This window comes from Notechis scutatus, chromosome 2 (genome assembly GCF_049901735.1).
Source record: "Notechis scutatus isolate UNSWTSFEM ecotype Mainland chromosome 2, rNotScu1.2, whole genome shotgun sequence".
NCBI classification, from domain to species: domain Eukaryota; kingdom Metazoa; phylum Chordata; class Lepidosauria; order Squamata; family Elapidae; genus Notechis; species Notechis scutatus.
This window is the reverse complement of record NC_142010.1, coordinates 23229338-23372970: the sequence shown is the minus strand read 5'-3', so window position 1 is coordinate 23372970 and position 143633 is coordinate 23229338. Positions and strand designations below refer to the sequence as shown.

General features: G+C 42.9%; 3 protein-coding genes and 2 long non-coding RNA genes across 16 annotated transcripts in view; 3 read left to right on the top strand and 2 right to left on the bottom strand.

The window, feature by feature from the left end:
* LOC148131922 (uncharacterized) overlaps positions 1-4809 on the bottom strand; it is a 9013-nt gene extending 4204 nt beyond the window's left edge. Inside the window, exon 1 of the long non-coding RNA XR_015747457.1 lies at positions 4716-4809. This is a non-coding gene — a long non-coding RNA (uncharacterized LOC148131922). The remainder of the gene's footprint in view (positions 1-4715) is intronic.
* Positions 4474-50899, top strand: IL17RE (interleukin 17 receptor E). Of its 5 annotated transcripts, none has more exons than XM_087954452.1 (17): positions 4474-4794; positions 11421-11436; positions 16660-16815; positions 20222-20322; positions 27974-28097; positions 29476-29624; positions 32954-33022; positions 33680-33746; positions 35665-35852; positions 36685-36738; positions 39824-39871; positions 41679-41724; positions 42909-43060; positions 43223-43291; positions 44585-44636; positions 47163-47270; positions 49357-50899. In XM_087954452.1, the coding sequence occupies exons 1-17, from the start codon at positions 4678-4680 to the stop codon at positions 50040-50042; spliced, it is 2202 nt and encodes a 733-aa protein (XP_087810578.1). In that variant the 5' UTR covers positions 4474-4677; the 3' UTR covers positions 50043-50899. The 5 variants fall into 5 exon arrangements, with proteins under 5 accessions (XP_087810578.1, XP_087810579.1, XP_087810580.1 ...); XM_087954453.1 differs by having other exon boundaries at positions 4548-4794; positions 16648-16815; positions 29491-29624; XM_087954454.1 differs by having other exon boundaries at positions 4549-4794; positions 29491-29624.
* LOC148131921 (uncharacterized) lies at positions 12944-17726 on the bottom strand. The gene is made up of 3 exons (XR_015747456.1): positions 17676-17726; positions 14729-14854; positions 12944-13086 (listed from the first exon to the last, which is right to left on the bottom strand). It is a non-coding gene; the product is annotated as an uncharacterized LOC148131921 (long non-coding RNA).
* Positions 50900-64600: 13701 nt separating the features above from the next.
* Positions 64601-112628, top strand: IL17RC (interleukin 17 receptor C). Of its 5 annotated transcripts, XM_087954446.1 has the most exons (19): positions 64601-64831; positions 68132-68150; positions 68970-69131; positions 74034-74108; positions 74199-74311; positions 85662-85779; positions 86390-86434; positions 88616-88761; positions 92615-92674; positions 95452-95515; positions 96915-97099; positions 99227-99277; positions 100569-100614; positions 101982-102100; positions 102211-102270; positions 102783-102840; positions 104070-104165; positions 105975-106013; positions 109569-112628. In XM_087954446.1, exons 1-19 carry the CDS (start codon positions 64739-64741, stop codon positions 110159-110161), a joined length of 2142 nt encoding a protein of 713 aa, XP_087810572.1. In that variant the 5' UTR covers positions 64601-64738; the 3' UTR covers positions 110162-112628. The 5 variants fall into 5 exon arrangements, with proteins under 5 accessions (XP_087810572.1, XP_087810573.1, XP_087810576.1 ...); XM_087954447.1 differs by lacking the exon at positions 105975-106013; XM_087954450.1 differs by lacking the exons at positions 105975-106013; positions 109569-112628 and adding an exon at positions 104985-105569.
* A 7027-nt stretch (positions 112629-119655) lies between these two features.
* On the top strand, positions 119656-139908 carry CRELD1 (CRELD disulfide isomerase 1). Of its 4 annotated transcripts, none has more exons than XM_026682644.2 (12): positions 119656-119810; positions 120241-120366; positions 122487-122640; positions 123525-123607; positions 127029-127139; positions 127622-127713; positions 129464-129640; positions 129870-129965; positions 131205-131288; positions 132810-132905; positions 136702-136848; positions 138826-139908. In XM_026682644.2, the coding sequence occupies exons 3-12, from the start codon at positions 122521-122523 to the stop codon at positions 139044-139046; spliced, it is 1227 nt and encodes a 408-aa protein (XP_026538429.2). In that variant the 5' UTR covers positions 119656-119810; positions 120241-120366; positions 122487-122520; the 3' UTR covers positions 139047-139908. The 4 variants fall into 4 exon arrangements, with proteins under 4 accessions (XP_026538429.2, XP_026538430.2, XP_087810571.1 ...); XM_026682645.2 differs by having other exon boundaries at positions 120236-120366; XM_087954445.1 differs by lacking the exon at positions 127029-127139.
* The last annotated feature ends 3725 nt before the right edge of the window (positions 139909-143633 follow it).

Here is a 143633-nt window from a genome sequence, read left to right as displayed (position 1 = left end):
GGGGGAATTGGGGGGTGGGGGGAATCAGCTCTTAGATGAATGGAATTGATCAAACCAAGTTAGATATATAGAGATATAAGGCCACAGTTTGTTCTTATTGGAACAACTAGAATTTGCAATGGGAAATGTTTTTCTTTTGGTATCTGTCATTCCCAAACTGACCCCTGCTCTTGTTTCCCTTCCTGTTTTATTGCTTTATTCCTCTCTTTTGATTTCTGAAGGAAAACAGGAGCAGGAAATAACTTGAGATCTGTTAACTATAGTAACTTGAGATTCTTGAGTAACTCAAGATCCTTTATATATGCATATGTATGCGGTCTTGTACATTGCTCATGCATTTGTCTTTCCCATCTTTCAGCGACGTGCAAATATCAGTGTATCCCTTTGTGAGCTGATGTCTCCTTCAGTATTCTTTGGAGGGAGTCTGACCACTACGTGCTGTTTCATAAATATTGCAAATAAGCCTGGATGATTTCTGTGTTTGATTGCACAAGAATTGTGCAAGGTTAGCCAGAATTCTGATTCCCAACGGTTTTATTACTGCCCAGTCTTCTAAACATGCATTGCTGGGAATTTATAACATTTGGGGAATCAGGAGGAGATGTTTCTGTGAAAGAACAGGGAACTCCATTCAATTTTGGAACAAATGATCGACTCAAAATTATTTAATTCTAAAAAAGTGAATCTCTTTGTGGATGGGTGGATCCTGGTGGCTGGACCTCAAGAGTCTGGTAAAACACACACACACACACACACAGAATATATTTTTTTTAAAAATCACAATAGGCTAAGTCTAACTACCTTTATATTAGGTACATTGGATTAATAGAAAGAAATTCAGATTTGACTCAGATTTTTATCTGATTATTATCTTTATCTGAATGTATATTTATCAGTGTATTCCACCCACAAGATCTGTGTTCAGTCAGATGTTCTTGGTTCCCTTTGCTACGCTTCAGTTAAGTGCAAGGCATAGGATATAAAGAGGTAGGAAAATTGTAGTTTATATTGGCTGTTGTATTTCAGCAGGAGATAACAATAAATTGACCTGTGTAATGTCAGCAGGATATAGCAGTAAGCTCACCTGATTTGACCTGGGATTGTATGCAATGGTGGCTTTGTTAGAATTTAGATGAAAGACCACCTAATACAGGTAGTCTTCAATTTCTGTTGCTAAGTGAAACATTTGTTAAGTGAGTTTTGCCCCATTTTATGACTTTTCTTGCCACAATTATTAAGAGAATCACTGCAGTTGTAACGTTAGTAACACAGTTAAGTGCATCTGTCTTCCCCATTGACTTTGCTTGTCAGAAGGTCACAAAAGGGGATCACACAACCCTGGGACACAGCAACCGTCATAAATACAAGTCAGTTGCCAAGCATTTGAATTTTGATCGCATGATGCTGAATGGTCCTGTGGAAAACAGTCATGTCACTTTTTTCAGTGACATTGTAACTTTGAATGGTCATTGAATGAACTGTTGTAAGTCAAGGATTACCTGTACTAAGGCTGTAGAGTAGACATGTAAAGCATTGAGGAAAGGAAAAAAGAAGCCTTGCCCTTTAAGGAAAAAGGCAAAGTTCTTTCCTTTTGTGGATTCAAATTTCCAGGCTGGGAGGTTTTAATGCAAAATGATTTGGTCAGCTGTACTGAAAGTCAGAATCAGGTTATTAGCTAGGAAGCGCAGATAAAGAAGAAATCCCACAACGTTCTTAGGATTAATCTAATAAGTGAGTAGGAAAACCTCTCTCTTATATACTTCAGGTTCTTTGATTTGTAAGTGAAGTCTTTGATTTGTGTGTGTTGAATTTCTGTCTCTTTGAGATTGGGATCTCTTCCTGGGATCTTGGTAGGAGTAATTGTTTTATAGTCCAGTCTGCTTTTCCCTGATCCTTTGTAGCTATCAGTTTGCACCTGGTTGCAATATCCTGAGTTTCCTGTTATGCTGTTTGCTTTTCACAAGTTTTTTGTAGCTTGCTATCTATTTGATTTCTATGGGAAAAGATCCTAGCTAATGTGTGTCCCATGCAAAGGTGGGGGCTAGTGGAGCTGTCCCTGATTGTGTTTTCACCTCTCCTTTCTTTTAGGGGAATTTTCCTTTCCCTTCTAATGTTCTCCTAGAAGAGAGGGGAATTGTAACTTCCAACAGCATGTTTCAAAGATGACAAACATTTCTATTACAGCTGCTAAGAAAATTGCCTCATGGGCTTTATGGTCATCAGGGCTGTAGTTGATTGAGGACATGTTTAACTTTATCAAGATGAAGAGCAAAATAAATCCATATTCTTAAAACTTTTCTTCTGATCAACCGGAAGACACTGGAGTCTTTTTTTACCCCCAATCAGTTGAATCACAGGTATTCTTAATTAACAAATCATCACCATCATATCTAATACCTTATTGTCTTCCAGACATGCAGAATTTCAAAATAATTTTAATGCTCATGGGCTAAACTCAGTGAAAATTTGGATTGTTGAAATTCTGTTGAGCTGGAGAGCATGGAATTGTGGAAGACTAATAATAAGGCTAAGTACTGTTTGTGTCTGAAGGAGGATAAACAGATAGATGATTGGGAAATATGAGAGGGAAGAATGGGGTATGGGTGTTGGTGGTTCTCCTTGCCCTTCTATTAGGGGAATTATGATATATTCTTATTTATTCTTTTTTTAAAAAAATTTAAAAATAAACTTTATTAAACATTAAAAGATATATAGATAGTACTGTTGGAAGTTACAATTCCCCCCTCTTCTAGGGAAACAGCCCCCACCCTTTGTCAAGTAGGGCTATTAAAATAGCTGGAGCCAGCTTACTTTTCACAACAAAGGAAGGAGAAAATTACAGGCATGAGATACAGAGAAAAAAACCCTACAAATTAGCTAAGATCCTTTCCCATAGAAATCAAATAGATGGCAAGCTATAAAAACTCGTGAAAAGAAAACCAAAAGGCATGGCAGGAAGGAAACATGATAGCAAACAAGCAAATACAAAGGATCAGGACCATAAAACCAAGATCCCAGGAAGAGATCCCAAAGAGACAGGAATTCAACACACAGAAATCAAAGTCTTCAAAGATTCACACCTACAAATCAAGGAACCTGAAGTGTATAAAAGAGAGGTTTTTCTACTCACATTAGATTAATCCTAGGAACTCTGTGAGATTTCTTACCTGCCTTCCTATTAATAAACTGATTCTGACTTTCAATGCAGCTGACCAAATCATTTTGCATTTCTCTCAGCCAGGAAATTTGAATCCACAAAAGGAAAGAACTTTGCCTATTCCTTAAAGGGCAAGGTTTTCTTTTTTCCTTTCCTCAGTACAAAACATTTTGTTAAAAACAAAAAGAAAAAGAAAAACATGACCAATAAACATAAAACATATACATTTTTCTAATTGCTTAGATGGTGTGTTCAAACAATTTTCTAATACTTATTTCCTGTATCTGATAAATACTCCTATCATACCTCTTTATATTTTCCCTTCCCTATCTATTTACTTGCTGGTTTCTATCCTTTATCCAATTATACCAGTTTTCCCAAACTGTATAATATTTTGAGTCTTCCTTATCTTATAGCTTTTGGGTGAGTTTATCTATTTCAGAGCAGTAGTAGATCTTCTGGATTATCAAGTTATCCGTTGGCATCTGATCACCCTTCCAAATTGTGCTAGTGCTATTCTTGCTGCAGTAATTATATATGTAAAATTAAGTATTTCATTTCTTTTGCATGTTCACCTCTTATTATTCCCAATTAAAAAAATTAATTCAATTTATATGACTGCATATTCATTGGGGACAAAACACAAGCCTTCCATAATTACTGTGGGTTCATATACCCCACAGACTGTGCAAAGGGGAAGAATATAAATGGACTACGTGGCAGACAAAGTAGGGTAGGATATATTGAGATAGGTAGTGACTCTGAAATGCCAACCTGAAATTAATCAATATACAATACGGTATTTACAATGCTTTGGGGAGGGAAAGGTGGGTCTGCAAATGAGATCTATAGATTCAAATCTATTTGTGACTCCTTCAGGTTTCTCCTCCCTTGTGGACAACCTCTGTCTTCTGGAGAAGTAAAGAAGTCCTGTAAATTGCTCCCTGGACACCGATTCCCCTTTTTGCTCCAGGATTTCAGACTGGAAAATGATTCTGAAATGATTCTGAAAAGCTCAGTTGGGCTGTGTTTCCTCAGGAAGAAGTCGAGATATGCTGGAGGAGGTGTGTGTGTGTGTGTGTGTGTGTGTGTGTGTGTGTGTGTATCAGGCAGCATCTGGCAGCTCTTTTTTTCCCAACTAGCACGTTTTATTGAAGAAGAAAAAAAAAAAACCCAGCAGCTTCCGTGAGCTACTACAGACATAACGTATTCTCCTGGTGGGATGGGGCAGAGAAGAAGAAAAAAAAAAAAAATCCCCTCTCCCCTCCGCCTCCCAGTGACAGCCCTGCACAACTCCGGCTGTCCTTACCAGCAGCAGCATGAACAGCAGTAGCCAAAGAATGCAGCCCAGCAAGCTTAGTTAGGTTAGGGCAGGGCAGGGTAGAGCGGTGTGCAAGGGAAGAAGGGGGTGGAGACACGCTGGCAGCTACCCTGGCCTAGATAACGCGGCCGAGATCTGACTGCTGAACTGTTTAACAACAGCCATGTTCCAGCCCAGCTGAGGTCTGGCCCCTCACCCCATGGGGAGTCCCACTCTCAGAGTCCTGCTGCTCCTCACCGCCTTCCTGCTGGATCTCCCGCCTGCTGCGCTCCAGACCCACCAGCCGTGTCCCTGCGGAGAAGTCCTCACCAACTTCGTAAGGAGATTCTCTTCCTGGGGAGAAGACTTGAGGGGAGGGTGGCTTTGGTGGGGATCGATTCCTCTCATAGGGTCAAGGGTTCGAATGCTGAGGGGACCGAAACCTTTGAAGTTGATTTCTTCTTGGTTCGTGGGAATGAAAACCACCAGGAGTAGCGAAGAGGGCACCTACTCCAGCGTCTGCTCATTTGCATGATAGGCAGTGGAGGGACTTGAGGCCATGTGGTTTCTGAGGTGGGAACTTATGAGGAAAGGCTATCTTTCTGACCTCCTCAGCTAACTTGTGACCGATTTTGGATGTGTTTGAAGGAGAAGACATTGTCACATGTGGTCAGATGTGGCCCATCCAAGAGCTGGAGGTTTTGTGTTTAGCAACATCATGTATGTGATTAGCCGATGGCATTAGCAACACTGACACAGGCACTTTGGCCGTCTCCAACAAAGCTGCTAAAAAAAAAATGTAATCTTTGATGGAGTCTGGTCCCTCTTCTATGTTGTTTGTCCTCTTAGTAACTGAGACCAGCCTTACCTTTAAATGTGTCTTGCAAGTTAAAGCTTAGCTTCATGCTGTAAAATTGTAATAATAATTTAATAAGTGGGAAAAAGTGATTGAATATGTGCGGGGTGTTTTTAGTTCATCGCTGAGTTAGTCATAAAGAATACCAGAAGGAGCAGAGCTCAAAGCTCAGAGGACACATTGCAGGCAGAATTGTCCCTGGCTGAAATAATTGATTTCACAAACAGGACAAAAGTGCAACAGTTTATCACTTAGTATGATGTGGACAGCCAGTTATCAATTTATTGTTGATAATTCCTCAAACAGTCCAAACAAAATTGACAGAGTATTTGGAAAGAGAGTAGAGAAAATGGGGAAGGAGCTATGGTATGGGATTTCTGGCATTTGAAAGGGGAAAAAAACCACCCACTGGCTTACAGTCAAAAAAAGAATGAATAAATAACATTTAAAAGTCTCAGTTGTGAATGGTAGAATAGATGTCTATGTAGAAATACCCAAAGATTTAAAAGTATGTTATTGTGCAACAGAGGCAGTTAAAGAATTTTTAAACATCACAGAGTTTTGGATAATTTCAAATGCTTGTCAACTAGATACAAGGACAGTTTTTTCCTGAATGCCATCACCCTGCTAAACAATTAATTCCCACAACACTGTCATACTACTTAGAAAGACTGTATTACTATTATTATTCTCATCCTTCCTATAACCTATCTCTTCCTACTTATGACTATAACAGTGTTGCTTGCATCTTTACAATTCATATTGTTTTATTTGTTTCCTAATATGATTTGATTGCTTAATAGTAACCTATGATTATCACTAAGTGTTGTATCTTATGATTCTTGATGAATGTATTTTTATTTTTTTTCTTATGTACACTGAGAGCATATGCACCAAAGACAAATTCCTTGTGTGTCCAATCACACTTGGCCAATAACGAATTCTATTCTATTCTATTCTATTCTATTCTATTCTATTCTATAAAAGGTGTGCATGTTATGTCACCAAAGTGATGTATTCATTTGTTCCTAAAGATGCTTGTATTTCTCTGAACATTTCATGAAAGATGTGCAGCCCAGCAGCAATCAAAAAATTTGTCCATTTTGGGTTTATTCCCACCTCTCTTCTTTGGCAAATCTGTAAAGTTGATTTCCTTGAATTGGACTGTTTATAGAATTAGTATTAGAATATGCATGCATTTTAATGGGCATGTCTTTGAATTTTACTACAAGTTCAGAGTTTTGCAAATAATTCCTTTTGTAATGCCTTTTGTACATTGTTTTCACACACACACACACACACACACACATTTTAATGCACAGGTCTTTCCTTAATAATAATTAGTGAATGTGTTTAAGAACACGATGAACAACATTACAGTATTCCACTCCAAAATATTTTGAATTTTGAATGACAATTTAGCTTTGACTTCCAGATTGGTTTTAAAAAATGGCAAAATTAAGTAAACAAATATCTCTCAAATCCCTGCATCTAGTCCCATGCCTTTGATGGGCAGTCAGATCAGATGATACAATCTTAATATCCAGATTGTAATTTGCAAATAGCAAATTTCCAAGAGCTATATGCTACATTGTCAAATCCAAGACCCTTATGGCTAATTTATGCATTCAACAAAGATAAGAGGATTTTTTGTTCAAATAAAGTTCTCATAATGTGGGTGTGAGAGAGTATAAGTCCTTGCACGTACATACATGTGCAAACACCCACTTCCTTTTCATTTTCCAACTCTCAACACTGGAGAAACTGACAGGGATTGGCAACCACACACAGTGGTTAAGGTGCATCAAAGGATGCAGAAATTCAAAAAGAAAAAAAAGGGGGGAGGAAGGAAGAGACATCTGAACAGAATAAGTCTTAAAAGAAATAGGTAACTGGAATTGATCAATGGGAAGTGAGAAGCCTGTTCTCCTAACTTTATCACTTTCAGAGCCTGTAATAAAGTTAACTAGGATTTTGTACGACTTATAAAGTTTCATTAAAGAGCAGAGAAGAACATAGAGAAGGTGAAGGAAATAATGGAGGGACAAACTTCCAAACTGTTAGAACTTCATGATGGGCTTGCACTGGAGTAGAGAGCTAAACTGCCATTGGCTTAAGAAAAGTATCACCTCCTGCATCAACTGAAGCAGATAACTTCTAACCTGTGAATAGTACATTTATTAGCAGAAGTAATTTCTTTCTAGTATCCTTCTGTTCAGTTTGCAGATAAGTTTTAAAGGATGCAGCTGTTGTTCTCAGGATTGTGGGAAAACCTTTCCTTTGGATGGGTTTTCTGTGTTGCGCAAAGAAATGTTAATAGTTGTTTTTCTTCCCAAAATACAATTCCCTTTGGGGAGGGGGGATAACTTTATATTCTACCTGTCTTCTTCTCCTCCTCTTCCTCCTTTTTTTCCTCCTCCTCTTTTTTCTTCTACTCCTTCTCTTCCTCCTCCTTTTCCTCCTCCCCCTCCCTCTCCTCCTCTTTCTCCCTCTCCTCCTCCTCCTCTTTTTCTTCTCCTCCTCCTTCTCTTCCTCCTCCTTTTCCTCCTCCCCCCCCTCCCTCCCTCTCCTCTTCTTTCTCCTTCTCCTCCTCTTCCTCCTTGACAGCTACACACTTTTATCCCATTAAGGCTGTTTATTCTGTTTATTATCTCACCTAGAAGTTTAGTATTTTGTCCTCCTTTGCAAAGCTCTTAATCACTTTGTGACTAAAATATGACAGGTGATAATATGACAGAAAATTGGCACTTTCTGTAGCAAAGAGAAACAAACTGTTGCCTTTCTGCCCATTCACTACTTTACTTGTTTATATAATATCATACCCACCCTTAACAGGTTTAGAGCTTCAAAGACTGGATTTATTTTCATGTAGGCATTGCTACCGAAAATGGATTAACATAATGTAATAATAGTGAATTTGTACTCACTTGAGCTAAATTAGGTATTAATGTAGGGTAAATTCTCAGCATTACCTCTGTTCTCTTTTCTTACAATTTTACACAGGGGCCTGGTTTCCATGTTTTCCTCCTGATATTTTGTCTTCCAGCCAAATATTTGTGCCCTAAACATTAATACCACACCCAGACCCTTAGCAGAAGAATCTTTTTCCTTCACCTTATTTTCCATGCCAAGAAAACCACTGTCATCTAGTAGCTTTCATTTATTTATTAACAAAAATAATTATCAAGTATTTTTACACCCCTTTCCTCTTCAGTTGAAAAAGCTCCCAAGGGGTTATATGCATCAATCATCATAATTGTTGCCATCATTTTTACCCTAAAAATGACATGACATAAAAGGAAATAGTGATGAGAAGGGTAGAGGAAAATCATGATGATTGACTACTAGGGATACAGTATTGGGGGAAGGAGGAAACCAAAGGCTTTACCATTGTTGATGAAATAAGCTTGTTTTTTATTTCTTAGTCTGTTGCAAACTCTCAGAGACAATTTTAAACAAAACTTGACCGACTGCTGCAAGTAATTTATTCTTCATAGTAAGTACAGGTTGTCCTTGACTTTCAAAAGTTCATTTTGTTCAAAGTTACACCAGGCACTGAAAAAAGTGACATGACCATTTTTCACATTTATGACATTTACAGCATCTCCTTGGTCACGTGATCAAAATTTGGATGCATGGCAACTGGCATGTGTTCATGACAGTTGTAGTGTCCAGCGGTCATGTGATCAGCTTTTGTGACCTTCTGACAAGCAAAGTCAATAGCGAAGCCAGATTCACTTAATAATAGTGTTATTGACTTAAAAACTGCAATGATTCACTTAGCAACTGTGTCAAGAAAGGTTGTAAAATGGAACAAAACTCACTTAGCAAATGTTTCAGCAACATAAATTTTGGGCTTCATTGTGGTAGTAAGTGAAGTTTACTGAAGTCTGTATTTGCTGCCCTATAATTGGGGCCTTCCAGATTTTTGGGGGGACTACATCTCCCATATTCCCTTGCTTTGGGTAAGCTATCTGGGGATGATGGAAATAAAGTCCCAAAAGAAAACAGTTTTTTTTTCTTCAGACTGTGTTTGGTGGAACTGAATAGGGTTTTGTAAAAACTAAAGGGAAAAAAAATCAATTGAATTCAGCCAGTTTTCTGTCACTAAAGCTTTGCCTCCTAATTAAGATTTTTATAATTGGAAAGTGTATGGTTGTCTATCCCAGCTTTAAATCCTCAGCTTTCCCCTTGTATCCAGAACTGATTGAGTAACGTTGCTGTAGTAAAAACACACACAGCTCAAATGTTTTTCAGTGATTTGTTACTGGCAAAGTGTTACACAATTGAAGGTGTGCCTCTCTCTATCCATCCACTTGGTTAGAGTAGAGGTTGCCCTCATGCAGGAACAGAAAAACCACATCTGTGGGCACAGTAAATACATCAAGCCAAATCTCTCCACACTGAGAAACGAAACGCGGCTTCTGAATTGCCAGTCTCCTGCGATAAGAATCATCTGTCAACAACTGCAAAGAGAAATATCGAAAGAAAGCTAACTTTCCTATCCCTGATCTCTATTTTGTCTTAGATTGCAAATGACTAATAGAGGATCGTGTAGGTGGGGGGAGACAGGATCATCTGGTGGTTTTTGACTAGGCTGTATTAAAGTCACTGCAGGGTTTGGTAAACGAAGTAACGTGATTACATGGGGATGTGGGCAGCTGCAGTATTTTCCTCAATCCCTTAGAAAAATTACCATGTTTCTCCAACAATATGGCCTCCACCAATAGGAAGGCCCATCATGATTTCTAGGCATGAGGTGAAATTAAGCCTCACCCCCAAAATTTAGGCCTATTTAAACCATGTGTTTCCCCGCCATTTCTCACATCGTTCGTTAGAACTACATGAGGTGAAGAGAAATGGGGGGGGGGAAGGCGGGGTGGTGGTGAGAAAACTTGCCTTTAGGAGTGCCCTGAAGGTAGCCTAGGCTAGAATACCTCGATAGCCGATAGAAGCTCCCCGAAGGCAGAGTCCCCAGCCGCTTCAGGGCGTGGCATGGCTGCCCGTGTCCCTCGCCTTTAGGCAGTCTCGGGCGATGGAAGCTCCTCAAATGCAGTCACCAGCCACTTCGATCGGCCGGTAGAAGCGGCCTCGGGCGAGCGGCGCACACACACTCCCCTCGCTGCAAGGCCGCTTCTGCCGGCCGACGAAAGCTCCCGAAGGCAGAGTCCTCAGCCGCTTCAGGGTGTGGCGTGGCTGACCGTGTCCCCCGCCTTTAGGCAGTCTCTTTCGGGCGATGGAAGCTCCCAAATGCAGTCACCAGCCACTTGATCGGCCGGTGAAGCGGCCTCGCGGCGAGGGAGTGTGTGTGCGCTCGCCCGAGGCCGCTTCTACCGGCCGATCGGAGTGGCTGGTGACTGCACTGGGGAGCTTCCATCGCCCGAAAGAGACTGCCTAAAGGTGAGGGGACAGGCAGCCACGCCACGCCCTGAAGCGTTGGGACTCTGCCTTCAGGAAGCTTGTGCGTCTGATAGAAACGGCCTCGCGGCGAGGTATGTGCGTATGGGCCGCTCTAGGTGGGGGAGGAAATTAAGTCACCCCGAAAAGACGGCCTTGCCGTTTTTCGGGGTCAAAAAAAAAAAGGCCCGGCCTTATTTTGTGAGAAACACGGGAGGTTTTGCTCAAGTCCTAGGAATTTTAGTGTCTTTCCAAAGAATTTAAGAAGTGTCCTTGGTGAGGCGCTTCCCAACCGAATGGAAACTCCCATGAAGGTTATGTCAGTAATTGTGCTTTGATACCATGGAGTTGCATCCATTTCTCAACTGGCAGATTTTACATAGCCATGTCGATGACCTTCAAGAGTGTAGATGCCCTTCAAGATCAGCAGCTGTGATGAAAGTCCCCAAATTGTATTCCTTTTGTGTGTTCCTTTCCTATTGTGTGAAGAAGTTGTTCCTTTATCTCTTGTCACCTCAGGACTCAGCAAGGGTTGGTCAAAAGCCAGTAAATATTTCAGCAGTCCACACGATACACACTCAATACACTCAAGGCCTCCTGAAGAGGCCTCAGACAGCTTATTTACTGTTCTGTGAATTTTCTGCTTTATAAAGAGAGGCCTTTGATTTAACTTTTCCCCTCTAACTCTACCTTTCTTTTTTGTTTTGCAGGATTGCAGTATTAATGGTAAGAAAATTAACCTTTTTTATGGAACTTAACTCTGTGTTGAATTTGAGCCTAGGGGGGTGGAGGTAACAATTGGGATCTGAATGAAGGGGAAGGACTGGAGATCTCACTGCATTCAATTGGGCTGAGGTTGGAGTAGACAACCAATGAGGGGTCCTTGGTGCTCACAACTGATTGACTATCTTGACCAGCACTGATGATGTTACCTAGTTGGGTAATGAAATGTCTGCAAGAAAACAACCAAGCTCAGAAAGCACCAAGGACCGCTCATTTCAACCTCGAGCTACAAATACTTCCCTTTATTGGTAGATAAATGCAGATTTGGTTGCAAGGCGTTGTGACTTGAAAGCAGTGGTGCACCACCACAAAAACTGTTAAATTTGCCCTCATTGATTTTGAATAGCTTGTTTTTTTTATTTTAGTGCTATTGTAGCATATCCTCTTACCCATGGCATGAAGATACCCTGTTGACTTTTTTAAATTTTTTTTAAAATCATTATTATATTACCTCAGTGTTTATTCCCAGCTACCCAGCTAAATTTGAAAGTTATATATTCCATCTTCTCTTGCTGCTGAGAAGTTCAGATGATGTCCGCAGGGACTGGGATTTGCTTGGCTCCAGTTTGTCACTTGTGGCTACTCTGAACATGCTTCCCCCACACTAAATAGTAAGTATGACCCTCGGTGGTCACCTTGGCTTAGGCTGCTGGGGAGATCAGACCCCGGACCCGCAGTGTGTAGCCCAGGTAATGACTGACTGGAATTTCTTGAAGTGCTTTTGAGTGCTATGTAGGTGCTTTTTAAAGCCAAGATCCTTTGAGGGAGTGGCGGTGTCTATAAAACAATGCAGTGAGAAATTTCAAAGTCAGTTCTCTCTCTGTATTGTTTCACACAGGTAGTCCTCAACTTACAACCATAATTGAGCCCAAAATTGTTGTTGCTAAGCGAAACATTTGTTAAGTGAGTTTTGTCCCACTTTACGATTTTATTGCCAGAGTTGTTAAGCGAATCATTGCAATTTGGTAAATTAGTAATCTGGCTTCCTCGTTGACTTTGCCTGTCGGAAGGTCGCAAAAGGGGATCAAGGCAACTGTCATAAATATGAGTCAGTGGCCGAATTTTTATCACGTGACCATGGAAATGCTGCAATGGTCGTAAGTGTGAAAAGTGGTCATAAGTCACTTTTTTCAGTGACGTTTTAACTTTGAACGGTCACTAAGCGGACTGTTGTAAATCGAGGACTACCTGTAGACAGTTGCTACTCTCTGTCATAGGCTAGAGAAATAGGGGAGAGGTGAAATAGACCAGTGCCATCAACATCGTCATCACCACCATCAGACGCAGGAGCAGCACATTCACCTGGAAGGTAGTCCTCGATTTACAACCATAATTCGAATTGGAATTTCCATTGCTAAGCAAGGCAGTGGTTATGAGTCTAATTTTCTGACCGTTTTTGCTGTGGTTATTAAGGAAATCAGCACAGACATTAAGTAAACATGTGTTTATTAAGTGAACCCGGCTTCCTCCATCGACTTCGCTTGTTGGAAGTCAAACGAGAAGGTTGCAAATGGTGATCAGGTGGACCCTGGATACTGCAGCCTTCATGCATTCCATGCCGGTGGCCAAGGGCCCAAAGTTTGATCAGAGATGCTGTGATGGTTGAAAGCGGAAGGACGGGTGATAAGTTCCTTTTTTCAGCACCATTGCAACTTTGAACAGTCGCTAAACAGTCCCAGTTGTGGTCGTAAGTCAAGGATTGATTATCTGTAATGAAGTTTGGTGTTTTTTTTTCACCACTTAGCATGCTGTGCAAACCAATGGTGGTATTCAACCGGTTCTGCCCGGTTCTGGCAAGCCAGTAGGAGCGATGAGCAGTGAAGACCGAATGGTTCTCTCCACTGCTCTGCTGTTGGGCCCACCTGCCCGCCTGGGCTCCCATACTCACTTTTATCTGCTGAATTTGAAGTGCAGCTGCTTTGCGCGGCACAGAATAGTGCCGCATGGCAGCTGCTGAAGTGACCGGGATCGTGCAGGCTTGCAGGAGGCAAGTTAGAACGCCTCTGCGCCTGTGCAAAGTGCGCCCACCAAGCCACACCCACCGAACCAGTGGCAACAATATTTGAATCCCACCACTGGTGCAAACCCACTAATTATTGGTTTATTATTCTGCGTGAACCAAAACAAATTATTTTTCTTTAAAACATCCTGCTTTAGCACTGTGAGAATGGAGTCAATGTTGGTTGCTCTGAAGCAGGAGTCGCCAACCTTTTGGACCTCAGGGTCCACCAAACTCATAATTTTAGATCCCAGGGACCACTAACTGGTTCTGTGGGCGTGGCTTAATTTGTGGGTGTGGCTTGATGGTCATGTGACTGGCTGGACATGGTTTGTATGTAAATATTATAAATATTTATATAAATATTGATTTTTTTATTATAAAAAGAGCAACTTTTACCCAAAATCAGGCAAAGCAGGCAGGCAGATTAAATTGCTCACAGAATCACATATTCATTCAGAAATCTATCTATCTGCCATTGGCTAGCTCTGTCACATAAAATTTGCTTGCAAGCAAACTCACAAATTTAATTCACAACACACCATGCATGTAAATATTGAATTTTTTTTATTTAAAAAGAGCAACTTTTACCCAAAATCAGGCAAAGCAGACAGATTGAGTTGCTCATAGAATCATTCAGTGATCTATTTATCTGCCATCAGCTAGCTCAGTCTGTCAAATTTGCTTGCCGTAAGTCTGCACTGAATTTGCTTGCAAGCAAACCTTCAGTCCTAAGGGAGGTTCGGCTGTACTTAAAAGCAGAACCAAAGATCTAAAGACTAGCTAGAAAGCAAGAAATCCAACGATTTCCTGCTTCCTAGCTAATCTAAATCTCCCGGCACAGCAGAACAGATGATGGTCGGAAAAAGGAAAAATAGAAATTTAGCAGGCATGACTTGTTCTTTTCTATGTTAAGTGCTAATATTACAGAATTCCTACTCTGTTTTACTCCTGTCCTCTTTCCTTTGGAGCATGTGCTAGTAGCCACTGTAAATAGATATAACAATCGGCTATTGTATAGACACTATAATGCCAGTTAAGTATCCAAACAAGCTTCCTTATCCAATCTGTGAATGTATTTATTTGAGGATTACAAGAAAAGGAAGATAATGGCTAAGTTTGCACATCAGGTGAAGACAAAATCAAACAAACCTTAATCAAGCGTAAGTTGATTATAAACCAAGCATATGCGTCGCCAGGAGCATTCAAACGGGTCAGGCCTTTATGGTCACTTACCAGGGAGTAGGTAAACATATGTGGATTTTTGCTGGGAGTTACTGGAAGGTTCTTCTCCTCTGTTCTCCTTTTATAGAGGCGTACGCATTGCACTTTGATGCCTTACACCTTTGTTTCCTTATACACCTTCAGGGAGAAAGGTTGCATGGAAATTAATGTAAACTTTGCCCTAGAACTTGTTTGCAGTTCAATTTGCCTGCTTGCATATTTATTTATTTCATTATTCCATTTGTGTGGCTGCCTAACTCAACAAATATCTCCGGATGGCAAAATCATAAATGAATCCTGTCATAAATACAAAGACTGAGACACACAGTAACCAAAGAAGATAACAGTTTAAAATTTGAATTGAGGCCCAGCGTGGCCTCAAGATCAGGGGTTGGGGTTCAGGCCTCTCTACTACACAGTTATTAATTATAGCTTTAAAATATATGGGTTTTTTTCCCCCCTAGGAAGCTCAGTGGGATTTTTTTTAAGTGTGTGTGTATGCCTTTGAGTCAGTTTTTCATTTCTGTTGGCTGCCTGGGCAGGTACCTGTGGTTTTCTTGTCAAGATTTCCCTTGCTGCCTTCTTCCTAGGGCTGGGAGAAAGGGACTGGCCCAAAGTCACCCAGCTGACTTGGTGTGTAATGCAAGACTAGAACTCACATCTCCCACTTTTTAACTTGATGCTTTAATTCAGGCAATCTTCAAACTTGACAGCTTTAAGACTTGTGGACTTCAACTCCCAGAATTCTTCCCCAAGTCATGTTAGCTCAGGAATTCTGGGAGTTGAAGTCCACAAGTCTTAAACTTGCCAAGTTGGAAGACCTTTGCTTTAATTCATTGTTGCTCAACATTCTGGCTGAGGAATTCTGGGTGTTGAAGTCCCCACAACTTCATGTGGCCAAGGTTAATACCGCTGTGCAAATTTGCATCCTTTTATAATTTATTAAGGACCTGATTTGCTGCTCTTTGCTCTGCATTTGAAGGTACTGACTTAAGTCATATATGGCCCTGAAACCTTTGGGTTTGTCTCCAGAGCTTTTCCAAAACTGCCACTGCTAAACTGCAGTAGTTAAGTAATATGAAAGAGAAGAGCGATGGCACACATTTGCTGTACTAGCACTATACCTTCTTGACCTGATCTGGAGCTAAGCAACACTGGATCAATTTAGGACCTGGATAGGAGACCATCAAGCAACATTTCACCAGTAGGTTAGACTGGGAAGAAACCAACCACAAACAAAAAATCTGCCTGGAAGTTAGCAATAGCCAACCACTTTCATACTGTTAGATCGCGGGAAAGGAGACTCGAGACCAGTGTGCCTTTTCAGCTCTTTATTTTAATGTATAGATCAGTACAAGATCTTGGAGCCGCGGCAGCCCTTCATATAGGGATTGCTCGCGGCTCGCCAGCCAATGACAGCTCTTTGAATCTCCCGCGATTGGTCCGGCCAATCGCGGTTGATTCATAGCGAGCCAATCACAGTAGTTTAGTTAACCAATCATCTTGCAGTATGTGTGGACCAATCAGATAAGAGTATTTGGAGTATGCTAATATAGAACACATACTCTTGCTAAAATAATATTATAGAGTCACTAAGATTTAAGTATGATTTGAAGGAGTTGTATTTTTAATTTGATTTGAGTTCATTTTTTTAATTGTGGATCATGGATGTCTACAAAGAAAAAGCTTGAAAAAGTGAATATGAGGGTTGTAACCATATGATCCTCCAACTTTTTTTTACACGGGTTGTTTGCATGGTTGCGGCCACCATCTTGAATTTTTTTTGGATCCCTGTGGACAACCCTATCCTGGCCCATCTGCTTCTTTTCTGTGACTCCCCTGATTTCCTCTCTCCCTATTTATCTCTCTACCCTTGACATTAGAAAAAAATGGATTTGTCTCTGCTTTTCACTTTTTTACTCACTTTTTACTCTCTTCCACAGGAAACGGAGATCGACTCAGCCCCTGTTCCCAATGCCAGCACAAGCTGCGAGAAAGCCCGTCTCAGCTATTGCCAGCCCTTCTCCTAAGCACTGTTCAGTGTTGCAAGCACGAAAAGCAAACCTGTCTGCAGGTCTTTGTGGCTCTGAACTCTACAGGTATGAGGGGGCCCAGGTGGAAGTGTTGAAGTTTGGGATGAGATTGCTGAAGAACAGTCCAGGTTGTTGAGGGTGCAATAATTGTGGGAATCTTGATATAACATTTGGAGTGTTATAGTCAGGTTGGAAATGGAAACGCCTTTCTAAGGAAATGGCTCGAATACATTATTTTACTAGCTCGATACCTTGCTTCACTACAAAACTATGCGGTCAGGCTTAGTTTTTGGGGAGGAAAATAAGGGGAAAAAATCTGCCTCTGCCTACCAGCATCCATCAGTATTCATCTGGCTAGCGTCCTGTCAGTGTGAGAGAGAGTTGAGAGCTGTTTGGAAACTGAAACAGAGTTTGCTGTGTGAACAAGGAGACAGCAAGGAGTCTGGGCGTGGCTTAGCTCAACTCTTCTGTATTAAAGCTGCTTGGTGCTGTGAAACTAAACTGAAAATGAAACTCCTCTGCTTGTGTTTTGCATTTAGAACAGATTTCTTTTCAGGTGGGGAGGGGGAGTAGAACTTAGCATCAGAGCGTGTTAATAATAATATACAAAATACTAATGCTTAGATGGTCATTTCGAAAAAATCCTTTCTTACTGAGCACCTAGAAGCCAAGAGGAACATACGTGCCAAATTTTCAAGTTTGTAAGCTTTACGGTTCTCGAGATTTTGTGATGATGCATGAGTGGTATTTCGCTTTTATAGAGAGAGATATATTTATTTATTTAATTTAATATTACAGCATTTACTTAAAACATCTGTATAGCTGCCCATCTTAAAACCAACTCTGGGTAGCTTACAACTGACAAAACAATATAAAACAAGCAACAATAAACCGCACGACAGCCATATTTCCCTGATGCAACTCACATTCTGATCTCGCCCTGTCCCAGTAATCATCCCGAGACTTGAGTGCTCTCCCAGAAGATAGAAAGGAAGAGGTTTGGATGTCTTCCATATACATGTAAGGAATTTGGAGGACTCCACCCATTCTTCCCATTGAGCTAGAAAATTAAGCAAAGCTATTGAAAAGAATGACCCTTTTCTGATTTCAAGAATGCTGAAAAGAATTGTGACATAGAAATACAGGAAGGAGTTTCCCAGTCTGATGTCAGTGATCATATAGATCGGAGTCACTTTATTGGGAGCATATAAATTTAATAAATAAGTAAATAAATTTTGTCATGTGGACAAAAAAGGGCCCCACCTTTAAGCAGCTCAGCACTATTTTCCCAATGTTAAAGTTAAAGGGATGTCATAAACCCATAACCGTGTAAGTAGTCCTCAACTTATAACCACAATTGGGAACAGAATTTCCAATGCTGATCAAGACAGTTGTGTGAAATGTATCACTCCCAGTTTTACGACTTTTCCTTGTGACCATTGTTAAAGTTATTCAGCAAATCCAGCTTCCCCCATTAACATTGCTTGTTGGAATCCAGCTAGGAAGGTGGTTAATTGACATAAGTCACCTTTTACAGTGCCGTTGTAAGTTCAAATGGTCAGTAAACAAATGGTTTGTAAGTCGAGGACTATCTGTTAATTCCATTGATGATGGAATTGAACCACCTCTTTCCAACAGAAATCAATCCATCTGACTTGGTTGTGCCACATTTCCTCGATGTAAATGTGCAGAATTTGTAAACAGAGCGCCTATTTTTGGGAGCAGCCTCTGTTACACAAGTGTGCGTTCAGGTTCAGCTTATGGTCGCTCACTCACACACTCACAGGCCTGGAAAATTGCCATACTCAATCAATCCCAAATCAACTAAACACTGAGGCACAAACGGTTCTTTAAAATACACAGAGACCCAGTGAATTTAAAATAACAGCAAACTTTTACTGATATACCGTGTTTCCCTGAAAATACAACCGACCTCAAAAACAAGCCCTAGCCCGATTTTCACACCTGCACCTAATATAAGCCCCACCCCCCAAAATAAGCCCAAGTTCAGCTCCACCCAATCTGTCCCACCATCTGGTTGTACGAGGTGGGGCGAGGAGCACGCGTAAAAACCAAACTATGGTGGGGATGGACAGGTAGAGCTGCCCCACATGCCCTGCACCTGCTTACCTTAGGACTGCTACAGCCAGTCCTCCCGTGCCCTGCTGCCTGACTGCTGAAGGTGCTTGTGGCCGCTTGCGGCTGGACGCCACATGGCATATTGCGCCAAGTGGCAGCACTGGCACAATAAGCCACACGACCTCCTGCCATGAGCGGGCGGCACCGGTGTGACAACCCATGTGGCATCTGGCTGCAAGCAGTTGCAAGCAGCCACAAAAGAAAGTTGTGACGGTGTTGCGGTGTGGGAGGCCTGGCTGCGATGCTCCGAAGGTAAGCAGCCACGACATCCCCCGAAAATAAGTCCTGGTGCTTATTTTGGGGCCCAAAAGAAAATAAGACTGGGTCTTATTGTCAGGGAAACACGGGTATTTTTGCTCTTTTACACACACACACACACACACTTACCTAACATCCACTACTAGGCTTCCAGGCACTAGCCAGAGGGACGGAAACTGCCAAGTCTGGGATCCAAAAATGAGTCACAGGCTGGGCAGGCCTCAGGACCTCTTTTTATCCCAGAGGCCCAACTTCTTTGTTGGGGAGTCTTGGGGAGAGGCTCGCCATGTGCTCAGGCCCAACTTTTGTTCCCTTAAGGACTCGGTTCCTTTCCCTGAGGAACTTTTCCTGGCTTTGGTCCATGCCGCTTACAGGCCTTCCCCGCTTTTAAGCAAAGGTGGCTTTGGCCTAGCCTCACACCCCCTGCTTGAATGGAAGCTGGCTCCTACATGATGCTTAGGAGTATTTTGTTTCATGTTTGGTTTTATGATTTTATAGCTACGTGAATGTTATTTTGTTATTGTGGGTGAGTTTTTAAAATGCTGCCTTACGGTCAACTGCAATGGGTAGTACAGGTAGTCCTCAACTTACGGCGGTTCATTTCGTCACCGTCCAATGTTACAATGGCACCGAAAAAAGTGACTTAGGACCGTTTTTTTCACGCTTGCAACCTTCGTAGCCTCCCCGTGTTCAAAATTCAGACGCTTGGCAACTGGTTCATACTTATGACCGTTGCTGAATCCTGGGGTCATGGGATCACCTTTTGACAAGCAAAGTCAATGGGGAAGCCCGATTCACTTAACATTCACTTAACAGGGTTACTAATTTATCAACCGCAGGGATTCACTGAACAACTGGGGCAAGAAAGGTCGTAAAACGGGGCAAAACTCACTTAAGAAATGTCTCTCTGTCTCTAACCACAGAAACGCTGGGCTCAATTGTGGTTGTAAGTCGAGGACTACCCGTAAATCCAATAAGTGCATAAATCATGCAAAAATAAATATGAAGCACATGGACGTCACCCTGTTTGAGAAAGTTAGGATATAAGATCTTCCCTTGTTTGTTTTCACTTTAGGTATTGAAGGCTTCGAACTGGATTTTCTCGTTCCAAGTTCTAACCGTTACAAGCTTCAGGTCTTGAAAACACAGGCACATCAGAACAATACTACAGCTAAGGTAACCTAAGAGCAGAAAAGCATAAGTAAGGCTCTTCTAAATTGACCCAACTTGGGACCGGATTATCTGAGGGAACCGTCTCTTGCTGGTCACATCTATCCGACCCACTAGAGCAGGGAAGCAAGGAATGTTGGGCGTCCCATCCCCTAAGGACAGAGGTGGTATTCAGCAGGTTCTGACCAGTTCTGGAGAACCAGTAGTGGAAATTTTGAGTAGTTCGGAGAACCGGCAAATACCTCCTCTGACTTGAGGTTTTACAGTACCCTTCCCCTGCCACGCCCACCAAGCCAGGCCCACAGAACCGGAAGTAAAAAAAATTGAATCCCACCACTGCCTAAGGAGATATATCTGGCGGGACTCAGAAGAAAGGCCTTCTCTGTGGTGGCCCCCTCTCTCTGGAACATCATCCCCCCCCCCCAGATAGTAGACTGGCTCCCACCAGGGGTGGGCTTCACAAATTTTAGCAAAGGGTTCTCTACATGGCCATGGTGGCCGTGGCCTAGCTGGCCTCCTACACCATGGTGGGGGGTGGCGTTTTTCTCGTCCCCAGGCTCCAGAGGCTTTCGTCCAGCCTCCGGGAGGGTGAAAACAGCCTCCCCGGGCTCTGGAGGCTCTCTGGAAGCCGGAAATGGGCCCATTTCCAGCCTTCCTGAACTTCCAGGAGGCCCATTTTTTCCCCCTCCCTGAGCCTCTGTGCGTGCTCTGCACTTACCTGCATCCAAAATGGGCCGTGTGGGGACTCTTATGAGGGGCATGGTGGGCGGGGCCAGCTAGGAGTGGGATTTGGGAGTTCTCTGAACTGCACAGAATCTTAGCTAGGGGCTCTCCTGTACCCCTGTGAACCCCCAGCAGCCCACCCCTGGCCCCCACTCTAACTGTCATGCCCCTGTTGGAGTCTGGCTCCAAAGGAGAGATGGAACAGCTGACAAGGAGTGGGAGTGTGGCTCCAGTGGTTGTGGAGGAAACTGGGGAAGGGCACAGGCCGGATGGGCATTCCAGGCCCATCCCCTCTTCATCCTAGGGCACACAGGAAGGAGCGGATAAGGGAGAAATGTGGTCTACGGGGGAGGAAGGGGCCCTGATCCCCTTCATGGGCTGCAGCTAGGAGGACTGGTTAAAAGGACAAACTGCGCATGGCAAAATTGCTGGAAGCAAAGCATGCATTCTTGTCGGAGCTTTTCTATGTTTTGGTTTCCTCCCAACTTTGGTTGCTGCGTTATCTGGTAGAAGTCTGCAATTAATCATCCTTGCCTGCCGTAGTAATTCCTTCAGTGTGGTGTGTTGGGTTTTTTATTTTGAATTAACTTTACTTTGGGTGCGGACTGCATTTACTCCCTCTATAAACTGCTTTCTTTAAGAGTTTGCTATCCAGCCGAGGATAATTGGACATTGAGGCCAAGTTGGAGGCATTAAAGGGACTTTCTTCTATTTTTGTGACTTGGTTATTTTTGTGTCACACCCTGGGTCATCACACCAACACTGTGTCGGAAGGCCCTGAAGAAGTGGTTCTGCCAGCAGGCCAGAGTGGGAGGGAGCCCATTAAATGGGGGCTTTGAATGTGTGTTGTTGCCGGACTAGGGTTGAGGGGTTATTTTATTTTATTTTTAATTATTTTTATTTCTTTTATATGGTGGTTTTATGTCCTTGTAAGCCGCCATGTGTGAATAGTGTGAATAGGCGGCAGATATAGAAAGATAGATAGATAGATAGATAGATAGATAGATAGATAGATAGATAGATAGATAGATAGAATCTAGTCCCCAAGGATGGCACATGTACAGGTAGTTCTTGACTTGCATCGTTTTGTTCAGTGACCATTTGAAGTTACAATGGCACTGGAAAAAGCCACTAATGACCATTTTTCATATTTATGGCACATTCAGCATCCCCATGGTCACATGATCAAAATTCGGATGCTTGGCAACTGACTCATATTTATGACGGTTGCAGTGTTTCAGAGTAATGTGATCACCTTTTGCGACCTGACAAGCAAAGTCAACAGGGAAGCCAGCTTTACTTAACAACTCAGCTAGTTGTTAGTTGTTAGTAACTCAACAACTACAGCGATTCACTTAAGAACTGTGGCAAGAAAGGTTGTAAAATGGGACAAAACTTATTTAACGACTGTCATAATAATAACAGAATAATGGAGTTGGAAAGGGACCTGGAGGTCCAACCCCTGCTAAAGCAGGAGACACTGTACCATTTTAAACAACAGAAGTTTGAGAGTCAATTGTGGTCATGTTGAGGACTATCTGTATCAATACAAGTTGAATTACAGGCAGAAATTCAGTGAGTTAAGTACTCCGTTCCATCCAGGGAAAATCATAGGTGTAGAATTTCTGTCTCTTGTAATCTCTTCTCAACTGGATCTTTATAAACCTGTAGATCCGGTGATGAGGTGCAGTCCACGTGAAGTGATCACATGAAGTGTTAATACCACTTTATAATGCCTTTGGTAAGGCCATACTTGGAATACTGCATCCAGTTTTGGTCACCACGATGTAAAAAAGATGTTGAGACTCTAGAAAGGCTGCAGAGAAGAGCAACAAAGATGATTAGGGGACTGGACGCCAAAACATATGAAAAACGGTTGCTGGAATTGGGTTTGTCTAGTTTAATTAAAAGAAGGACTAGGGATGACATGATAGTGTTAGATAGTGTTCCAACATCTCAGGGGCTGCCACAAAGAAGAGGGAGTCAAGCTATTCTCCAAAACAACTGAGGGAAGGACAAGAAGCAATGGGGGGAAACTAATCAAGGAGAGAAGCAACTTAGAACTAAGGAGAATTTTCCTCACAGTTAGAACAATTAATCAAATGTAACTTTTCTTTTGTTATTTTATTATTATTATTATTATTTTTATTTTTTTAAGTTTTTATTGATTTTTAAAAACAAACATAAACAAACAAAACATAAAAACATCAAGCCATCTTCCATATGTATACATACAGTGTGCCGGTTGGTTTACAAATTGTTTTGTGCTTCCATTCCGTAGTCTTCAATTACAATTACATTGCATATAATCTCGTATTTTCAATCAAAAATTAAATACCTTAGTATCATTATTAATCAATCATTTGACTATACTTTTATTCATTCATGTTTTACAAGATAATCATAATTTACTTAGTTTGTTTTATAACAGTTCATGTTATCATCCCAAATCTATCCTAAAATCATTTTGTAGATATAATAAGAAAGAAGTACATCTTTATATATTTATTATTTTCTAAAAGTCTACATATTTCATTACTGTATTTTATTGTCTAACCATTGATAGAATAGATCCCAAATTTTATAAAATTGTTTATCCTCTTGTTCTCTAATTTCAAATGTCAATCTACTCATTTCAGCACATTCCAATATTTTCTTAATGATTTCCTCCTGTGATGGTGTTTTCTCATTTTTCCAGTTTTTGGCAAATACAATCCTAGCCGCTGTTAATACATTTACAATCAGATATTTTAAGTCTTTACTATATATTTCAGGTAAAACTCCCAATAAAAATATCTCTGGTTTCAAGTCCATGTGTTTTTTTGTCATTTTTTCCAACCACATGTGGATTTTAGTCCAGTATTTTTTAGCATCCGCACAAGTCCACTACATATGGTAATATGAGCCAGGTGTCTGATGACATTTCCAACATTTTTCAGATTTATTCTTGAACATTCTTGCTATTCTTGTCGGGGGAAAATGCCACCTGTAAAACATCTTATACAAATTTTCTTCATATGCTGTTGACATTGTCATTTTATAATTTTGAGACCACAATTTTTGCCATTTCTCTAAATCAATCCCATATCCAAAATTCTTCCCCCAAGCAATCATAGTTTCTTTAACTTGTTCTTCTTCTAATTTAATTTCTAATAAATATCCATACAATTTTTTAATCACCTTTTCATCAGTACCTGTCAAAGTCTTATCTAAATCAGTCAATTTATCATAGAAACCTTCCCTTTTAGAATCTTTATCATACCTTGAATGTATTTGCGTATATGAAAACCAATTCATCTTTATACCTTGTTCCTCTAGTTTTTGTATAGATTTGAGTTCACCCTTTTCATTCAATATTTCACCATATCTGTTTGTTCCTTTTTGTATATTATAGGATAAGAAAATGCTTCAATAGTCGATAGCCAGACTGGAATTTTCAAATAACATTGTCTTTTAATCTTCTCCCAGTTTAACCACAGAGACTCCCGTATATAATGTCTTCTAAAATACCCCTGTGTTTTAGTTCCTTTGTACCATAAAAAGCATGCCACCCCAACAACAAATCATGTCCTTCTAATGTCAACAATCTAGTATTTCTTAGTGTTATCCATTCCTTAACCCAGTGGTCCCCAACCTTTTTTGTACCAGGGACCGGTTTCAAGCAGAAAATTTTTGCAAGGACCCGGGGGAAGAGAAGAGAAGGAGGCTTCGCTCTCTCGCTGCTCCACCATCCAAGGAAGAAACTGCTTCAAAGAAGCGGGGCTTTTCCTGTCGCCGCAGCTATTCCGAAGCGCCCGTTTCACCCCCACTCCCACCCCGCGCAGCGCTTCAATCCACAGTGTCCCATTCTGCCTGCCTGCCTGCCTGCCTTAGTTTCTGGTTGTTTGGGAGCAGCTTCGGCTGAGAATAATAACTATTCGCCTCTTTTACTCAGCCGAAGCTGTTCCGATTCAACCATTAACGAAGGCAGGCAGGCAGGCAGAACGGAGCACTGCGGGCGGGTGGGCGGGGCGGACGGGTGGGGGTGAGGGAGAAACGGGCGCTTCGGGAAGCTGCGGCGACAGGAAAAGCTCCCCCTTCTTTGAAGCAGTTTCTTCCTGTGCTGGTGGAGGAGCGAGAGAGCGACTGAGAGAGCTGACCCAGAGAGAAGGACAGGCTTCGGTTGCTTCCTCCCTCCCCTTCTTTCATTTGTGTCCTTGATCCCCGATCCCAGCAGCATTCACCGAAGGTGAAGAAAGCCGCCATTTTTTAAAAAAATTCTTTGCGGCCCGGTAGAGAGTGCTCCACGGCCCGGTACCGGTCCGCGGCCCGGTGGTTGAGGACCCCTGCCTTAACCCATGTCAGATTTGTAGCTTGATAATACAATTCCCAATTAGGCAAACCAAATCCTCCTCTAATTCTAGCATCTTGCAAAAGTTTTAACTTTATTCTCGCTTTCTTACCTTGCCATATATATTTCAACACTATTTTATTTAAATCTTCAAAGTAATCTTTTCCAAGCCTAATTGGAATTGTTTGAAACAAATATAAAATTCTGGGTAATATATTCATCTTGATTGTTGAAATTCTCCCTATTAGTGACAGTTGTAAATTTTCCCATTTCACCAGATCTAGCGCTATCTGCTGTTTAAGTTTGATATAATTATTCTCTTTTAGTGTACTACATCTTGCTGTCAAATATATCCCCAAGTACTTGATCTTATTCGTGACCTGAATTTTCAATAGGTCTTCCAGTTCTTCCTTTTGTCTTAATAGCATATTCTTTGTCAAGATCTTTGTCTTATCTTTATTTATTTTCAAACCAGCCACCTTTCCATATGTCTCTATTTTTTCTATCAATTTTGGTGCTGTTTCTAGAGGGTCTTCTAAGGTGAAAACCAGATCATCTGCAAATGCTTGCAGCTTAAATTCTTCCTTTTTGATTTTCATTCCTTTTGTATTCTTTTCATCTCTAATATTTCTGTTTAGCACTTCCAAAGTTAACACAAACAACAAAGGTGATAGTGGGCACCCTTGTCTTGTTCCTTTTCTTATATTGATAGAGTCTGTCAGTTCTCCCTCTATCATTACCTTTGCCGTTTGCTTATAGTTCAAGCTTCTATTGCTTGAATAAATTTTCTAGCAAAACCCATCTGTTCCAACAGTAATAACATGAATCGCCAATTCACATTATCAAATGCCCTCTGTGCATCTAGAAATATCAGAGCCATTTGTTTTTCAGGATGTGCCTCGTAGTATTCCAAGGTGTCCAAGATTACTCTCATATTATCTTTAATTTGTCTCTGGCAGAAATCCATTTTGATCAGGATGAATAAAATTATTTAGATATTGTTTAAGTCTTTCTGCCAATATTGAAGCAAAGATTTTATAATCTGCATTTAGTAGAGAAATAGGTCTATAGTTCTTAATTTGTAATGGATCAGCCTCCTCTTTTGGGATAAGTGTAATATAGGCTTCTGACCATGATTTAGGTATCTTCTTCTTTAACATAACTTCATTCATAACTTCTAGCAATGGAAGATTCAAATGTAACTTTTCTTTTGTGTATACTAAGAGCATTTGCACCAAGACAAATTTCTTGTGTGTCCAATCACACTTGGCGAATAAAGAATTCTATTCTGTTCTGTTCTGTTCTAATCAGTGGAACAATTTGCCTCCAGAAGTTGTGAATGCTCCAACACTGGAGGTTTTAAAGAAAAGATTGGATAACCATTTGCCTGAAATGGTATAGGGTTTTCTGCCTAAGCAGGGGGTTAGACTAGAAGACCTCCAAGGTCGCTTCCAAGGACTCTTCTCTTCTCTTCTCTTCTCTTCTCTTCTCTTCTCTTATGACTGAGTCCTATTATAGGATATGTTGTCCTTTCCTATTTAACTGAGAAGCCCCTTCCCACCAAATGGATCAGGCACATGCCTGATACAGCAAGAGGACTCTCCTCTTTTGATTTAGACTCTATTCACTTCTTGGATCACCAGTGGTACCTGATTCACAAGGCTGGGGTGACAGACAGTTATCCCGACACTGGAAATACATGCTGCAGATGATTCACAGGGCTGATGAGAAGAAGGCTGCATCATCAGCACACTATTTTAAAAAGCGATTCGTGAGTCATCACTGACCTGAAGTTAGGCTATTGCGTGGCTGCATCGTAGGCTGTAGGAGAATTGGCTGAAGTCCACCTTCAGCCCTCAAAAGCTTATCAAATGGTTTGTCCTCTCTCTCAATCCGACTCCAAAGAGCACATGCTTCCTTCAGTTCCGAGAGAAAAAGCGGAATATAAATCTTATCGGTGTGAATCAATGAATAGATAGAGAATTCAAACGGTGCTAGTTCTTGAATTAGGCCAAGGATCTGTAACGGGCAAAAGGAATAATGGGCAAAAGGAGAAACAGGAAGAAGTCAAAACAAGCGAGACTGAGACAATGGGCAGATAAATGAAATTGAGCCTGGACAAGACCTGTAACTTGAATAAGCGTTTTAGACAAAACCATCGCTAGTTCTCACAAAGATAAAAGTGGTGGAGGAGAAAAGTATCTTCGGACTTGTCTATGGAGATTCTCAGTCATCCCAGGTCATGGTTGTCCCAAAGGTGCTTTTTTTCCCCAAAGGACAACTGGACTTTCTGGTTTTTCTTTGAAGACATTTCGCTTTTCATCCAAGAAGCTTCATTAGTTCAAGAAGCTGAACAAGCTTCTTTGGATGTGAAGCGAAACGTCTTCAAAGCAAAAACAGAAAATCTAGTTGCCTCTTGGAAGAAAAGCACCTTCAGATTTGGACAATTATGTGACTGTATGCTTATAATACAAGTAGTATGCGTGTGCATGACTTTGGTTTTCTAGTCTGCCCTACCTTGGAGGCTTGGGAAGAAGATCTATCACGATGTACATGTTGGGAATAATGAAAGGAACATTTCTGACCCCAGCATTGTTTTCCCAGTGGCAGATGCAGTTTGACGGCTTCCAGGTGGCCAGTGGCGAGCAGGTACATGTCTCAGTGAAGACCATTCCTCCCAGGAAGCTAAACCTCAGCCAGAGCTATACAGTCACTAATAACCAACCAGGTAAGACACCTTTACTGGGCACATACACCATGCTTGCATCACCTCATGTCAAAGGATCTTCAAATATATATTTAGAGAAACCCCAAAAGTACTTCTGCCGGACATCAAAAACCTCTGCCTAGAGCCGTGATGGCGAACCTGTGGCACGCGTGCCACAGGTGGTATGCAGAGCCATTTGTGCGGGCACACGAGCCCTAGCCAAACTTACCTGCATTGCGCATACGCACGCCTCCCAGCTGACTTTCGGCCCGTTTGAGGCAGTTTTTGCACTCCCAGAGGCTCAAGGGAAGCCTCTGCAGCCGCGGGAGGCTGAAAAAAACGGGCCTTCCGGAAATACCGGAAGTGCCTGTTTTCAGCCTCCGGAGGGCCTCTGGAGCCTGGGGGAGGCTGTTTTCGTCCTCCCAAGGGAAGCCTCTGAAGCCTTTGAAGGCCGAAAAACGGGCCCACGCATGCTTTCAGAACACCACAACAAAACGGTTTGCCATCACTGGCCTAGAGAGTTGCTGAATATTTATTAAGGAAAGAAGAGAAATGGTCAGGAGATCGTTGGAAGGTTTTAAACTGGGATAAGAGGGAAAACCCCAGTTCTAGCCATCTTTGAGCTCGTTCTGGTGTGAGCCGATAACAAAACACAGGTAGTCTCGACTTACAACCATTCATTTAGTGACTGTTCAAAGTTACAACAGTGTTGAAAAAAGTGGCTTAGGACTGTTTTTTTCCCCACACTTACGACTGTTGCAGCATCCCCATGGTCACATGATCAAAATTTAGGCGCTTGGCAACTGGCCTGTATTTCAAACGGTTCCTCTGTCCCGAGGACGTGAGGTCACCCTTTGTAACCTTCCCAGCTGGCTTCTGACAAGCAAACTCGGTGAAGGGTGGAAGAAACCAGATTTGTTTAATGACCGTGTGGTTCACATAACAACTGCACTGATTTATTTGACAACTTTGCCAAAACAATCGTAAGATTCACTAAACAACTTCTTTGCTTAGCCTTGGAAATTTGGGGGTCAGTTGTAAGTCGAGGACTAGCTGTACAGCGATTGCCATGAAATCATGCCCTGGGGGGGCGTGGCCAACTGGGCAGGTGTGGCCAGCTTGATGCCACTCACTGGGCATTGCCGCTGGGTGGGTGTGGCCAGCTTGACACCCTTCCCCAAACTGCTGGCATGTTTCCTCTTCACATTGGGTAGACTGGGTGGAAGCCATGCAGGCCCGATGTTTCCTCTTCGCATTGAGTAGACCGGGATGGCCCCGTACATTTTCCGGGACGGCCCCATTGGGCTGGATCCGACCACATCGCAGGCCGCGGGCCCTGAATTTGAAACCCCGGCTATAAAGGAACTTGTCATATGATGATATTTACTTTTCTACCCAGTTTTCCCGCTTTCAGGACCTGAGTTCCAGTATAAATGGGTACCAGCTTCCCGGGCGATTGAGGTGTCTGCTCCCAAGGCCATCACTGCTCGCCTCTGTCATCAGCTGGCGATGGAATGCACAGAACTGCACCAGTCTTTCCATCAGCAGGTGGGTCCATAAAGGGGCGAAAAGTCAAATGTGGAAAACACCCATGGATGGGGTGTGTGTGTGTGTGCGTGTGTCTGTCTGTCTGTCTGTGTGCAGGGAGTGAGAACAAAGAGAATCTCAGCTACTCTTAGCAAGGCCGGTAAACAATAGAATGGATGAAATAAATACAGACCAAACAGTCTTCCGGTAGTATCTTTACTCCGTGCTACAATACCAGCAAGTCCAAGAAGCAGCGGTTCCGTTTAAAGTCAGCGCTAGGGCATCCATCTCCCCAGCATACCTATATACCCTGACCCCACCCCAGCGGGATGCGCGAAAGGACGGCCGATGGTGCGGTGAAGACATCAGGGGGTAAGGAGTGGGAGGGGCACCCTGGCTCGTTTGGCAAGCTCCAGCCCGGAGCTCGACAGAGAGACTAAGGCCAGGAACGTTGCAGAAAGCAAACAAATGTTGGCAGAACTAAATGTTGGAAGACTTGTGGGGAACAAACTTTTCCGCTTTGGCATCACGAACGCCAAAAGGGCACCTTAGGATGTTCCCTTCCCTTCCTTGCCCTTCAAGCTTTTTCTCACTGCACCATGTAGGGGTGGCCAATTGATGGCTAGTTTCCTCCCTGTTTTTTTCCCCCCCTCACAAATGCTTAGAAAGAAATTACTAAACTATTAAATCCTTAAATTGTATTACAGGTAGTCCTCGACTTACAATCGTTCTTTGACGACTTTCTGAAGTTACAGTGGCACTGAAAAAAGTGACTTACAACCATTTTTCACATGACCGTTGCAATGTCCCCACAGTCATATTTATTTTTTATTTTTATTTATTTATATATATATATGTGTGTGTGTGTGTATGTGTATGTGTATGTATGTATGTATGTATATATGTATATGTATATGTATTTTTCGCGGGTACTTACATGTATGGCATTCAGCTTTGTTCGGGTATTTTCCCACGTCATTATAGTTGTGCTTTTAAAGTTGTAGCAACGTTTTGGCAGAAACGGCTGTGAAGGTCTGACTCACAGACGAACACTATACAAAAGCCTGATGATGGCAGATGAGATTCTGCTGAAACGTTGCTACAACTTTAAAAGCACAACTATAATGACGTGGGAAAATACCTGAACAAAGCTGAATATCATCAGGCTTCTGTATTGTGTCCGCCTGTGAGTCAGACTTTTACAGTGGTTTCAGATTTAAATTTGGGGCTAGCCTACTGCTGTGCCAGAATGGTTTTTTCTTCATCCTGATTGGTTGGGAGTCTTGGTCTGTGTTTATTGGTCTTGGAGTTTGCTGTGTTCTGCTTGATTGGTGTCTCTAATATCTTTTGTCTGTTTTTTTGGCTCTTTTTGTATCTTGATTGGCTGGCAGCATTGTGTTGCTTTATTGGAGGCCTTTAGTGCAGCTTGGCTTCGGGTAAATGGACGGCTATCATTAGTTAGGAAGCTGGGTTTCATCTGGGTGCCTGGTTGGGATGTGTTTGAGCTGGAAGCATCAGGGGGATCTGTTTGTGCCCAGGTGTTTGCCTGGCTTGTGGTGTGGAGATTTTTTGTTTGTGAGTGCAGGCTTCCAAATGATTGACAGCCTGGTGGAATCATCTCTTCTATTCATGCTTTCTGGTCTTTTTCAATCTCTATGGCTTCTCTGATGATTCTGTGATTAGGGTTTTCTATAGTGGCCAGGGTTTTGGTGCCATTGAAGTTGATGCTATGACCTGTGGCTTCCATGTGTTGGACTAGTGAGGAAGTGTGTTCCAGCTTTTTGACTGCATTTTTGTGTTCATCCAGGCGGGTGCTTATTCTTCTATTGGTCTGTCCAATGTATGTGGCCGGGCATGATGCACAGGGACTTCGTATATGCCTTGGTTTTCCAGGTCAATTTTATCTTTGGGGTTTCTGAGGATGGCTGCTATTTTTCTGTCTGTTTTGAAGGCAGTCTTGATGTGGTGTCTGTATAGTATCTTACTAATTTTGTCTGTAGTGCCTCTTATGTAGGGCAGGACAGCTGTTCCATGGGTCTGTTCATCTTCTGGGTCTCTATTATGTCTCAGTGTGTTTTTGTGGATCAAGTTGGTGATTTTGCTTTTGTGGAAGCCGTTGGCTGTCAATATTTTAGTCAGGGTGCATAGTTCAGTCTTAATGTGTGTCTTGTCTGCCAGGCGTTTGGTTCTGGTAATTAGTGTTTTAGCCACGGAGTTTATCTGTGCTGGGTGGTGGTGGGATTGGGCGTTGAGGTAGCGGTTGGTGTGTGTTTTCTTCTGGTATATGGTGTGTCCTAGTGTGCCATCTGTTTTTTGTAGATTAGTACATCTAGGAATGGTAGTTGTTTGTTTGTTTCTGTTTCCATGGTGAACTTGATTTTGGGGTGTGCGCTGTTTAGGTGTGTTAGGAAATTGTTTAGGTTTTCTTGTCCATGGGGCCAAATCACGAATGTGTCATCGATGTATCTTAACCATAGTTTGGGTTTGAGGATGGCATTGGCCAGGGCTCTGGATTCGAATTCTTCCATGAACAGGTTTGCAGTGACAGGTGACAGTGGTGATCCCATGGGAGCTCCTTCTATTTGTTTGTATCTTTGTCCTTTGTATATGAAATATGTGTTGGTTAAGCAGTGTTCTGTTAGTTCCATGAGGTGTTTGGCTGGTTGGTATTTATAAATATATATATATATTTGTTTTCGTAAATTTTCATGGGTACAGGTATGTAGGTCTAGGTGTGTTCGGGTCTTTTCCCGTGTAAGATTAAGAGTATCTTGGCGACGTTTCGGCGAGGTCCCACTCGCCATCCTCAGGCTGGTGCTTTCGGCTTCGTGACAGTGCAAGCAGTGTGATCGGAGCTGCTGTCTCTCAGGTACGCGGGTACTTACATGTATGGTATATATATATATAGGCAACTGATTCATATTTATAACAGCTGTACTCTCTCGGGTCATGGGATCACCTTTTGCAGCTTTCTGACAAGCAAAATAAATTGGAAAGCCAGATCCGCTTAACAAAATGTGCTACTAACTGAACAACTGCAGTGATTCACTTAATAACTGGCAAGTAAGGTTGTAAAACGAGGCAAAATTCACTTAACCACTGTGTCATTTGGCAGCAGAAATTTTGCATTCAATTATGATTGTAAGTCAAGGACCATCTGTAATAGTTCAGATGTGGTGGTGTAAATGAATTCTGGAACTCTGGATTTGTTTGGAGGCACGTTTATTTATTTTTTTAATGCTCAATTATTTGGCTCTTATTTGGCTGTCACTGGTGGCTCTTGTAACACGCAGAGTTGAATTTTGCTTATTTGTTTTTTTTTAATGGCTTGTTTTCTCTTTACCTCCCAGGTACTGGTTTCCAAACATCGCCCCGCAGTGCTGCACTACGAGTTCCTTCTTCCTTGTCTCTGCATAGAGGTGTGTGTGACATCTCGAGAGCGAGGATTTTTGAAGTGGGACAGTGCAAAATTTGGAGAAATTTCCTTTGTATATTTTAATTGATTGATTTATTCATGGAATTTATATGGCCGCTCGTTTCACCAAAAATGTGATTCTGTGTGCCGTACAACTAAAATATAGAATGCCTAAACATAAATGCCTCTGATGACCTGTACCAGGGGGTCTGCAACCTGCAGCTCTGGAGCCACATGCGGCTCTTTCAGCCCTCAGCTGTGGCTCCCTGACAGCTGATCCTACCACTGGCTGGGCCCTCACTCCCCTCCACATCACTCCTCACCTGGCCTGAGAAGGTAAGGGTGATGGCAGGGAATGGAAACTTGTTCCATGTTCCAGAGCAGGAGGTGACTGGGTGAGAGTAAGTGACATTGAGTTGGCCATGCCCACCCAGTCACACCGGTTGTTAATTTATTGGCTCCCAGGGTTTTCTTTTCTGTGGGAAACGGGTCCAAACGGCTCTTTGACTGTAAGGTTGCAGACCCTTGATCTATACAGAAGGTGGCAAGATATTATTTGAGGGGCTCTTGCCAGTTTCCATCCTTGGCCCCACCTGAGATCAACCACTGGGATGGGATGCAATCAATTAGTATCTTTCTGACTTAGTTTCTTTTTCTGCAGGCATCACATAACCACAAAGACAGCTTCCGCAAGAAAGTGTGTCCTTTCCAGGATCGGCCAAAAGCCTGTGAGTTCTGCTTTAGGCAAGATTGATGATAGTGTTGTTTTGTTTATTAATTGGTTGATCGGGAATTGGGATTTCATAAGTTATGGGGAAAGTCAGTGGCTCACAAATGGCAACTAGATGATGCCCATACTACAGAATTCTTGGTGCTTGGTTGAGCTTGGTTGTTTGCTTGTAGGCATTTCATTACCCAACTAGATAACATCAACAGTGCTAGGGAGTGTGGGATTTGCTCCTTGATTATATACAATAGGTTACTCTGCCATTGTTGATGGAGGTGTGATCTTGTCCTTGATAGTTCCTTGATCAGGATTTTATTTTCTGCTTGGTTGTTTGTCTGCTTGATTTTTGTCTGGTGTTAATCCCTGCTTATCTGCATGTTGGCTCTTGAAGATAGTATTTTTTGTTTCCTTCTTAGCTTTTTTACTGTCTCTTTTCAATGGTGGGTATATGTGGATTATCTCTCAGTGTTCATAGTTCATGCCCATACTTCAGGGGTCCTTAGAGCCCTGCTTCTTTTTTCCTCTCTGTTCAGGAAGTCTGTTAGGTAACTTGGAGGCAAGAAACAGACTGATGCAATAGCAGGAAACTAGTTTGTAATGTAACCAGGAAGATAATAGTAATGATCAATATGGAGAACAGGTTTTTGTGTTGTGTTTTTATTAACCTCACCTTTTTACCAGGACCTTGTTGCTCAGACATTGTTTATCTCGTTGCCATAAAATATTCATTAGCTAATTTCTACATAAAGAAATAGTTTAGAATAATAGTTTAAGACACTAGGCACAAAAGCCGGGAAACTGTAAGTTCTATTCTTGCCTAATGATGTCTTAATGAAGTCAACCTCTCAACCCTAAGAAGAAGAAAAAATGAAGTTCTGAAATTATTGCCAAGAAAACATGATAGATTTGTCCAGGAAGTACACACACACACACATACATACACGAGCACAAACCAGAAACACATAATTTTTTTTTTACTATACGTAACAGATAAAACTAAACTCTGCCAAATCATTGCCTGATCATTGGCAAACTGAATCAATCAATACTTCTTCATTTCTGTTACAGTCATACTGAATCTCTGGCTTGCTTAATGAATACATATGTTGTCTGTACTACAAATGGTCTTTGTCAAGGTCTGAAAATGTCCCTTTTCGTTCTGCTAAAAGGGGCAGGTACTTGATTGATTCACTAATCAAAAGACAGAGAGTTGTAGTGTTCAAAACAATTATTTCCAAATCGTGCTCAGCAAATGTTTGCAGAATTAGTTGGTTAATCAATGATTAGTTGGCTGCCATTGGCTAGGTTCAAACATCAGCCTTAACATAGTTTATTTGTTTTAGACTTTCTGAGATTTGTGAACCCAGCCACTTTATATTTAACAAAATGGTAGCTATTATACATGTGGGAGCTTAGCTGCTCTCTTTAAACCTAACAGAATTCATGGGATATTTATGAAGATAAAACTGGGTAACTTTGCATGATTTCGGTTTGCATTTCTTGGAGGAATTACATTCTCTGTGTTCAACTCACTGTTGTTTTATAGTTAATCATTAGAACTATTTCAAATATGTTGTAATATTTTAATTTTTCGGGGAAACTATGCAGTATTTTACTTATTTATACCTTACGTATAACATGTCAAAAGGGGAAGGAAGGAAGGAAGGAAGGCTCATTTTCTCTTCCATATTTATTTCTACCTGAGATAACAAGAGTCAGCTGGGGTACTGTAGGTAGGAAATGCAATACCTATTCCCCTGAAGGAGCAACTCTGGGCAGCATACAAATAGCATGAAAAAATAAGAAAGAATGGTCCATCCTTCCATCCATCCACCCATCCATCCATTCATTGGTTTGTTCATTTGTTCGTTCATTCGCTTTTTTGTTCATTCGTTCATATTCCTTATTTATTTTGCTAGATGCTACAGATCTCTGGTCTTCGGCGCACTTTCATGACTTCAGTTCCAGTGACAAAACCGAAATGGCCATATTACTGAGTGGCCGCTGCATCTTTCACCCCACTGTCTCACTTTGCTGGAAGGAAAACTCTGTTCCAGAGGCAACCTGCCAAGATATCCCCAATTCCACAGTCCCCGAAGCCAAGCAGGTGAAGGGACATGGAGATCATACCGAATAGGATGAGAATAACAAGGTTTTGTGACTTGAGGAAGGGCAGCCAAGTAGCAAAGCGAAGGCCAAGGGATTCTAGGAACGTGCTCTCCCTTAGTGGAGGCCAGGGGTGGGATTCTACCAGTTCTCACCTATTCGCTAGAACCGGTTGTTAACATTCTAAGCAGTTCGGAGAACCGGTTGTTAGAAGAAATTACTGGCCTAATCCTGTAAGGAAGGCAGGAAGGAAACATTCTGGGGTTGCTTACAGAAACTGCCTCTCCGTTAACCTTTATTACATTCTTGGCAGGACGAGACTTCCTGTCTCTGGAACTTCTCTGGAGTTTTTCCCCCCTCCTTTGCTGGTACTTTGCTTGTGTGGAGTGACCATTCAAAGTTATAATGGCACTGAAAAAGTGACTTATGACCATTTTTCACACTTACGACTGTTGCAGCATCCCCACAGTCATGAGAGGCCAGGCAAGGAGATGCGTGCCTCGATGTGAGTGAGTTGAGTTGGTCACACCCAGCCAATAACATGACCACCAAGCCAAGTCCACCCAGTCACATGACCACCAAGCCACACCCACCACCTAAGCCACGCCCACAGAACTGGTTGTTAACAATTCTGAATCCCACCCCTGGGTGGAAGGCAGAATGATGTTTGTTAAGAGAATGTCCTTATCAGGCAATTAGCCTCTCCCAAACCTGCCAGGCTAGCTGAGGAAATGAGAGAGAAGCAGGTTGGCAGGGGGTGGGGGGGAATCGTCCTGAGATGTTCGGACATTGTACCTCTGGAATTCATTGACTTATTTTCTTTATTTATTCAGAGTTCTATGCCATTCGAGTTTGAAGACACTGACAGGCTTACAATTCCTATTGCAGTAAGTAAGATTCACTCATTCATTCATTCATGCATTGGTTCGTGGTGCTTGGAGATCTTGGGGCAAAATCATCCTTTGGGCCAATCTCCAATAGATGGGTTAAAAAAAACAAACCTGTTCCATGGAAGAAGAGGAAGAAGGAAGACTATGGCCTTGTATGTGGGGGAAGCTGGTTCCACAAGAGGGGCTCTGAGTCTTGTGCACCAGGTCTTGAGAGCAGGGGTGGGATTGGACTGGTTCAGACTGGTTTAGGGCGAACCTCTAGCTCCGACGATCAGCTGGCAGCAAAGTGGTTCGCTCCAATGATCATGTGCCCCCCCCCCCGCCCCTGCGCTGTACTTACCTATATCATCTCAACCGATTCACGCAGCAGAGCAGATTGCCGCTCCTCGGCTATGTCACTCCCCAGTAGTAACATAGTAGGTACCGTATTTGCCGGCATATAAGACGACTTTTTGCCCTGAAAAGATGCCTCCAATTGGGGGTCGTCTTATATGCCAGGTCGTCTTATACGCCGGCAAATAGTAATTGGGAAGCACTGCGGCTGCCCGCGGCTGAGGCACTTTTGCGCACCGTGGAAAGCGAATCCCGTGAAGCCGAAAGGAGCAGCCAGCCTTCTCCCAGCTCCCAAGGAAACGAGGCTCGCACCGCCCGAGCTCCGCTGAGGTATCCGGCTGGGGCTGTCAGGAGTTGTTACCGCTGGCGCGGCTCCGCGCGGCTCCAGTCCCGCGTTGCCTCGGGAAGGAAAGGCAAAACCAGGAGCCGCTGCTGCCATTTCAAAGCGCCGCCGCGGCTCTTCCTTTTGCCTTTCCCTTCCCGAGGCAACGCGGACTGGAGCCGCGCGGAGCCGCGCCAGCGGTAACAACTCCTGACAGCCCCAGCCGGATACCTCAGCGGAGCCCGGGCGGTGCGAGCCTCGCTTCCTTGGGAGCTGGGAGAAGGCTGGCTGCTCCTTTCAGCTTCACGGGATTCGCTTTCCACGGTAGACAAAAAGTGCCTCAAAAAAAAAAAATGCAAAAGTGGAAGGCGTGCGGAAGAGGGGCGAGTATATAACAAACTATATTTTGAGTGGAAATGTTGGGGGGTCATCTTATACGCCGGGTCGTCTTATACGCCGGCATATACGGTAAGTTTTTTCGGAAAGCTGTTCACACGTGCGTGGCGAACCGATGGTTACACTGGCAGCATCTCACCACTGCTTGAGAGATTTCGTGCTTCAGGTCTCTGAGGTTCCCCTGTTCCCGTGATGGCGAACCTATGGCACGCGTGCCACAAGTGGCACGCAGAGCCATTTGTGCTGTCACGCAAGCTGCAGGCAAACTTACCTCACTGTGCAGGTGCGCACCTCACAGCTGATTTTCGGCCGGTTTGAGGTCCTTTTCAGCCTCCCAAAGCCTTGAGGAAGGCTTCTGCAGGCTTCTACAAGCTTTGTAGGCCGAAATCTAGCCCCGTTTTGTCACTTCCGGTATTTTCGAAAAAAACAGGAAGTGACGAAACGGGGCTAGATTTCGGCCTACAAAGCTTGTAGAAGCCTGCAGAAGCCTTCCTCAAGCCTTTGGGAGGCCGAAAATAGGCCTCAAACCAGCCAAAAATCAGCTGTGAGGCACAGTGCAGGTAAGTAGGATTGTGCGCGCATGCGTAGGGGGCATGGGGGGACACATTGCCTTCTGGGTGCTGGCACGCGAGCGCAAGCATGCAAGCGCGCGCACAATTTTTGGCACAGGAGCCCAAAAAGGTTAGCCAGCACTGCCCTATTCTTTCAAAAGCAGGACTGTTGATCTGGCTTCTCTTTCCAATTTTGCTGGATTGGTAGATTTGTTCAGAGCAAGCAATTTTGGGGATACCAGGCCTGAGTATATATAGGGCTTCAAAAGTAACAATCAGCATTTTAAATTGCAACCAAGAGATAACCAGTACCAAACGCAGTTCTTGTAGCTGAGGTGCCATCTAGATCAGGGGTCCCCAAACCCCTGGACTGTGTCCCACTACCGGGCCACAACCTGTTCGAAACTAGGCTATGCGAGCGATGGGCATGTGTGCGTGCGAAGCTCCACTTGTGTGAGCGGTGGAGCCTTAGCGGCATACGCAAAGCTCCACTTGCACAAGTGGAGGGTACTTGAGTGGAGGATGCTTGCGCTTGTGTGTGAAGCTTCACTCGTGCAAATAGAGGGTGCTTGCACATAAAGCTTCACTCGTGCGAATGGGGCTTTGCGCAGGAGCACTCTGCGTGAGTGGAGCTTTGCGCACGATCACAAGCATCCTCTGCACAAACGCCCTCCACTTGTGCAAGTGGAGCTTTGCCCTAGGGTGCCAGTGCTTGCCACTTGCACGACTGCAGCTTTGCATGCGAGCGTTAAGTGCCCGCGTACGAAGCTACATTCTTGCGAGTGGAGTGTGTCTGCGCCCATCACTACAACTAATAGAGCTGCATGTGCATGTGTGTGCACCTGCCACACACATGCTATTCCCCACCCCACCCACCCCCGTGCCAGGCCGGGCCATCAACCTGGAAAGGTTGGGGACCACTAATGTCAATATACTCCAGCACACCCTTAATTACTAGAGCTGCTGCATTTTGAACAAGTTGGAGAAAACGCAGCCAGATCCTCCTGATTTTTAATAGCAGTAGACTGATATATACTGCTTCACAGTGCTTTGCAGCCCTCTCTAAGCAGTTTTACAGAGTCGGCCTACTGCCCCCAACAATCCGGGTCCTCATTTTAACGACCTCGGAAAGATGGAAGGCTGAGTCAACCTTGAGCCTGGTGGGAATCAAACTGCCAAATTGCAGGCAGCAGGTAGTCAGCAGGAGCAGCCTGCAGTACTGCATTCTAACCACTACATCACCATGGCAGCATGGTCCCTATTCCTAGTCCTTGTAGATATAATAATAAGACTTGCTTATTATTTTTTACCATGGTTATTTTGAGGCACAAACACTATATTGGGTTCTGAAAGAAAGAGGGAGGGAGGGAGGGAGGGAGAGAGAGAGAGGGGGGGAGGGAGGGAGAGAGAGAGAGAGAGAGAGAAGGAGGGAGAGAGAGATACTGCATTCCATTGTCCTAACATGTAGTTCTTACTCTAGGCGCATATCATTGAAAGTGTAGATGTGAATCCACAGCTCTGCTTCAAGGTAAGAGATGTATCTACAGACAGACACCCATTGTATCTTTACAAGATCGTCGCCTCTTAAGAACTGAGTTACTGTGATCTATCACAAGCCTCATGAAGGCTCCAGAATTTTGAAGGTACAAGCATGCAGTGAAAGCCATGAACTTTATCTAATTGAGAGGCTGTTGAAGTAGATTGTATCTGTGCTGTTACGAAAGTGCACAGCTAAGATGCATGTATACGGGGAGTAGACTTACACCTCGGCTTACGACTTGCTGCTTAGTAACTGTTTGAATTTATGGTGAACCTCCCTGTAGGGGACTTACGACCCGCTTCCAAAGTTCCAAGGTGACCCTTCCCACTGTAATCATGTGACCATATCTTGGTTTCTTGGCAACTGGCCTGCTTTTACAGCTGTTTGCAGGGTCCCACAGTCATGTGGCCACATTTTATAAGAGTTTTATCAAAAATAAAATGACATTTACTTCCATTTTTCAGCAAAAACAGCCCATAGTGAATCATTGGTTTATTTAATGATCACCACGAAAAGGTCTTAAAATTGGGTCAGTCATGACTTAAGATTGTGATGGGCAGACTCCATTATAGTTGTAAATTGAGGATCACCTCTAGAGCAAAATGCGCTATTCCAAAGGAAAATTACTCAACCCAAACTACTTTGTAACTCTTTTCAGTAAACAATCATCAAAAAGTCTTTTAAAATGTATTTTTCATGCATTTACAGTAATCTGACTGTTGTAGCTACCCAGGGTTATATTGTATAAGAAGGTGGTCATGTAAGTCTTTTAAATAAACACAAATAAAAAGCATGCATCGTTTCTCCAAGGAAAGAGGCATTAGTAGCATATGAGGTGTATGTTTGCTTAAAATTCTGTGGAATATCTCAAGTAATGATAGAAGATGTAGTAGCTCTAGATGGGTTACTATAGGCTACGCCTGCAGGACTACAAATGAATCAGTCCTTAGAAAGAATAATCCAGAATAGAATAGAAATAGAAATAGAAGAAATAGAAATAGAAATAATAGAAATAGAAATAATAGAAATAGAAATAATAGAAATAAATGAAATAGAACAGAAGAGTTGAAAGGGAGCTTGGAGGTCTTCTAGTCCAACCCACTGCTTAGGAAGGAAACCCTATACCATTTCAGACAAATGGTTATCCAATCTCTTCTTAAAAACTTCCAGTGTTGCAGCATTTGCAACTTCTGGAGGCAAGTTGTTTCACTGATTCATTGTTCGACCTAGTGTCGGGAGTGCTAATATGGTATCTGCAAGGTATCTCTGCTCTGCCTACATCCCTATGACTTCCCATATTGAATTAAAATAGAAATGATGGCAAATCACATAAGATCTTTTTGATCTTGTACAAAATGTCACGAGAGTTTAGGTTAAAATACAGGAGGCCCAGTGAGATTTTTAATTTTTAAAAGAATTTTTAAAAGAATTTTTAAAAGAATTTTTAAAAGAATTTTTAAAAGAATTTTTAAAAGAATTTTTAAAAGAGTTTAATTTTTAAAAGAATTGTATTATTCTTGGTTGAATTACAGATCCCCCCCACCCCATAAATTTTAGTAAATCTTCATTTCTGGAAGTCTTTAAAATCAAGTTAGATAGTCAGGCTTCAGCCTTGAAGCAATAACTAAAATATTTACTATAGTTCAGTCCTTTGATTTAGGGCAGTTCCTCATTCTAGTTTAATGAAGAAAGGTACAAGGTTGGGGGACTTAAATATTCTTAAGTGTTAAATATTAACAGCAGGGTTTTACATGATGAGTCATAACTCAACAATTTATCTTTTTTTTTTTTTTAGTTTTCTTATATGAACACCAGCCACACTGAGTGCCCACACCAGACAGGTACTTGAGTAAAGTCACAATGCAAACCTTTATTTTTGTCAATCTCTTTGTACTCTTCTTCTGAATAACCTCTTAATGAGCATCGTATCTTCACAATTGGTACTAATGAACTTTTATGATTCCTATAGGGAAACAAATCATTGTTTTGTAACCTGCTACTATCTGGATTTTCTTTGATTATCTCTAGTCTATGTTCTGATCAAGTTTCCTTTGCAAATGCCGAGAGCAACTCAAAAGAGTTTATTCCTAAGTAACTTTTTGCAATAATTAATAGAGACAATTTTTATTTAACCACAACCACAGCTTCCAAGGTGCAGTCTAACAAATTAAGACAATGTTCTGGGATTTCTGTCCAATCTTGGTTAAAAGGAAAAAATAGAGAACCTTGTAAATGGGGTCATGCTACAGGTCTGTCGATTTTGTACATACCACAACCAGTGTAGGGGCACATGGGTCTGTGGTATGCTGCAAGTTGCAATAATGGAATAGTATTTTGTAATCTGAATCCAGTGGTAGGAAGCTAAGCAGGAAGATTAACATTTGAATCTTAACATCTGATAGTTGTCTTTGACATGAAACTTTAAGGGATATAAACTGAAGGTTTATTTATTTGCTTTAAAAGACCTTTTGGTCTTCAAGATGCATACTGTATGTACAGTATAATAACTGAATAATAGCAGAAAGTAATTAATGTTTTCAGAAAAATGGGTAGCACTAGCTCAGATGTTACCTCCAGGAAAATTGCTAATGGAAGAAAGTATAGAAGTGTTGGATCAAAAAAGGGTAAATTTCAAACTTATAAGATCTTATTTTTCTCAATGTATTGTGAATAGCAATACAATAGCAATAACACTTAGCAATAGCGATAGCACTTAGACTCAGTGCTTTACAGCCCTCTCTAAGCGGTTTATAGAGTCATCCTATTGCTTCATTTTACCCACCTCGGAAGGATGGAAGGCTGAGTCAACTTTGAGCCGGTCAAGATTGAACTGCCAAATTGCAGTCAGCTGGCAGTCAGCAGAAGTAGCCTGAAGTACTGCACTCTAACCACTGCGCCGCCGTGGCTCATACTTATTGTCAGTACATTTATCATATATACGGTAACATATTTCTCCTCAAAAGATTGGAGATAATAGGGCATTGGCTGAAGAATGAACACAACTGACTTTGTTCTTTCTTTCTAGATGCTACCTGGAATGTATCTCTCCATGTGAAATTTCTGCAACTTCACTTAAACTTCCGTTCTCGCACAGCGGCTTCTTTCAGTTCCAGCTTATGCCAGCCGGTATCTTCAAGCCAGTGTCAACCTGAACCCGCTGTCTATACCATCACGCATGTAAGCGACTGCCGGTCTCAAGAGGAGGAATTTGGGGTAGTTTCCAGAAATAACTCAATCATGAATGTTGAGTGAGGAAAGCCTAAAAAAATTACGTTGTATTTGACCTGGATGGTAGCCGAAGGACGTATCCTGGATTTAATTCAAGATTATGTTTTGCAGACAGGGGGATCTGCCTTGGGTGAAATGAATCTCATTCTTCCTTGGACGGTCTTGAGAAGTTGTGTGCTGGTAAGGACTAGCTTCCGTTATTCCTTTTCTTAGCAGTTAATTAAGGGAGGAATAATTCCTTTTAGGGATGGGGTGTCTCAGTGGCTAAGACGCTGAGCTTGTCTATCAGAAAGGTCGGCAGTTTGGCAGTTAGAATCCCTAGCACTGGGTATCGGAGTGAGCTCCCGTTACTTGTCCCAGCTTCTGCCAACCTAGCAGTTTGAAAGCATGTAAAAAATGCAAGTAGAAAAATAGGGACCCCTTTGGTGGGAAGGTAACAGCGTTCTGTGCACCTTCGGTGTTTAGTCATGCCGGCCATATGACCACGGAGACGTCTTTGGATAGCGCTGGATCTTCGGCTTTGTAACGGAGATGAGCACCACCCCCTAGAGCAGGAAATGACTGGCACGTATGTGTGAGGGGAACATTTACCTTTACAATTCCTTCGTGAAATGTGTATGGTTTTACCCTAGGGAGTCAATTAAAGGTAGTTCTTGTTTAGTGAGGAATTGGGCCTGGCAACTTGGCTGTTGAGCAAAGCAGTCGCTAAGTGAAAATCACATGACCCGGATTTTACAATTTTTGTTATGATTTTATGATCAGTTTTCCTTTGCTTCTGGCTACGCCCTTCAGTTGAATCGGGGTTCTTCCTCTTTGGGGACATCTCGATATGGGGTGAATAAGCAAGTGAAAATAAGAGCAGAGAGACACTGTGAAAGTCATAATGCAAGGACTGATTGCGAAGTTATTTTTTATCATTGTTGTAGTCGTAAGCCGAGGACTACTTATATCTGCAAATTAGCCGACAAATTGATAAGAATAAAATGCCAGTTCAACAGGAGCACAGAGGTGCACATTAACACACTTCATCACAATGCAGGTAGTCCTCGACTTACGACCACAAGTGAGCCCAAAATTTCTGTGGTTAAGTCAAACATTTGTTAAGTGAGTTTTGCCCCATTTTACGATCATTCTTATCTCAGTTGTTAAGTGAATCACAGCAGTTGATAAGTTAGTAACCCAGTTGTTAAGGGAATCTGGCTTTCTTGTTGACTGCTCGTCAGAAGGTCGCAAAAGGGGATCTTGGGACACAGCAACGGTCATAAATACGAACCAGTTGCCAAGCACCTGAAGTTTGGTCACATGATTGTGGGGATGCTGCAAAGGTCGTAACTGTGAAAAACAATCATAAGTCACATTTTTTTCAGCGGCGTTGTAACTTTGAACAGTCACTAAATGAACTGTTTGTAAGTCAAGGACTATCTGTACTGAGTTCCATTGTCCCATTCCACCTCATTTTTTTTCACTTGTTAGGTCTGGCGTTCTGATGTACAGTTTGCTGGCAAGCGACTCCTGTGTCCAGATGGTAAGTTACAAGATTGTTCTGTAAAGAACAGGGTGAATAAAGAGGAGATTGTGTGAAAAATGGCCGTTAATGTCTTGGAAGGTAGAGAGAGCAGTCCTGGGTCTTCTCGCCAATGGTTGGAGTTATGTCTTTCTCAGATATTTGGAAGAGATTCCAGATCTTAAAGAAACAAGCTGGAGGACTTACGGAAGGGCCGACATTGATGGTTGAAACCAATGACTCAGAAAATCATTAGGCCCTAATGATTAGGGCATTCCTGGGAAAGCAGAACGACATGATTAATGACTGCATTCCCTAGAACTCCTTTCCTTCTTGTGAACAAGAAGAAATAAGATGACAATTCCAATTAAAGATTAACAAGGGAAAGCACAGACAAAAATTTTGCAATGGGGATAGCAGATCTATTTTCTCCATTTTTTTCCAACCTTACATTCAGTCTGTCCTGTTTCCTTATGACTTTGTAATATTTTTTTTAAAAGTGTGTGCTATAATTCCAACCTTGTTTCATAAAATGATGGTTGATTAAAAAAAATGCCTAGCATGAACATAATGAATCAGATCTATTCCCTTAACATATTGTACAAGAAAGGGAAATAATTATGCTGCAAAATTCAGAAGCGTGTTTTGAGAATAGAATAGAATAGACTCCTTTATTGGACAAGTATGATTGGACACACAAGGAATTTGTCTTGGTGCACAAGTTCTCAATGTACATAAAAGAAAAGATACATTCATCAAGAGTCAGGAATCATAAGGTACAACACTTAATAATAGTCATAGGGTACAATAAACAATCAAATCATACTAGGAAACAGTCAATATAAATCGTAAGGATACAAGCGACAAAGTTACAGTCATACAGTCATAAATGGGAGGGGATGGGTGATAAGGAGTGATGAGATTAATAGATTAATGGTTTTTCATTAATGAGTTTTGTATGTGTTCAGCCCATCAACCATTCTTTCTTTGGTTATCCCAGTGATTTTCAAACCAGGCAATTTAAGATGTGTGTACTTCAATTGGCTGGAGAATTCTGGAAGTTGAACTGCACACCATCTTAAAACCACCAGGTTTGAAAAACATCTGGTTATACTCAATTCCCTTTCTCATGTGTTGTAATGACGAGGCAGTCGAGTTGTTTGATCATGAACAACTGAATCATGATGATCTTTATTGGAGTCTAGTCTTGCATTTATACACATTTTTAATTATCCTCCATCATTGGTTAACTTTGGTTACTGCTTAACTTTCGTTACTGTTTAGCACAGTAATTAATATAATTAATTATCTCTAGTTAAAGTCTAACATATGTTTACTTCCTCTCTCTAATCCTCCTTTAGATTAGTGACTTTGTTTACCTGAGTTGTATTTGCTTGGAAACATTCTTTATCTGAGGTTTGCCATCCAAGATTGGAATATTCCTGCAATTACAACTCTACACTCATGCTTTTTATATCCTAATTTTCCTTCCCACTTCCAAAAGAATTTTTAGTGCAAAGTGAAGATGCTCATTCATCATTTGTAGGATTTTTCTTCCTGAGATGTTTATTTTCCTTTTGGGTTCATTTTGGGACATGTTATGATTTCCTTAAACTTGCTAATGGCTTCCTTGTGCTTAGTTACATAAGGCAGGGTCAAAAAAAAGTATTCATTGTAATATTTAAACTTTCCTCAACCTGATGTCTTCCAGAAGTGTTTGACCACAGAGGACCAGGTAGATCAGGAGCGTCAAAGTCAAACTCAATTTTATATGAGGGCTGCATCAGGGCTGTAATTGACCACATGGCCAGCTGGGTGGGCGTGGCCAGCTGGGGGGCATGGCCATCTTGACACCACTCCCCAAATTGCTAGCATGTTTCCTCTTCACATTGGGGCTGACTGGGCCGAAGTGACGGGGGCCGGCCCCTTATATTTTCCAGGACGGCTCCGCAGTCTGGATCCGACCACATTGCGGGTCAAATCCAGCCCACGGGCCTTGAGTTTGACACCTCTGAGGCCCAAAGAACTCTGGTGCAAGCAGTCCTTGACTTATAACCACAACCAAGAATAGAATTTCCATTGTTAAGTAAACTGGTTGTTAGGCAAGTCATGCCTAATTTTACAACCCTTTTGCCAAGGTTGATCCTGCGATCTGGCGTTTCCCATTGACTTTGCTTGCTAGCAACTGGCTGGGAAGATTGTAAACGGAAGTCATGTGACCGCAACAACACCGCAAACATTGTAAATACATGCCGGATGCTGAGCAAACAAATTGTGATCACGTAACCTTGGGATTGCTATGTTGGTTGTAAGTGTCGGGACTGATTGTAAGTCACATTTTTTGGTGCTTTGTAACTGAATGGTCACTAAATGAAGGGTTGTACATCGAGAACTATCTCTATTTACATCTGACAAGCCCAGATTGAGGGAAACTGGTAAGTAGGAGATATCACATGAATACATTTCTGCAGAAATGCACCGGTAATCAAGAATTAACTTTCTGTAGCAATTTTACACCACTTTCCTTCAAATTTCTTTTTCTGCTAGTTTCTCACCGACGCTGGGGACTGCTGGCCTTTGCTGTAGGTTTGGGCCTGGGATTGCTGGCTTTGGCAATCTTCCTGATTCACTGGAAGATGCACAGACTCCATAGAGGTAATAAAAGCATCAGAAGAACTGGTTTATAATGAGTGTGGGTGGATGTGACTCTATACTGTTTCCAATCTCAAGCAGCGAAGCAGAAAATATGACTTTGCAGCAGAGACCTGTCAGTTTCATGAGAAATTGAGGCTTATAGTCCACCAGAAAGATAATAACTTTTTGCAACGTACATAGACTTGATACACATTGAATGCTAAATGTGATTGGTTTGTTGCTTTTCATCATAGCACAATACAAGCAGTCCTTGGGTTAAGACTGGTCACTTAGTGATCGTTTGAAGCTACAACAGACCCTTTAAAAATCTACTTACACCCTGCATTCAAAGTTCCTATAGCAAATCATGCTTAATGACCCTAGCATTTGCTTAATGATTGTGGCAAAAAAGATTGTAAAATTGGTTGTGGTCACATAACCCACTTAATCACTGTGATGATTTACAACCAAAATTGCAGTAATTACAATTGTAAGTTGAGGATTATCAAGGGAGGTACTAGTACCACTCTATAAAGCCTTAGTAAGACCACACCTAGAGTACTGCATCCAGTTTTGGTCACCACATTATAAAAAAGATGTTGAGACACTAGAAAATGTACAGAGAAGAGCAACCAGGATGATTAGGGGACTGGAGACTAAAACATATGAAGAACGGTTACAGGAACTGGGCATGGCTAGTCTAGTGAAGAGAAGGACCAGGGGAGACATGATGGCATTCTTCCAATACTTGAGGGGCTGCCACAGAGAGGGAGGTGTCAGGCTATTTTCCAAAGCACCCGAAGGCCAGACAAGGAATAATGGATGGAAACTGAACAAGGAGAGATTTAACCTTGAAATAAGAAGAAGTTTTCTGACAGTGAGAACAATCAACCAAGGGAACAGCTTGCCCTCGGAAGTTGTGGGAGCGCCATCACTTGAGACTTTCCAGAAGAGATTGGACTGCCATCTGTCAGAAATGGTGTAGGGTCTCCCGCTTGGGTGGGGGGTTGGACTAGATGACCTACAAGGTCCCTTCCAACTCTGATTATCTGTTATCTGCAGATTTGCTAATCAGGGCTTAGTATTACAAGATCGTGGGACACGTATATTTGCTTAGTATTACATATAGAACAGTCCAAATTAACTTGTTTAATAATCCATATTTTAAACACTACTACTGTGCTGGTTTAATGTTGTCTACATGGATCTACATGGATCTAAGTGTTAGTAAAAAACCCTCAAGCAAACTAAAATGGAATGTGTACTGGGGAAGATAGCATAGAGAGAAAGGCTAAAAAAAGTGAATTTGAGTTGATTCAGGTGCATTCAGATGATCTTTAAGGAATTATTTCTCAGGCTTCCAAATGTGGATTATTAAAAAAAAAAACTCTACCTTTGCCATTTGTCTTGTCTTTGAGATAAATATGTCAAATGCATGGGAAGATTCCTACTCGTTTCTTTGCGTATTTTGATTTATATTTTCTTTTCTTCTCATACAACAGGCCAAGTAGCTTAATCTTAGAAGATCCAATCAAATATCTTTATTATAGTCTATGACTAGCCTTTACAATAAGAGTAAAAAGAGTGAAAAATAGTTTAGCACAACAGTTTGTTGTTGGGGAAGGGAAAAAAATAATATTACAACAATAAAACAATCTAGTTAATTAAAAGCTTTGGAAGATCTGTTGTTTTCCTTGGCAGGTTATTAGATTCCAATAAGCACAAATCCAAGATCCTGTAAGAAGCATTCCTCATCCCTTTCATTTCTTTTTTTAAAAATTTTTATTGTTTTTTTTTTTATATATATATACAGCAAACCATTCCATTTCAATCGTGCGTCGACTTGGGTACCTATTTCAATTATTTAAACATTATAAGTGATATTTTTCTTATCAAATCTAACAATACATCAATGTTCCCGTATATATTCCCATATACGTAATAACATCACACATTATAACTTTGCTTATATTTCTTTAATTGCTCTGTAAATACATCTTTTTAGGTTGTTCTATTTTTTTATCCATTGATAAAAACATTTTCCATACGATGTAACGTTCCGTTTCTTCTTTTTCTTTAATTTCTTTCACTTCTGTTTCTCTTCCAGACGCATCTTGCCGGCACCATTCTTGTCCCATCCTGCTGATCTACTCTCCTGATTCAGAGGAGCACAAACAGTTGGTCTGCTCCTTTGCCGCCTTGTTGCGGTCAGCGCTGGGCTGCCCTGTGCTATTGGACCTCTGGGAGCTGGGCCACGTGGGACGACTGGGCATCTTGCCCTGGATGTATGCCCAACGGGAACTTGTGGGTCGCAAGCAGGGCCAGGTGCTACTGCTGTGGAGCGCAGGCAGTGCCAACGCTTATGGACTCTGGCAAGGAGAGGCCAGTAGCCCTGGTACGAAAGCCCCGGAGCCCTATGACCTCTTTGGGGCAGCCATGGCCTGTTTACAAGGTGAACTTCAAGGTACGGTCCAGCGATGTGACTGGGTAATCGCCTATTTCAGTAAACTGTGCGACCGGCGGGATATTCCCTGTGCTCTGCGCTTTCTTCCCCGTTACCGCCTGCCTCAGGACCTGCCGGACCTTTTTGGGGTCCTTCAGGGCAACTCCAGCTCAGGACCCAGCTGGCTCCATGCTAGTGCCAAAGCCCTTGTGTGCCACCTGCTCAAAGGCAAGAAGAAGAGGAATTCACGGAAACTGCGGAATCAACCATGGAGCAAGAACATCAGGAGACTGGAGGAATCCCTGTTCCCCCTTGCTCAACCCAAGACACACAGGCCAAGCTGCACTTGAGGGCTGTGGACTAAAGGTGTATTGCAAAATGGGATTGATCCCACTGGTTATCCGTAGGCGGAAGGCAGCCATTGGGCCTCAGAAGGATTGGCCGCCTTTATGGTGCCTAAGAAATGGCGTCTGTAATCATCTTGGCCGGTAAATCCAATGCCACAAAAACAAAGGAGGTGGTCCAGCTCAGCTAAACGTAAAGCAGAGAGATTCCTCTGGGTCTGCCAGAGAGTCCACCCACCCCCTCCATCACCTGCGGGTTCATGGCATCTGTTGCCATAGAGATGACAGGGTACCGCGAAGAAGGGGTCATGGCCTTGTTGCTGAAAGCGGGATGGTGCAATATGAAGGTTGTGGGCAGTCGTGTGAGGGATTCACAGGGGCTGCTGCTTCCTAGCAAATTCTTCCCAGAGGATAGTAAGCTTGCCAAAAGGTGGCCAGGTTAGGCCCAGGGAAGAGGATCTTGTTGCAAGCTAGATGGACTAAACGAAGAGGCTGAATTCTTGCTTTGTTCACCGTCCATCACTCCAGGACTCTAAACCCACAGAAGGTGGAGAACATCTCTGACAGCTTTCAGAGTGTTCGTTTTATTTGTTTCTTTTCAAAACACGGGTCCTTAACATTTCTATTTGTGGAGGCACAAAGACCAGCACAAAGAAACCTGCAGATAACATAGCATAACATAAGAGTTGGAAGGGACCTTGGAGGTCATCTCGTCTGACCCCCTCCTGCTCGAGCAGGAGAGACTATTCCAAATATTAGCCCCTACCTAGGATCGAACTCACAGCCTCCTGATTGTGTGGTGAGAGTCGACCTCTATGCCAGTGATCTCCTAGATCAGGGGTGGGCAAACTTTTTGGCTCGGGGGCCGCATTCACTTTTAAAATTTGACAGACGGGCTGGGTCAGCACAAGATTTTTTGGGAATCGCCCCCCTTCCCCCTTCTTCCTCCTCCCCCCCCTCGGAGGCCCCTGAGTCAGGAGTTGCTACTGCCGGCACGGCTCCACGCGCTCAGTCCCACGTTGCCTCGGGAAGGGAAAGGCAAAAAGGAAGAGCCGCGGCGGTGCTTTGCAACGGCAGCAGCGGCACCGGAGGTTCAGGCTCAGCGGCTCCTGGTTTTGCCTTTCCCTTCCCAAGGCAACGTGGGACTGGAGCCGCGCGGAGCTGCGCCGGTGGTAGCAACTCCTGACAGCCCCAGCTGGACACCTGAGCAGAGCCCGGGCAGAACTGCCTGTTGCTGCTGCGGGCGCTGCTGCGGGCGCTGCTGCGGGCGTCTGGCTGCCCAAGTAAAGAACCGCACCAGCTCAGGGCAACTGTGAGGAGCAAGAGGGGAGAGGCAGAGAAGGAGGCAGAGAAGGAGGAGAGCACCTGGCCAGTTGGGGAGGCTTCTTGTGCTGCCAATTGGGGAGGCTTCTTCTCCGGCTCCACTCTGCTTCTCCAACATCCGGCGCTGCCCTGTTCTGTGCGCCGGCTGCTCGGACTTGCTGGGCCTGACACAGAACAGGGCGGCGCCGGATGTTGGAGAAGCAGAGCGGAGCCGGAGATCATTAGCCGCCTCTTTCGCAGCACAAGAAGAACAGGGTGGTGCCGGACCATTGGAGAAGCGGAGCAAAGCCGGAGATTAGTAGCTGCCTCTTTCGGCGCAGAAAGCTTCCCCCAACCAGCCGGCTGGTCTCCTCCTTCTCTGCCTGTTTGTTCTGTATGGCCGAGGAGGAGGAGACCAGCTGAGAAGCACGCCAGGCGGGGGCCACGCAGCGCAGGGCAACACGCCACCGCCCAGCCCTGGCGAGGGAAAGCAGTGGGCGTTCCCGGCGGTGGCCTTGGCCCCGCTACCAGGGAAGCGGCTGCCCAGCTCCGTGTTGTGTGTGCAATTTTTGGCGGCGCGGGTCTCTTTGGCCGGCCCCATTTTTTTTTTTCAGAGAGGAATATTTTTTTTTTCAGAGGCGGGCCGTATTAAAATGACCAACGGGCCGGATGTGTCCCGCGGGCTGTAGTTTGCCCACCCCTGTCCTAGATAGTACACTAAGGGTCGTTCCCCACTGTTGAGTGGAGGTTCTCTTCATCTACCTATGAGCTGGCCAAAACCGATGCCAGCAGGGAGTCGGGCTGTTCCTGTTACCAATCCAGAGATCAGTTGGTTCGGACCGGTTCTGGCGTTCGGTGGCGGAAATTTTGAGTAGTTCGGAGAACCGAAGCATGCTCTCATCGAGTAGGTAGGGAAAATTTTGGAATCTCGGCCACTGTAACTTAATCCCATCCCGTGAGATTCCCTTGTCAAATCCCGGCTCAATGCAGTCAGTCATGGGCGACCTTCTCAAGGAAATGGGGGTGACCAAGGCCCAACGGATTTTATGCACTTTAGAACTGCTCTGGAGAGGGCTGGGTGTCAGAATATGTGAAAACACTATTTGAACCCCAGTAAAGCTGAAGAAGAATCTTCTAGTTAGAGAAGATCAGCCTTTTGGCTCATAAGCGGAGGACAAGATGATTGGGAGCATCAAGGGGATTATCACAGAACAAAAGCTATTCTCAGAGTGCGTTGTTGCTGTTACAAGTGGGAAAAGGACTCACAAAGTCATACAATCAGGGTGAATTTAAATGTAATCTCGCTTACCCTGCTCTGCTCTCATGACCACCCACCTATTTCAAACCAGCAAAAACAAGCATGTTGCTAAGAGAGTTGTAAGAGATCATTATTTTGTTTTGTATGTTTAATCTGCTGAGGTTTTTGTTGTTGTTGTTGTTGCTCAGGTCCTACGTCTGTTCTTGGTGCTGCTATCTTGGAATACAATAATAAAGATGGCTTTTAAAGGAAATTCAAAAATGCAAAGGGCATTTTTCTGCTCTAGGTAACCTACAACATTGTACTGATGGTCTCCTAAAAAGTAGAAACCTTGATAAAGTAAATGCTTTTAAAAGTATATCTGTGCCTCCTGACTTTGAAAGTAAGCTTGCCAATCTTTTCGATGAATAACCCCCCTGGTGGAAGGGGCTGTCTGTGTCATTCCATAATGCAACTTATGGCCTTTCAGATACGTCGTTTTTACAGCTTCCAGACCTGACCGTGTTGGTTTAGAATTATGATTAGATCCAATGTATCTGGAAGACAACAGATTGGGGGGAAACCGTCCTAATAGCTTCAAACAGTTGGCTCTTCCATTTAAAATAGTCTTGTACCTCAGGATCTATTCATGTTTACTAGCTCTATACCCATGATTCGCTATGAAACTATGTGATTAGGCTTAGTTTTTGGGGAGGCAAATAATGAGGAAAAAAAAAATTCTGCCTCTGCCTACCAGCATCCATCAGTATTCGTCTGGCTAGCATCCTGCTCAGTGTGTGAGAGAGTTGAGGGCTGTTTGGAAACTGAAACAGTATTTGCTGCGTGAGCAAGAAAGAGACAGCAAGGATCTCTTATCTCTGATGGTCATTTTGAAAAATCCTTTCTTAGTGAGCACCTAGAAGCCAAGAAGAACATACGTGCCAAATTTCAAGTTTGTAGGCTTTACGGTTCTGGAGATTTTGTGATGATGCGTGAGTGGTATTTCGCTTTGATATATATATAGATTTCTATTCAGATCTAATTCTAGATCCACACACACAGACACATATGGAAATCATTCACATACACAGGTAGTCCTCGACTTACGAACACAATTGAGCCCAAAATTTCTGTTGTTAAGTGAGACATCTGTTAAGTGAATTTTGCTCCATTTTACGACCTTTTCTTGCCACAGTCGTTAAGTAAATCACTGCAGTTGTTAATTTAGTAACATGGTTGTTAAGTGAATCTGGTTGGCTCCCCATTGACTGCTTGTCCTGGGTTGCAAATGGTGATCACTTGATCCCAGGACACTGCAACTGTCATAATAAATACATGTCTGTTACCAAGCATCCCAATTTTGATCACATGATCACAGGGAATGCTGCAAATCAGTGATGGGATTCAGAGGCGGTATTTGCCAGTTCTCCGAACTACTCAAAATGTCCGCTACCAGTTCTCCAGAACTGGTCAGAACCTGCTGAATACCACCACTGCTGCAAAGGTTATAAGTGTGAAAAGTGGTCATAAATCACTTTTTTTTCAGTGCTGTTGTAATTTCAAATGGTCGCTAAAGAAATGATTGTAAATCAAAGACTACCTGTATACCATACAGGGCTTGAAGGTTTTTTTATGCCTTTCCATTTCATCGTTCAAATGACCCATGATACAATGAATGTATAAAGAAAGGCACATTTCTGCTTCATGATAAAACATCAATAGCTATTCTCTGAGGAGATGGTGGCCTTCAAGTCAAGATCCTTATTGAATAATTCTTCTATTTTTCAAATAAAGTCGAAGAAGTTCCAGAGCTTACAATCAAATATCTTCCATCTCCCCCACCCCACTTTTTTTAAAGAAGCAAAAACCAACTAGCTTTGGAATGAGTCTATGGGGAAAAATGGCGCTAAAATTTCCTGTTCTCCTGATTGATTCACTGGTTCATTGGCAAAGAGAGGAAGCATGGTGCTGAAATAGGAATTCCCCAAAGGAGTGAAGAAATCAAGCAAGCCATAGTGGTTTAAATTTAGCTGGAGATAACCCCAATCATGCATATAGTTGAAATACATTTTCCATCAGATCTACTGGAGGATCTGTTGTAATGACGAGGCAGTCGAGTTGTTTGATCATGAACAACTGAATCATGATGATCTTTATTGGAGTCTAGTCTTGCATTTATACACATTTTTAGTTATCCTCCATCATTGGTTAACTTTGGTTACTGCTTAACTTTCGTTACTGTTTAGCACAGTAATCCATACAATTAATTATCTCTAGTTAAAGTCTAACATATGTTTACTTCCTCTCTCTAATCCTCCTTTAGATTAGTGACTTTGTTTACCTGAGTTGTATTTGCTTGGAAACATTCTTTATCTGAGGTTTGCCATCCGAGATTGGAACATTCCTGCAATTACAACTCTACATATCCTCGTTTTTTATTTTAAATGGAGGATTCAAAGATTTATGAATGTATCGCAATTGTAGAGGATTAAGAGAGGGGGAAGCAGGACGAAACAACGCGAATAAATTTGGAATACATTGAATAAAACAACAGGTTGCAATTAGTACAATAATAATAATTATAGCATAAAAGAAAAACTGTCTGAGCCAAGACCAATCAGGGAGCCAATTGGTTAGCCACTCAAAAGGTGAGTAATGAGCATGGATATTATTTTGAATGTATGATTGTAAATTGGCAAGCTCATCCTCAATAGTTTTATTCAAAGAATGAAAATGCACAGCACATCCACGGTGTCCGACTAACGTACAGAACCCTCCCTGACGGGCTAAAAGATAGTCTATGGCAAAACGCTGCTGTAAGACATCTTGATTTAAGTCTTCTATTTCATGCTGCAAATCACGAATAATAGCAGCGGTAGCATTGATGGATTTTTCAAGTCTGCAGGTGAGACCAAGAATAGATCGTCTGTTTTCTTGAGCAATTATGCCAGGATAAGAGCCTAGAGTAAGGACTCCTGTAACGGCCCCTGCCAATGCACGGCCAAATGTAGAACCAGAAGACAACTGTGTGTGTCAATAATGACTTCATCATTACATGTAGGCCCCAGAGAGGAATGCCGCTGTTGAGTTGATGGGAGCGTACGTATTTGAACAGGTAGAGTAAAATAACCTATAGTTGCACATTGATAATTCTGAGGATGAACATTAGTAGCATATTTATCAAAAAGAACCACATATTAGGATCCTTAAGCTGCCAACCAGCGCATATCGATCCTGTATTAGATTGATCAGAGGCATTAAAAATAGGAAAATTGTCAGGATACATATCAGGAGCTATATTAATTCCATGCAAAGAAGAATTAAAGGTACCTGACAACGAATAGTAGTCAGAACAATAACTATAATTCCCCAGCTTTTTAATATGTGCTGAGCAGCATCATAATCAGACCAATTATGAAGCCAAGTGTGTTTAGCGTGACAACAGAAACACAGACCCCTTGTAAATTGACTAACTTTCAAGTAACGCCAACAGACAGAATTCAATTGCATAGGGGGTGTAGAAAATACCCAGGAGTGTGAAATAGATTGTAGTTGTGAGACAATAAATGTAGAAGACATGATCAAGTTAGGGGTAAAAGAAATTTGACCAAATGCCTTTGGGGGCTCATAGTATAAAGTAATATTTGTGCCATGGGTCATAAACATGTATTGGGCATGACGAACCCACAAATTAGGGTTAAGACGAACCACAGAAGTGTCATTTTGAGCAGAAACACCATTAACCATAAACAAGAAAATACAAAGTAAAATGGTAACAGAGTTAGCAGTAATAATAGCAAAAACAGCAGCAACAAGATTTTCAGGAGTCTGAGATAATGAGGCCTGTTGCAGTTGTTGTTGAGCTTGATATGTAGTAGATTTAACCTGGCCCCAAGTGATGGGTTGCAGGCACGTCGACCTTGGAAGACGGACTTCCGTGTTCAGATGAAGATTGAAATCCGGAATCGGGTTGTGAAGGCCCTGATGCCATGCCATGATACGGACGAACACAGTGCGCTGGAACCCACACTGCTTGTCGAGTAGAAGGATCTTCCACGGCGGCGTAACCGCGGCCCCAGGTGATCAACGGTGTGAGGGTCTTTCCAGGTTGGATCTGGAGCTTGGCGATACTTTACCAAAGGCCTTGCTAAAGATTCAGTAGTTCGAAAATGCAAATTAACAGGTGATTCTGCAAGAGAATCTAAAAGGTTAAATAATTCCAAGTATATAATGCTACAGCAATGAGATTTTGAATCTTTCGCAGATGGTAAGGGCCAGACTCAGTTTGTAATTGTTTCTGAAGCAATGCCTTAAAAGTACGATGAGCTCACTCAACTATAGCTTGACCCTGAGAGTTATAAGGAATTCCGTGCACTAAAGTAATATTCCATTTCTGACAAAAGGTTTGAAATTCCTTACTGATATAAGCGGGACCATTGTCAGTTTTAAACTGAGAAGGCTGACCCATTACAGCAAAAGAGGATAGGCAATGAGAAATAATAACCTGAAGTACGTTCATGTTTTGAAGCAGTAACCCAAAGGAAGTGTGAATGAGTGTCAATAGACGTATGAAGATAACAGTATGGCTTAAAGGTTGAAAATTGAGTTACATCCATTTGCCAAATTTGATTAGCTTGGGTTCCTCGTGGGTTGACACCTACTGGAAAGGAAACTTCCAGTTGCTGACAAGCTGGACAAGCACGGACAATATCCGGGCTTGAGATAATGAAATTTTAAATTGCTTTGCAACAAATTCTTATCCAAAGAGAGAGCACGATAAGAAAAGGAAAGAGATTGCATAGCTAAATACACATATTGAGTATTAACGATCAAGTTAATAGGTTGGTCATTGAACAATCGTAAAGCCAAAATCACAGCAGCCAGCTCAGCATGTTGAGCTGAAGTCTGCGTGGCAGTAAATTTAGAATACCATTGTTGTTGAATCTGCCAGACAACCACACCCCTTGTAGGTGATCCATCAGTAAAGACTGTAAGAGCTTTAGAAATAGGATTTCGCACAAAAATGGAAGAAAAGCCCGGATTTAAAGTAGTAGTAACCACTATTCTAGGATCCTTGGGTAAAGAATACAACAAGTTTCCCACATACTTAGAAAAGACTATCTGATATGATTCTGAAATCATCATCAAATGCTCATGTTCAACTTTTGTACAGTGAAAGCTATGCTAATGAGATCCTGTCCTGTAAGATGTAAGGCTTGTTTACGACCTTTAATAATCAAATCCTCTAATGCTGATTGATAAGGATAAATGTTTCTAGGCGGAGTAGCTGACAAATTAATCCATTCATGAATGTTGACCGCTTGTGGGGATGCATTAGAATAAAGACATCTCGTAGGTAAGGGTGTAGTGGGAAGAATAGCTAAGCAAAGTCCTATTGTTAAGGATGTTATCCTGTCCACATATCAATGCTTAAACTTATTCAATATTTCTTGAAGGCATGTTCTTTGAAGATCAGTTAATACAACTAGATCTCCTGGTGATTGTGCTCCTTTCAAAGACTGAAATAAGGGCAGCATATCACCAGTTTTAATGTAGAAGAATGGGCGTGCCCAATTAATAATGCCAAGTAATTTTTGCCATTGTACTAATGTATATGATTTCTGTACTTGTAATTCAGGAAGAATTGGAATGGAGGAATTGTGCAACATTCTATGTTTCCCATTTTTCTTTTTATAACAAAAACAGGAGTATTCCAAGGACTAGTAGAAGGTTCTATATGACCAGCAGCCAATTATTCTTGAACCAATTGTTGTAAAGCAGTGAGTTTTCCCCTGATAATGGCCATTGTTCCACCCAAACCGGTGTAGAACAGAGCCATTTAAGAGGAAGAGCCATCATCAAGAATCAAATGGGCATTAAGAAGAGAAAGGATATCACGGCCCCAAATATTAGTATGAATATCTAGAATGTATGGTTGTAGGAAAAAGGACTTACCAGCAGATGTTGTAACATTAATTTCTTGAACACTCTGCCAAGCAGCTGTAGAACCTCCTATTCCCCACAATGAAGAAACTGTCATTTTTGGCCACTGTACTGGCCACTGTAAAGAGGAGATGACAGTAACATCGGCTCCAGTATCCAATAACCCTTGAAATGGTTGTTTATTAAGGAAGAGCATTAACAAAGGACAAGAGGAGTTCAGCTGATGAAGTAAGCCTACAGATAAAGAATTTGATCCAAATCCTGCATCCCCACGATTACCTATACCAGGAGATGGATTTTCATATGGAAGAAGCAATTGAGCAACAGAAGAATTACAAGGAAGAACTTGAGGAAGATTCACCCAAATCTGAATCATGAGGATACCAGTGTAATCTGAATCTATTACCCCAGGCACAACAAAACAGCCCTTTTTGTGTGCAGAAGAATGAGGCAAAATTAAGCCAACTAATCCCAAAGGAAGAGGACCTTTAAATTGAAATGGAACTATTTTAACTTCCGTGGAAATTTAAACTCAATTTCCTCTTGAGTGATTAAATTGATCCCAGCGCTACCGGCTGTGGCTGGAGAGGAGTTAGAGAGACTGCTGGAGGAGTCAGAGTGATGGGAAAGGCACGCTTTGGATTCTGGGTGGGTGCCACACCCATTGGCAAGTTTCCCGGCAGAAACCGACATTGATTGGCCCAATGAAATCCCTTTTTGCAAATAGGGCACTTCTTAGAAGGATGATTCTGAGGCATAGAAGGTGTGGAACGACAGTCCTTCTGAAAGTGGCCAGGCTTCTTACACTTAAAACAGTTACCAATTGGTCGCTGTCCTTTCTGAATAGCAGCTGCTAACATATGCATTTTATAAGTTTGTGATCCAATATCCTGGCAGACTCGCAGCATATCTGCCAGAGTGTAATGAGCCTTTAATGGCTGTAAAGCTCTTTTACAATCTGCATTAGCATTTTCAATAGCTAATTGGCGAAGAAGTTCACCAGCAGCTTCCTGATGATCAAACTGCTGTCTAATTGCTTTGGACAGACGCTCAACAAAGTCAGCATAAGGCTCATTGGCATTCTGTCGAATGTTTGAAAAATTTGCTCTAGGTTCTCCAGCTTGGGGTACCTTAAGAAAAGCACGAAAGGCACATTCAGAAAAAATAGTTAATGTAGCTGGAGGAAGAACAACTTGAGTAGGAATTGTACCAAATGGTCCAGAACCAAATAGCTGCTCAACTGTATATGCTCCTCCCCTCCTAAAGCAGCAGCTTGAACGTGTCTCATATATTCACTCTCCCAAACCACATATTGCATGGATGTTAAAATCATGCAAAATATTTGCTTCCAATCTTCAGGGATCATTGTATAACCATTTTTTATTCCTTCTACAAGTCCTCTTGTAAAATTACCACTAATCCCATAGTCTGTAACTGCCTTTTAAAACTCTCTTAAGATCTGATAAGGCAGACCCTCCCATTCTGCTACTTGCAGTCCAAGCTGTGGCCCCTGACCAGGATGATATTGTACTGGACAAACAGACAATAATTCTGCAAGTTCTGTTCCTGAGACAGAGGTATCCCTTTTACAAGTCTCTACCATTTTCTGAAAAGAAGACTGAACAATAGAGTCAGGAGGCTTTTGCCTTGTATCTGCAGGAGCTAAGGGAATTGAAGACATATATTCAGGTGAAGAAGGGGGACAAATGACAGCATTAGTATAACGTGAAGGTGGAGGTGTTAAAAGAGAAAGTTCATCGTGACCAAATTTTTCAATTGCATGCCTACATAAATGCCACACATGCAAAACTTCCATTTTTGCTCGAGGTTCAGTATGCAATGTTTTGCTTATACGTTCCCAATCAGTTAATTTTAAAGACCCCTTTTCTGGGTACCATAGGCACTGAGCTGCAATCTCCTGGACCAGCCTTAAGAGATTTCTCTGTGGTACCTCAGTATTATTTTTCTTCAACAAATAGCCTAATTCATCTACATGCTTCCTTTGTTCCTCAGAAAGCGAAGACCCCATACTTACAGAAACCAAAAGGTTGAAGAAACCACAAAGGGTTGAAGGTGCACCAAATCCTTGCCGGACGAAGTAAGAGGGTCCCTGTTCGGGTGCCACTTGTTGTAATGACGAGGCAGTTGAGTTGTTTGATCATGAACAACTGAATCATGATGATCTTTATTGGAGTCTAGTCTTGCATTTATACACATTTTTAGTTATCTTCCATCATTGGTTAACTTTGGTTACTGCTTAACTTTCGTTAATGTTTAGCATAGTAATCCATACAATTAATTATCTCTAGTTAAAGTCTAACATATGTTTACTTCCTCTCTCTAATCCTCCTTTAGATTAGTGACTTTGTTTACCTGAGTTTTATTTGCTTGGAAACATTCTTTATCTGAGGTTTGCCATCCGAGATTGGAACATTCCTGCAATTACAACTCTACAAGGGTTCATAAAGATTTTTTTTTCTGAAATCACACAATTTCCCTTGTTTTTGTCTGCTATATGCAATACAAAATCACATTTTTAAAAAAGCAAAAGGTGATAATCCTATGGCCCTACCATCAAGAGCAGACATATGAGGCAAAACGTCATGTGTCAACTCATAAAATATTTCTATGGTCTTTTTAGAGCTGCCAACAGAAAGGGAGGGGGAAAGGGATTTGAAAGAGCAGTGTGGCAGCTTGGAAAGTGAAAGTGCATTCCATAAATAGTTTTTCAAAGATAGTAACTAGGTGACGAGTTTCTGCCATGCAAAATTCTAACTGGAGAACATGATTGATGACTCTTGGCTATGGATGTGTCTCATTGGAGAATATGAATTATGATACACCCAGGGGGTGGAGGGAAACCAGGGTCAAGGGTGACAATGAATTATGTGTCTCAGAGTTGGCCCCACCCAGGCAGTGCCGGACAGTTTAACTCTCAATAAATCCTTTTGAAGTTTTGGAAATTTGGCTCGAGACTCATGATTTAAATGTGGGTAACTGCCGGAATCCTGACACCATGACTGCATTTTTGGCAGTTCTGAGCTGAATTCACTCGTCCAACATGAATAAATGAAACTACAGATAGTCCTTGTCTTACAACAGTTCATTTAGTGACCATTCAAAGTTACAAAGGCACTGAAAAAGTGACTTATAACTATTTTTCACCCTTATGACCACTGCAGGATGCCCATGGTCATGTGATTTATATTCAGATACTTGACAACTGATTCATATTTACGATGGATGCAGCGTCATGGGAATCATGTGATCAAGCTTTTGCTACCTTCTGACAAGTCAACAGGGAAAACAGATTCACTTAACGACGGTGTTACTAATTTAACAACTGCAGTGATTCCCTTACCAAATGTGACAAGAAAAGTCATAAAATGGGGCAAAACAAATTTCTCCCTTAGCAACATACATTTTGGGCTCAATTCTGGTCATAAGTTGAGGACATCTTCTGAAGCTACCAGATTCATTCCACAACTATCAACTATATAAGTGTTGTGCCAAGAAATGCTGGGTTTCATTTTGGGTTCACTTACACCTGCCACGCGAAGGTAGGAAATTGCTTTGTTCTGTTATAGAACAAAGGACACTTGCGCAAAAAAGTTTCCAAAGCGAGCACAGTTAGTGGTAGGGAAGTGTGACCTGCTGGAATTTCTTATCAAAAAGTGCTGGTCATCTCCTGGCTCCTTTTGTTCTTTGGACTATTCCATATCAAGGCTTACCTTTGACTGATTTTGAAAGTGAAAGGAATTTTTGCTTTTTTAGCTAATAATTAATAAAGGTCAATCCGTGCACATAAATTTGTAACCCCCTCCAATTCTATCACAAGGACTAGGATTTACAAGTCTAATCCAGGCCCTATATCAATATGAAAATTCAACAAAATGAAATTCAATGTAGAGAAAAATAAAGTCCTACACTTAGGCAAGAAAAACCAAAAGTGCACATATAGACTGGGTGAAACCAGGCTCAATAGCAGTAACTGTGAGAGGGATCTTGGAGTCTTAGTGGACAACCAGCTAAATAGGAGCCAGCAGTGTGCAGCAGCCACCAAAAAAACAGCTAATGCAATCCTAAATTGTAGTAACAGAGGGATACAGTCAAGATCAAGGGAAGTACTAATACCACTTTATAAAACCTTAATAGGACCACACCTAGAGTACTGCATCCAGTTTTGGTCACCACATTATAAAAAAGATGTTGAGACTCTAGAAATAGTACAGAGAAGAGCAACCAGGATGATTAGGGGACTGGAGGCTAAAACATACAACGAATGCTTGCAGGAAATGGGCTTGGCTAGTCTGGTGAAGAGAAGGACCAGGGGAGACATGATAGTGGTCTTCCAATATTTGAGGGCTGCCACAGGAGGAAGGGGTCAAGCTATTTTCTAAAGTGCCTGTAGACCAGACAAGGAATAATGGATGGAAACTGAACAAGGAGAGATTCAACCTGGAAATAAGGAGAAACTTTCTGACAGTGAGAACAATCAACCAATGGAACAGCTTTTCCTTTGGAAGTTGTGGGAGTGCCATCACTTGAGACTTTCAAGAAGAGATTGGACTGCCATTTGTCAGAAATGGTGTAGGGTCTCCTCTTGGGTGGAGGGTTGGACTAGATGCCCTACAAGATCCCTTCCAACTCTGATTATCTGATTAAGAAAACAATATGTCTCAACCATGGCAAATTTAACATGTATATCCTTCAATTGCTGGCTGATAAATTTTGGGAGTTGAAATCCACACATCTTCAAGCCACCAAGGTTGGGAATGGGAATCACTGTCCTATAGGATCACTGGGTAAGTCTTTCTACTGAATTTATGCCAGGAATTGGCAACTTCTGATTCTAAAGGACCCATTAGAAACGTTGACTTCAAGTCATGCCACTCACACAAAATGGCTGCTTTGGATTTTTTTTAAATATAATTTTTATTGAGAATTTTTACATAGGCAAAAGACAAACATGAAGGTAAACTGCACCATGAAAAGAAGGAAAAATAAAAAGAGAGAGAGAAAAAGAAGAAAAAGTGCAGAAAGCAAAACAGCAGAAAATAGAAAGAAAAATAAAGAAGGAGAAATCGTCAACTTCTGAATCCTTTTTAACAATTATGAACAAACTTATCGACTTGTGGACTTATTATCCATAATTTGTCCCTCCTCCCTCAATAATATTATAAAAATTCCTTCAGCAACTTGTTCAGACTTTTTCAATCATTCAATCCATAAATCGTCCTTTCACTTGTTTTTTATTTTCAGCAAAAAGTCCCCCAAAGTTTACTGGTCTTGTAAAAGTACTTACTGTTTTCCACAAAGTTGCTTTGGATGACCGTATAGCTACCTAGCTATTTACCAAATCTGAGAATACAATTTTCTTTCTTCTATTTTGCCTAAAAACACATAGCTGCAGCAATGAATTGCCTGAAATGGCATGTTATCATTCTTTTTATTTCATGAAAATGGGATCTCTCCTAAGCTAAGGTAAGTTTCAAGTCACACTGTGTGATTCCTTTTGTTTGTTGGCTTAGTGTGTGGTATGACCTTCCACCATGACAACTCGTTCAGTAAACTGGGACTAAAACAAAACCCTGATACATAAATGTTGTCAGTCTTTGTCCAGATCTGAAAGCTTCATTTTTTTGCCAGCTCAAAATACGAAATTTTCCAAAGGGATAATATCTGGATTTGCTCTGGTGACACTTGGGGAAATTTGGGATTTCGTTTGGCTGTGATTTTGTTTCCTGTCTTATTTGAAACGCTTTAGGCTCTCATTGCTGGCAGTTTGGCACTCAGCCTAGTTTTTTTGGCACATCCCCCTGGATTCCAGGGGAAATTCTTGCTCCACCTCTTGGCCTTTATTTTCCTGTGATGTAACCCTGGTAGTAATTGCAAAAAGGGAGGATATTTATTTACGAAGTCAGATCCGGCAAACCAAGCTAGGAAGTATTTTCCTGACCTGGGCAGCTCTTCGGATCTTCTTGCTACTGTGGGTTGTGAAGAGATTTTTGGCTAACTGGATCTTTCACCTGCTGGTCTAACATCAAAGGTTGGAAACGCTGTGAAGACACCAATTCCTTGGAAGGAAAAACCGGGAAATAGTGTACCAAGGCAGGATTTAAACTTATTCTGCGGAAAGGCAGGTTGCGCCATGGGAAGCAAAGGATCTGTATTACGCTGGTAATGAGTCACAAGAAGAGTGATTGCTTGGCTACCTGAGATGCAGTTACTTGCCTTGGTGCTGTTCCTAACTCACTTGATTTCTGCCTGCTTCCCCCTTGCAAACTCGCTGAACTCTGTCAGTTGCTCACCGTGGCAAAAGTTCTAGTGCGCGAGGAGCAAGGCATGAAGTTCAGGAATCGGACAAAAATAACTCCTGGGATCTGTTATTCCTTCCTCTTTTCCTATAGTCCCCTTGTACTTTGCATTGCTGTGGCTGTGCTAAACTGGCATTGGCATTTTGGCACCTGCGGTTGATTAGGACCTCTGACAGCTTGATTCTCTGAGGAGAAGCATGTTTATATCGTGTCAGCATAGCATGCTTATCTCTGGTGTCATTACAGCCAGTGGAAGAGGGATTGTTGTTAAGAAGAATTATAGTTGCATCAGCTCGGCCAAAGAACCCTCGTGTCATGATATGAAAGTTTTGGAACCTTACCTTACTTAACAGTAATTGCTTAGCAGAATCAATACTTGCTGTGATGTAGGGTCCTGGGTGCTCTCTGAGCTTGGTTGTTTTTTTCCAGATGTTTCATTACCCAACTAGGTGAGGTAACATCATCGGTGCTAGCAAACCAGGTGTTACCTAACTTGAAACTTCTGCAAGCAAACAACCCAGAGAGCACCAAGGACCCCCACAGCAACTCCTTAAAACAACAGTATCATTTTCAGAGCTTAGGTAGCAGTCATGAGATGCTAAGAAATGACACAGTCGCTTTAAAGAACTGTAGGGACATGCATGCTATGTTTATACTCCCTTGGGGACTAAAGGAACTGTTTTAAATAATTTCTGAAGTGCTGCATGGTTGCTGCATCACTGGAGGCTTTCCAAAAGAGACTGGACAACCATTTGTCTGACATGGTATAAGCCAGGGTCTCCTTCTCAAGCAGGGGGTTGGGCTAGAAGACCTCTGAGGTCCCTTCCAACTCTATTGTTCTATGTTCTCTTCCTTTATTCTTGCTAGGATGGGTTGTTGCCAAGCAGTGCCTTATCCCAACTATTTTTGATATCTTGGATGTGTACGTCTGTCAGAGGTTTAGTAATACAGGAAACAGCAGGACAAGTTATTTCCTGGGAACAAGATAAGGCATATCAAGGAAGAATGAGTAAAACTGGAGCTGTAATTGCAGTGATGTTGCAATACTTAATGAAAGCAAAAATCTGTATTTGAAGGACTACAAATGAGCTATCACCATAAGTTGAAGGCACTTCAGGAGCGTAGCCACTAGGCACATAGATCATTTGTTTCAATAGGATTAGGTAGAAGGTAGTTGGGACTCTGGAAAAGAAACAGACTTTCTTAAAAATCTTAGTCTTCCACATGAGCTAAGTCTTTTCCTGCTTTCCTTTGTAATTACTAATGAGTGGCAAAATAGGAGTATTCCCCAATTCCATTCTTTCAGGAGCAGAAAGATGAAAGAAGATTCTAATGACTATTAGTTACTGGAGTTGAAAAAGTGTTTTAACTTAATTTACAAGTTATTACTGAATCTTTATTCAAAATAGCTCTTCCAACTTCCTCAAAGTGACATCAGCATTTTAGAAAAATCCCAAGGTTTGGAAGAGTTAAGGGAAAACACTTTTTTAGGCAGGGGAAAAGGACTTCCATAAACAACACACTTTCTGGAAACACAAATTAATTCGGTGGCGGACAAGATGTGAAAAGAGAAGGAAATGGAAACAGAACAAACTGAAAAAATGGCATTTCTGAATTGCTGGTTGGGTCGCATCCTGCATATTACACCACAGTGTGTTATTAGAGATCTCACTGCTGTGTGTTATTGCAGAGTTGTGAGGATTGATTAAAAAATTCTTTTTTCAGTATCATCATAATTTCACCAAATGAATGGTTATAAATCGAGGAGTACCAGTGTTAAAATGTTAAAAAATATAGTTGTTTGCTGAATTTTGACATATGCTGCAGCACAGCCAGTAATATATTTGCTCAACTCTCAATTGTTATAAAAAAAAAAAGACCTGAAACTCATTCCAAATGCTCTTATATTCAGCTAAGCGGCAGTAAGCAAAATCATACTTTGAATTTTTCAGCTTAGTTCTCCAAATCTCCCATCATGTCAGCAAATGGATTGGCTAACGGCAGATAGAATAAATGTCATTCTTCCATTCAAATTAATATGCTTAGGAGGTACTTCCAGTAGGAAACACTTATTACAAGCAGTCTGTTGGGTTCAGAATTTCTGTTCTGAGCAAGGCATGAGTGAGTCATCCCAATTTTATGACATTTTTGAAGACTTCCAAAAGACTTGTTACATGAATCACTGAAGTTGTTAACCAAATCATGCAGTGCTTGAAGGAATTCGGTTTCCCGCATTGACTTGGCAGGACAAGAAACAATGGATGGAAACTAATCAAGGGGAAAAGCAACTTGGAATAAAGGAGGAACTTTCTAACAGCGAGGACAATTAACCAGTGGGACAGCTTGCCTTCAGAAGTTGTAGGTGCTCCATCACTGGAGGCTTTTAAGAAAAGACTAGAAGCCACCTGGCTAGATGACCTCCAAGGTCCCTTCCAGCTCTATTCTGATTGCTTTTAAATGCCAACCATATGAGCCCAGGATGCTGCAACTGTCATAAATACACGCTAGTTGCCAAGCACCTGAATTCTGTTCACATAACCATAAGGATTTTTTCAGTGCCGGTATAATTTTTAACAGTTTCTAAATTAATTTAGGTTATAAGCCAAGGATTAACTGTCTTTACAAGAGAGGCTAAGAAATACAATGAGTTAAAATGTTTTTGGCAGACATTGCCTGTGATGTTGCCAATTTTTACTCAAATGTTATTTTACACAAATGGCTTTAGCTTTTACTTGAGAGCCCATGGACTGCATGTGGCTGTGGAAAGCTAGTAATGCGGCCCACTATACTTTATTAAAATTCTTTACAATTTGTTATTTATAATAAGTTAGCTATATTTTACATAGAACCCAAGACAAATCCTCTTCACTCAGTTCAGCCCAGGCAAGCCAAATATCGGATGTGCCTTTAGAGCAGGGGTCTTTAAACTTGACAGCTTTAAGACTTGTGAACTTCAACTCCCAGAATTCCTCCTCCAGTCATGTTAGCTCAGGAATTCTGGGAGCCTGAAGTCCACAAGTCTTAAACTTGCCAAGTTTGAAGACCCTTGCTTTAGAGGGTTGTAATCAGCTGGACTAGACGATTTTATCCACTTTCCCTAGTGCATCCAATTTCTTTCCTCATTTTTTGGTCTTTGATAGTAAATCAGTGAAGTCAGTCTGTTGTTTTAACCTTAGCCTGACTGACTACATTGTGTAATGGGAGCTAGGAAAATGGGTTTATTTTGAATATACAGTATGTATCTATATCTATATCCTGGTCATTGAACCTGTTCCTTCCTCTCTGTCCTTCTGCAGGGCCTGGGCTGTCAGCTAAGTAAGTATATGTTCTGTTTTTATGTGTGTGTTAAACAGAAAGTTCATTTTCCTTCGAATTAGCGCATTACATGGTAGTTGTGATGGACAACAATCCTGATCTTAGTAGTTGCGCTGGGTAAGAATGGAGAGAGTCATGACACCTACATGGTGTCAAGGAGAAGGCAACTGACTTCTCAGTCGCATGTGTGGTTCCTCAGGGTTCAGGATAGCAACCTACGCAATTTGTCTGGGAACTTGTCAGACAGGATTAATTAAGCTCTTAAGAACGGCTTGCTCCCATTTTATCATGATGATCGTGGAATTTCTCTTTCGCTCATGCACATGCACGTATCCGAAAGGGAGAACACAAATGATACCTTGTGATTTCATGCCAGTAAGATGCAGTGTCTCCTTGTGCAAATAAAACATGTTGGAGAATGAGAGGGGAAAAGAAAAAGGGTGGGGGAATGGGCATAACAGAGAAAAGCCATTTGAAGGCACCTCTTAAATTCTTGGGGTACAAAGTTTGCGGACGTTCCTCCCCTTCTGCAGAACATTAACTTGCAGCCGTGTGGAAAGCAACCTTGGCTGAGCCCCCCCCCCCTCCCACTCTTCAGTCTGCAAAGCACAACTAGGTTGGGTAAGGGAGCTTCCTCTACTGCAGGGGTCTCCAACCTTGGCCACTTTAAGACTTGTGGACTTCAACTCCCAGAATTCCTCAGCCAGCTGAGGAATTCTGGGAGTTGAAGTCCACAAGTCTTAAAGTGGCCAAGGTTGGAGACCCCTGCTCTACTGCCCCCCCATTCACTTTCTCTCTCCATCCCCACCTTGCTTTCAGAAAAGAAGGATGTTCTGTGCATACCTGGTGAACCCAGATCAGATCCAGAACTAGATCCAATCCTAAGGCTGATTCAGATGAACCCAAGGAACACACTTTGGTGCCCGGAGGAGGGAGACTGCATTCCTTGCGTGCAAGTGATGTTAACTCTTGGATTACTGGGTAAGGGAGCTGACCCGAGCATCTGTTCTTGGAAGTGTAATTTTTTTAAAAAAATAAATTCATCTTTCAGTCATACAGTGTGTCGACTGGGTACATATATCTTGTGCAAGTATTTATATTATGTATACATTTCTTACTAGGATTACATTCATATTACAAACTATTCAATCTTACATATCTTATCATTATAACAATATCATTTAACTTCTTACTTTGTTTTCCAACCATTTATAAAATAAATCCCCTATCCTATAATATTCCGCTTCTTCTTGTTCTTTAATTGCCAAAGTTAATCTACTCATTTCTGCACATTCCAATATTTTCATAATCACCTCTTCCTCTGTTGGAAACTTTTCATTTTTCCAGTTTTGAGCAAATACAATTCTAGCTGCTGTTAATATATGTTTGATTAAATAAGTTTTTTTTCTTTACTATAATTTTCAGGTAAAATCCCAAATAAGAATATTTCAGGTTTGAAATTTATGTGTTGTTTTATCATCTTTTCCAACCATGTGTATATTTTAGTCCAATATCTTTTAGCTTATAATAATAATACTTATATTATTATATTATATTATATATTATTATTATTATTATATTATAATAATAATAATACTGCTACCCTTCAAAAAGACCTCAGCAATGTATCAGAATGGTCAAACAAATGGCAACTTTAAATCTCAACAAATAAATGCTCTGTCTTACATATTGGCAAAAAAATAAATAAATCAGAAAATAAAATACAAGCTGAATAGTCAAGACCTTGTTGATGATCCAAACTCTGTCAAGGATCTTGGAGTACTCATCTCAAATGACCTAAATGCTAGAGCCCACTGTAACTACATAGCCAAAAAGGCATTAAGAGTTGTTAACCTAATCTTATGTAGCTTTTTCTCTGGTAATATTACACTACTAACTAGAGCATACAAAACATTTGCTAGACCAATACTTGAATACAGCTCATCAGTCTGGAACCCACATTACGTATCTGATATTAACACAGTTGAGAAAGTCCAGAAATATTTCACAAGAAGAGTTCTCCACTCCTCTACTCGTTGTAGAATACCTTATGCCACCAGGCTTAAAATTCTAGACCTAGAAAACCTAGGACTATGCCGCCTTCAATCCAATCTAAGTATAGTATATAAAATTATACATTGCAATGTCCTACCTGTCAATGAATACTTCAGCTTCAACCATAACAATACAAGAGCACACAACAGATACAAATTCAAGGTAAACCGCACCAAACTTGATTGCAGGAAATATGACTTCAGCAACAGAGTGGTCAATGTGTGGAATACTCTACCTGACTCTGTGGTTAGTTCCACAAACCCCAAAACTTTAATCTTAGACTGTCTACTATTGACCTCACCCCTTTCCTACGAGGTCTGTAGGGGGCATACATAAGTGCACCAACGTGCCTACCGTCCCTGTCCTATTGTTTCTTTTTATTTTTGTTATATGTATCCATTTCCTGTATTCATAACTATGTTTATACTTATATGTTTATATTATCTTATAATCATTTGACAAATAAATAAATAGTTTGCAAGTTAAAAAAAAATAGCTTCTGTCCATGTCCACCACATATGGTAGTACGTTCCAGGTGTCTGGTGACATTTCCAACATTTTGCTGATTTGTCTTTAAACATCTTTGCCAGGTACAAAATGCCATTTGTAAAACATCTTATACAAATTTTCTTTATAAGCCGTTGACATTGTTAGTTTATAGTTTCTGGAACTAGTAGAGAAAGAAGAATTGGCACAATAAAAATAAAAAATCTAACCAAAACTTTTTTGAAAATGTTCTTGGAAGTGTAATTGTGCCAGCATTGGGTCCTGGAGGTGGAGGGGTGGAGGAGGCAGGAACTTAGTTTCTTGGTGCTACCATTGTATTGGTCTAGGGTAGGGCAGGGCAGGGTTGAAGAATCTGCTATGAAAACCATCTAAGTAGCAGCAATAATTTAGGGCTGTCTTCATGTTTGACAAACTGCCCAACCTCCAATCAATGTCATGGTTACAATGCAGATGCTTAATAGATTTTAATCTAGACATTTGATGGCAGATACCAACAGGAAAAAGTTCCCTCCCTGTCATGGTATCATTGATTTCGATAGAGGAGAATATTTGTAGCTCAGGGTTGAAATGAGGGGTTCTTGGTGCTCTCTGAGCTTGGTGATTTTCTTGCGGATGTTTCATTAGGCCAAATTAGGAGACACCATAAGGATCATTAGTTAGACTAGGAGTAGAGAAGATGTCTAGTCACCAAAACTCCCTATCATCCCATAAGCTCTCTAGACATTGCAAGAGGAGAATCTACGATGTTTGAGAATCAGGCAAAATAATCTTTTTCAATAAAATTGCATACAGATAATCCTCAACTGACAACCACAATTGAGCCCAAAATTTGTGTGGCAAAGCAAGATCGTTGTTTAAGTGAGTTTTGTGACCTTTCTTGCCACAGTTGATAAGTGAATCACCACCGTTGTTAAGTTAGTAACAAGGTCTGACGTCCCCAATGGCTTTGCTCATGAGGGGGTCGAAAAGGATGGTCACATGACTCTGGGACACTGCAACCGTCATACATATGAGTTAGCTTCCAAGCATCTAAATTCTGATCGCATGACCATGGGAAAGCTGTAAGGGCCATAAGGGTGAAAAACAATCATAAGTAACTTTTTCCAGGGCTGCTATAACTTTGAATGGTCACTAAATGAAGTGTTGTAAGTTGAGGATTACCAGTAACTGGAAAAGATGCTACAAAGCTGCCTAGGTGATAGCAATGGCACTTAGACTTATATACCACTTTACAGTGCTTTACAGCCCTCTCTAAGCGGTTGACAGAGTCAGCCTATTGCCCCCAACAATCTGGGTCTTCATTTTACCCACCTCGGAAGGATGGAAGGCTGAGTCAATCTTGAACCTGGTGAAACTCAAACTGCTGACAGTCAGAAGAATTAGCCTGTAATATTGCATTCTAACCATTGTGCCACTATGACTCTTGTTGATACAATGGTGGGGGTTTTTTTGGCCCAAGCTACTTCACAGCGTTGAGGGTGGGAAAAAGAGATAGAGGGGGAGTCTTGAGCTCCTAAATCAAAAGTGGGACATAAATAAATCTAATAAATAAATATATTCTTGCACTTCAGGTGCAAAAAAATTCCAAGCTTCAGTTCTTAGACAGGTTCACGAGGTTAGCATCTTAGAGGAACGGATGATTGTAGCACGTAAATTTTGCAGGTAGAAAATGCCAGCTTTATCTTCCACTAAAAGTCTTCCTGGGCAGAAAGGCTAGAAAAGGCCTTCTCCTTAGGGCCTCCAGCCAGTGCCATGTGCTCACCAGTCCTGGACTATATGATCAGGCTTTCCCAAAGGTGGCACTTTCAAGGTTGCTGGGACATGAAGACCAGGTAGCCCACTCCAAGCCTGTATTGGATGGAGATTCTGGAGGTTTCGGTTCTGAGACACGTAGAGGAAGGACATTGAGTGAAGAAAGGATGTTTCAGGCTAATGATCTGAGTTGGTAAAGGGCATCTCCTTAGGTCCGATACCCTTCATAGCAGCCTTCCCCAATTTGACTTTGCTGACAAGAAACGATGGACATTCTAGTGCAACCCAGCCAGGGGTAGGATTCTACCAGTTCACACCTATTCGCTAGAACCGGTTGTTAACATTCTAAGCAGTTTGGAGAACCGGTTGTTAGAAGAAATTACTGGTCTAATCCTGTAAGGAAGGCAGGTAGGAAACATTCTGGTGTTGCTTACAGAAACTGCCTCTCTGTTAACCCTTATTACATTCTTGGCAGGACTAGACTTCCTGTCTCTGGAACTTCTCTGAGCTTTTTTTCCCCCCTCCTTTGCTGGTACTTTGCTTGTGTGGAGTGACCATTTAAAGTTACAATGGCACTGAAAAAAGCAACTTATGACCATTTTTCACACTTACGACTGTTGCAGCATCCCCACAGTCATGAGAGACCAGGCGAGGAGATGCGTGCCTTGATGTGAGTGATGTTGAGTTGGCCCAGCCAGTCACATTACCACCAAGCCATGCCCATCAACTAAGCCATGCCCACAGAACCGGTTGTTAAAAAAATTGAATCCTACCCCTGAACCCAGCCAGTAGTGGGATTCAATCTTTTTTTTACTACCGGTTCTGTGGGTGTGGCTTGGTGGGAATGGCAGGGGAAAGATACTGTAAAATCTCCAGTCAAAGGTGGCATTTGCCAGTTCTCCGAACTACTCAAAATTTCCACTACTGGTTCTCCAGAAATGGTCAGAACCTGCTAAATACCACCTCTGAACCCAGCTGAAATATCCTGGATCAGCGAAGACTTCTTATGTCTATTTCTTAGCCTTCACAAGGCATTAAAGAGCTCTCCTCTTGCTGTCAAGGCAGCTAAAATCTCATCCTTGCCCAACTTGTTAAGTCCTCTGCCATTAGATCCCTACTTCCTTATTTAAATTTCCCACCCCAAAAATCAACAGCCCTCTCAAACCACAAGCAGCCATCAGAGGAACAAATTGACAGGCATTTAATGTCTTCCCAAAAAAAGAAAAGGAAACAATTGCTAGCCAACTATAAACCTTTTGTTCTGCCTTTTGCGTTCTTTTAGCTCTATGTAATGTGCAAAATCTATTTTTAATAGACCAGTTGGGAGGGAGGCAGGGACCTTTTATTCACAAATATCCATTGAATTTGAAAAAATTGTCTTTGCAATCCTTGATTTGTAACATTATAAGAACTCATTACACAGATTACATAAGCTGCTCTAAAAATTTGAACTGTTGCACCCAAGAATGGTTGAAGCTATGATTTCACATATTGCTTCACCTGTTATCTTTGGCAAAATAGATGCATTCCAATAAGCAAGCTCTCATTCCTTTTGTGTTTTTTTTCTAGAGCCACCTGCATTGGGTGCCAAACAAGATGGAGGAGCCAACAAGATCAGAGAGCAGCCCAAGGGACACCCTAAGAGTGAGTAGGGCCTTCTTGACTGCAACTCCTTGTTACCTGGTGGAAACTGTCCTTATCTTGCTTTTGATCCTGGTCTCTTTCTGTCTCCAGAAATCCCACGAACACACATTTTTCTCATGGCTGAGACATATTCTTCTCCTCATCGTTGTGTTGAAGTGGAGGTTTGGCTTCCCTACGATTGGGAAAGTCAAAATAATTCCTTGGTAAGAGCCACAGATTCCTAGAGGCATCTTCTTTCCTAGAGGTAGTAAGATCTAGGTCAATGATGGTGCGCCTTTGGGGCTAGGAGTATCAAAAGTTCAGAAAGTCCTAACTTGATTCTGCCGGTGTGTCATTTCTGCCTCCCACCACAAAATAGAGTAGAGTAGAGTAGAGTAGAGTAGAGTAGAGTAGAGTAGAGAGTAGAGTAGAATAGAATAGAATAGAATAGAATAGAATAGAATAGAATAGAATAGAATAGAATAGAATAGAATAGAATAGAATAGAATTCTTTATTGGCCAAGTGTAATTGGACACACAAGGAATTTGTCTTGGTGCAAATGTTCTCAGTGTACATAAAAGAAAAGATACATTCATCAAGAGTCAGGAATCATCAGGTACAACACTTAATAATAGTCTTAGGATACAATAAGCAATCAAATCATACTAGGAAACAGTCAATATAAATCGTAAGGATACAAGCGACAAAGTTACAGTCATACAGTCACAAGTGGGAGGGGATGGGCGATAAGGAGTGATGAAAAGATTAATAGTAATAGTAATGCAGACTTTGTAAATAGTTGGACAGTGCTGAGGGAATTATTTGTTTAGCAGAGTGATGGCATTTGGAAAAAAACTGTTCTTGTATCTAGTTGTTCTGTGTGCAGTGCTCTATAGTGTCGTTTTAAAGGAAAGAGTTGAAACAGTTCATATCTGAGATGTGAGGGGTCTGTAAATATTTTCACAGCCCTCTTTTTGACTCATGCAGTATACAGGTCCTCTACTGAAGGCAGGTTGGTAGTAGTTGTTTTTTCTGCAGTTCTAATTACTCTCTGAAGTCTGTGTCTGTCTTGTTGGGTTGCAGAACCAAACCAGACAGTTATAGAGGTGCAGATGACAGACTCAGTAATTCCTCTATAGAACTCTATCAGCAGCTCCCTGGGCAGTTTGAGCTTTCTGAGTTGATGCAGAAAGAACATTCTTTGTTGTACTTTTTTGATGATGTTTTTGATGTTAGATGTCCATTTTAGGTCTTGTGATATGGTAGAACCTAGAAATATGAAGGTCTCTACTGTTGATACTGTGTTGTCTAGTATTGTAAGAGGTTGTAGTATGGGAGGGTTTCTCCTAAAGTCTACCACCATTTCTATGGTTTTGAGTGTGTTCAGTTCCAGATTGTTCCAGTTACACCACGAGGCAAGTTGTACAACCTCCTGTCTGTATGCAGATTCGTCGTTGTCTCGAATGAGACCAATCACTGTTGTATCATCTCTGCAAACTTCAGTATTTTAATAGATGGATCATTTGAGATGTAGTCATTGTTATATAGGGAGAAGAGAAGTGGAGAAAACACACAGCTTTGGAGGGGGGGTGTGCTAATTGCACAGGTATCAGATGTGATTCTGCCCAGCTTTACCTGCTGCTTCCTGTCTGTTATGATCCACTTACTAGCGTGTTCAGGTACCACTAGCTGGATTAGTTTACTTAGAAGAATGTCTGGAATGATGGTATTGAATGCTGAACTGAAGTCTACAAAGACGACCCTTGCGTAGGTATTTGGAGATTCAAGGTGTTGTAGGATATAGTGCAGCCATATTAAAAGGCAAACAATTATTTATAAGTTTATTTACTTTTTGAAAAGATGCAGTCCAGTCATGAATGGTGCCATATATTGTATAAAGGAATGTCAAATGGTTCAAAAAAAAAAAAAAAAAAAAGAAATATGAGTTGAAGCACATTCATTTTTGGAGTCTGGCTTTCAAGAATAATTGTTGTTGGGAGTTGGTGAATTTGGCATGTTACCCAAACATCATGGTGTGTCTCTTTTGACAGACATGTCATACATTCATCATCACTGATCTAGTTATTTATTATTATATTGATTCCCAGCCCTTCTCTGGAATGATGTCTTGTCCTAGGCCAAACATATAGAAACATAGCAGACAGGTAATGCAAACTTTACTGTTGGTTATTTACTACAACTGTCCAAATGGCAGGGATGCTATTAGCACCATACACTTACTGGTACATTGGAGAGAATTTCCCAAAGTCAAGGAAGATCTTAACAAAACTCCAAATTTTCAAAGTCTGAAGCAGAAGGCAAAAGAATAGTTGGGGGAGACCCAAGGGTCAACACATCACAGAAAGTTCATCAGAACCAAAGAAAGTTGTGGGATTTGAAGTCAACATTCAAGACACACAGAACCATAGAGTCATTAGAGGTGCAGTGGTTAGAATGCAGGATTGCAGGCTAATTCTGCTGACTGCTAGCAGTTCAATTCTCACCGGCTCAAGGTTGACTCAGTCTTCCATCCTTCTGAGGTCGGTAAAATGAGGATCCCAGTTCGTTGGGGGCAATAGGCTGACTCTGTAAACTGCTTAGAGAGGGCTGTAAAGCTCTGTGAAGTGGTATATAAGTCTAAAAGCTATTGTTATCTGGGTTACCAGAGGGTTGTTGCCAACCAAGAGACTTGGGTTTTGCTATTCTGAAAAGTAGAGCTACTGACAGGTGAAAGCAACCAGAATCACTTGTGAAGAGACTCAACACTAGTTTGTTGCTAGTCAGCTATGTTTACAAAAATCTCACCTGAATGACCTCATTTACCTGGAAACAGCAAGCTAAGACTTCAAGGATTCTGGGGGAAGTCAGGCATGTGCCGCTTCCTGCAACGTAGCGACCCCAAAGTTGAGCTCCTCTTAACTCAAGGGTCTTCAGACTTGACAGCTTTAAGACTTGTGGACTTCCACTCCCAGAATTCCTGAGCTAACATGACTGGAGGAGGAATTCTGGGAGTGAAAGTCCATAACTCTTAAAGCTGTCAAGTTTGAAGACCTCCCCCCCTTAATTCCTCCCTCCAGTCTAGCTGCAAATTCTACCATTTCCAGTGAGTGCCAGTGTCACTCACAAGAGAACACAACTCCTTTCTCTCAAGAAGCCTTTGTAGACCACCTTTGCTCTGTTCTCTTCTCCCACACGACAAGTCCTTGCACTGGGTGGAGGTGGCAGGTCAGGCTCCTCAACTTCAGACAAAATGGCTGCTTCTGTTGAGGAGCCTGCCTCAAGTGTTTGCAGTTCCTGAGGCAATGGTTCATCTGGTAATCCTGAAGCAGGTTGCGCATTGTCAGTCAATTCGTCAGAGTTCACCCAAACAAAGGACAATAGTGCACATGGGGGTCTCTCCTCATTTTATCCTGCAAAGGTGAAGAGAAACAACCAGTCTACTGTCACTCAGTGAATTCCAAAGTTGAGAAGGCACTTCCCTTGAGCCTCCAGAGTCACATTTCTCAGCCTTGGCAACTGAAGGTGTGCTGACTTCAACTGCCAGAATTCCCCAACCAGCATGCCTTTTCTTTTGACCAATAATACCCTACCAATGTTGCCATGAAGACCTTTGTCTCTTAAAAAATGGATTCCATGGGTATACAAACATACATACGTGCTTATTCTGTGTACTTTGTTTTTTTTGCTCTATTTGTTTATTATAATATACAGAAACTGAATTAGGTAAGGTAAAAAGGCTGGTCTTGTCAGACTGACAGGCTATTGGAAAGCTGACAAGCAAGGCATACCTTTGTTTGCGTTTCTCTCAGCAACTATTAACTTATGATAAATTTATTTAACGGTACATAGAAATCTTATCTTTCTTCCAAAGAATGCAAGCTAACATTCTTGCAATACATTAGGCTGAGATTTACTGAATAAACTGCAATCCACTGGGTTAGATGCTGGCCTAGAAATCAGCCAAGAGACTCTGAGTTCTAGTCCCGCCTTATTCATGAAAGACAGCTTGGGTGATTTTGGGCCAGTTCCTCCCTCTCAGCCCAAGCCATCTCACGGGTTGTTGTTGTGGAGACAATAGGGGGAAGGTGTGTTGGATACGTTTACCACCTTGGGTTCCTCACAAAGTAACTGTTGTGGTTCACCAGCAGCAGGTGCAGACGGCCGAGGTCTCGGAGAGCGAGGATTCAGATGAGGGCCCTGCGTGTGATGCAAGGATGGGGCCAGGACTATCAGAGAGTGGAGTTCTGCCTTTGGAGCTTGTGCTGTCCCAGCCAGTCTATGGGAATTGGATAGTTACTTAGGAATTATGAGCTGTCCCCTTAAGGGAATGCATCTTGGTAAATGTAGTTAAAGGTATCCTGGGAAATGTAGTCCATGTCACGTGACCACATCTGTAATCCTGATTGATCACTAGTTTGACCCTTGATGGGTTGGGGGAGTTTTCCTCATTCTTTGTCTGAACTCTCTTACTCATGGCAGCTTCTTTCTATCGCTACGAGATGGGTTAGGAGATAACCATCTTTGACTACAAGGCAGATATACAAAGGATTGGTCATTAAAGAAGAACTTCATCACAAACGTGAGTTATGAGGATACCTGATGAACCAATAAATGTTCTTTGTTATGAACGACTTGTTGAGTTATCTCTCTGCATCTGTACAGTTTATAAATCTACCTCTGTACAGGATACAGAAAAGAGCTTGTTGAAGCTGTCAGCAGTGAGAACCCCGAGGAACAGGGCTGCTCGAAGGAAAGAGCAGCTGCAGCAGCACAGGCGATTCTGGAGTAAGGCTGCAAGGTGATGGCCCCTCCTTTAAGGGATAAAAGCCAGCCCTCAGAGGTGGGATTCTTTGCAGGAAGCAAAGAAGTTCTTGCACTTCAAGTCTTGTGGAAGTTCGGACTATCCTGATTAGTGTTTGGAGACTTTTGGTTTTGATTATTTCCTTGCAATTTAACCTAGTGTTCTTAGCAGCCTTGCACAACCTTGGCAAGGCTTGTTCTTATCTGGGACAATTAGTTTTTAATAGCATTTAATGTGAATGAACGGAATTCACAGAGAAGCATTAAAAAGGTTTTGCTTTTATCTCTGGTGTTTGTTTGCGAAGCTTGGGTTAGAACAGTAACAAAGGTGGGATAGAAAGATAAATAAGTAAAATCAGCTGGCATATATGGCATGTGGTGGCTATTTTCACATAACACTAAACTATAAGCAAACCATATTTAGGTTTAGCACAAAGTGTGTATCCAGGCATGGGGTCTTTTCCTCTCCTTATTTTACCTGTCAGTGGCATCTGTGCAGCTTCGTGGCTGGATGGAGATTTGAAGTTGGGTCTACTTGGCTCAAGTATAATGATTTCACTGCATACATCCCATTTACTGGAGAGATAAATCCTCACCAAAGGCGTCTCATTTTTATTGCATAACTTCCAGCCTCTCAAAATGTCACCTGGTGTTGCCTATTCAGACTTCTAAAGTCTTTAGGGCTTTTGGAACTTAGATCTTGAATTTTAAAAAAAAAAGTCCTGTGGTTTTCATGTTGCTAAACTATACAAGGTGTGGTTGCAAAAGATCAGCCACTGCCCCAGGGGTATTTTCAACGTGGGATCAAACGTCACAATGGATCAAACAGGGTGGTTGAAGCTCCACCCCCTTTTTTGTGCATCACACATGCAGAGGGATGGAATTGTCATATATATAAAGAGAGGCAGAGCTGACATGCCTGGGGATGCCTCTAGTAGTGCTAGTACCTTTTGACTGGCATCCAGGCAGTGGAGAATTACAGAGAGCTGCTATTTTAATAACTCCACCCCTTAATAAATAGACCATGAATTGTATAGTCTCACCTAATTTATCCAGGCAGTCTTTCCAATTATCTTACATGCTCATTGTTCTATATTAACATTCTCCAAATCCTGAAATCCGATTGGTCCACACGGACCACAACCTGATTGGCTAACTGAGCGGCCGTGATTGGTGCGCTAAGAATCTACCACGATTGGCTGAGCCGATCGCGGGAGATTCAAAGCGATGTCATTGGCCGCCGAGCCGCAAGCCGGCTCTATATGAAGAGCCGCCGCGAGCCGCACTGTTGTTCAGAACTAAATATTAAATAAAAGAGCTGACTGTTCACTACGAGTCTCGCGTCTCAATGAACCCGATCCGCCCAATCTAACACTGGCGACGAAGGTGGGATAGTGAGATGAGAGACCAACAAGCACGTGGCAAACGGCGCGAAACGACCAGCAAAATGGCCAGCAGCACCTCGCCACCCGCTCCCTTCAATCCGGCCACCGAGGACTGGGAATCCTACACCGACCGGTTCCAGATGTTCCTGGAGTGCAGCAACCTTAAGGATGCCAACGGGCAGAGAAAGCGGGCCATGTTCTTGACACACTGCAGGCCCGCAGTGTTCAAGATGGCCAAAGCATTGGCAAAGCCCACCGACGTGAAAGAAATGGACTGGGCTGCCCATTCTACGAAGTCACTACGCTCCTGCCGTGCCTACCCTCATCCGAAGGCACGATTTCTACCGCCGAGACCAGCACGAGGGCGAAGCCATCAGCGACTTCGTGGCCCAACTGAGGGATCTTGGAGGCCTGTGCGGGTTTACCGACCTGGACGAAGCCCTACGAGACTGAGTCATCCTCGGGCTCCGAGATCCCGTGCTACAGAGCAGGCTAATGGCCAAGGCGACATCTCCCTCACCGACACCCTCGCAGAGGCAACTGCAGCCGACGCCAGCCGCAAATCAGTGGCCCGAATGAGACAAGCGAACACGACGGAGTGACCGACGACCACCAGATGACCCCAGCACTGGAGAGACATGCGGAGACCAGCCACTGGGCAACGACCACCCACCATGGCGACATTGATTCCCGTTCCGACACCAACGAGGAGGAGGAGGAGGAGATCCACCGGCTCCAGGCGGAACGTGATCGGCGGGACCGGAGGGGACGTAAGTCGGGGTTCCATTGTGCCGGCTGCGGCGGTGATCACCCCCGCTCCAAATGCCGTTTTCTCGATGCCGTCTGCCGGCATTGCAAGAAGCGGGGGCACCTCGCCAAGGTATGCCGGAACAAGCGGAACTACAGCCCTCAACGACGAGGCAACAGCCCCCGGCGATGAGATGCCCCCACAGGAACCGAGACCGCCAAGCCGAGAACCGATGGAGCCGAGACGGCCAGAACAAACGACTCAGCGAGGCGCAGCGATGAGAGGAAACCCACCAGACGGTCGTCATCGGCCATTCCTCAACCCTCGACGCCTGGAAGGTACGCGTGGGGGTAGGCATCGAAGACCAACCTTGTGAAATGGAGGTGGATTCCGAATCCTACCTCTCCATGGTCTCCTGGCGCATGATCAAGCGCCTGCCATCCACCGCCGCGAACTGGATGATCAAAAGCTGACCCTGAAGGACTACCAGGGAAACCGCATCCCTGTAGCTGGCATTGGACACTTTAAGATCACCTTCAAAGGCCACACCGAGATACTGCCACTCACGATCGTAGACAAGGACCGCCCCAGCCTACTCGGACTGCAATGGTTTTCTCCGCTGGGAATCGAGGTGACGGGCATTCACCTCACCGACGAGGCAGACTGGGAAGCGGCGCTCGTGAGGGACTTCTAAGAGGTCTTCGACGACACCCTAGGCAAGTACCGAGGGGCCCCTATCTCCTTCAACCTCAATCCAAACGTTGCCCCAATCCGCCTTAAACCGCGGCGAGTGACCTTTGTGCTCAAACCCAAAATCGATGAGCAGCTAGACAAGCTCATCGCTCAAGGGGTCTTAGAGCCAATTGACCATGCCCGCTGGGAAACACCCAGTCACCCCCATCAAACCGGATGGCTCCATAAGAATCTGTGGTGACTACAAGGCCACCCTCAACCATGCCCTGCAGCAAAGTGCCTACCCCGTCCCAGTAGTACAGCACCTTCTGCACTCACTGGGGGGAGGCCGGGTCTTCGCAAAGCTCGACCTGGCTCAAGCCTACCAGCAGCTGCCGGTCGATGCTGAAACCGCTGAGGCGCAAATGATTGTTACACACCGGGGGGGCTTTCCGATGCAACCGACTCCAATTCGGAGTCAGCGTCGCACCTGGAGTCTTCCAGAGCCTCATGGAAAGACTCCTCCAAGGAATAAAAGGAGTGGTGCCCTACTTTGATGACGTGCTGGTGGCAGCCGCCAACAAAAAACTGAGCCGATCCCCCCTACCAGACCTGGAGGAGGACCCAGCGCCTACAACAACAACCCTGCAAATAGAGACTCTAACCAACCCACTCCTGACCACGCCAGACATTGCCCGAGAGACAAATAAAGACAAGCGGCTGGCGCGAGTCTTGAGCTGGGTTGAGAGAGGGTGGCCAGAAAGCGACGGCAACGAACACTTCAAAGCCTTCAGAAACCGGCAAACCGAACTTTTTTCACAGAAGGGGTGCATACTTTGGGGAGACCGGGTGGTGATACCAGAGTCTTTACAAAAAAGGGTACTGGACATGTTGCATGAGGGGCACCCAGGCATCGTCAAGATGAAAGCCCTGGCCAGAAGTTACGCTTGGTGGCCAGGGATGGACAAACAGATCGAGACATGGGTAGCCACATGCAAAAGGTGCCAGGAAACGCGATCCACCCCACCCCCGCCGCACCAGTCTTGGAATGGGAAACCCCTAGAGGCCCCTGGTTGCGAATCCACATAGATTTCTCTGGGCTCACCAAGGGACACACATTCCTGGTCACCGTAGATGCTTATTCCAACTGGCTGGAAGTAAGCACCATGAAAACTACAACAACGGAAGCCGTCATAGAAAAACTGAATAAACTTTTCGCCACACACGGGTTACCAGATGTGCTAGTGTCGGACAACGGACCGCAGTTCACAGCACTAGCCTTCGAAAAATATCTAGCCGAACGAGGTATAAGGCACACCTTAACCTCGGCTGCCCATCCGGCGGCGAATGGGCGGGCGGAGAGAATGGTCCAGTTCACAAAAAAACCCATCCAAAAAATAGAAACCGGTGACATACAAGAAAAAATAAATAGAATGCTACTCATACAACACATCACACCCAACACAACTACAAATAAAAGCCCAGCAGAACTACTCATGGGCAGAAAGCTAAGGTCCCCATTAAACCGGTTGCACCCCACGTACAACCCGGAGAAACCCCCAGGCTCGTCCAGTAGACACCGGACATTTAACGCCGGAGACACCGTCTACGCGAAAAACTTCACGGGAGACCCACTCTGGGTACCGGCACAAATAACCCAGGTAACAGGCCCCCGGTCGTACCGACTACAAACCACCGACGGACGAAGCTGGAAGCGGCACATCGACCAGTTACGGTCAAGAATAGCCACTGACAGCACCAACACCCCACAAACAAACACTAATGAAGAAACTGGGAAGGGGGGGAGACTCAAACGCCGAACAAAGGGAAGAGGAAAGGCCTAAAACGCAGGCAGAACACCCCCCAACCAGAACAAGCCAAAACCAAACATTAAACCAGCCATACTCACCAGTAGACCTCAAGCCATTGCAGACGGGAGCTTCACCTGGAAGGAGCAGCCGAGCCAGCTCAACCAGCCCGGAGAGACCAGGCGAGAACTGCAGAGCTGACAACTCGACCGACCCGGGTAGACCGGGTAGGAGCTGCAGCAATGGGCCCGGCTCACCATTCCAGGCGGTTCCATCGAGAAGCTTGGGAGCGACGCGGAGCCCGTCCAAACCGGTCGACAACAAGACACCTACTGAAACGCGCAAGTCAACTAGGCAAGTACGAAGCCCTGCCTACCTGCGCGACTACGTCACACGCTACGTTGAATGAAACCAAGAGGGGAGGGGTGTTCTATATTAACATTCTCCAAATCCTGAAATCCGATTGGTCCACACGGACCACAACCTGATTGGCTAACTGAGCGGCCGTGATTGGTGCGCTAAGAATCTACCGCGATTGGCCAAGCCGATCGCGGGAGATTCAAAGCGATGTCATTGGCCGCCGAGCCGCGAGCCGGCTCTATATGAAGAGCCGCCGCGAGCCGCACTGTTGTTCAGAACTAAATATTAAATAAAAGAGCTGACTGTTCACTACGAGTCTCGCGTCTCAATGAACCCGATCCGCCCGATCTAACACTCATGTTTTAACAGAAGAGAATATCTGCAGCTCAGGATTGAACTATAGAGTCTTTGATGCTTTTGGAAGTTGATTGTGTTCTTGCAGCCATTTCATTACCTGATTAGGTAATATTATCAGTGCTACAGGGCCTGTGGTATAGGGTTTGCTCACTGTTTATAGTTTTCCATGCCAGTGTTGGTTGGTTTTCTCTTTAATATTATATTGTATTGATTGTGGTATTATTTTCTGCTTGATTTTTGTCTGGTGCTAATCCCTGCTTATCTCAGTTGCTGAAGAAGATGTATTTTGGTTATTGTACTGTGCTGTGTATAACATTTTCCCAATTGTGCTGGCTCTAGACATTGGGAACCATAGTCCTACCATACTGTATGGTATTTGAAGCAGAAAACTAGATTCTGTAACAGCTTTGTACCATATAGCATCAATATTGTAAATTCTCAAGTCTTTTTTCCACTATGTATTGAAGATGGACTGTGATTATATGCATATATACATGTATGTGCCATTTAGTAGCAATCTTATAAATTCTCAAGACTCTTTTCCCCCGCTATGTATTCAAGATGGACTGTGATTAATATGTTTGTATGCATGTATGTATGCAACTATGTATTTATGTCTTAGTGTAATTTTTGTATAATTTGGCATTTTGGGATGCTGCTGCTATTATATTTGTGATAATAATCACAAAATACAACTAGAGACAGTGAACAAGAACTTTATTATTAAGCTTTTATAAAAGGGAACTCTACTTGAATCCCTGCTGGCAGAAGACATTTCCCCCAGGAAGGCTGGGGTTTATATACAGGTTCAAATATACGTACAATCTCTGCCCCTTTCCTGGTTTCACAATCTATCCAAGCTGTGTATCTCCCTACGCCACACCCATGGCGTAACACCTGTTTCCTTGTCTTTGGAAACTACCCTTGTTCTCATTGCTATGTCTTCCTGTTATGTCCATCGAAGCACAATGGATCATTAACCAGTTCCATTCAGGTCACTATGGCCCAGTATCTCCCACATATATCCTAACGCCAAGAAATACAACCCCCATGTTCCAGCCAAAAACTTGACATTTACTTTAGAATATAACAAGTTACAAAACAGTACATGTTTATTAGATATAGTTATATAATTGTCCAAAAATCATTTCATAGTTCAAATATCGGATAAACATGGAATCTCTTCTGTTCTTCATCTTCTAAGGTGTAACTTGCAATATATATGTTATTGCCACATATAACAATATTATTGTAGTTATTATTATTACCCTTGGGATGGTGACATTGATGGGTGGTTTTCTTATTTTTGAGAGCAGGTAGATCAGAATTTCATTTTAATGTGTGCCGTTGTACATACAGCAAAATGACAATAAAGGTTATTCAATTCAATTCAATCTGGATGAGAAAAGCGCTTTGATTTCCACCCCTCCTCTTCCTTTCTAGGGGTCCCTGCAATACAACTGCTTCCCAGTAGCTCTCAGTGGGGAATTGCATCTCAGAGTCTTTATGTGGCCTCACTATCATTCTACAGGTGTGTTACAAGTCATGCACCATGGACCAGGTGAGTTCTCCGGAAATAAGAAGTGAAGCAATAAATCCATTTGATAAAATCAGTCTGAACCTCCACACCCACTGGATGTGTTGAGGTAATTCCCCGTTAGGAGAATGAGTCATGCAGGGAGATGTATTTGAGAGTAGTGTTTGAATAATACACACACAGCACACAGATACACTGTACAGTAAATGTAGGTTTTTTACTTTTGATAAAGGTTTAAGCAAAGTTCAAAATAAGCAGTCCAAAGTCATTCACAGGTAAGATCAGTCAGTTTTCAGTCCAAGGATAATCCAGTAACAAAGTCCAGTGTCAAAAACAGTTCAATATCAGACTTACATCAAATCCATGAATATCAGTCAATTAGAAGGAATGGCAATATTCTCCAACAGAAAGAAAAAGAGACTCACTGAGACTTCTTCTGAGACTAAGACTAAAACAACCCAGGTTTCTGGCTCCATCTTATGGCCATTTGAGAAACCACACCCAATGACACTTTTAGCATTCCCTTAAAGAGGCAGTATTAAAATGTCTATCCCGGTTTATATATTTCCAACCCAAATAGCTGTTAGGTGACTTACATTCCTAAAATTATGTCTCTGCTGTGTTCTGTTCATAGACTGTACCTGGCCCAAAGCCACAGATGCCATTCACCTGTGTCAAGGTATGCTGCAATGCACTGACTTCCCTGTCAATAGTTTCCCCTCAGTGTTGGCACCAGCAGGGATTCAAGCAATTCCTAGAATTCCTTTCTGTAGCATAAAAGAACCAGATTTAAAAGAACATCCAGGCGTGAACAAGGCTTCAAATCATAGTTTAAGCCATAAGCCATAACTTACAAGCTAGAACAGCTGCATTGACATGGCACATTCAGCCCTATTATCAGGGGTGGGATTCTACTGGTTCGGACCAGTTCTGTAGAACCGGTTGTTATGATTCTGCAAAGTTCGGAGAACCGGCAAATCGCACCACTGACCTGAGAACAGAGCGGAACCTTCCTTAGGACTGAAGCTTCTATTTTTCAGTGCAGACTCAGACAGCAGATTGCAGAAAGGTAGATCTGTGAGTGACTGTGTGATTCTTCAAGCAACTCAATCTGCCTGCCTACTTTGCCTTGTTTTGGGTAAAAGTTGCTCTTTTTAAATAAAAAATTCAATATTTACATAAATATTTACAATATTTACATACAAGCCATGCCCATCCAGTCACATGACCACCAAGCCACACCCACAAATTAGGGCACGCCCACAGAACTGGTTGTTAAGAAATTTGAATCCCACCCCTGCCTATTATGATTGTTGTGTGAATCAAACCACTTAAATATTTCATTCATCTTCCCTCTAACCGATGCTCATTACAGTTATGGCTTATGGTTTAAACTATTATTTGAAGCCTTGTTTACGCCTGGATGTTCTTTTATGACACATGCTAGAGGCATTTCCTAATTCAGATTTCCTTTTAGGATTGGGTCAGATATTGTGGAAGGGTGGATGGCTGGGCCCTGACATTCATTCTTAAATACCAAATGTCATATTCTTATAACTGTAGGGTGAAATTTGAGTTTCTGTGCCTGAGGAATATTTGAAATATTAAATAAAAATTGCACAGGTCATCTTACCTATAATATGCAATCCTGGGCTACAGAATGCAGTTAATTCTGATTGCCCTAAATAATTTACTAGCAGTTCTGCAAAATTCATATTAAACATGGTATTTAGGAATGAATGTCCTCAACCTACAATCATTAATTTAATGACCGTTTGAAGTTACATCGTCACTGGAAAAAGTGACTTATGGATGTTTTTCAGACTTCTGTCATATCCCCATGGTCCAGAGGTGGTATTCAGCAGGTTCTGACCAGTTCTGGAGAACCAGTAGCAGAAATTTTGAGTAGTTCGGAGAACCGGCAAATCCCACCTCTGACTGGAGAGTTTACAGTATCCTTCCCCTGCCACGCCCACCAAGCCACGCCCATAGAACCGGTAGTAAAAAAAAATTGAATCCTACCACTGCCATGATTGCATAAAATCTGGACACTCGACAACTGGCATGTATTTATGATAGTTACAGTATCCTGGGATCATGCGATCACTTTTTGCGACCTTCTGACAGGCAAAGTCAATAGGGAAGGCAGATTCATTTAACAACCGGGTTACTAACTTAATAACTGCAGTGTTTCATTTAACAACTGTAGCAAGAAAGGTCATAAAATGGGGCAAAATTCAGTTAACTCTCTTGCTTGGTAATGGAAATGTTGAGCTGAACTGTCATAAGTCGAGGACTGAGTTGGTTTGTTTATTTATATTCCACCTGTAATATTTTGATAAATAACTCAAAGCAGCGAACATGCCTAATACCCTTCCCGCCTCCTATTTTCCCCCCAACTACAGCCCTGTGCGGTGAGTTTAGCTGACAGAGAGAGAGTGACTGACCCAAGGTCATCCTGCCAGCTGGGTGATTTTTTTTTTAATGATTTTTTCTTGCTTCAAACTTAACGAGATTAATCAATTTCATCATATTGGGCCATTTACTTTTTTTTTTTAAAAAAATCATATTTCATTTGTGGGTCCTGTCTTGGACACGCTCCAGTCTGTAGATGCAATACTGCAGGTCTTGGCTCACACTCAAAAGGCTTCAGAGACGAGATAGTTGCCTACATTAAAAAAAAAAAAAAAAAAAAGGAATGGATTAAAATAGGGGGGGAAAGATAACAAGGGAACAGACAGCCATCTAGAAAAATTAGATGCTTTTTGATCTCCCAGGAAACAACAGCCCCGTTTGCGTCATGCAGCCCTGGACAACTGATTTGAGCCCTCAATGCTAATAAACAAATTTTATCTTACAGTGCCAAGTTTAGCCACTTCTGTGGGGCTACAGTCGGCAATTCTACATGTGCAAAACGTCCCTAAAGGACTGCATTTCAAACTGTGGCTGTATCTGAATCGGACCGACGGATTGCAAGGTCTTGATCAGGGGACTCCCAAGTTGCTGGTAAGTGAAGGTTTCCCCCAATGTTTGTCTTAAGCTTAGTTCTTCTCTGTTGAGATCGTCCTTGCTTAACAACAGCAATTGGAACCGGAATTTCTGTCGCTAAACGATGCCATCATAATGAGGTGTCACATGAACCTCCTCGCTTAACAACAGCAATCCTGGCACTCCTGTTACTATTGTTAAGTGAGGCTCGCAGGCCTTTAAGCGAGTCCCAGGAGAGTCGCAAACAGGCCGGCGGGCAGGTAAGTGGCTGCTTCTGGTGGGAGAAGGCTCACAATTGTGAGACACTGAGTGGGATTGGGAGTGACTGCTGTTGAGTGGGAGGAGAGTGTCAGACCTGCCCCAACTTAGACGTTTAAGAAAGAAAGACCCTCGACTCCATCTGGTTGAAGTGATTTTTTTTTTAACTAAAGTTAAGTGGTTGCAGCAAAAGCTAAGCTAGATCTGAATATTCCCATGCAAAGGTTATCATTTCCCCCTTTCTCTGGTCCTTCCCTCTTGATCAGTCCATCAGTGCCCAATCAGTGCCCACAACAATACAAGAGCGCACAACAGATACAAACTCAAGGTAAACCGCACCAAACTTGATTGCAGGAAATACGACTTCAGCAACAGAGTGGTCAATGTCTGGAATACTCTACCTGACTCTGTGGTTTCTTCCCCAAAACCCAAAAACTTTAACCTTAGACTGTCTACTATTGACATCACCCCTTTCCTAAGAGGTCTGTAGGGGGCGTGCATAAGTGCACCAACGTGCCTACCGTCCCTGTCCTATTGTTTCTTTTTTTTTAATCATATCCATTTCATGTATATCCATAACCATGTGTGATGACCCGTAGTCTCTCAAAATAACCCCAAACCCAAAACATACATTAAAGTCCGGTAAGGCCTTCAACTTAACTTCACTGTTTTATTAGGCACAGTTTAAAGTCACAAAAGTAAATAATGAGGCAAACAGAAAGCCAAAACAAACCGCATTGATGAGAGTTCCGAAGCAAGCCAAGATAACTAATCATAAACTCCAGGAAAATAACCGAGAAAAGTCCATGGGAAGAAGGCCAGCAAAGATAAGCCTCTTTCAAGGTGAACACTAAATTGACTCTTGCAAATTCTAACTGCGCAGTTGCAAACTTATATACATAGCTCCCACCTGCAAGCCATGAGGAGGATCATGGTAATCTCCTCCTGAGTAGACCTCGCTTTTCCCTGATCCTCTCCTCCCTGCGTGACCTAGGATGGGGAGGGGATGGGCCTGGATCCTCCTCTGACTGCTCAGCCGGCCTCTGCCCTTCCCCAGCCTCCTCCACCACCTCTGGAGCCACACTCCCACTCCCTGTTGGCTGTTCCTCTTCTTCCTCAGAGTCAGTCTCCACCAGGGGCATGACACCATGCTTATACCTGTTACCTAATACTTGCTTGACAAATAAAATAAATACATAAATAAATAACTAGTATGCTGGTTTGAAGTTCTGGGAACTGCTTTGATGCTTGATGTCTCTCAATGTAGTTTCACATTCTGTTCCCAGTCCTTTTGTCCTTGGCAGCTGGCTCATTCCAGTTATTGTTAAACTTGTCTCCCTGCCCTCTGTTTGTCTTTCCAATTCTCAAGCCTGAACTTTACTTTCCCAAATTCCTTCCCCCTCCCCCTCCCCCTCCCCTGTGCTTCATGGCAGAATGCCAGCAGAATGAAGAAGCTGAAGATGGCAGAGCTGACAAGTGACTACCGGAGCAACTTGCAACCTTCTCTGCTGGCTCCCCCGTTGACTTTGCTTACAGGAAGCCGGCAGGCAAGGTCACAAATGCTGATCATGTGACCATGAAATATAGCAACTATCATAGGTGTGAAGCGGATATCAAGCACCCAGATTGTGATCACGTGACTGCAGGGACACTGTGATTGCTGGAAGTTAAAAGTACCACTCAGTTCAGTTTCATTGAAACTTTGAATTGTCACTCAACAAGTACTTGTTAAGTGAGGACTACCTACAATCCCTCATTTACTCTTTTTCCTTATATGGTTATAAACCTTGCTCATTGTGTTACTGCCTCCAAAGGAAAGCGATATGGAGCTTCAGGGGTATCAGACCTCCAAGATTTTATTCCCAGCTCAAGGAAAGAATGACTAAAATCAAGGCATTTCCCATCATTGTTATTAAGAATAACAAGATGTTGCTTCTTAGGTGGAAATCAGAAATGGTTGTTATTTCAGCCTAAAGAAAAAGCAAGTGTCAGCCCCTATAAGGTAGACCAGACTAAGAAACCAATGCAATCCAGGATGACTTTTATTGTACCAGCTATAAAGTTATCCGTGGACTGCCTCTTTCTGAGGATGCCAGTCCACTCCCATCAGATCAGAAAGGATGGCATGCTCCAGACTGTTTCTCTTAATTGTTGTCTTCTAGCCATACCTGTGAAGTAGGTCTTGCCCATAGTAGCCTCTGCCCTGTGGAACATCCTTCCCCTTGAAATCAGCAGCCACATCCCCGAGCTCATTAGTGGCATCCCATTGCAATGAACAAGGACGTATATTCAATTTCACAGTTACTAAGTTTGTTGGCCGAGCTGTAACAAAAATAGCCCAGGAATTGATTGAACCCTGGGAAACTGGCCCCTTGTCGATCAACAGGGGTGCTGATTTACCACTAGCTTATCAGGTGTTTAGGAGCCAAGAGCACAACAGCACAAGGAAGCAACAACGGCCATCAACACACCAATTAACAACTAAAAGCCACACAAAACTAGGCACCACATAAAAGGCATATAACAGCCCAGTGCGCACATTTTGGAGAGAGAAAAATTCCCTGAGGATGGGCTTCAGCATGAGTCTGAAAGCTTGGAAAACTAAACCCGGCAACCTACCCGGACTGGATCATGCAACATTATCCTGAGACATACATATATGCCTTCATTCGCTCACCTTTCCTTTTAAGGCCTTAAAAAGTTGTTTTCCTCTCTAGATGTTAGGATAAAGTGAGGCTGGCGCCCAGCGATGGTGATATTTATATATTGGGGTGTTGTTATGACCCTGGGTGGGATACAAAACAAACACCGTCACAGAAAACAGGTGAATCCCCTTTTATTCCTTCACTTTGCTTCCAAGCTCCGAATATCCTTGACGGAAGACAAAAAACTCCCATACAAACAGTTACAAAGAGGAGGGAAAAAGCAACACAAACCAGGCAAGATAATGGTTGGAGGACATCCACAGATAACACACACTGGGAAGGATGCCAAACTCAGAGAGGAACCATAAACTAGACATATTTCCACGCTTTGTTTCCAGCATTCACCCGTATGCAGGTCCATACTCTCATTCAGTTGTCACAGCTGCAGCCCATGAAGAGGATCAAGGCCCTCTCCTCCCGAGTAGACCACGTTTTACCCTGATCCTCTCCTCCCTGCATGCCCTAGGATGGATAGGGGATGGGCCTGGGTCCTCCTCTGACTGCTCAGCCGGCCTCTGCCCTTCCCCAGCCTCCTCCACAACCTCCGGAGCCACACTTCCACTCCCTGTCGGCTGTTCCTCCTCTCCCTCAGAGTCAGTCTCCACCAGGGGCATGACAGGTGTGTTTTTGGGGAGCTGCTAGAAGATGTTCCTTGGATACTAATTTTTCTTTTATGTTTTTTTAATCCTTGTTGGTGTGAGCTGCCCAGAATTATGGAATATAGGATGGGTGGCTACATATGTATTAGAAATAAATAAATAAAATTATAATTTTAGTCAAGATGGGTGGCATATAAATGTAATAAATAAAATAAAAACAAACAAACTAGGGAATCCTAGTATCCTGAAAACATCTGTGAAGTAGTAGACCCCGATTTACTCACAGTTATCTATCTCCCTCTAACCTAGACTGGATCGGAGAATGTGAGTTTACCAATCTCGCAGGTGTTTCCTTGTCTCTGCTTTCAGGTAAGAACAATGCTTCACAAGGTCTCTCCCATACTTCTTTAGGCCACCTGCCCAAAGTTTAACCTGGCAGAGCTGCTGCCTGCAACTGCAGAGAAGGTAAAAGAGAGCAAGCTTAAGGCAGAGTTACAGCTACGATATTTTAGCCCATTTTCTCACCTGGCTGCAACTTTTCCAGAGATGGAAAGATTGAGTTCCTGTGGAAGGTTGGTTTCTTAGGTAGAAATGCACGGCTTTGGAGTGTTACCAGAGGACTCACCGAGGAGGGGCAGGAAATTCCAAGATGAGAACTGTAGAGTATTATTTTCGCCCCTGACCAGCAGAAATCTAGGAGCTCCTGGATTATTTTAAATTAGGGAGAGACAAACTGTAGTCCCCAGATGGAATCAGGCCTGCAAGGATATCATTTGTGACTCTTCCTGACCACGCCAGGATTCACTGTAGTGTAAATGCACCAATGAAATTGTAAATCTGCCATAGGTATAGATTAAAAAAAACAACAATTCTATCTTTACCAAAATGGTCCCATTATTATCTTAGCATCATTGTCTCACCTATTCCTGCATCAGACTGTTAAAAATGTAGGGCAAGGCCCCTTCATCAAAATGTTATCTATCCCTATTCTAACAGTGCCTGGTTTACACCATTTAAACCATTTTAAACCAGCTCCGGTGGCCTGGAGGTGGAACTCTTGTCTCACAATCAGAAGGCTGTGAGTTTGATCCTAGGTAGAAGCTAATATTTGGAATAGACTCTCCTGCTTGGACAGGGGTGCGATTCAAATTTTTTAACAACCGGTTCTGTGGGCGTGGCTTAGTTGGTGGGCATGGCTTGGTGGTCATGTGACTGGCTGGGCGTGGCCAACTCAATATCACTCACATCGAGGCATGCATCTCTTCGCCTGCCCTCTCATGACTGTGGGGATGCTGCAACAGTCGTAAGTGTGAAAAGTGGTCATAAGTCACTTTTTTCAGGGCCATTGTAACTTTGAATGGTCACTCCACACAAGCAAAGTACCAGGAAAAGGAGGGGAAAAAACTCCAGAGAAGTTCCAGAGACAAGAAGCCTAGTCCTGCCAAGAATGTAATAAGGGTTAACGGAGAGGCAGTTTCTGTAAGCAACACCAGAATGTTTCCTTCCTGCCTTCCTTACAGGATTAGGCCAGTAATTTCTTCTAACAACCGGTTCTCCGAACTGCTTAGAATGTTAACAACCGGTTCTAGCAAATAGGTGCGAACCTGTAGAATCCCACCCCTGGGATTGGACTAGATGACCTCCAAGATAGGTCCCTTCCAACTCTGTTATTCTATGAACACTTGATTTTCTCAAAGAGCCTGGTGTACTTAATAAAACAGTTCTTTGAGAAAGCTGTCCATCTCGGAGTGCTGAATTGGTTGGGTTCATCAGCTGGACCCTTGACACAAGGACTGATTTCTAAGTTATCTGTAATAAATGAGTTTTAGCAGATGGCAGCACCTGGCCAGCCTGATCTGGAGAATCTAGTTAGTACTGAAATGGGAATTTAGGAAGCTTTTTCATGGTTTAGACTTGTCTGGGACATTTAAGAAGCTTCCCCAGAACAAGGCCACAATACTCATACTGTGACCAAAAAGTACCGTACAGAAGTGCCTGTCAGAGGACCAAGAGCTGAGCTTGACTGGATTATCTGATTTGTTCCAAATGGGAGGGTAGCTTCAGATGGCCCCTGACACCATCTAGTGAGCTATTTCATGTTTGCAGCAATTCTCAGGTAAATTTTCCTCTTTTCTATGTCAGACTTTCTCTTTTGGGCTTAGTGTGCAATTGAAATGGCATCTATGGCAATCTCCAATATGCACTGATGATGCATATCATAAATCATTCCTATGCCTGTTTCCAAGTTGCCATAAGAAGGAGGCAGGGAAAGGCCTGAGGGAGCAGTGGGGCAGATGTAGGCCAGAAGCACATTCCACGCTTATCTTGTGGAGATTGTAGCTTAGGCTACGGGATCTTCTGTCCATGGAAAATCCTTCATTAGAGAGTGTCCGTGAACATGTTTCATTGGAGAATCTGATTTATGACATACCCAGGGGGTGGGGGGAAACAGAGTCATAGGTGATAGTAAATTACGTGTCTCAGAGTTGGCTTCATACCTTAATGCTGGACATGTTGCTTCTAATAAATCTTTTGGATTCCTTTGAAGCTTGGCTCGAGACTCAATATTTAATTAGGGAAAAACCCTGACACATACGGTTATATAGCGTCACCCACTGCCAGATAAATCTTTTCAGAATAGTGGCATCAAACGCCCTATGTCATGACTGGAATATTGCCATCCTTAACCAGCTGTTAATTCATGGAGGATGGGAGGGCAGGATAGCCCCTCCCTCCCAGGACCATCCATAGGGGGTTTCAAAATAGTCAAGATGGTGGCTGCAACTATGCAACTGAGGCGCAGGACATACCTATACAGCCTTCCTTGTGCCAGTCCGATGTATGAACAGACCGAATCAAATAGGTCCACAAGTTCACCTGAGAGTCCCTACACTGGATTGGGTCATGTGGCTTTAAAAAAATGAGACCACAAGCCAGAATTTATTCTAGACGACTGGAGATGGAAAAGGTGGAGAAGATTGTTGTAGCTGTGGGTGTTTCTGTTTGAGGTTACCTAACCTCTGTTATTCCTCTCAGAGGTTGATTTTGCAGAAGTATAAAAATCAGATGGATGGATGGATAGATAGGGAATGTCTTTAAGGCCACCTCTCTCCCCCTCCTTATCCTCTCAAATATTGTGTCCATAGGTCTGGCCCAAGATTGAAGACCAAGCTGACACACCTCGAACTCATCTCTGTCCCTTTGCAAATGGTATGAAAATGGCATTTCATTCCATTTTATGGCAGATAACTATTGGCTAAAATAAATGTAAATATATGCATATATGGGGGAATGGGCTCGCTGGGAAGGTGGGATCACTTTGATAGAAGGGTCCAAAGGTGCTTTTTTCAGGAGGCAACTGGACTTCCTTGCTTTTTTTTTCTTCTTTTCTTTGAAGACGTTTTGCTTCTCATCCAAAAAGCTTCTTCAACTGTGACTGGATAGCGGGGAATGGAAAGGTTTATATTCCTTGCAGACAGCTGGCCCTCTTTAGCTACCGACTTTTAGCTATGCAATTTGGGATGAACACCCTTTGAATGGTGTGGGTGTATAAACGGATTTCCAGAAAATGTGCAGACTTCAGGAACCAGGAGTACTACCCCGATGACCCTGAGGACACAGATAAACCTCCAAGTGCTTCAAGGACCCTCTAAAACAGGGGTCCCCAACCACAGGGCCGCGGACCGGTCCCGGTCCGTGGAACATTTCCTACCGGGCCGCCGGTTTGCTGGGCACCGCCATCTTGTTTGACAAGAAAGTGCTTCCCGGGTGAGCTTTTCCAGTTGGAAAGCGGCGTTTGTCCTGAAGGAATCCTCGCGCCTTAGTTTCATCGAAGGGGGTTTGAACGAAACTAAGGCGCGAGGATTCTTTCAGCATTCAAGGCAAGGCGAGCCGAGCGACCGTCCCGAAGCTGTCCCGAGCGAAGCCCATCGACAAAGGTACAAAGGAGGAGTTGAAGGTGGCGGGAGAAGCGGGGACGGCTGGCTGGCCGGTCGCTCGGCTCGCCTTGCCTTGTCATGCGTGCTGATGCCGGTACTGGGCCGCGGATCATTTTGTGATGCCGGTACCGGGCCGCGGCACAAAAAAGGTTGGGGGCCACTGCTCTAAAAGAATGCAAATGAGCAGCTGTCTGCAAGGAACATAAACCCTCCCATTCCCCACCATCCAGTCAGAGCTGAAGAAGCTTCTTGGATGAGAAACGAAAAAAACAAAGTTTTTCCAAAGAAAAAAAAAAAACAAGAAAGTCCAATTCAGCAATGGGATCCTCTCTGTTCCACTACCAGTTCGACGATCATGTGCATGCGCAGGCGCCCCTAATGCGTGCACGCAGCTTTCCACACACCAGCTGAGGCCTGCAGCGGCAAACAGCTGAATGGAGAAAGAAGAGAAAAGTGCAGAGGTGGGTGGGAGGGCTGATCCTGCCCTTTTCTCTTCTTTCTCCAGTCAGCTGATCGTCGGAGCCTTTTTTTTACACCAGCCCAAACCAGCAGCATACCGCCCCTGGTCCAGCTGCCTCCTGAAAAAAGCATCTTCGGGATAATCATGACCTAACCATGGATGACTGAGAATCGCTACAGACTTTGTTAGAAGTGCAACCCTCTCATTTCAGACCAAGCAGCTTTGGCCAGGGCCTGGGCACACAGCCGCTTGGAAGTTCACACTTCTCGTGGAAGTTTGAGCTGCTTGGTTTCTGCTCCATGTGACCTGCAAGGAGAGCTGGTTCCCTGCTGGCGGATGGAAGAGCTTGCCTGCCACCCTCTGCATCCCCACCTGCACCTGGTCCTCATTCCAAATGTGAGTAAAAGAGAGCAAAAAAGAGGGAGGGGAAAGAGAAAGGTCAAACAGGAGATGAAGAACAAGTCTTATGTCAGTTATGCTGTCACTGCCAGGTTAAAGGGATTCTGGTAAAAATTTCCACTAAGAATTACAAAATATAAACCTGCTGCAATGTTTTCTCTTCCCTCCCCAATTCCTTTCTTTTTTTTCTTCTTTTTTTGTTTTTTCTCCCATTTTTGCACTAAGTAGCAGTTTTTCCTTCCTTCCTTCCTTTCCTCCCTCCCTCCTTTCTGCCTTCCTTCCTTCCTTCCTTCGCTTCTTCCTCTTGCTTTCTTCTTCTTCTTCCTTCCTTCCTTCCTTCCTATCTTCCTCCTGCCTTCCTTCCTTCCTTCCTTCCTTCCTATCTTCCTTCTTCCTTCCTTCCTTCCTTCCTTCCTTTCCTTCCTCCCTCCTTCCTTCCTTCCTTCCTTCTTCCTTCCTTCCTTCCTTCCTTCCTTCTTTCCTTCCTTCCTCCTCTTTTAGAAATCTGAGGGCCCTGTTGAGATATGATGCATCTGACATCTTCATTTCTCCAGAAGACCTCTAGATGGAAGAGGTTCATAGGTGGAAAGAGATGCCATGTCTAAGAGTTTGTGCCACTGAAAATTTTTAGCGCGCTCCCTCTAAAATACACAACTATATTTTTGTGATGGAAACAATAGGAATAGTCATATTTAAATGTTAAATATGGTATACAGGAGTGTATTATTATTACTATTATTATTATTATTATTATTATTATTATTATTATTATTATTATTAATTTATTTATTTATTTTTCCCTCACCCCTCACTTTTTAAGATGCATTTTTGTCAACTCAATCCAGTGAATTTATTTAATACTCCTGCCTCCTATTTCCCCCCCCCTCACAACAGCAACCTTGTGAGGTAGGCTGAACTTAGAGAGCACCCAAAGTCTCCCAGCTGGCTTTCTGTCCACGTCAGGACTAAAACTCAGTCTCCTGGTTTCTAGGCCTCACCTTAACCACTACACCATGCTGGCTCAATTCCAAATATATCAATTCAATTTAATTAATTTAGGATCCAATCTGGGCCGGTCACTGGGATCAGAGGTTTCCCCTTCTGAGCTTTCAGACTCGGGCTGAACCCCATGTTCAGGGAACTTGAAGGCTAGGGAGAAGTTTCCTGAAGATGAGTGCCAGCACGAGTCCAAAATCTTGGAAGACGAAACCTTTGGTCCCAGTGACTGGCCCAGATTGGATCCCGCAACATTATCCTGGGACACCTATATTTGTCTTCGTTCTATTAATGAATTTAAATATTCCAACTCTATTTCATTAATTCAATGTGATGTTGATACTGATTGATTACAGATTAATCAATTGGTAGGATTTTGTTGCTGTTCTTGTCCTACACACTTCTTTGTCTCAGTATTGTCTCTTTTTGAAGTTTATCCCTCTGTTGTTTGACCTCCTCATGCATACATTCATTCATTCATCCATCCATCCATTCATCAGGCTGGGCTGAGGGACACACTTATCCTTTGACACTGCATTCCTGTCTTAGAATAAGCAACCTTTGGTATTTGATGCCTGAAGGATTTGCTAGGTTTGTAAGCATTTCATTGGAGACTTTAGGTGTAGTTAGCAATAGCCCTTAGCATAGCACTTAGACGTATATACCGCTTCACAGAGCTTTACAGCCCGCTCTAAGCGGTTTATAGAGTTGGCCTATTGCCCCCAACAATCAGGGTCCTCATTTTACCCACCTCGGAAGGAGGGAAGGCTGAGTCAACCTTGAGCTGATGAGACCCGAACTGCCAAATCGCAGGCAGCCGGAGGTCAGCAGAAGTAGCCTGCAGTACTGCACTCTAACCACTGCACCACCGCAGCCCAGTTTGATGAATGGATGGATGAATGAATGAATGTGTGAGGAGGTCAAGCAACAGAAGGATGAACTTCAAAAAGAGACAATACTAAGATAAAGAAGTGTGTGGGACAAGGACAGCTCCTTGCAGTCAGGGGAGAGTTGTATTTTGTGCATGAGCAAAGGGGGCAGACATACAGTACGCACACATAACTTTGGGTTCCAGCTTTTCTGCAATGGGCTTGGTTGTAACAGAATTGATTTTCCCAACTTTCATAGGAACCACAAGAGTTCCCAAGATTGAGACCTCATCCTAACCTCTGTGTGCAGGTAGGAACAGAAAAATCAAGAAAAAATGGGCAACCATACTTTAAGTTTCCAAGGATCCTCCACAGGGCTGGATTATTTTAGCAGACATCAAAAGTCAAAAAGAGATTCTCTCATGGCTCCAAAATGGAGTTCAGACTGATTAACAGTGGGGAGGGGGAGGACTTCAGTGACTTTTTGCTTCTTGGAGCTGCTGTTGTGATTTTACTGAGCTTCATCCACCATGTGTAGCTAGATCCATCTCTTAGATCACAGTTAACAACTTTGGCAATTTAAAGATGGCAGGAGGGCTGGGGAATTCTTGGAGTTGAAGTTCACACATTTTAAAGTTGCCAAGGTTGAAAAACCCTTGTCTAGATGCATAAGGTGAAACTGCCTACTGTTGCCCAAGCAAATGCCTAAGTCACATAAAATAACTGTAGTGTATTCAAATATAAACTTCTAATACTACATTCCTATTGGTTAGTTAACATAGCGTAACGATTGGTTAAGAACAACGGGTTCCGATTGGCCGCATAAGCGGCGGGAAGTTTAAACACATGCCATTGGTTGCGAGCCGCGAGCAGCCGCTATAAAAAGGGCTGCCGCGGCTCGACTTCAGTTGAAGTTACTGGTTGCTAATAAAGAGCTGATTTCAACTCCGGTATTCGAGTCTGCTTTGTCCTGGCGATAGAACAATAACCATCACCACTTGAGAGTCTGTTTTACCAGCTTGCAGCAAAATCACATTTTATACAAATAAGACAGAGTATAATCCAACTCCAAATAAAGGTCTCTGTTGTTTTATTGACTTCCACAGAAAAAAATAAATCTAGAGACACTTTTCTTCCAATTTATTTCCGCATTGCACTTCCATAAGTGTCTATCCAGATTTGAACCTGGGCAAGAAAGCCACATATTATTATTAAATAGAAATGATTCTCTTATGTGATTATGTGATAAGCGATGGGGCACAGGGTTAGGATGCTGGGTTCATATTCAGCAAGCTTGTGTGCGAGGCCTAAGTGCTGTTCCTTGACAGGGTGAGCTCCTGTGACTCACTCCAGCTCCTGCCAACCTAGCAGTTTGAAAGTGAGGAATCATGAGTAGATACGGTATTAGGTACCACTTCAATGGGCACATTTAATGGAGAAATGAAAGGAACCTTAAACTGGGATCCCCTGGGCATCAGTGATGTTACCAGCTAATCCTTTCAGCACGGAAGCACTTCAATGCTTCCACCACAAATCATGAATGTGATCATGATAATCTCTCCCCAGATTCCAGCAATCCAATTTTTTTCCTCTTTGTACAGGTAAGAAGGAATGGAAGCACCTACCTCCAAAGCTGCCTGCAGGATGGTGAGTGCTGATGTAGAGGCATGCCAGACCGTTCTCACAATTAGCAGTTATGTTTATTCTGCAACATTTATTTTAGCTCCAAAAGTGGTTCCAGGAAGCTCTTTGAGTGGGGGACGGCTGGAAGTCCACAATGCAACTGTGATGCACTGTGGTGCACCAGAATATATAACAATACATATAGTTGAAAAATATCCCCTCAGGAAATTTCAAGGCACCTGGGATGATCTCATCCCAGCCCCACCACAAGTAGTTAAATGGTAGGCTTCCTTTGATATCAGATTATAACATCTCTCCCATTGCAATTCTTATGGCTCCATATTATGGTGATTTTATTGTGGTTTTATCATGGATTAATATTTTATCTCGTATATTTTTATTGTCCGCATACATTTTATTTATTTTTATATATACTCTGTGCGTGCGTGTGTGTGTGTGTGTGTGTATGATCATATACATATTAATGATTGCATGATCTCTGTAGATGCTATATGCTAAACAAATAAATAAGTGGTTCCAGGAGCAAAATATGAAAATCAGTCATGAGACTTATTTCAGAGATTAAAAAATATTGTGGAAAATGAAATAGATGAAGTGGGGGGCAGGGGGGGGCGGGAGAGAGAAAGCAGACTCAAACATTGGCTTTGGGATCCTGCCTGTGGTCAGGATGAATCTTTACCCTTGGCCAAGATTCTAATTTGGACACAACTTTTTGCATACCTTTGCTGTTCCTTTTATTCAGCAATCGATTTGCCCTGTGCAAAGAGCCCAATGGGGGCGTGCATAAGGCGCGCACCAACGTGCCTACCGCCCCTGTCCTATTGTTTCTCTTATTCTTTTATTTTTCATATATGTACCCATTTCATGTATTCACAACTATGTATACTCTTATACTTATTATCTTGTAAATAATTGGCAAATCAAATAAATAAATAAAATAAATAAATGGAGATGAACATTAGGAAGGGAGTCTCCCACAGCCATTTGAAGGGGCTTTTGCCCTCCTCTCTGCTCTTAGAGAAGCATTCATGCCACAGTTCTCTCTCCCCTCATTTTACGCACAAAGGAAGGCATATGCGCTGGCATGCTGGAAAGGGTGAAGGGCTTGCAACGAATGGCTGCGATAACAGGAGTGTTCTTTTTGTATGATGCACAAGTCTGTCACATGAGACACAAGCAGTGTTTTGATTTCAAAAAGAGAGGGCACTGGAATGCAAAGCTTTCTCAAAATCTACCATTCCTGGTTCCAAAGATGCTTAGGAAAAATAGAGTCTCACCAGAATCCTGTTTGGTTTAAAATGTCTCTGAATGCAAGAACTGCATCTAAATCCATGAGATCAGTCGTTTATGCTGCTTTTCTTTTCTCCTAGATGTCACAAAAAGTCAGCAATACCTACTGTTTCAGGAGATTCGGGATACCCAGGGAAATCTGTTAGTTCAAATTATGGAGCAAGGCACCTGGGTCTCCCCTGCTCAAGTCCTCAATACAGTAAGGCCTTTCTCCAGCCTTTCTCTTCCTCCTTCTGTGAGTCTGAATCTTAATTGCAGTGGGAAATCCAGTACTCCTTTCATTCCCCCCACCCCTTTCCTTCTTTGCAGAGAAGAAGGAGGTTGGAGGAAGACCTGAGGAACAGTATGAAGTTAGGGAAGTGCACAGAGGTGAGTACTAAAACAATGGCTGGAAGCAGTGGTGGAATTCAATTTTTTTTACTATTGGTTCTGTGGCTTGGTGGGTGTGGTGTGGTGGGCATGGCTTGGTGGGCATGGCAGGGGAAGGTTACTGCAAAATCCCCATTCCCTCTCCACCCCACTAACCTGCTTTCCAGCTCCGTTCTCCTGTGCAGGCCAACCAAAGAAGACCCAGCCAATCAGCTGGGACTCGGGAGGCAGAGAATAGATGGGGGCGGGGCCAATCAGAGGTGGTATTTGCCGGTTCTCCGAACTACTCAAAATGTCCGCTACCGGTTCTCCAGAACTGGTCAGAACCTGCTGAATACCACCTCTGATCTGGAAGCCTTTATAGTGGGACACTATGATCCAGAAGGAGGAAATGAACAATAGATAGGACGTACTTGCTTTTATATAATGCGTGCCAATAAATCCTTTGTCTTATGTGGCGCTTGACAGGTGAATATTTTTACTAGACAGTTCTTCTTTGATGTTTTCTACAGGTGTGGCAAGAAGAAGGGACCAATGCTACTATATTCTGGGCATGTTCAGTGGAGCATTGTGAGTGTCTTGTGTTTGAGATTAAAGACTAGGAATGCTACTTAGAAAGCCACCACATCAAAAAACTAGAGTAGCAGTTACATAGAAAATGATTGGATTGCTAAGTCAGTGGTGGGATTCAAAAAAATTTACTACCGGTTTGGTGGGCGTGGCAGGGGAAGGATGCGGTAAAATCTCCATTCCCTCCCACCCCACGAACCTGCTTTCCAGCTCCATTCTCCTGTGCAGGGCAACCAAAGAAGACCCAGCCGATCAGCTGGGACTCGGGAGGCGGAGCATAGATAGGGTGGGCAATCAGAGGTAGTATTTGCCGGTTCTCTGAACTATTCAAATTTTCCGCTACGGGTTCTCCAGAACTGGTCAGAACCTGCTGAATACCACCTCTGGATTGCTTGGTATACGCTGGGCAAAACTCCCATGCTGATTGCTGTCTGGGGGAAGAAACAGATCTCCACTGTTTTCCATAAAGCTAGGAAGGCAGAGGCCCTGTGGATTTTGTGGGAAGAGTTTTCCCTGGAGCAGATGCTGCTATGAAGAAAGCCTATCAAATAACAATGTTGAATGGAGAAGACCCAAAATACAGTCACCCCATCTGTTTTAGTAGGACCATCTCCCTTGGGGAGAGGCGATATCTCAAATAACCTTGCCCCATGCCACACAGGGCTTTGAAAATGAAAACCGACACCTTGAATTGCATCCAGAAGCAAATTGGGAGCCAACAGGGGTGAAACATGGGCATCTAAAACTTCATGTATTGTGCAAGGTTTCCAAAACTGCTGAAACTTCTAGGTGATCTCCAACAACAGCCCCACATAGAGTGCATTGCAGTTGTCCAGTGAGGAAGTGACTAAGAAATCAGTGACTATGAACTGGGCCTCCTGACCCAGGAACAGGCCCCAATGACAAAAAATAAATTTATGAAAAGCCACAGCTGCCACCTTGCCTCCAACAGCAGCTGCAAATCTAGTACGATTCTCAAAATTGTGTATTAACTGTTTTTGGGGAAACAAGACCCCATCAACAGTTAAAGATGGCATCTCTCCTAGTCCCGGACACTTAAAGAAGTCTACCTTAAAGTGAAGCCAGGACTATCTGCCCAAGACTTTGCCTTCAGCCTTAGCCAATGGGAAAATGTCAGGAAGAGAAAGGGTTGGGCTGTGCAAATTGGGCTGGGACCAATTTCATCCACAGTACAGTACTGAATTCCTGCTCTCTGTATTTTGATGCAGATCCCCGGACCTACTGGGTACTGATCTGGTTGATCACTCTCCTAGGTAGCTGCTGTGTTCTACTCATGCTCCTGTTCAAGAAAGAAGCTGTAAAAGGTATCCTCCTTGTTTCTCAACCACCAAATCTACTCCTATGCTGCCATACTCAATGAGTATTGCCTCGGTTACTTATTCCCTTCCTCTTTTCATGACCCCCTTCATCCTAGCCTTGGCTAAGAATCAGTGCCACGTCTCTAATTCATTTGCCTCCCTTAACTTAGGATTTTGCCTTGCGCTGTGTTTCCATGAATGTTTTTCTACTGCCTTTCACGTGTTATGTTTCTGTCCAAGCAATTGTACTGACTGCTATTTGGCAATCAAGCCAAGTTCAAAGATTCGCTTTGGTTCAAAGATCCTCAAAAACTGGCATTACGGCGGCCCTGTCATTAACAGCAACCTCAGTGTGAGTTTCTCAGGGGGGTCTGTGAATTTGCCAGCCTATGTTGAAAAATAATACTACTAAAATCCCATCAAATGATCGTGAGAAATAATAGTGGCTGCATCAATTTTAATTTTTAATAGAGTAAATAGAGAGAGTGTGTGTGTGCCAGCCTGGTGTAGTGGTTAAGGCATCAGGATAGAAACCAGGAGATGGTGAGTTCTAGCCTCACCTTAGCCACAAAGCCAGCTGGGTGACCTTGGGCCAGTCCCTCTCTCTCAACCCTAAAAAAAAGGCGGCAAGAGAAAACCACTTCTGAAATCTTGCTGAGAAAACCACAAGCATTCATCAGGAGTCAACAATGACTTGAAGGCATCAAAAATGTGCTTTATGGATTCTGACACTTTGACTGGATATGCTAACAGTTTCCATCTCACTCATTTATTCCAGCAACTTCTCTTTCTTCCACGTGTTCTTTCCCCTTGGTTTTCCCCCAGGTGATCTTCTTCCTTTCCGATCACCCATCTACATTTTCCTCCAAAGAATCTTAAGGCAGAAGAGGAAGAACAAGAGAATCATCTCTTAGTTTTATTCTGGTGGACCTTTTCTTTCTTCTAGAGGCCAGATTCCCACAAAACCAAACCTCACAAATCTCTCTTTCTCCTTTGTTCTCTTTAGCTTTTAATTTCTGCTCTGAATGGAGTTCACAGGCTTGTTCCTATTTAATTATTCTTTCATCCTCACTGTGCTGATCAGACAGTATATAGTTGATCGGGAATTGGGAGCTGTCCCCTTAAGGGAATGCCTCATGGGAAACGTAGTTAATGCCTTATGGGAAATGTAGTCCATGTCATGTAATAACATCTGTAATCCTGATTGGTTGGGTCAATTTTATTCTTGCTTGGACCCCAGCATCGTGCTGGTGTCTTTCCCTTTGCTCCATTTTTTATGGGATGAAGATAATTGTATTTTCACACTATGAAGACGACTATGCAAAGATTGGACATTGGATGAATCTCAACATAACTGTGAGTTATACCTTGAGGATGCTTATTACAATCCAATAAAGAAACTTTGTATGGAAGCTTTTGTAGAGTTTATCTTACTGTCTTTATATTCAACCAGAAAGTTAAGTTAAAGACAGAATACTCACTCAACACATTCAAGTTTAAGTTCAATATGGTGGAAGAGCTGTGGATCATCTGTGCATTTGCATATGAAGTCATGGTGGCTTTTTCTGGCTGTTTATTCAGACCCTTGGGATATATATATTTGTTGTGTGATTGAAGAGGAGGAAGGGAAGGATCTGCCCTGCCAAACTTTGGCGTGTGTGAATTTTTCCATTTGCTATAGAAGTCACACTTCATTATTCTAACTCAGAATTCACCCACAGCACACACTAGATCTGACAATGAGTGGGCTTACACACACACACACACACACACACACACACAAATCCCATTCATTATTTTTTTTTATATTTACAGGCTGGTTCAAGATCCTGAAAGAAGATTACAGTTCCAGAGGTAAAGGCAACAGAGGCTCTTGTAGAATTTGGAAGATAATCTATGCCAATAATTCTTCTTTGAGGAATCTCCTGTCATCCCTCTCTTGAATCCCCAAATCCTTCTGTATCTTTTCTAATCCTCAGCTTTTCATTTCTGTACAGAAATGGAATTTACTGTTGTAGAATGTAGTCTGGATTCCCAGAAAGGAAGGGTTGCATTCCAGAGGAGCAAGAGACAGCGAAGTTTAGATAGTTTGGTTGGGAGGAAGAAGGTCAAGAAAGCTCCTTCCCAGGAGTTCTTGAAATGGATACTGTTCTGTATTTGCATTCTTGTAACCCTGTGTTCTGATTGGCTAAGACGCAGAACGCTCGGATTGGTCGAGTGTGCAGCACTGATTGGCCGTTACAACTGGACTTTCTCAACTGTGTTAATATCAGATACATAATGTCGGTTCCAGATTGATGAGCTGTATTTGTATGTATTTTGTATGCTCTAGTTAGCAGTGTAATATTACCAGAGAAAAAGCTACGTAAGATTAGGTTAACAACTCTTAATGCCTTTTTATGTAGTTACAGTGGGCTCTAGTACTTAGATCATTAGAGATGAGTACTCCAAGGTCCTTGACAGAGTTTGGATCATCAACAAGGTCTTGACTATTCAGCCTGTATTTTATTTTCTGATTTTTTTTGCCAATATGTAAGACAGAGCATTTGTTTGTTGAGATTTGAAGTTGCCATTTGTTTGACCATTCTGATACATAGTCGAGGTCTTTTTGAAGGGTAGCAGTATTGTCTGTGGTGTTGAATAGCTTTACATCATCAGCGAAGAGAATGCAGTTGCTCTTAATATGACCACAAAGGTCATTATGTAGAGTATGAAGAGAGTTGCTCCTAGAACACTGCCTTGGGGGAGACTGTTGACAGGTACAGAATTTGATAGGACGTTCCCAATTTTGACCATTTGTTGTCTGTTTGACAGGAATGCTTCTATCCAGTTATGCAGGTGTCCAAAGATACCGTAAGATTTTAGTTTTAGTAGTAGTTTGTCATGTACCACTGAATCAAAGGCTTTACAGAAGTCTAGGTAGATTGCATCTATTGCTTTGCCCTGATCAAGTTGTGTAGTCCATGTGTTTTTGCAGTGTAAGAGTTGCAGATTGCAGGATAGTTTTTTTCCTGAAACCAAATTGTTTATTAGAGAGTAGGTTGTTTGTCTCTAAGTGGAGGATGATGGATTGGTTAATAATTGATTCCATGACTTTACAGGTGACGCAGCATAAAGAGATTGGTCTGTAATTTTCAACTAGGCTGGGGTCTCCCTTTTTGAAGATGGGGATGACCGTGGCTTGTGACCATAGTTTTGGCAAGGAGCTGGTCCTGAAAGATTTTTCAAAGATTATGCTTAGAGGTTCGGCTATGGCAGTAGATAGCTTTTTTAAGAAGTAGGCACATATTCCATCTGGTCCAATAGATAGAGATGGGTTAAGATTGCGTAGTGCTTTTTCAACATTGTCTTCTGTAAAATCGATATGTATTAGATCATTGTAGTTTTCTGTGGTTCGACTAGGAAATACTGGGCATGATCCATTGCTGTTTACAAATACTGAGCCAAAGAATGTGTTAAAGAGGTTGGCTTTAATGGTGTCATCGCTGCAGTCTTTACCATTAGGTCCTTTCAGGGGTGGGATGGACCTAGAGTCTTTTAGTTTGTTGTTTACAAAATTGTAGAAAGCGCGGGTGGAATTGGTGCTTAGAAGGTTTTCCTCTTGTTTAATGTGATAATTGGTGCATTCAGTCTTTATCTGGTGGCATAAATTTTTGTATCGGCTTTTGAAGTTGGCAACATGACCAGATTTGTTTTTCCACCAAAGTGATCTCTTTTTGGATTGAAGCTTCCTTATTGTTATGGGTAATCTGTTTTTTGTGGTTTTTGGAGTTGTTATTAGTACATATAGTTTGATGACTTTTTTGACTTCAAAAGATATAAACATAGTTATGAATACATGGATACTAATAAGAAAATAAAAGAAACAATAGGACAGAGACGGTGGGCACTTTGGTGCGCTTATGCACGCCCCCTACAGACCTCTTAGGAAAGGGATGAGGTCATCCTCGTTAAACAAAGTGTTCTGTATCCTGTATAGATGCAGATAAATAAATTCCACAAAACATCCATAACAGAGTACTTTTATTGGTTCATCAGGTATCCTCATAACTCACATTTGTGACAAAGTTTTTCTTTAATGACCAATCCTTTGTATATCTGTCTTGTAGCGATAGAAGTAGAACAGTTACCACGAGTCCATGAGTTCAGCCAAGAGTGAGGAAAACTCCCCCAACCCATCGAGGGTCAATTTAGTGACCAATTAGGATTACAGATGTGGTCAGGTGACATAGACTACATTTCCCAGGATACCTTAACTACATTTACCATGATGCATTCCCTTAAGGGGACAGTTCACAATTGCTATCTAACTATTCAGTTCCCATACACTGGCTGGACAGCATACAAAGACTACCTGTACTCTCTTTAAAAAAATTTTGAGAAGAGGCAGAAGGCACAGGTGTTCAGCATAGTTGTAAGTGGAAGGGGTGCCGTATTCAGTTACCAGCCAAAAAGCAAGTACTGATTAGCTAAAGTGACTTTGGTGCTGAATTGTGGCTTAGAAAGAGCAAGTATAAATTAGTTGGTGCTTCCCAAACATGCTGGACTTTCATACATACATATCCAAGGATGGGATTCAAACATCCCAGCAACCAATTCGCTGCCTGGTTGCTGGGTGGGCGTGGCCATGGTGGGCGTGGCCTACTGGAACTTCCAGGAGGGCCATTTTTTGTCTTCCCCCCAGGGTACGGAGGCTTCCCTTGGGCCTCTGGGAGGGCAAAAACTGCCTCCCCCAGGATCCGGAGGCCCTCCAGAAGCCAGAAACAGGCCCGTTTCCAGACTTCTGGAAGGCCCATTTTTCTCCATCCCAGAGCCTCTGCATGGACCCTGCACTTACCTGCATCCAAAATGGGCCACGTGGAGACTTCTGGGAGGGGAGGGGCAGGTGGGGCCAGCCGGTTGATTCAACCACCAGTTCGGCAATCCAGATGTAAATTTAACATCTGGTTCACCCGAAATGGTCCTAACCGGCTGAATCCCACCCCTGTATATATCTGCAAATACTCCAAACGGACAATTCATTTTCTCTCTGTTTGAAGATTTGAGAGGTGAATTGGCTGAAAGACCCCTAACAATGATATCATTGCAAATGTTTATGAATGAATATATATATCAGTCATTAAGATCCATCCCAAATTCTTGTCGGTTTGGATTGCAAATTTTCTGGTTTGCCCTTTGGAAAATCAGCAATAGGTGAAGAGAAAATGCAAAGAGAAGGTTTGGAAGGTAAGATAAAAAAATTTGATCTTCGGCGTATAGAATTTGCAACGACGACGACAAAGCATTCAAACTTGAGAGAGCCACTTGTGAAAGTGCTGGACGAGAAGCAAAGAAGAGGGATGTTGTAGGGTAGGAAGATTCATTATTGTTTATGGAACATCTCATCTCTCTCTCTCTTTCTCACCACAGGAATGCTTCAGGGACGACAGGTCCTCATTCTCTACTCTCCAGATCATGAAGGTTATGAGCGTGTGGTGGGCATCCTGGCAGATGCACTGACTCAGCTGCAAGCATCTGTATCCCTGGAGTTGTGGAGCCGTGGGGAGTTGGGGTCTCTGGGGCCCATGCAGTGGTTCCACGCACAGCGACATTTGGTCCTTCAAGAAGGCGGAGTTATTGTGCTGCTGTTTTCCCACGGTGCCGTGGCCAGTTGTGCAGAGTGGCTGGGCTGGAAAAAAAACTTCCCTCGGTCCGCCGTCAAACCAGACAGCACATTCTTGGCTTCCCTCAACTGCGTCCTGCCTGATTTCCTAGCTGGTGAGGCCAGGGCCACCTACATTGTCAGCTGTTTTGAGGAGCTCCTTCCAGTCAGTGAAATCCCTGAGCTTTTCTGTTCAGTACCTGTCTATCCTCTGCCCTCTCAGCTCTTTAGCTTCCTGCTGGACCTGGCTGGACCCAGGGTAGGACACAAACAGAGGATCAGCCTCAAGAGACATGCAGGGTGCATCCACAAGAGCCTGGAACAGGCAGCACATGAATGCCAGCAAAAGTACCCCAGCTAGCAGAACCTGTAATTGCTGCTTTCCCAGCTGGAGGATAGACAGAGAGAATGCATTCTGTCACCATCCTTGAGGAATAAGATTTTCAGAAGTGAGCTGGTCAAAGTACATCTGAATGTACTGACCTAAAATGTCTATACTAGTTTTCCCAACAAGTCAGAATGGCCGGTCTGTTCCTGTAATTTGGAAAGAGACCTGTGATGGTGTAATAAGACTGGATCATGGATGGGAACTTGTTTTGCATCACTTGTTCAAGTGAGATTCAAGTACCTATTCAAGTGGATGGTAGAGATAAGGAGCTTGTCATCGTATTACAGAATGGTAACCAGCCAATAATATGAAGGGAGGCCATCAGTAGATCCAGAACGGACGATCTCCAAAGGTGTGGGCCTCTCACCTTCATGCTTTGCTTTGGCGCTCCCTTGAAGCAACTGCTTGCAAAATGCAATGATGACAAAACCTAGAAATACTCAAATTAGAATGGTGCAGAGCGCTTCATGAAATTAGCTGCTCGGAGCATCGAGGGAGCCATGTCCTGCGAAGTCCCAGCGTGGCTTGGTTTTGATGGAAAGATCTTCAGGGTATGCATTTGTATTTCAGAAAGTTAGGAAAACATCTCAGAACGGTGACACTGAACATACAGCTACCTCAGCAAGTTTGGAAGGATGTGTTTGTTGGTTTCCAGAAAGTTCCTTCGGATGGTTCGCACAGCCTTTAATTAAAAATGAAAAGGGCTTTGAGTAGGTTATCCGCCTTTTATCAGGATCTCATCCTCACATTCTGCTTGCCATAATGTCTACATTACTAAATGTTTTTGAGAGACCTCTGTCACAGGTGCTGAGGTGGCCTAGAATCATCTTTGGTTGTTCCACTTTGGAAGTGGTGTTTCTCTTCTTCTCCAGACACAAAACTTTCCATGAGGACAATTTAGGATGTATCAGGGAAGAGTTTAGAGATGATTAGTCAATGAGAGTGATTTGCTCAGCTCCAGCTGTCCTGGCAAGTCGGCTCCTTCCCTGCCCAGTAACTGGGCCCTGTACCGCCACTGTACCAGCCATCTTGTCTTTGGTTGGAGGACAAACTGGACACTTGGTCGGTGTGGGGAAAGTTTTCTTTTATTTATTTGGTGGATGTTTTTATTAATGTCTTTTCAATTGTTTGAATTGTTTTAGAATTGTAAGCCAGCCAGAGTCACTTGGTTGAGTTGAGTGGCTATAGAAATTGAATAAAACAAACAGGCAAACAAACTAAGTTTCCTTCAAGAGGGAGAAAGGAAAGCAATCCCAGAGGCACAATAGCTCTGAGAATTCCCTGGTTTCTGGCTTTATATTTCAAATTAGCCCTTTTGCTCATTTAAGGAGATTTTTGGCCAAAGAGGAAGAATTGGCACAGGTCTATTGATCCCGTTTCTTTGACAGAAGGTGTTCTACAGGTAGCCCTTGACTTACAAACATTCAATTTAGCAACTGTTTGAAGTTACAAAGGAACTGAAAAAAAGTGACTTTTGACCAGTGGTGGGATTCAGCCATTTTGCACCACTTCGGGAAAACTGATTGTTAAGTTTCTGAGCAGTTTGGTGAACTGGTTGTTGGAAGATATCATTAGGGCAGAGAACCGGTTGTTAAATTATATGATCACATAGTCGCATGATCAACATTCAGATGCTTGGCAACTGACTCGTATTTATGACGGTTGCAGTGTCCTGGGGTCATGTGATCAACTTTTGTTACCTTGTGACAAGCAAAGTCAATGGGGAAGCCAGATTCATTTAACAACCATATTACTAACTTAATAACTGCAGGGATTCACTTAACAACTGTAGCAAGAATGGTCATAAAATGGGGCAAAACTCACTTAACAACTGTCCTGCTTAGCAACAGAAATTTTGGGCTCAATTGTGGTCGTATGTCAAGGACTACCTGTACTTTCTTCTATTGCCCTTTACAGCTGAAAGACTCTATGATACACATTAATTAATAACACTGCCATCTAGAGCCGAATTCCTGCAGATGCAGACAATTGATTCAAGACGACAATACTGTAGGCCTCTTAGAAGAAACATGCTGCAAATAAGAACGATTAATACTACCATAAATACATAAATTGTCAAAGGGTAACTTATTCATGTCATAGATGCTCTCATAAAATGACAAGGCAGATGGGTGTGGATAGTCACAAAACACTCATTTATGAGAAAACAAATGGATAAGCTTGTTGTTGTATTTGTAGCTTTCCAGAGTGCTCTATAGTCTATAGCCTTCTCCTCTTAATCCTGGACTTTTTCTTCTGGGAACTCTTTTCAAACAAAATTCGCCCTTTTTATTTCTTGAGGATGCCTCTGGAGCATTTCTGGGACCTAAAAACATAGTTGAAAAGAAGTTCTATTTGCTCGAGACAGAGATTGTTTTTAGGACATGCCAGGTGCTCTTTCATTTATTTATTTATTTAAATAAAATCATTTTAAAACTCAGGTGGAGATGACTTATTTTAGTTTCCTCATTCCCTGAAGACATGAACAATAAACTGTAAGACCGATGGATTTTTCCAGAAGCAAATGAGCATTTACTGTGTTTCTCCAACAATATGGCCTCCACCAATAGGAAGGCCCAGCATGATTTCTAGGCATGAGGTTAAATTAAGCCCCGCCCCCAAAATTTAGGCCTATTCAAACCATGTTTTTCCCCGCCGTTCGTTAGAACTACACGAGGTGAAGAGAAATGGGCGGGGGAAGGGCGGGGGATGGGGAGAAAACTTGCCTTTAGGAGTGCCCTGAAGGTAGCCTAGGCTAGAATACCCCGATAGCCGATAGAAGCTCCCTTGAAGGCATAGTCCCCAGCCGCTTCAGGGAGTGGCGTGGCTACCCATGTCCCCTCGCCTTTAGGGCAGTCTCTTTCGGGCGATGGAAACTCCCCAAATGCAGTCACCAGCCACTTCGATTGGCTGGTAGAAGCGGCCTCGGGGCAAGTGCACACACACACACACACACACTCCCCTCGCCACAAGGCGCTTCTATCAACAGGCAGCTCCCGAAGGCAGAGTCCCCAGCCGCTTCAGAGCGGCGTGGCTGCCCGTGTCCCTCGTCTTTAGGCAGTCTTTTTCAGGCGATGGAAGCTCCCCAAATGCAGTAACCAGCACACACACACTCCCCTCGCCATGAAGCCGCTTCTACCAGCCGATTGAAGTAGCTGGTGATTGCATTTGGGGAGCTTCCATCGCCGAAAGAGACTGCCTAAAGGCGAGGGGACATGGGCAGCTACGCCTCACCCTGAAGCGGCTGGGGACTCTGCCTTCAAGGGAGCTTTCCTGCCGATAGAAGCGGCCTCGTGGCGAGGGGAGTGTGTGTGTGTGTGTCCGCTCACTCCGAGGCCGCTTCTACCGGCTGATCGAAGTGGCTGGTGACTGCATTGGGAGCTTCCATCGCCCGAAGAGACTGCCTAAAGGCGAGGGGACACGGGCAGCCATGCCTTGCCCTGAAGCGGCTGGGGACTCTGCCTTCAGGAGCTTTCGTCGGCCGATAGAAGGCCGCCTCGCGGCGGTATGTGCGTATGGGCCGCTCTGGGTGGGGAGGAATTAAGTCACCCCCGAAAAGACGGCCTAGCCCTTTTTTCAGGGGTCAAAAAAAAATAAGGCCCGGCCTTATTTTGTGAGAATCACGGTAGTTATTTCTTTTACATAAATTGAAAGAATACTTTATTCCCAAAGACGTTGGGTACTTGATGTTCTATAAAAACAGGAGCAAGGAAAACTATACAACCAAAGAAACTGTTACAGGGTTCCCACTGTGCCCTATCCCAAAGCCTGGGAAAATAGCCAGATTTTTGATGCCTTTCAGAACGTTACCAGGGTTGGAGACTCTCTGGAGGATACCTCTACTATTTGGAATGACTGCAGCCTGTTTTCGGGGACATCTTGAGGCTAGGATATAAAAAAATCAAGATATTGAAGCTACGCCCCTTTTTATATGTGTTGTGCAAAAAGGGGGCAGGGCTTTGATGACACAGTTGTGACTCTCATCTTTTCACCTTTTTTGACATCCACTCTAACATATGCAGATCGATGCTCCTGCTACACTCTGAAGGGATTAATTAACCCTAATTCCTCTATATATTTATTTTTTCTGTAATTTTTTTTTATCTTCAGGATGGGATGAGGCAAGTTTGGGTCAAAAGGTTTGTCATCCTTTGTAAGGACATCTACTGGTAGTCTTCAACTTTATTTAATTTATTTATTTGATTTGTCAATCGCTTATAAGATAATAGGTATAAGGATAAACATAGTTATGAATACAAGAAATGAGTACATATAAGAAAAATAAAAGAAACAAAAGGACAGGGACAGTAGGCACTTTGGTGCACTTATGCACGCCCCCTACAGACCTCTTAGGAAAGGGGTGAGGTCAATAGTAGAAAGTCTAAGGTTAAAGTTTTTGGGGTTTGGGGAAGAAACCACAGAGTCAGGTAGAGTTTTCCAGACATTGACCACTCTGTTGCTGAAGTCGTATTTCCTGCAATCAAGTTTGGTGTGGTTAGCCTTGAGTTTGTATCTATTATTTGCTCTTGTATTGTTATCGTTGAAGCTGAAGTATTCGTTGACAGGTAGGACATTGCAATATATGATTTTATATATTATACTTAGATTGGACCGAAGACGGTGTAGTTCTAAGTTTTCTAGGTCTAGAATTTCAAGTCTGGTGGCATAAGGTATTCTGCAACAAGTAGAGGAGTGTAGAACTCTTCTTGTGAAATATTTCTGGACTTTCTCAACTGTGTTAATATCAGATATGTAATGTGGGTTCCAGACTGATGAGCTTTATTGGTCTGGCAACTGTTTTGTAACAACCATAATTGTGGGAGCGCCATCACTTGAGACTTTCAAGATGAGATTGGACTGCCATTTGTTATAAATGGTGTAGGGTCTCCTGCTTGGATGTGGGGTTGGACTAGATGACCTATAAGGTCCCTTCCAACTCTGATTATCTGTTATCTGTTATAATTAAGTCCATAATTATGGTTGTGTGTTGTGAGGCTGTTAAGGGTCATTATATGACTATGCCCAATTTTATAACCATTTTTGCAGCAATTGTTAAGCAAATACTGTGCTCATAAAGCAAACACATCAGTTGTATGTTGGGGAAAGTTTTTGGCCATGAAAATGCCCATTTCTGACAAAAATGTCATAAATTGTGTTCACATGACTGCAGGACACTGCAAATGGCCTTAAATGCAGGCTGAATGCCGAGAGCCCAAAATGCGGTCATGTGACTGGGAGCAGAACTTCAAATTTGGATCCTAAGTACCTTTCTCAGGGCCCTTTGTAACTGTCCTCTGAACAGTCACTAAGCAACCAGTCATAAGTTGAGTCCTTTCAAGCTGGGTTGACTCAGCTCTGTAGCTGCCATCTCTGTCTGTTATTACAGTGATGGACAAGAGGAACCAGGTTGGAAAAAAATTGGGAAGATTTAAATCCTCCCCAAAAATACAGCCAAAGCTGCTCTGCATACAGAGACGAAGGCGGTGTTTCTCAACTTAGCACCACTGAAAAATGTGTGGACTTGAACTCCCAGAATTCTCCATCCAGTCATGAGTAGGGAATTCTGGGAATTGAAGTCCACACATCTTCAAATGGCTAAGGTTGAAGAACACTGGGCTAAGAAAAATGCATTCCCACTGATTCTTATTGGCCACTGTCATCCCTGTCATAACCAGGCATATTCCATTGCCCTGCCTACCATCTGTATTTTCCCAGTGAGTCTGCACTGATTTTCCTATTAGTTTACTGAATTGGCTTTTAATCCCTATAATGAAAAGACAGAGCAATGTATTCTACATTTGTTTCTCATGTTTTCTTTTTATTAATGTGAAACTCTTATTATGACCACATTCAAATACCAGAGCAAGGAAGGGCATCTCTTCAGTCTGCTTTCCAGAAGAATTATTCTGTTCATGTTGTAATAGGCTTGGGTGGCACAAAATATGAGCAAATATTATATTCTTTGCTTTGTTATTCAATTGATAGAATCTTCTGTTCCACTTCAGTTGTCCCCTCCCACACTTCCCTTTTCAATCTGGATGTCTTAAACTCTCCCTCCCTCTCTCCCTCTCTCCCTCCCTTTCTCTTATGCTGGAGCTGTTCAAACACACTGGTGTATACACACTCGCTGAATATGTAGATATGAACTGGAGACAATTTGTATCTGTTTAATGATAGACATCTTTTTTCTGATTGCTTTGTATACATTTTTCTTTCAGTAGGTCTCAGTTTGTACTTTGCATTGTCAAATTAAAAGTAGGGGATGGTATGTTGAAAAACTATTGTTTGCACAAAAATGGAAGGACATTTCAATTCCTACTATGGACAAATGGTTGTAGAAGTTGATGGAGTTGACTGAAATGGCAAAATTGACTATTTTGATTAAAGAAAAGAACATAAGTACTTTTGTTTCCACATGGAAGCCACTTCTGAATTTCGTGCTTGATGTGGAAAAGGATATAATTTTGATTTTGGGTTTTACCAAGTAGATTGATAGATCTTTACAGAAATGGCTTGTTCATATTATTTTGAAGAAGCAAAAAGTTGTGATTTGATGTTAATGCCGTTCTATTGAAACAGAGAGTTGAAAGTCAATGATTCTTTTTCTTTTATCTTTCCTCACTTCTCTTCCCCCTCTTCCCTGCTACTGCTTTTCTATTTACTTTTCTATTTTCTATTTTACAATGTTTTATAACTCAATAAAAAATGTTAAACTAGAAAACTATTAGGTAAATCAGTGTTTCGTAACCTCTGCAACTTTCAGATGCATGGTGCCAACTTGGGGGAATCTGTGAAATTGAAATCCACACATCTGAAAGTTGCTAACCTGAGAAATACTGAGGCAAGTCAAAGAGAGGTACACAATTTGATGATTTCCACTTTAGATTAGATTAACAGACTTGGAAGTGACTTTGTAGGTCATCTAGTCCAACCCTCGCCCAAGCAGGAGACCCTACACCCATTCCTGACAAATGGCAGTCCAATCTCTTCTTGAAAGCTTCCCATGATGAAGCTCCCACAACTTCCAAAGGCAAAGCTGTTCCATTGGTTAACTATTCTAACTGTTCGAAAATTTCTCCTTATTTCTAGGTTGAATCTTTCCTTGACCAGTTTCCATCCATTATTCCTTGTCTGGCCTTCAAATGCCTTAGAACAGCACTCACCAACCAGTGGGCCGTGTCCCACTGGTGGTCCATGAAAAATTTTGGTGGTCCACAGAGAAATATCACCCCCAGAGCACCCACCAAAGCAATTAATCCAGGCTGTGCAGGAACACAAGGCTGTGCCGCCCACATGGCCCGTGGGAACCCTCCCCGCCCCCTCACTCCTTACCTGGCAAACTTGCCTGCTAAGTTGCTATTTTTCCTTTTTCCGACCATCAGCTGTTCTGCTGTGCTGGGAGATTTAGATTAGCTTGAAAGCAGGAAATCACTGGATTTCTTGCTTTCTAGCTAATCTTTAGATTTTCGGCTCTGCTTTTAAGCAGAGCCGAACCTCCCTTAGGACTGAAGGTTCTATTATTCAGTTGCAGACTCAGAAAGCCGATGGCAGAAACACAGATCTAAGTAAATCTGTGATTCTGTGAGCAACTCAATCTGCCTGCCTGATTTTGGATAAAAGTTGCTCTATTTAAAAAAAAATTCAATATTTACATACATGGTGTGTTGTGAGTTAATTGTGTGAGTTTTCTTGCTAGCAAATTTTTGCTTGCTTGCTAGCAAATTTTATGTGACAGGCTCAGATAGCCGATCTCACAGATCTCTGAATGAATCTGTGATTCTGGAAGCAACTCAATCTGTCTGCCTGCTTTGCCTGATTTTGGGTAAAAGTTGCTCTTTTTTATATAAAAAGAAATCAATATTTATATAAATATTTATATTTACATACAAGCCATGCCCACAGTCACATGACCACCAAGCCACACCCACAAATTAGGCCATGCCCAAATAACAGGTTAAGAAATTTGAACCCCACCCCTGCCTCTGTGTATTTGTGTGTGTGTGTGTGTGTGTGTGAGAGAGAGAGAGAGAGAGAGAGAGAGGTTAGATCAGATCTCTCTCTCCCTCTCCCTCCTTCCTTCCCCCCCCTCTCTCTCTCCCACCAATGTCAGCAAGCCACCAGTCACAATTCATATTAGTGGTCCCCTGGATTTAAAATTATGAGTTTGGTGGTCCCTGAGGTCCAAAAGGTTGGCAACCCCTGCCTTAGAAAATAGTTTGACCCTTCCTTTCTTAATTTGGAGTATATTGTCACTCTTAGTCAGTATGGCATGGGGATATGAGGATTATAGGCTAAAATATTTGGAGAATACCAGTTGTTTTATCCCCTTTTGTAGACAGGTTAGTTTTTTTTAGAAGGGAATTTCTATTTTGTTTGTCATCAAAGTAGACTTCAAGTGTTTCACATCCCTCTCAATCTGGAGAGGCTGATTCATTCCACTGGAAAATTGACCTGAATTTGAAGGGCTTTCAAAGCCTCCCAATGCAGCCTCCTCAGTGTACAGGATTCCACCTCTAGTTTATTGAAATTGAGGCACAAATTCATATTTACATACTCAGACTTGATGTTTGCACAGCTGCTTCGTGTCAAGCAAAGGTTTATTTGGCAGTAACAGCAAAATGCAGATTCTACTTTCAAATGCCTGAGATGTCAATTTAAGCAAAGGCTGCTGGCGAGAGTGCTTATGCACCCTTACTCAGCCTTCTTTCCTCTACATCTTCCCAATCAGGCAGATAATTAATAATAATAAAATAATAATAAAATAATAATAATAAAATAATAATTACTAATAATAAAATAATAATAATTACTAATAATAATAATTACTAATAATAATAATAATTACTAATAATAATAATAATTACTAATAATAATAATAATAATAATAATAATAATAATAATAATAATAATAATAATAATAATAATAATAATAATAATAATAATAATAATAATAATAATAATAATAATAGCAGCAACAGCAGGAGCAGCAACCACAACAGTTCCTAGGTCCTTGGTTAGGACTCGAGCTGTTGAGCTACCAACCAAACCCAACGGCTGTGAATCTCACCAAATAACAATAACAACAACAACAACAATAATTTCAATGAATCTGCAGGGCAAACATAGTGGGAAAGACCGGGTTATGAGCTTCCCCCGAGGCGTTTTGGGCTCAGAACAAGAAGACTTGTGTTCAACAGCAACAAGATTTCGTTTGGTCCGGACGCTTTTAATGGAGGGTGAAATACAATCTCCTTCCGGCAGGATGTCTTGCCCTGGAGACTGCAGAGGAGCCCAACCGATGGCCGCCGCGGCCTCTTTAAGCGCCTTGACAGGTGCTGCTCCGAGGAGGGGGGGAAAACCCGGACGGAGCCCGCCTATTGGTCGTTGGAAGGCGAAGGGGATGATGTCATCGCACAGGGCCCGATGTCATTGGCGGAAAGAAGAAGCGTTGCCCCCCCTCCTCCCCCCACCCTTGATGGCGATCTTGCGATCGCCGTGGAGGGGGTTGCTCAGCTGTGGCGGACCCGGGAGTCGCCTTCCGTGCGAAAGTGGGCGCTACACTTCCGGGCCTCCCCCGTCGCCTCACGCTGCTCTCCCGAGGGGGCGAGCGGGGAGAGGCAAGGTAGGTTTGAAGCCCCCGAGCGAGGCGTAGGGCGGTGGGTCAGGGGGGAAAAAAACCCACCACGTTTTCTTGGGCTTGTCTTCCGGGGCTGGGTTGGCCATTCGGTGGCATCGGGTGGCTTCGGTTATTCCTGCCTGCAGAAATAGGGAGGGTCACCTTCGGCCGCCCCAGAAAAAGCTTCGCTTGCAAGCCCTCCTTCGGATGTGGAGCCGCTATGCAGAGAGACCGGAGCAGGGGGAATCCCGTGTCATCCCGTTTACACGTTCCCTTGGTTCTGCAGCATGGGCCGATCCTGGATCTATTATGTGCCATCAAGTCGGGTTTTTTGACTCCACCAACCACATAGGTAGATCTTCCGACGTTGCACCCGTGGCTATCCACTTTGCTGTTGGTCACCCTCTTTTTCCTTCCACCTCTCTCAATAGTGCAGCCTTCTCCGGCGGCGATCCAGGTCCTCATATAATGTCCCCGACGTAGGATCATTTGAACCTGGTCATAGTGTGCCTCCAGCGAGAACTCTGGGTTGATTTGTTCAATGATCCGTTAGATTCTGAAGGTAAGTCCTGCTAAACTCATAATTGCCTTTCTAAGGAAGTGGGCATCAGCTGATGTGGGTATTGTGGTGTGGTGGCTTGCAGCTATATTTTCAACAATAGGGGACCAGCTTGTAACACATGTTTTCCACAACCTGGGGTCTTAGGTGTGCTTGCTTATAACCTTCATCAGCATGGCCAACAGAATAGCTATTGGTTATGTAGGCTGAGGAATGGTGGGAGTTGTAGTCCAATGCTTGTGGAGGGTGTCTGTCTAGGAAGGTAGATTTGATGCCATCTGCTGGAGATTAGGATACCCCATACTTACAGCAGCTTTAATATTTCTGGTATCTCTTGGTCATTCAGATTTTTGCAGTTTACTTTAAATGGTTAGAAGTTTAATAATTTGTTAAATAATGAGATTCATCATCTAGTCAGTTTGGGAATCTGAGGTTTTTTTTAGATCAAGCAGCTTGATCTGGCTGTTACTGGCTGCATCCAGTATGTATGACTTTTATATTTGTGATTGGTGTCTGCCTAAAATGTGTTTTGAGCTGTTGAATGGTGTCTGCCTAAAATGTGTTTTGAGCTGTTGAATTAGGTTTCTATATACCTCTGATGCTACAGGGAAATGGTAGAAGTCCAAGGCCAAACCTCATTCAAAAGTGCAATGCGTATTTGTTAGATTTTGGATACTACCAGATTGAGTGAGTCTTTTTTTCTTGACGTGACTTACTAATTTATATATAAATTAGATCTGTTATTTGTGGTTTATCAGTTTATATGACTTGAAAGTAGCTTACTTTATATTTGTGAACATGCTTATGTGGGCATTATATCCTGGGTAATTGGGATTAACACAGCTCCTGTTTTTCCGATTCTTTTGGCACACAAAGCTTAGGTTTCTCCAATCCCAATCATGAGAATATAGAGAGAACAATGTTGGAGGTGCACAGAAACCATATTCTTTGTCAGAGCAACTACCTGACAGCTAAATGGCTCTTGGAAGGGAGATTATCCACTTACTTTCCAAAAATGCCTTTAGTGTTCCAATATCCAAGGGGCTGCCATAAAGAAGAAGGGGTCAATTTATTCTCCAAAGCACCTGAAGGCAGGACAAGAAGCAATGGATGGAAACTAATCAAGGAGAGAAGCAACATAGAACTAAGGAGGAATTTCCTGACAGAACAATTCATCAGTGGAATAGTTGCCTTCAGAATTTTTGGGTGCCCCATCACTTGGCTTTTTAAAGAAGATATTGGACAGTCTTTTGTCCAGAATGGTATAGGATCTCTTGTTTGAGTAGGAGATTGGACTAGAAGACCTCTAAGGTTCCTTCCAGCTCTGTTATTCTGTTATATAGGAAGGTTTTCAGTTTAATAATGAGTAATAGTGGCAACTAAAAAGCTCAATGTCTATTTACTACATAGAGTAGTCTTCAGTTCTGGGAAATGTAGCCCACATTTCAAAATCATACAGAACCCCTCTGAATGTAAATCAGTAATAACAATAATGCCCTTCATAAAGATGTTTAGTGCCTTAGGGATGCTTGACTAGATGAGCACAAGTATGTGTTAGCAAATTCTTCTTTTTCATGTGTTCCCAAGCAAGATTTCTTTCCTTGTGGTTTCCAGGTAGGCATGAGTAGCTCTTTCTTTTTTCTGTCTTCCTCCTTTCTTACTTAATATTGTGAGGTAGAGGAGCAGTTGAGATATTGGACTAAGATTAGAGAAACTGAGGCTGAAAGGTACCTTCAGGTGTGGAGATTGAGTGGTTGACTTTGGGTCTCTCCAATCTCTAAGCTACCTTGTGGAGTAATTTGGGGGAAATTGAATATATGGCTAGGTATGCAACCTTGAGTTCCTGGGGGGAAAGATGGAATATACATGTAACAAATAAATGAAAATTGTTTGATCTTGTCCAGTTGTTTGCAATATATCTCCTTATAGCCTGAAATTTTTAAATCCCAACTTCTTGTGGTTAAGGTTTGGATTGTTACCCTGCGCATCAAGAATACAGATGTGGAGGTTATGCAGAATAATCTTGAACCCAAGTTGCTGTATGTCCATTGCCTAGGAGTCTCTTGCTCCATCAGTTTCTCAAATACTCTTGTTGGTCTCACAACCCTTCCTCTTTCTTCCAGTCTTGTTCCTGGCCTGAAAGTGGCTTTTTCCAGGATGAAAGTCCCACCTGCTCTGCTCTTCTTCCTCTTACTATTCCATTGGATGCCAAGCTCTGGTAGTTCCCAGCAAGATACCTGCCAGACCTGTCGGAGTCTTGTTGACAATTTCAATAAGGTAGGAGGCTAGAAAATGGACCGGGTGTATGTGATCATGATTAATGCTCCCTTCCCCCAGTCTCAGAAGAGGGGAGGGAAGTGCGCTGGAACAAATGCTGCTGAGAGACGTATGGAGATTGTAGAGGATGTGGGGCAGAAAGCAGTAATGGAGAGGGTCGGTTTCTTTTTTCTTTTTACATTTTTTAAACTTTATTTAACATTAAGACATTTAAAACAAACAAACAAACAAATATATATACATATATACATTTTGCAGCATGTGTTGAGCAATGGTTACACATTTTTTCCCCTAACGTTGACGTGATCTGCCTTGTTACAGTCCCTTCTTTGTTCTTTTAATGCTTTAATTTCACAAAATACTTTATGATTGAACGCATGTCTCCCATAGTTTCATAACTTATCCAGTTATCAGGTATTGCCTTTTCTTTAACCACTCATACCAACAATTCCATGTTTTATAGTAATCATTATCTTGGTTATTTTTCAGTAATTTAGTTAGGCTATCCATCTCTGCGCACTCGTGATTTTTTTTTTAATAACCATCTCTGAGGGGGTAGTAGGCAATTTCCAATTTTGTGCATAGCTTATTCTGGCTGCTGTTACAATGTACAAGCTTAAATATTGCTGTTTTTCCCCATTTTTGAGTCTTATCATACGTAGCAAGAAGGTTTTGGGTTCAAATTTTACATCTTATTTATGTTTAATATCCAATTTCTAATGTTTCTCCAAAACTTCTGAGCACATGGGCACGTCCACCACATGCGATAGTATGTTTCTTGGACATGGGTCGGTTTCTATTGCATGGGGTTGAGGGCTGCTGGGATGGGATGGAGCGGGAAGATCAGCTCTGGCTTTGCTGTGAGGCTTGTCCTGCCTTCTCAGGGTCTGGAGCGGACACAGCGAGAGAACTTCGGGGGCGGGAACACCGCCTGGGAAGAAGAGAAGCTTGCCAAATACGCCAACAGGTGATTTGAAGGCTGGGCTGCAACAGGCCATTGGTGAGATGCTGATACTGCAGACCTCAGGCCCTATCTGTATCCTTGTTGGGAAGTAGCAATCTCTTACTAGCATCCTGATCACATAAAATCCAACGAGATGGGCCTTGGCACCCCAGACCAAGTCTCTTTTTTAAAAAACAAAAACAAAAAAAACAAGGCTATGATAACTTAGATAATTGCTTGATTTTAAATATTATTGTGGACATTCTGACAATAACCCAGTTGCCAGAATCTTTATTTTAGTTGGAGACCGAACCATAGTGTACAGGTGGACTTCAACTCCCAGAGTTCCTCAGCCAGCATGGGAGTTGAAGTCCCTGTGTCTTAAAGTTGCCAAGGTTGGGAAGCCTTGTCTTGCAGGAGAAGACAGTTTTAGTGAGGAGAAACTGAACAGAAGTCATTAGGTCTAGTCTATCAGCCAAGAAAGGTACATTTTTTTCAAGGGTCCATTAAAAAAAATGTTTCTGCAAGAGTCAATTGAGTTCCTCTCCTTTGTCATCAAGATACTTTCCTGGGTCTTTTACATTATTATTTTTTTTTAACAAAATGTTCATAGAACTTTCTTTTTTTTACCGTTAATAACAATAACCAACGAGGAAAGAAATGTATGCACATCCATGTTGTTCTGAAGTATGGACAGCAAGATGGGTGGCACATAAATTTTAACAAACAGATGCAGGAACTCAATTCCAGCATTTTATTTATTTGCATCATTTGAGCTCTGACTCTAAAAAATCCACAATTTGGGTGAGGATATTCAGTAATTTATTTTTGAGCTGTTCGTTCGGTCTTCATCCTTATTGTACACCAGAGCAGTTCTCAATATTGAGTTTATAATAAGGTCAATGCTTATAAAAACAAGCTTTCACTCTAGAGGGGTTTTCATTAGAGGACAACTTTTAAGGGCTCTTGAGTCTTGGTAGCACTTGATCTATTTCATGTCTGTACAGGTAGTCCTCAGCTTATGACCATACTTGAGCTCAAAATTTTACCCCATTTTACAACCTTTTGTCAGTGTTCCAGAAAACCTCCCTTCCAACAAATAACTCAAAGACAGACATTCTCTCCAAAGTTCTTTTTATTAGAGTAGTAAACTGGCACATCTGGGGAATCCTGAATGTGAAAGCTCCAGGTTTCCTTGCAATAGGTAAAAAATTACAAAGCCACCCCCTGTATCCCTCATGGCATCACACATGCCCCAATCACCACCCATCCCAGCTTGAGACGTCCCCTCACCCAGGTGCAGAAATAACATGACCTTGACTTAGAAGAAGAATGTTGTTATGTCTAACCACATACACTCCAAAAAAATTCCCCCTCCCATTTCTCCAGGCTCAAGAATGAGCCAGTGTGGAAGCGTCTGGTGCTAATATGGCTTTCAAAGCTGGTACCTTTCTTGCTCCAGTTGCTAAGTGAATCACTACAGTTATTAAATTAGTTGTTAAATGAACCACTGCAGTTGTTAAATTAGTAAAAACAGTTGTTAAGTGAATCTGGCTTTCCCATTGTCTTTGCTTGTCAGAAGTTTGCAAAAGGTGATCGATCACATGACCCCTGGACCCAGCAACCGTCATAAATATGAAACAGTTGCCAAGCATCTGAATTTTGATCATGTGACCAAATGCTGCAATGGTAGTAAGTGAAAAAGTGTGAAAAACGGTAATTAATCACTTTTTTCAGTGCCATTGTAACTTCAAACAGTCACTAAACGAATGGTAGTAAGTCAAGGGCTATCTATATATTTATATATATGTATTTCTCTGCTTTAGGAGTTTTCCGGCCCTTCTCCGCGGGGAAAAAGCTCATCTATATTTAATTCTGAGTGCAGAGTTCTGCCTTTTTAGATTCAGAATGCAGACAGCACAAGTCATTTATTTTTCTCCTTGAGAGATGAATAGGAAAATAAATAAATAAAGCAAGTACCGGTAATAATGTCAAGGAAATTTGGAGTGATTAAATTTTTCATTTTAGATCAGAAATGGGGGATCTTTCCAAATAATATTGGACAACGGTTGCCAACACTCCATTATGATTTTGAATTCTGGCAGGGATTGTCACTTCAGTGGACCATTAAGGATTTGCATTAGCTAATCACGACATGTATGGGTGGAATGAAAAATTACTTTTTCTCCCTTAAGGGATAGTTAAGCCTGTTATTTCATTAAAAATATCAGACCGTTTGGGGATAGCTCAAAGAGTTATATGTAAAGAATGAGCAAGTTTTAAATTCAGCACATTAATGGGGTGTTGTCCTCGCTTAGCTCAAATGAAACGTCAGCGAACCTAAGATTTATCTCCATGTAAACATATATGTATGGTTGTATAGTGATAAATCATGTGGTAGGATATAGATGGAGCTCAGTCATCTCCAAATTTATACCCTCCAGTATTTACTAGAATTCCTAGATAGGAAGAGCATAGGAAGGACTGAGGTAGCTGGTTAGGAATTACAGGAGTTCTTCTAACAGTTTTGGAAAAATGGTATTGAGCTATGTTAATAGATTCAATTGTACCAGTGCAGGTTGATTTCATTTCAGACTTAAGTTGAAAAATGAGCATACAGCTAGGATGTATTTTTTTCTCTGTGATGTCATCATTAATCAGCTGGGATGTTTTCTACATAGATACATAATCAAATCTGGAATTGTTCGTGTGCCCTTCTTTGTGATAGTCCCCATGCCTCCTCTATGGATAGACCAAGTTTGTTATCCTTAAGTTTACTCCATTTTAATTATCCATTGTGTGAGTTTTGGTTTTGGTGACCTTGAAAGCTTACATTAAAACAATAAAGATACATTACATTATTTTATCCTTTTTTTTCTTCATACAGTAGATCTGCAGTGAGAAGTGATTGCTGCAACAGTTAAGGTTAAGGCCCCCGTCTTGACAAACACCTTTCATGTTTGTTCCATGGTTTCACAGCTGTTGCTCACAGTATCCCCAGAGTCACTTGCTTATTATCATTTTGCCAACTCCTAACTTGACTCTTGGGAGGAAGGAAAAGCCTTAGGGACTGGCTGCTTGCCGAAAGAACATCTGGATGAAATTTTGAGAAAGAATACGGTTTATTTAAGGTTCCTGTGTGAAAGGTCAATAGGGAGATTTCTGAATGGACAAAAGATATCTTAGAGCACTGTTTTTCAAATTTGGCAGCTTGAAGATGGATGGACTTCAACTCCCAGAATTCCCCAGCCAGCTTTCCTGACTGGGGAATTCTGGGATTTGAAGTCCACCCATCTTCAGGCTGCCAAAGTTGAATAACACTGGCTTAGAGGGATAACAGAGGGCTGTTTTGATCAAGCAGGCAGGGCAGACTTTCTAGGACAGAACTCTGCCTTGACTTGTCCAACTCCCTCAATTCTCATGCTGTCTCTTTCTCCCCTCCCAGTGAGACACGTCTGTTGGAAGTATTGGAAAGTGTGTGTTCTACATCAGATTTTGCCTGCCACCAGCTGCTGGAGCAAAGCGAAGACCACGTAGAACATTGGTGGTTCCATGAGTGAGTTAAAAAGAGGAAGGCTGGGGAATTACAGGATGCTTTAACTTACTTGGTTAAAGAAGAAGCCCATTCTGGAGGCTTATTTACCACAGATCGTACCAGTATTCTCTTACGTTAGCAGGAGGAAAACTCAAGCTATGAGATTGAATGGAGGAACTTCAATGATCCGTATCATTCAGTAGGCAAAGTTAAATAAAAAGCATTCAGAGACCAAATACCTGCTTTACCTTTCATAAGGTCCTAGTTCAATTCCCAGCATCTCCAGGTAGGCCAGGAAACTGCAAGTACCACCACTAGTCAGGGCAGACAATCTTGTGTTATATGGGCCAATGAGCTGACTTTGTATCTTGTGTCCCTCTCCTGCCCAAATACTGTATGGCTGTTTCATTCTTGGGAGTTGTGCAGAGCTTGTATCCTTGACAAATTGCAGCAGTGGAATGAGGAGTAGCAAAAAACAGAAGATGTTTGTTTTTTTTCCTTAGGCAGCAGCAGCACCCAGACTTTTTCCAATGGCTGTGCATGGATACCCTGAAATTATGCTGCCCACCTGGCATGTACGGCCCTGATTGCCAGAGTGAGTATTTCTAAGGCATCTGGGGTTTATTGGAGAGGATGTTCCAACAATCTTTGTGCATCTCTGACCATTAGCTGTTATGTGGATCCTCCAGAACCTGGCTGAAGCAAAGATTCCAGTTATTCTCCCTGATTTTAATTTCTTAGGAGTATATATTTCCAAAGGCTTTCTGCTGATTCTATAGCACAGAGGTCTCCAAACTTAGCAACTTTAAGACTTGTGGACTTCAACCCCCAGAATTCCTCAGCCAGCATAGCTTGTTGCCAAAGTTGCCAAGTTTGAGGACCCCTGCTATAGCCCGACAGCATTTCTCTTGGCTACCTGGCTGCAGATGAAGAGAGTTCCAACATTTTTAGAAGGCAGCAGATGGGGGAAAGGATCATGAAAGTCTAATAAACATCCGAGATGGCTTGTTTTTAGAATAGAGTAGAGTTTAGAGTAGAGTAGAGTAGAGTAGAGTAGAGAATAGAATAGAATAGAATAGAATAGAATAGAATGAATAGAATAGAATGAATAGAATAGAATAGAATAGAAGAATAGAATAGAATGGAATGAATGGAATAGAATAGAATAGAATAGAATAGAATAGAATAGAATAGAATAATAGAATAGAATAAACTCCTTTATTGGCCAAGTGTGATTGGACACACAAGGAATTTGTCTTGGTGCAAATGCTCTCAGCGTACATAAAAGAAAAGATACATTCGTCAAGAGTCAAGAATCATCAGGTACAACATTTAATGATAGTCACAGGGTACAATAAGCAATCAAATCATACTAGGAAACAGTCAATATAAATCGTAAGGATACAAGAGACAAAGTTACAGTCATACAGTCACAAGTGGGAGGGGATGGGCGATAAGGAGTGATAAGAAGATTAACAGTAATAGTGCAGACTTTGTAATAGTTGAACAGTGTTGACGGAATTATTTGTTTAGCAGAGTGATGGCTTTCGGGAAAAAACTGTTCTTGTGTCTAGTTCTTCTGGTGTGCAGTGCTCTATCGCGTCATTTTGAGGGAAGGAGTTGAAACAGTTTATGTCCGGGATGTGAGGGGTCTGTAAATATTTTCACAGCCCTCTTTTTGACTCATGCAGTATACAGGTCCTCGATTGAAGGCAAGTTGGTAGTAATTGTTTTTTCTGCAGCCTAATTACTCTCTGAAGTCTGTGTCTGTCCTGTTGGGTTGCAGAACCAAACCAGACAATTATAGAGGTGCAGATGACAGACTGAATAATTCCTCTGTATAACTCTATCACCATTTTAATACCAGATAGTCCTTATTTAGCAAGCGTAACCGACCAGCACATCTGATATTAAGTGAAGCAGTTGCTAAAGTTGGAAAATAATATGACTGCAACTGCTTTCCTTTTCCCCATTCCTCCCCTGTTTGGCTTAATTATCTCTGCCCTAAAGAAGGGAATTCATATTTGCATTTACATTAATTGGATAGGAAGTGATTACAAGCAGCCACACAATGAGGAATACATATTGAAAGCAATACGGATGGCAGTCATGAACGTGCTTACACAGACAGTCCGGTTATTCCTCATTGTGTGCCCGCTTACTTTCTTGCAATCCCTTTCTTTGCAAGACTGAAGTCTTTTAAAGTTAAAGCAAGTTCTTAACCTTTGCAAAATGTAGGTATCTGGAACGGGGAGAAGAGATGGAGTGAGTTAGGAAATCTGAGCGCTGCAGAGTAGAGCCAAGCGACATGTCGGTTTCCACATCTGATTTCCATCTCTCTGCAGCCTGCCCTGGGGGTACCGAGAAGCCTTGCAGTGGATACGGGCAGTGTGATGGTGAAGGAACACGTGGAGGCACCGGTCTTTGCATGTGTCAGACTGGCTACGGTGGTCCCTTTTGTTCAGAGTGTGGAGATGGCTACTATGAAGCTGCTCGCAATGACAGCCACCTGGTATGTGCGGGTACGTAGAGTGTTTGTGCTGGGCTGGGCTGGGGAAGGTTGGGGGATTGTCATTTCTGTAACCTCTTCCCAAGGCAAAGTTAGTAATAACTGTAGTTTTATGTGGCAGGTTGGCTGGAAGGCATGCAGCTGGTTTACTTCGGCCATGTATTGCTTTTTCTTCTCAAGCTTTCCACCTCACCTCAGTTGTAAACTGTGTTCCTTTTCACCCAATTCTCTCTCCCACCCAGAGTGCTACCGGGCCTGTGGGCGCTGTTCAGGCCCCGAGGATACCAGCTGTCTGCGCTGCAAGAGAGGCTGGATGCTGCACAACCAACGTTGCATCGGTGAGCCTGTGGCCCTGAAATAGTTTGAAGTTGGTGATGTTTGAAAAGGCAGAATTAATTAATTAATTAACCTATTTATTTATTTATTTTATTTTATTTTTGTCAATTGCTTACAAGATAATAGGTGTAAGTATAAACATAGTTAGGAATACATGAAATGGATACATATAAGAAAAATAAAAAGAAACAATGGGACAGGGACGGTAGGCATGTTGGTGCGCTTATGCACGCCCCCTACAGACCTCTTAGGAAAGGGGTGAGGTCGATAGTAGACAGTCTAAGGTTAAAGTTTTAGGGGTTTGGGGAAGAGACTACAGAGTCGGGTAGAGTCTTCCAGACATTGACCACTCTGTTGCTGAAGTCGTATTTCCTGCAATCAAATTTGGTGAGATTAACCTTGAGTTTGTATCTGTTGTGTGCTCTTGTGTTGTTATGGTTGAAGCTGAAGTATTCATTGACAGGTAGGACATTGCAATGTATGATTTTATATTCCTTCAAAGACCTGCTTCTTCTGGATAGGGTACGGGTAGTCCTCGATTTAATGACCGGTGATGTCATAAGTGACCGTTCAAAATTACAACACACCCTCTAAAAGGTGTTTACAAGCCGGTTGCTCCCACCCCCTGCAGACACATGACTGAATTTTGGGCACTTAGCAACTGGCCAGCACTGATGGCTGTTTGCTGTGTTCCGCAGTCATGTGACCATGGTTTATGACGTTTTTGCTGAAAATGTTCCATGGTGAACAAAGGGCACGCTTAACAACTGTCCCACTTGCTTAATGACTGCTGCAAAACAAAATGATCACAAAATTGAGTCAGATAACAGATAATCAGAGTTGGACCAGACCTTGTAGGTCATCTAGTCCAACCCCCTGCCCAAGCAGGAGACCCTGCACCATTTCTGACAGATGGGAGTCCAATCTCTTCTTGAAAGTCTCAAGTGATGGCGCTCCCACAGCTTCCGAGGGCAAAGCTGTTCCCTTGGTTGATTGTTCTGGGAATTCTGGGAGTTGAAGTCCACAAGTCTTAAAGTTGCCAAGATTGGAGACCCCTGCTCTAGAGTCTATTAGAGTGGGTGACTCTAATAAATGTAATAAATAATAGCAATAGCAACAACAGCAACACAGAAGCTCGAAGGAGAATGTAAAATGCCTCCGTGAGCATAGAGAGAGACGGAAGGAGGGAGAGAAGGTATTCGGCCACCCCCATATCTTGAATCTCTCCGTCTTTCTTACAGACATAGATGAATGTGGCACTGACATGGCACACTGTCGCAACAACCAGTTTTGTGTCAATACCGAAGGCTCCTATGAATGCCAAGGTAAGAGGTGGAAGCTTCCAAAATGGACCGTCTGTTGCTGTGCCCCCCTGTGGGTCTCACGGAAACACATTCAAGAAGTAGAGCTGCTTCTGGAGAAGTAGGTCTTCAGCAGAGGATCTGGTGACTCTGTTCCTATGGGTTGTGCAGCCCTTGGGAAGTTATGCTACGAGTATATATCAACCCTTGTTTGTCTGGTTTGGGCCATGAATCCTAATACAGTGGTGGGATTCAAAAGCGTGGCTTGGTGGGCGTGGTGTGGTTTGGTGGGCGTGGCAGGGGAAGGATACTGCAAAGTCCCCATTCTCTCCCCACTCCAGGGACAAGGTTACTGTAAAATCCCCATTCTCTCCCCAGCCCACTAACCTGCTTTCCAGCTCCGTTCTCCTGTGCAGAGCAACCAAGGAAGATCCAGCTGATCAGCTGGGACTCGGGAGGCAGAGAATAGATGGGGTTGGCAAGGCCAGTCAGAGGTGGTATCTGCTGGTTCTCCAAACCACTCAAAATTTCCACTACCGGTTCTCCAGAACTGGTCAGAGCCTGCTGAAGACCACCTCTGCTAATATATGAAGTTCTTCAGGGAAGCAAAAATGGCATAATCTACCAGCTGAGAACATTATTTTTCCCATCTCCCATAAATAGACATTCTTACCTATTTAGCCAAGTAGGTAGTTTACACCTATAAGAATCACCTTTTTTTTTTTAAAAAAAGCAGGAAATAGTGGATGCTTCACGCTAGGCTTACTGTGTTTATGTGTGCGTGTGTATGTGCCTTTGAGTTAGTTTCTGACTCTTGGCGATTGCCTGGACCAAACCCTGCAGGTTTTTGGGCGAGGTTTTTTTTTGGAAGGGATTTGCCCTTGCCTCTTCTTTCTTCCTGGGGCCGGGAGAGAAGGACTGGCTCAAGATCACCTACCTCAGGGATGTCAAGTTCAAGGCTCGCGAGCCAGATCCGGCCCATGCGGTGCTTAAATCTGTCCCGCGGGGGCCAGCCTGGAAACAGCAAAGGACTGGCCCACGGTGCTTCGGCCCAGCCCGGCCCGACCGGGCGCTGATCTACAACCTGATGGCGGCTGGCAGCGTGCTGGAGGAGGCCATGGCAGCCGAAAACGGAGCTCGGGAAGGCACCCCTCCCGAGGTCTGTTTTGGGCTGCTATGGCCTCCTCCAGCACATGCTCCATATAGCACGCTCCTCTACAGGTGCTCCCAACACGAGTGACATTGAGCTGCCCAGGCCCACCCTAAGGTCAAACACAACCCTGATGCAGCCCTCAATGAAATCGAGTTTGACACCCCTGACCTAGCTGGCTTTGCATCCAGGGAGGGGCTACAATTCACAGTCTCCTAGTTTCTAACCGGATGCCTTAACTGCTACACCAAACTGGCTATGGTTTATACACAACCAACGTTCTAATATTTTTCCCTTACCTTTTCATTCAGCCAGCCACCCAGCTTTCCTTACCCCTAAGGGGATCAATGCCTATATGCCCATCTCTTCATTTCGCTCTCTTAATTTCTCTCCAGATTGTGCCAAAGCTTGTATTGGCTGCATGGGCGCTGGGCCTTCTCGCTGCAAGAAATGCAACAAGGGCTATCAGAGAGATGGTGTCAAATGCCTTGGTAAGTTCAGCTCTCACCCCTTTCTGTGCTAGAGTTCTTATGAGGCGCTCTCAGAGTTTGGTTGTTTTCATGCTGACGTTTCATTAGCAATAGCAATAGCGCTTAAGATTTATATATCACTTCGTAGGACTGTACAGCAGAATGTCTATGGAGATTCTCAGTCCTCCAGGCCATGGTTGTCCCAAAGGTGGTTTTTTTCAAGAGGCAACTGGGCTTCCTGGTTTTTCTTTGAAAACATTTCTCTTCTCATCCAAGGAGCTTCTTCAGCTCTGACTGGATGGTGGGGTATGGGAGGATTTATACTCCTTGCGGACAGCTCATCATTTGCATTTTCCAGTCTACAACAAAGTCCTTCCAAGAGTTCCAAGAAGGCTCCATACCCATTTGCACTACTCAGGCAGCCCTGACAACACAGTTAAACCTCCAGGTGGCCTCAACCACTCACTAAAAGGATGCAAATGACCAGCTGTCTGCAAGGAGTATAAATCCTTCCATTCCCCACCAATCAGGGGTGGGATTCTACCAGTTCACACCTATTGGCTAGAACCGGTTGTTAACATTCTAAGCAGTTCGGAGAACTGGTTGTTAGAAGAAATTACTGGCCTAATCCTGTAAGGAAAGCAGGAAGGAAACATTCTGGTGTTGCTTACAGAACCTGCCTCTCCGTTAACCCTTATTACATTCTTGGCAGGACTAGACTTCCTGTCTCAGGAACGTCTCTGGAGTATTTTTCCCCTCCTTTGCTGGTACTTTGCTTGTGTGGAGTGACCATTCAAAGTTACAATGGCCCTGAAAAAAGTGACTTATGACCCTTTTTCACACTTACGACTGTTGCAGCATCCCCACAGTCATGAGAGGCCAGGCGTGCCTCGATGTGAGTGATATTGAGTTGGCCACCCCCAGCCAATAACATGACAAGCCATGTCCACCCAGTCACATGACCACCAAGCCACGCCCATCAACTAAGCCACGCCCACCCAGAACCCATTGATAACCATTTTGAATCCCACCCCTGCCCACCATCCAGTCAGAGCCGAAGAAGCTTCTTGGATGAGAAGTGAAACCTCTTCAAAGAAAGTCCAGTTAGCTCTTGAAAAAAAAAGCACCTTTGGACTTGATAGCAGAGTTTCCCCAACGTTTCTGGCTTTGCAGGCCGGCAGTGGCGGGGGGAGAGGGGATGGTTCTGTGCGAGGAGTGGTCAAGCACATGCACGCGCAGCTCCATTTGCACAAGCAGCAGGCACAAATGGAGCACGCACGCAGAACTGAAGCACGCACGCCCAGGCTCGCCCACCGCTCGTGCCGGTGGGGGTGCGCGTGAACACATAACGTTCACCTCCCATTTCTGTGGCCTGGTTCCCAACAGCTCAAGGCCCAGGGGTTGGGGACCCCTCCTTTACAGCCTTCTCCAAGCAGGTTACAGAGTCAGCCTACGTCCCCCAACAATCTGAGTCTTCTTTTTACCGACCTCGGAAGGATGTAAGGCTGAGACAACCTTGAGCCGGTTGGGATCGAACTCCTGGCAGTGGGCAGAGTCAGTCTGCAGTACTGCATTTCTAACCATTGTGCCAACACGGCTCCTACCCAGTTTCATTACCCAAACTAGGTCACATCCTCAGTGCTGTTGGGGTGTGTGTGTGTGTGTGGAGTCACTCTCCATTTATATTCTAGTGGCTTGCCCTGTCAGTATTGATGGGGGGTGGACTTAGAGGTTCTTTTGTTGGTTTACTGTTTACTGTTGGCTTGTCTAGCAGTTCCTTGACTGAATGTTCCTATTCTTGCATAACTGGGAGGCAGCCAATCTTCTGGGCAGCCTAGAGTAGTTCTCTAAAGCTACAGTGCTTTCTTCCTGCCAGCAGGCCTGTTAAAAGTAGCAGGGACTCCTTTAATTTTAACTTTGGGAGTTGCCGAATTGTTGCAGTCTTGTTTTCCTTGGACTGCAGATATTGCTGTGGTGGTTGGCTGTATCCCCGGAAAAGACTCTAAATTGGCCCCGATCCTGTTACCCTTTCTTAAGGTCCTAAAATCATAGCTGTGTTCTCATGCTTGAGATGCTGACTGTGTTAAGGGCCCCGTTGCCCGGTTGTATTGCTAACTGGCCAAGTAAGTTAGTTTAGCTTATTGATTAGCCCATAGGCCATATCAAAATACACAAGAGTTCCAAACACAAATTGTTAATAAAATCCTATAAAAAACAATTTAAAATGAAATTGGAGCTAACTGGCCAAGTAGCTTGCTCCTATCTGTGTATAATCTGGATGTTTTTAGTGTTTTAAAATGTTTTTAGCATTTTTGATTATAATGTGTTTTCTTGAATTGTATGCCTCCAAGAGTCATTGACTGAAATGGGCAGTTATAGAAAAGAAAGAAAGGAAGGAAGGAAGGAAGGAAGGAAGGAAGGAAGGAAGGAAGGGAGGGAGGGAGGAGGGAGGGAGGAGGAAGGAAGGAAGGAAGGAAGGAAGGAAGGAAGGAAGGAAGGAAGGAAGGAAGGAAGGAAGGAAGGAAGGAAGGAAGGAAGGAAGGAAGGAAGGAAGGAAGGGACTGTGGCAGTTATAATTATTGCCAAGCAATGCCTGAAAATCCCTCGCCTGTGATTGCATTAAAGTTCATATAATTAAGTGGCCGAAGTCACAAAATCCATATAGGAATGCCAAAAATCTCATGTAAAATTGTCAGAAGATTTCAGTCTTTTTCCACAAGAGTTCTGACCGGTGGGATTTTGCAGGATCTGTTTGCTTTCATTAAGGAGTTCCCAGATTCATTTGCTGAAGGCGTCACAGCTGTGAAAGAGTTACCACTGAAGTGGGGTCGAAAGGGTAATCTGAGATGTTGTGCTTTGCAGGTATGCAGCCCAGCCAAAAGGAGGCTTAGGAATAGAAGAGTTCCAGAAAAAAATTGTAGGAAAACTGTGGGGTTTTGGATAGAACATTTCAAGGAATGAACCATAGAGTTAAATAAAGAGGCGGATCATAGTTGGCTATCTGTTAAGGGTAATCCTCGACTTACAACAGTTCATTTAGTGACCGATCAAAGTTACAATGGCACTGAAAAGTGATTTATGACCATTTTTCACACTTACAACCATTGCAGCATCATGATCCAAATTTGGCCGTGGGGCAACTGACTCACATTTATGTCCTGGGGTCATGTGATCACCTTTTACGAGTTTTTTGACAAGCAGAAGTCAAAGGGGAAGCCAGATTCACTTACCAACCTTGTTACTAACTGAACAACTGCAATCATTCACTTAACAACTGTGTCAAGAAAGATCGTAAAGTGGGGCCAAGTTCATGTAACAACTGTCTCGCTTAGCGACAGAAATTTTGGGCTTCAATTGTGGTCATAAGTCCAGGACTACCTGTATATTGTCCTGGCTTTTCAGCACTCTGATACACTGTGTCTTTTCTCCCAATAGTAAATCCAAATGCAACAAACTAATGGAAGGAGAGGCCTGAGAGCCAAGCTTGTGTAAGATGTAGCCTAATGCATATAAAATATGCAAACATCATCTTGTTGATTTGCTAGGCAACAAACTTTTTTCCTCTCGTTTGGAGCAAAGCCCGAATTTAGATTTGTCCTTGGACGCTTGAAATCTGCTGAATCAAGGTCGGGAAAAGTAAGGATTTACTGGCTTAGAAATGGGCGAGGCGCAGCAGTTGAGCAGATGACACAGCAAAGAGCTCAGAAAGCGTAGCTGCTGCACTTGGGGATAAAAATGGGAGATAGGAAAGGGACGAGTTTTTAGCCAATATTGTTTATGGTTCTTTGACATTCTTATCGCTCCCCTTCCTCGTCAGACGTGGACGAATGTGCAGGTGAAGTGGAGGAGCTGGTGTGTACGGTAGCCAACGAGGTTTGTGAGAACACAGAGGGCAGCTATCGCTGTGTTTGCGCTGAGGGACATCTACGCAAAGAGGGGATCTGTGTGGAAGACAAGCCCCCAGGTAAAAGTCAGCAGGGGCATTTTATTTTTACTTGTTTATCTATAACCAGCCTTTATTATTTTTTACAAAGAAGGTGGCAGATATATCTAATATTCCTTCTTCCTGCTGTTTTCCCCACAACAGCCCTGTGAGGTAGGTTGGGTTGAGAGAGAGGGACTGACCCAAAGTCACCCAACAGGCTATTGTGCCTCAGGTGGGACTAGCACTCAGTCTCCTGGGGATTGGCCCAAAGTCACCCAGAAGACTATCATGCCTCAGGCGGGACTAGAACTCACAGTCTCCTGGGGATTGGCCCAAAGTCACCCAGAAGACTATCATGCGTCAGGCGGGACTAGAACTCACAGTCTCCTGGGGATTGGCACAAAGTCACCCAGAAGACTATCATGCCTCAGGCGGGACTAGAACTCACAGTCTCCTGGGATTGGCCCAAAGTCACCCAGAAGACTATCATGCGTCAGGCGGGACTAGAACTCACAGTCTCCTGGGGAATTGGCCCAAAGTCACCCAGAAGACTATCATGCCTCAGGCGGGACTAGAACTCACAGTCTCCTGGGGATTGGCCCAAAGTCACCCAGAAGACTATCATGCCTCAGGCGGGACTAGAACTCACAGTCTCCTGGGGATTGGCACAAAGTCACTCTGCTGGCTTTCATGCCTAAAATGGGACTAGAAGTCCCAGTCGCCCAGTTTCTAGCCAGGTGCCTTAACCACTAGATCACTTTGGCATCTTTGACACCTCACAGGTTTTTGCTATGGGGTAACCATAATTCTGTCTAGGATCAGCTTTGGGATCCATCTTCTTTGTTATTCTCTGGCTCCCTGTATTCTGTAGACCTTTCCTCACAAACGGGCCCTTTTAGGAATAGTTATTGAATTAAATTCTTTATTGTCATTGTACGTATATACACAGTATATATACTATGAAATTCACATAACACCCAGAGACCAGACCCAACTCGTACACACACATGACAATCCCCAAACACCCTCCAGCCCCCACCCTCCAAAATTCCCTGCCTCCTAAAAACACACAAAGATCCACACAACAGACCAAGTAATATTGTCCAACAACTCATATAATTAGGGTCTATAATTGAGTTAAACACAATCCCAATCGGAGTGATATTCCAAGTCAGACACAAATTTGGAGTAAAAGAATTGTGAAATCGTTCTTTTCTCTACCACTTAAATATATTTCTGAATCGAACTGAGGTTCAGTCTTTACACACTGGGCAGGGGAAGGGCAAACCTAGACTAATATTTCTCAACCTTGGCAACTTTCAACTCCCAGAATTCCCCAGCCAGCCTTGGCGAGGTTGAGAAACACTTGACCTAGACCCGTGATGGCGAACCTATGGCATGTGTGCCACAGGTGGCACACAGAGCCATTTGTACGGGCATGCGAGCCCCAGCCAAACTTACCTGCACTGCGCATGCGCACACCTCCCAGCTGATTTTCGGCCTGTTTGAGGCATTTTTTGCCCTCACGGAGACTCATGGCAAGACTCTGCAGCTTTTGGAGCTGAAAAACAGGTTTTTCAGCCTCCAAAGGCTGCAGAGGCTTCCCTTGAGCTCCTGGGAGGCGAAAACAGCCTCCCCTGGGCTTCAGAGGCCCTCCGGAGGCTGAAAACGGGCACTTCTGGTATTTCTGGAAAGCCCATTTTTCGGCCTCCCGAGGCTGCAGAGTCTTCCCTCTAGCCTCAGGGAGGGCTAAAAGGGCCTCAAAACGGGCCAAAATCAGCTGGCAGGCACGAGCATGTGCAGTACAGGTAAGGGGCAGGGAGGTTGCGCGCGCATGCGCATGGGGGCAGGGTGCATTGCATTGTGGGTGCCAGTAAGCATGCGCTATTGCATGCGCACTTTCGGCACACCACAACAAAAAGATTCGCCATCACTGACCTAGACAGTCAAGCTGCTCCAGAGGTTAAAAACTAACCGCCCTTTGCCTTTGCTGAGGGCCTCTTTGTTGCCTTGCAGATGCTCCTGAGAAAGGATTCTTTGACGACATTACAGACGACGAAGTGGTTGTGCTGCAGCAGATGTTCTTCGGGGCTATCATCTGCGCGCTGGCCACCTTAGCTGCCAAAGGAGACATGGTCTTCACGGCCATTTTCATAGGTGCGGTGGCCGCGATGGCCGGCTACTGGATGTCGGAGCGTAGTGACCGCGTTCTCGATGGCTTTATGAAAGGGAGATAGGACTTAGGCAGGGATCACTCCCTTCTGCTTCCTGCCTCGGAGAGTCAGCTAGTTGGGGGTGGGGGGGCAGGAATACCTCGACCCCAACCCTTTCCCCCTTACCTTAGCAGGTTTGAAACCTAGAGGTGGAATATACAACCTGCATCCCCATCTGGGCTAGAGGAAGCCTTGACTTTCTGAAGATATGCTGGAGAGACAAATAGGAGCCAGGAAATCATGTGTGCTCTGCAGGCCTGTCACTCAGCCGGTCCTGCCAGGTATTAGAAGGGACTGAGTTACCCCTTAGGGAAGTTTAAGGTTCAGATGAAACCGCTCCTATTATCGTCCAGCTGACCCACTCTCTCTATGCATGTTGGATGATCCTGGAAAAGTTCATCCCAATAAGCTATGATCTCTCCCACTTGGGGCTGCCAAGGCGAACTGGAGAAAAAGCTCAGCTCTTTGGGTCTGTGCTGGTATGGGGTGGTTCCCTGCTGGCTCTTTGGGAATCTGGCCCAAGAGTTGACCTGCACATCGCATTGAAGGAAGTGAGAAATGGTGGCAATACATTTTTAGAGTATTCTGCTTCAGGTAGGATTCAGTGTTTGGGCTGATCCCTGATCTCAAAATCACCCTTGTATTGAATCAATCAGTATCCTAAGAGAAGAGCATAATATAAATTTAATAAATAATAATATATACACTTATTTGTGTGGTCAGAAGTGGTACATTTCAAAAAAAAAATTTTTTTTTTTCCTCATCTGTATAATATATGGACTTGCTCTTATGCTGCCGGTTGGCAGCTTGGAAGGCAAAGGAAGTTGAAAGAGGCCTGCATGTCCACTTTTTTCGCTTTGCAATTCTGTATCTCAGGAAAAATAAATGTCTCTGTCTAAATCCACATGGTTCTCACTGTTGCGTGCTCTCTCTTTCACGTGCCACAGGTTCTTCTTTTTTTTTTCCTACCAGACTTGTACACACAAGGTTCGAATCTTTCAATTTCACTTCAGCCTTCACGTTAAAAGACTTTTGGGAGAAGGCTTCGAGAAATCACTGAAAATGTTCCTCTCTCCCTCTCTCTCTCTCTCTGTTGTCCACAACCAAATTTGCCTTCTCCAATTTTTTGTGGGTCTTTTTGCATGCAAGAAAGTTTGATCCTTGGACTACCGGACAGGAATGAGTGGAATTTCACCTGAGAAAGCTTCAATCCTCTCCTAAGCTTAACTTGTTTGCTTGCTTGTGCTTGTAGGCCACTCACTTCCTTATTAACTCTGGATGGCTTAGAGAAATAACAGGAAAATGGCTCAACAACAGCTAAAGCAAACCATAGAATGTTATTTTAGAACAAATATTTAAACTGTTGTTAAGAATCAGAACAATTACAAGCCCGGAATAAACAGGTATTTGGCCTATGGTAAGAAACCTCTCCTAAGCTGTAATGCTAAGGAGACTTGTTTCCATTTAAAACGCAGTTTGTTCCGCAGTGTGACCCTTTTCACAGAGAATCAATCAATCAGCTGGAAGGGAGGTTTTCTAGTCCAACGCCCTGATCAAGCAGGAGTCAAACAGCCTGCGGGCTGGATGCGGCCCTGCCCCCGCCCAGTTTAGCAAAGGGGGAAAAAGTCCCGATACATCACGTGACGCCGCCGTGACATGAGTTTGACACTCCTGCTATAGTCTACCATTTCCAACAGGTGGCTGTCCAGTCTTAAAAACCTCCAGTGGTGAAGCCCCTACAACTTCTGAAGGCAAAGCTGTTGCACTGGTTAATTGTCCTCACTGTTAGGAAGTTTCATCTTAATTCTGGGTTGCTTCACTCCTTGATTAGAATAATGGGATGGAGTGATAGAGTTGGAAGCAGTGGTGGTATTCAGCGGGTTCTGAACAGTTCTGGAGAACCGGTAGCGGAAATTTTGAGTAGTTCGGAGAACCGGCAAATGCCACCTCTGACTGGAGGTTTTACAGTCTCCTTCCCCTGCCATACCCCACCAAGCCACGCCCACAGAACCGGTAGTAAAAACATTTGAATCCCACCACTGGTTGGAAGGGGCCTTGGAGGTCTTCTAGTCCAAACTCCTCCTCAGGCAGGAAATCCTATACAATTTCAGGCAAGTGGCTGTTCAGTCTCTTCTTAAAAACCTCCAGTGATGAAGCAGCCACTATTTCTGAAGGCAAGCTGTTCCCCTGGTTAATTGTCCCAGGTTGCTTCTCTCCTTGATTAGTTTCCATCCATTGTTTCTTGTCCTGCCTCCTGGTGCTTTGGAGAACAGGTTGATCACCTCTTCTTTGTGGCAGCCTTTCAGATGCTGGAATACTGCTATCCTGTGCCCCCTAGTCCTTTTCTCTAGACTAGCCATACCCAAATCCTGCAACCGTTCTTCATATGTTTTAGTCTCCAGGCCTTTAATCATCTTAATTGCTCTTCTTTGCACTTTTTCCAAAGCCTCAACATTTTTTTTTTGTAATGCGGTGACCAAAACTGGATGCTGTATTCCAGGTGTGGCCTGACTAAGGCTTTATCAAGCGGTACTTAATAGAAAAATATGAAGTATTTTTAAATATGTAAACATCTCATGCAAAATAATAAAGCATTGAAAGTGCTCCATTGTTGATCTAAGTGGCTGGGCGGGCTATTTAAGAAAGCAACTAACGGCATGTCAGCATGAGATTTGGGAGAGGTCTGTTACAATTTCTGAAGTATTTTCAAGTGTCACCTTACTGAGAGACCATAAAATAATTTAACCTTGAGGTTACCAGCATTTATAGTTATGTGAAAAAGAAAGTACACCCTCTTTTGAGTTCTATGGTTTTACATATCAGGACATAGTAAAAAGCATCTGGTCTTTAGAAGTTCTTAAAAGTAGGTAAATACAACCTCAGATGAACAGCAACACACGACACATTACACCGTGTCATCCTTTATTTTACAAAAAGAAAGCCAAAATGGAGAAGCCATGAGTGGAAAAGTAAGCATACCTTTACTGCTTCCTTCAGTATGAAGAGGCTTAGTAGCAGCCAGGTGCTGATAACCATGTTCCCTTGATCAATTGATCATCAGCAAGTATGACTATAAAAGCCAAAGTTTTAGGAGTCTGCTGGTACAGCATTGAGGCATGTATCAACACACTGCCAAAGAGGAAAGACATCAGCAATGATCTTAGAGAACCAATTGTTGCTGCCTATCAATCTGAGAAGGATTATAAGGCCATCTCTAAACAATTTAAAGGCCATCATTTTACAGGGAGGAACATTACTCACAAATGGAAAACATTAAAGACAGTTGCCAAGCATCCCAGGAGTAGATGTCCCAGCGTATTCATCCCAACCTCAGGCCATGCAATGCTCAGAGAAATTCCCCCCCAAAAATCCAAGGGTTACATCTCAGACTCTACAGGTCTCAGCATGTTCAATGTTAACACCCAGGACAATACAATTAGGGGGGGAAAATTGAACAATATGGTTTGTTTGAAAGGGTTGCCAAGAGAAAGGCTCTTCTCTCTAAAAAGAACATGGCAGCACAACTTAAGCACCTGAACAAATCACAAGATTTGCTTTTTAGCAAATGCTTTTATGGAACAATTTCCTTTGGACAGACAAGGCTGAAGTGAAGATGTTTGGTTATAAAGCATAGTGCCATGTTTGGCAAAAACCAAACACAACGTGTCCACAGAAACATCTTATACCAATCATCAAGCATGGTGGTGGAGTGGAGATGATTTGGGCTTGTTTTGCAGCCACAGGACCTGGGCACTTTACAGTCATTGAATCAGTCAACTGTGAACTCCTCTGTAAACTAAAGTATTCTGGAGTCAAATGTGAGGCCATCTATCTGACTGCTAAAGCTTGGTTGACATTGTATGATGCAATGATCTCAAGCACACCAGCAAATCTACAGCAAAATGGTTGAAAGAGGAAAAATCAAGGTTTTGCAATGGCCCAGGCAAAGTCCAGATCTCAACCCAACGAAATGGGATGGGACCTCATGAGAGCTGTGCATAAACAAATGGCCACAAACCTCAATGAGCTGAAGCAATGTTGTAAAGAAGAACAGACAAAAATTCCTTCACAACAATGTGAGAGGCTGATTTGTCATAGAGAAAACAATTACTTCAAGTGATTGCTGCTAAAGATGGTTCTACAAACTATTGAATCATCAGGTGTACTTAGTTTTTTTAACACATAGCTTCTCCATTTTGGCATTCTTTTGTAAAAAACAAAATGAGGACATGGTGCAACTGTAATACGTAATGTATTTTGTTCACCTGAGGTTTGTATTTACCTACTTTTAATAACTGCTAAGGACCGGATCATTTTTACTATGTCCTGATATGTAAAACCATAGAACTCAACAATATACTTTCTTTTTCATATGACGGTAGGTGATCCAAGCTGGGTCTCCTTCAGTTTGCCAATAATGTTGTCTGCTGTTCAGCATCAACACCTGATCCAGGAACTCCCTCAAAATACAAACCTGAAGAAAGGTGCAGCACTCTCCAGAGGTCTAGCCTCTGAAATTAGTAACAACTCCATCTTGTTCATGCTAAGTTTCAAGTTTAGTTTGCAGCAGAGATCATAGGTAGGTACGTAGGAAAATAGGTAGGGAGATAG

What these genes read in the sequence shown, in the direction of transcription:
- CRELD1 (XM_026682644.2), top strand. Translation starts at nt 122,521, where the DNA reads ATGAAAGTCCCACCTGCTCTGCTCTTCTTCCTCTTACTATTCCATTGG. An exon ending in GAACATTGGTGGTTCCATGA is followed by an intron (nt 127,140 to 127,621) that starts GTGAGTTAAAAA and finishes TTTTTTCCTTAG; the next exon opens with GCAGCAGCAGCACCCAGACT. An exon ending in GTACGGCCCTGATTGCCAGA is followed by an intron (nt 127,714 to 129,463) that starts GTGAGTATTTCT and finishes ATCTCTCTGCAG; the next exon opens with CCTGCCCTGGGGGTACCGAG.
- IL17RC (XM_087954446.1), top strand. Translation starts at nt 64,739, where the DNA reads ATGCAGTTACTTGCCTTGGTGCTGTTCCTAACTCACTTGATTTCTGCC. An exon ending in ATCCTAACCTCTGTGTGCAG is followed by an intron (nt 99,278 to 100,568) that starts GTAGGAACAGAA and finishes CTCTTTGTACAG; the next exon opens with GTAAGAAGGAATGGAAGCAC. An exon ending in CAAGAAAGAAGCTGTAAAAG is followed by an intron (nt 104,166 to 105,974) that starts GTATCCTCCTTG and finishes TTATATTTACAG; the next exon opens with GCTGGTTCAAGATCCTGAAA.
- IL17RE (XM_087954451.1), top strand. Translation starts at nt 4,678, where the DNA reads ATGGGGAGTCCCACTCTCAGAGTCCTGCTGCTCCTCACCGCCTTCCTG. An exon ending in AGAACAATACTACAGCTAAG is followed by an intron (nt 20,323 to 27,973) that starts GTAACCTAAGAG and finishes TTGTTTTCCCAG; the next exon opens with TGGCAGATGCAGTTTGACGG. An exon ending in AGTCACTAATAACCAACCAG is followed by an intron (nt 28,098 to 29,475) that starts GTAAGACACCTT and finishes TTTTCTACCCAG; the next exon opens with TTTTCCCGCTTTCAGGACCT.